We start from the raw sequence: 144,179 nt of genomic DNA, 5'->3' as shown, positions 1-144,179 counted from the left end.
AGTAATGTACTTATGTAATGTTTGACACAATGATTGTAACAAGCCCACTAAAATATGTACTTTGGCAAAAAATAACGAAATTCAAAGCCTCGAATGGGCCACAAGCATAGGATCACAACTGATGAACCAACCAACATTTTTTAACCATTGATTTATGTGGCTAACTTGGACTGCTCGTATCATTCTATTAATGTAATTTTAGTGATGCAACTGATAATATGATTTTTTTTAGGATATCATAAATGGGCCATGTGTGCAATGGATGATTAGACTAACGATAATTATGTTATACACATGTGACTCTCCTACCTTTAAAAATGAGTAAATTAGAGGAATGACAATTTCAACAAAAATAAGAGATTTCAAAACTCAGCAAATTGAGTATTTAAAATCCACATAGATTCCAATTGCTTCCTAATCCACACCACCAAATGATCCCTGGATTCTGAATCCATTCAATACCCCCAGAATCCATTCAACACCCCCATCCACGACCCCTTAATAGGTTTATAATTTAAAATTATATGAATACTTTAAATGGTATGAATTGAGGAATAACGATATTTCACTTGTCATCAATCTTGTGGAGACACTAGCCATAGATTCAAAAAACCAAAATCCAAACAACCAATCCACTCACCCAAACAAAAAATACGATTGTCCATTTCTAAAATTTAAGCCGTGGACATGCGCCCGGTATTAGTTCGCGCTGGCAAAGGATCTCCTCCAGCGTCGGCTTTGCTCCGGCAAAGGCATAAAAGGGTCTAGAAAAATGGTTGGACAATTTGAATCGTGCACATACAACAGGGTGGGTCCCACGAGTATACCACCTATTGTTTGGAATGTTACTAGTTCAGGCCTGTATCACCTTATGAAAAGTCAAGTGCAATGAATGCAATGGTACTGGGTGGTGTTCAATGGTGGACGTTTTTGTCTCCAACCATTTCCTATAGTGTGGCCCACTGAGAATCTGGGTCAGGCAGATTATTAGGACCAATGTCTAAAATGGAATAACCAATCAGATGGATGGTGTGGATTCTCACAAAACGGTGGATCCACGACAATATGTATCAACTAGATATTCATGTTTTCACTTTACATAGGCATACGTGACAATACAAATAGATTAGATGGCAGTATATGCCATGCTATGGCTATAGGAATATTTCAATGGTGCACAATGGTGACCACTGTATTTCATTTTCCGCTTTTTCCTGCATAACATGAAATGGGCATAAATGCTTGGATGAAGACCATCCATCCACCAAACTTGAAAACCCATGTCCCAAAAACAGAAACCAATGCTTCTCTACTTGTTACAAAGTCTACATGATCTTTCGGAAAGTGCAAAAATTCAATACGTTATATGAATCAAAACAAATCCTAACTTACAATGCTAAGATGAGTGGGTTATACCTGAAAATGATAACCAACAAGAAGGTCATTGATGGAAATAAGTTGGACATGACGTATACAAATGTCGACGAAGTTTGTTCTAGTCGTCCAGTATAATACAATGTCCTAGCAAGCACAGCCCTGAAACACACCATAACAAAAAAATTTTAAAAAAAACCTTAGAAAATCATGGGTATTAAAGACTGCATTTACTTACAAATTTTAGCTGAGTTGGGAACATCGATTTTGTTTTCCGGTAACTTTTGTGAATGCATGGTCCATTAAGCAAAAGAGCTTGTATAAGAAACTTCAGTGATTTTATTTCCAGATAGCTATCTATAGCACCTGTCGTGTGCAATGGGTACAAAACCAGCCTATCATGTTGTGTGTGACATCTACTCGATCTGCATCTCATGTGAATGGATGGTCCTAATCATAAGTGAAGATGCATTCATCATGAGGCCAGTGTGACAAAGGGCTTGGACCATCAGCATGTGTTTCAAATTTCTGTTAGACACCTATGCTGCATACATGACCTCATAATTACCATGAGTAGATAATCACAGCCATCTGATTAAGAGCCTTTGAAATGGACGATAAGACCATTTTGCACTACCATCCCTTTTGCTACAAATGAATGGTCATGGTGTTAGACAGGCTCACATACCTTGTATAGCTAGTATACCTTGTATGGTTCGTTTCCATAGGTAGAGGATTCTGATTTTATTATTTTCCTTGTATAGATGACTGTAATCTCTATATATTCAACCCCTTTGGGTTGTCTCAAATACAGAAAAGCTTTCAGCTCCTCTCGGTTTTCATGGTATCAGAGCTTCACTGATCCAAAACCGGCACCACCTGTCAGATCCGACTGCCCCTGTGTCGTCCAGCCCCTCTGCCCCTCCGCGTCGTCCGTTCAAGATATCTTCCGTTTGCTCTTGGCCACTTACTCAGATGGATGTGAAAAATGCTTTTCTTCATGGAGACCTCCAAGAAACAGTATATTTGAAACATCCTCCTGGCTCTTTAATCCCTGACAATAGGATATGTCGCCTAAAGAAAGCCCTGTATGGCCTCAAACAGGCACCTCGGGTATGGTTCCAACGATTTCATGATGTTGTTACAGGTGCTGGCTTTACTCAAAGTAGTCATGACCCATCCTTATTTTTGTGCACCACTGCTCGCGGAATTGTCATTGTTCTCGTCTATATTGATGACCTACTTTTGACTAGTAGTGATGCTACTAGCATCTCGGCTTTAAAGGAAGTTTTGTAATCCTCCTTCAAGATGAAAGACCTCGGCCATCTCACATACTTTCTTGGGCTTGAAATCTCACGTTCTAAACGTGAGATCCTAGTCAGCCAGCGTAAATATACCAAGGATCTTCTCGCCTTGGCATCATTGACGGATCAGACGACAGTTCAGACTCCCTTAGAACTTAACGTTCAATATGGCCATGATGATCATAATCTACTTGCATAGCCCGACTTATACCGTCGTTTGGTTGGGAGTCTAGTTTACTTAACTATGACTCGCCCTGATATTGCCTACGCTGTTCAAGTCGTCAGTTAGTTTGTTTCTACTCCTCGGACTCTTCATATGACTGCGGTGTTGCGCATCCTACGGTATCTATGTGGAACTCTAGATCGATCACTGTTCTTCTCCTCCAGGCGACTCTGGACCTTCTTGCTTATTCGGATTTTGATTGGGCCAGTTGCGCTCTCACACGAAGATCTACCACTGGCTACTGTATTTTTCTCGGCATTTCTCTCATCTCTTGGAAGTATAAGAAGCAGGCAACTATTTCCAAATCAAGCACAGAAGCCGAGTATCGGGTGATGTTCGCTGCGTGTAGTGAGCTTGTCTGGTTACATGGACTTCTTTCCGACTTGGGCATTCCTCTGCAAAATCCTACCCCACTCCATGTTGATAAGCTAAGTGTCATTCAAATTGCCTCTAACCCGGTTTTTCATGAATGGACGAAGCATATTGAAGTTGACTGTCACTTTATTCGCGAGAAATTTCTGTCTGGGCTCATTTCTCTTCCACATGTTGCATCCCATGATTAGATTGACGACATTCTCACCAAGTCCCTCACTTCTGCACGTCACTCATTTCTAGTTGACAAACTATTACTTGTCAATGACCAGCATTAGTTTGAGGGGGGATGTTAAACAGGCTCACATACCTTGTACAGTTCGTTTCCATAGGTAGAGGATTCTGATTTTATTATTTTCCTTGTATAGATGACTGTAATCTCTATATATTCAACCCCTTCGGGTTGTCTCAAATACAGAAAAGCTTTCAGCTCCTCTCGGTTTTCACATGGAGTGTCATACCACATCCAAACTGAGAGTTGGATCTACTTCATTTTTGGGATCATGCACTAAAATGATCTAGAAAAATGGATGGACAGAGTGAATAGATCTCTTACACAATAGTGTGTAGTGTGTTCCACAAAGCTTTTCCAGAACCACCAAATAACTATGTTGGTGTGTGCTACAACAGCCAACCATGTGTATGTGAAATCCTATTCTATTAGTAGATGTGCCTAGAATTGAATATTCTTATGGTTATAGCTATATTGTCGAGCGCACAAGATACTGTTATAGTCCATTTCTATTATCTTGCTTCACCATGGAATGCCACATGATGATTTTATTGTAGGACATTTTCTGTAAGTGCCGGCTCTTCATTCTTTTCCCCCCATTTTCAAAATGGCTCCTACCTTTATCTTTAGAAAAAGCAAAGCTAAAAGAAAAAGAAAAAGAGAAGAAAAAAACGAGGGGCTTCTTTATCTTCTTTATCTGTTCATGACCCCACGTTTTTAGACCTTGTTTTCAGTTCAAGCAAAAGATTTTTCTGAAAAAAAAAGAGAGAGAAAAGAATCATCCCAAAAGCAGAAAGAACTGCATCATCATAATCGTAAAGATACAACTATCTGCATAATATGATCAAAATATACTTCATGTTAGACCTTGGGAAGGTTCCGACAGTGGGCAAACTGTCCCTCTCATGGGACAAAATGGCAACTGATGGTTGAAAAAAATCAAACTGATAGGACAATCCTAGCTGCCTAACATTTTCCCACTGAATGTGATCCAATGCCATTTTATTTAACTGCCCGTTTTAAGGCCATTAATCTGACGAATAGGAATAACCAACCTGTATTTATACAACTGCCCACTGCATGCAACTAGAACCCACATATACAAATCACTTCTGTATTTTGTGTCTCATGTAAACGTTTTGAAATGAACAGACCAATACCTTTCTTAAGCATTGAATGTGGGGTCCATCTATCTCAGACAAAGTATCAAGATCTGAGCGTTCCACTTTCTTTCTTTTTCTTTTTCTTTTTTTGGGAAAAAAGGGCTTTCCCCTGTATCTTTGTTAATTAGCAAAAAGAGATATACAAAGACTGGACATTCAGGAGGGCTCCACAATTACATCGGGCCTCACCTATCGTATAGCCAAGATGGGCAGCAGGAAAAGGAAGAAAGGAAAAAAAAAAAGAAGAAGAGAAAATTGAATAGACAAAATGGGCGCTTCTCGAGGATGAGAAGAGGGAGACAAGGAATCATGTATGATGAGAGGTTGAACCTAGCTGTGAAGCACCCCAAGCTCCCAACCCACTCCCTGCCTTGCGCTGGAGCTCATGATAAAGCCCATACCGGCGCAATCTAGCACAAGGGAGCCTCTAATGTGTCTCAGGAGATCGGCTCTGGAGCGATAAAGGGAGTCAGCCTGTTTATCGCTACCTAACTTTGCTAGAGCATCCATGACAGAGTTACCTTCACGGAGGGTGTGGGAAAAAAGCAGGTTAAAAGGCCGAATCATGCATCTGAGCATTCCACTTGAACCTGTATGCAACATGAAAATTAAAGCATTTGAGCAAGTATTCAAAAAAAGCTAAGGTAAGCTAACAACATTTGAGCAATGCAAAGAACTCCAGCTGCAGCACCATTCCACATCTAAAATCCTTTAAAATCCATGCATCAGAAAATTGATTTCTTCTCGTATAAGTGAAGATCTGATGTAGTGAGAAAAATTGAAAAATCATATAATAGACTAAGGAAATAAAATTTCAAACAAAATTCACAATGAATCATTAAATACAAAGAAGCAGAAAATTCAGAATTTCAATCAAACTAGCAGGTCAGGACAGATGCAACCTATTACTATGAAATCTAGAATTTTTGAGTAATAAATGATAACAGAACAGAACCTTTCTGTAAATCTTCACAATGAGCATATGTTTTTATAATTTTTAGTTGGAACTTGGAATTATAATCTAATGGTACATATCATGTGCTGTGTACTCATTTTGCATTGTGCACACTCTTTCTCTATTTTCAAGCAACTGCTATTTTTCTTCTTGAAAGTGCTTTAAATTTGTCTGAATTGGAAATCTTTCCATCTCTTCTGTTCTGTTTGTTTTATTCTCTTAGCTTCCATTTCTAATGAGTTTTCTCACTTCCTTTACTGAAAGATATGATTGTGGGACGATTCTCATATATTATATGATTATTTTTATTTTTATTTTGTGTGCTCTTGACTCTCTTCTCAATATCTTCCAAAGAATCTTATTATTATTCAGTAAAATCCAGAAAATCTGGCTGCATGTGTGCAATATAATGACTGACTTTTTTTAATCAGCCAAATTCTAGAGATGTGAAGGAATTCAGAATGAAGCTTGAGGAGCGGAGACACATGTTCAAGCAAGACAATGTAAGAGCACATGATGGAAACATAGCCCACATACAGCTAAAAGTAACTGGGTGATTGGAGTGACAGATACATTGATTTTAAAAGTTTAAATTAACCTATGAGAGGCAAGCATAATCTATCATGTGGCTGAAAATGAAGAGAACGCAGATCAGAAAGACATTACGCTTGAGAGTGAGTTTCAGGTGTAAGTTGCATACAAGTGAAATCACTTCTTTTGCTCAGGATTTCAAATGCACTAAAAAAGTTGTAACTCGCTTACAGGTGAAATTTCTGTCCAAACACCACCTTTAAGTGGGGTTGCCTGTAAACCCTTGACAACGAATAAAACTTCCAGGCATCCAAATGACCCCTAAATGCAGCGGAAAATTGAGAAATCATATGATCATTGGTCTAAGCATGTAGTGTCCTCAGATAGATGGCTAAGAAAGAACTAGAGTGGCAATCTAAATTCAACAGAAAATGCCAGATTTGGGTTGGCGGGTCTTCCCAATCTTGCTATTTGGGGCATGGTCCATCCATTGTGCGTCCCATCATAGCAACAGTCTCAAAGACTGAACCACAGGCCCCACTTGTACAAATTCAAGGCTTATACAGTAAGTATCCCTGGGCCAAGGATCAAATTCAAGGAGAAAATAAGATAGAGGAAATAATTACCACAGTCAATGCAGTCCAACCATGAAAAAACCCATGCTGTCTGATGGCTTCTCTATCTGGAGACTTAGACATGCTTGCCAATAAGCACAGGCTTCCAACTATAGACATTTCCACATTCATGAAGCATGAGTTGTGTTTCTTCACCTGCACCAAAAGGAAACAATATAGAAAATGGAGAAAATGGAGAAAATGGAGGAATGTAAAGGAGTCTAACTTGAGAAGTCCACTGACAGAGTTGGACATTTCCACAGTCATTAAGCATAAGCTGTGTTTCTTTACCTGCACCAAAAGGAAACAATATAGAAAGGATAGAAGAAAATGGAGAAAAGGGAGGAATGTAAAGGAGTCTAACATGAGAAGCCCACTGACAGAGAGAAGAAGCCAGACCAGAGAGCACAAAAGCAACTAAAACAGGAATGATTCCATGAAAGAGAACTTGATCTGGGTTAGTGCCACTAGAATCCCTGCCAGAACCTTCTCCAAAGCTTAGAAGTATGGCAACAATTATTAGTAAGAATAGGGCCCCCATTTGTTTAACTGATTGCTTCTGCCTACAGATTGCACCCAGAAAAAATATAGTAAAGTGACTGTCAGAGAATCTGGTAATTCTCTGAAATTACCTGCAAGCGCATAGCCATTAAAATGGACTAGCATCAACCTAGCCAGCAGAAATGCTCAGCTCAGAAAATATAAGAAAAGCTTTCTCCTGCCTTTGGAACCAATAGGAAATTATTGAAAAGTTAGACATGACAGTGATTTACTATCTGGAATAGGCCTAGGAAAATAACCAGTGATTAATAACCACTACATTCAAAGAGTAAGTGGAGAGAAAAAAACAATCTACAATACATCTGGTAGTATAAACTATAAAGTGAGTTAGGAATCAACAAAAACATTGAAACTTCTAAAATACTCTTACATGTATCAAGACCAACGGACCAAGTCTATGGTTCTTATACTGTTTCCCCTTAGTTAGAAGCAAGGTTCTCAAAACTCAGTTTCAGTGTGCAATTCAACAACGACTTAAACCAACCAGGCAGACAGTGACTCATCAAAGCAAGGTTCTCAAAACTCGGTTTCAGTGTGCAATTCAACAACAAATTAAACCAACCGGGTAGACAGTGACTCATCAAAGCATACATGTTTATGGTCAAAAGTCCAAAAAGAAAGAAAGAAAGAAAGAAAGAAAAAACTGATGGCTAGGATTATCCGGTGGGGCTTGTGGGACTCCCCCTCCATCGCTTCTCTGCAACACAAGATCCACATACAAATAGGCACATGTACTAAAGAATTAAAGAAATAATAATAATAATAAATCCATGAACAAAGACCCAAATGCATATAAAAGAAACACAATTCTTTATCATGTTTCCATTTCCATCTTTAATGAAAGTGAGATCTCATGCATTGCCTTGTAGAAATCGACAGCAATGAAGTTGGGCCATCATTTTCCTGCTGCTTCATGACATGTACCAGTCATGCTAGTAAGTGGAGCTAAGTTGTCCTTACAAGCTGTCGCGAAATTAGGATTGTCAGGGAAATAGTTCTCTAAAACAAGGGATCTTGTTGTTGTGTTCATGGGAGATGATTCCGCATGATTAGAATAAGAACTCGCCTTCATCCCACTGTCACCATCTACAGTTTCAGTCCAATCACCAAAACCAATAAAAAGAGAATCAACGATAGCTTCACATGTTTATACTCCTATGCATCAGAAATTCAAATTGGACAATGCTTCCTATTTTGATGTATTTTATATCAATTTCATTTTATCTCCAAAAGCAAATTGATTCAAGGAGAAAACACAGAAATTTTATATTTTTACTGAATTTCATTAACAGTGCAGACCTCCTCATGGGGCCACATTCGCCAACCTGCCGAAAGCATTAGAGCATGCATCAAGCAGTCCACGCTAATAAATAGCCAGGCCCGAAAATCACGCCAATTCACTCGTCGGGTGGAACACGCATTTAAAAAAGAACAATGAACATTTTAAAAGAATTACCAGGAGTCCACATTCAACTAAAGCACGTGGCCTGCCCAATGAATGTACAACAAGCCTGATTCTCATGCCACATCATCTACTCGGCAGGGCCCATGTTATGCACGGCTCTAACATCAGGGATGGATGCATGTGGGCTTAGCAAAGCATGTACTAAATTTCTACAGAAAAAAAAATCATCCGTCTATCTATAATAGTTCCACTGCAAGATCTGCATGGGATATACATTTATGAAAGGAGAGAAAACAGGGCTTACATTGGTTTTCTACAACATATCTCCACTCATAGGCAATGCCTTCAGAAGCCTCCTTGGCTGATTTTGAGGTGAATACCAACAAACTCTGGTTCTTACTAATCATATCATCAATGATGGGCCAATCCTGCCCATTTTTAGGCATCCTTGATACTAGAAACCAAAATTTCCTAAGGCCAGCAGCATTGAATACCTTAGTTAGGCCTCGAGGTGATGTGACATAATCTTCTATGAAGATTGTAATGATCTCCAAAGGGTTGGCATCAAGGAACACTTGAATTTCTTTCAGCACATTAATAGCAGGTTGTTGTTAATCAGATAGGTTAATCAGAATTCAATCATTTCATTAGATTTATATAAAAAGGAATCAGCTGCGACTTACGAACGCTATCAAATTGTAGCATTGGCCTCCAAAGGAGTGGCACAACCAAATGTCATTGTTGAAGTCGTACATGTTAGGCATCACCCCTCTAACATCCTTCTGCAATGATTTAGAGTATAAATAGCAGCAATTAAAAAAATAACCATATCTTTTTTTCGTTCACTTTTTTCTTTTTGCAAAAATAATTATATATTTGTTAAGATGGACATCTTGTTCATGAACATTATACAGTAGCGAGCATGTAAATCATATCTTCTATCTAAGAAGACCCACCTACACATACATACAGATCCCATCTTCAAGATACAAGTATTTCTATGTTGCGTGTATGTGATTTTCTGTTAGTAGAGTTTGCTTACGGGTTTATTATGGATTCCTAGCTAAGCCCAGGTGATGACTTCCAAGAGCTCTTCTAAGGTTCCATACCCACCTAAAATAGGAAAGGAAATAAGAAAACCTGAAGGCTTTAGGAATCTGATTAAATGGATTATTGAGAGAAGAAGAATAGAACCTAGTAATGCGATGAAAGCATCGGAATGGCGGGACATCTCTGCCCTCCTTTTGAAAACAGAGCAAGGGCGCAGCAGGGATGGCCGGACGACGCAGCAGGGGCGGCCGGACGATGCAGGGGTGGTCGGACGAGCAGGGACAGTGGCCAGACGCAGCAGGGATGGGGGCCGGACGCAGCAGCGGTGGTGACTGGACAACACAGGGGCGGTTTTGGATCAGTGAAGCTCTGATACCATGAAAACCAAGAGGAGCTGAAGCTTTTCTGTATTTGAGACAACCCAAAGGAGTTGAATATATAGAGATTACAAGCATCTATACAAGGAAAATAATAAAATCAGAATCTTCTACCTATGGAAACGAACTATACAAGGTATACTAGCTATACAAGGTATGTGAGCCTGTCTAACACCTTTGATGCATGCTGGCCACTGGTTTCACCCTCTCCTTCTGTTTCTCTTGTAATTTGCCATTAAATAACGTCTTTCAGCAGCATAAGAAAATGAGAATAGATGAAAGAAGCCAGAGAAGAAAGGCATATCTACTTACTTCTTTGCACATGAGAGTCTTCAGTATGATCCTACAAAGAAAAGCCATCAAAGAAAAGGTCGAAAAACGTTCATTAATCTAATGAAAAACAAAACCCATATAAAAAATCATTCCTTTCTTTTATGATTGTGTTGGTTTTTCTCACCCTAAAACATGTCCTCCTCCTTTATGAAACGAGTGAGAAAAACTCTGTTTCAACATTAAGAAAAGAGTGAGAAAACTTAGCTCCTTTCTTTCAACCAACATTTATGAAAAATTTTGTTTTCTTCATCACAGAAGCAATGATAAAGGTGATGAAAAGAGTGACAAACTCAGTTCCTTTCTTTCAACCAACATTTATGAAAAATTTTGTTTTCTTCATCAAGGAAACAATGGTAAAGGTTGATGAAAAGAGTAGCAAAACAACATTGCACCCTAGGAGTGTCCATTTAACAACCAAACTAGTTGTTAGTACTAGAATTTCTATTAAATTGCGTTAGTAGATTCTTCCGCGACATGTTACTCCTGAAAACAAAAGCAAGTATAAAAACTGTCGCGCGTCAAACATGTAAACCGAGCTCACAATGTAGACATTAAACCATCATTGCCCATCAATGTGGACATCTATCCAACATTGCTCCCTAGGAGTGGCCATTTAACAACCAAACTAAATGATAGTATTATAATTTCTATTAAATAGCGTTAGTAGATACTTCCTCGCCATGTTACTCCTGAAAACAAAAGCAAGTATAAAAACTGTCACACTCCAAACTCGGAAACCAGGCGCACAATGTGGACATTTAACCACCATTGCCTATCAATGTGGACATCTAACCAACTTTGCTCCCTAGCAGTTACCATTTAACAACCAAACTAGATGTTAGTATTCGAATTTCTATTAAATAGCATTATTAGATTCTTCCGCGACATGTTACTCCTAAAAACAAAAGCAAGTATAAAAACTGTCACGCCCAAACTCGAAAACCGGGCTCACAATGTGGACATTTAACCATCATTACCCATTAATATTAACATCTAACCAACATTGCAGCCCTAGAAGTGGCCATTTAACAACTAAATTAGATAGTAGTATTTGAATTTTTATTAAATAGTGTTAATAGATTCTTCCCCAACATGATACTCCTAAAAACAAAAGCAAGTATAAAAACTGTCACGCCCCTAACTCTGAAATCGGGCTCAAAATGTAGACATTTAACCATCATTGCCCATCAATGTGGACATCTAACTAACATTGCTCCCTCGTAGTGGCAATTTAACAACCAAACTAAATGTTAGTATTGGAATTTCTATTAAATAGCGTTAATAGATTCTTCCGTGACATGTTACTCCTGAAAACAAAAACAAGTATAAAAACTGTGACACCCCAAACTCGGAAACTGGGCTCACAATGGGGTCAATTAACCATCATTGCCCATTAATGTGGACATCTAACCAACATTGCTTCCTAGGTGTGGCCATTTAACAACAAAAATAGATGTTACCATTACAATTTCTATTAAATATATTTACTAGATTATTCCGCAAAATGTTACTCCTAAAAACAGAAGCAAGTATAAAAAGTTTCATGCCCCAAACTCAGAAACCGGGGTCACAATGTGGACATTTAACCATCATTGCCCATAAATGTGGACATCTAGGCAACATTGCTCCCTAGGAGTGGCCCAGATAGAGCCAAACATATAGTGAGCCCACGTCCTCGCAGAAACTAAGCTAATTAGATATTAGTAGTAGAATTTAGATAGTTCATGTCTCTCAATCCCCACAAAACACACAAACAAGCTGTGGTCGAATTAAAAAGTGCACGTGTTAAACACAACACAATTAGATGTTAGCATTAGAATTTCCATTAAACATAGTTAGTAGATTCTTCCACGCCATGTTACTCCTGAAAACAAAAGCAAGTATAAAAACTAAGCTAATTAGATATTACCAGTAGAATTTAAATGTCTAGTGTCTCTCATTCCCTACAAAATACACAAACAAGTTGTGGTCGAATTAAAAACTACATGTGTCAATAACAACCAAATTAGATGTTAATATTAGAATTTTTATTAAATAATGTTAGTAGATTCTTTCACGACATGTTATTCCTGAAAACAAAAGTAAGTATAAAAACTGTTAAGTCCCAAACTCAGAAACCGGGCTCACAATGTAGACATTTAACTATTATTTCCCATCAATGTGGACATCTAACTAACATTGCTCCCTAGGAGAGGCCATTTAACAACCAAACTAGATGTTACTATTACAATTTTTATTAAATATATTTAGTAGATTATACCGCGAAATGTTGCTCCTGAAAACAAAAGCAAGCATAAAAACTGTCATGCCCCAAACTCGGAAACCGAGCTCGCAATTTAGTCATTTAACTATCATTGCTCATAAATGTGGATATCTAACCAACATTGCTCCCTAGGAGTGGCCATTTAACAACCAAACTAAATGTTAATAATAGAATTTCCATTAAATATTCTTAGTAAATTCTCTCGCGACATGTTACTCATGAAAACAAAAACAAGTATAAAAACTGTCACGCCCCAAACTCTGAAACCGGGCTCACAATGTGGACATTTAACCATCACTGCCCATCAATGTGGACATCTAATCAACTTTGCTCCCTAGGAGTGGCCATTTAACAACCAAATTAGATGTTAGTATTAGAATTTCTATTAAATAGCGTTAGTAGATTCTTCTGCCATATGTTACACTTGAAAAACAAAACAAGTACAAAAACTGTCACGCCCCAAACACGGAAACCGAGCTCACAATGTGGACATTTAACCGTCATTACCCATCAATGTGGACATCTAACCAACATTGCTCCCTATGAGTGGTCATTTAACAACTAAATTAGATGTTACTATTAGAATTTCTATTAAATAGCGTTAGTAGATTCTTCAGCGACATGTTACTCATGAAAACAAAAGCAAGTATAAAAACTGTCACGCCACAAACTCGGAAACCAGGCTCACAATGTGGACATTCAACCATCATTGCCCATTAATGTGGACATCTAACCAACCTTCCTCCCTGGGAGTGGCCATTTAACAACCAAATTAGATGTCAGTAATAGAATTTCAATTGAATAGCGTTAGTAAATTCTTCCGCGACATGTTACTCTTGAAAACAAAAACAAGTATAAAAATTGTCACGCCCCAAACTCAGAAATCGGGCTCACAATGGGGACATTTATCCATCATTGCCCATTAATGTGGGCTAACCAACATTGCTCCTTAGGAGTGGCCATTTTACAACAAAACTATATGTTAGTATTAGAATTTCTATTAAATAGTGTCAATAAATTCTTGTGAGACATGTTACTTCTGAAAACAAAAACAAGTATAAAAGCCGTCACGACCCAAACTCGAAAGTCGGGCTCACAATGTGGACATTTAACCATCATTGCCTAACAATGTGGACATCCAACCAACATTGCTCCAAGGAGTGACCATTTAACAACCAAATTAGATGTTAATATTAGAATTTCTATTAAATAGCGTTAGTAGATTCTTCCACGACATGTTACTGCTGGAAAAAAGAAACAAGTATAAAAACTGTAATGCCCCAAACTCGGAAACCGGGCTGACAATGTGGAAATTTAACCATCATTGCCCATCAATGTGGACATCTAACAACCATTACTCCCTAGGAGTGGCCATTTAACAACCAAAGTAGATGTTAGTATTAAAATTTCTATTAAATAGCGTTAGTAGATTCTTCCACGACATGTTACTCCTGAAAACAAAAGTAAGTATAAAAACTGTCACACCCCAAACTCTGAAATCGGGCTCACAATGTGGACATTTAACCATCATTGCCCATCAATGTGGACATCTAACCAATATTGCTCTATTGGAGTGGCCATTTAACAACAAAACTATATGTTATTATTAGAATTTCTATTAAATAGAGTCAGTAAATTCTTGCGTGACATGTTACTCCTGAAAACAAAAGCAAGTATAAAAACCATCACGACCCAAACTCGGAAACCAAGCTCAGAATCTGGACATTTAACCATCATTGCCCAACAATGTGGACATCTAACCAACATTGCTCCCTAAGAGTGGCCATTTAACAACCAAATTAATGTTATTATTAGAATTTCTATTAAATAGCGTTAGTAGATTCTTTCATGACATGTTACTCCTGAAAACAAAAACAAGTATAAAATCTGTCACGCCCTAAACTCAGAAATCGGGCTCACAATGTGGACATTTTATTATCATTGTCCATCAATGTGGACATCTAACCAACATTGTTCCCTAGAAGTGGCCATTTAACAACCAAATTAGATGTTAGTATTACAATTTCTTTTAAATATACTTTGTAGATTTTTCTGCGACATGTTACTCCTAAAAACAAAAACATGTATAAAAACAGTCACGCCCCAAACTCGAAAACCGGGTTAATAATATAGACATTTAACCATCATTACCCATCAATGTGGACATCTAACCAACATTGCTCCATAAGAGTGGCTCACATAGAGCCAAACATATAGTGAGCCTATGGCCTCACAAAAACTAAGCTAATTAGATATTAATAGTAGAATTTAGATGACTCATATCTCTAAATCCTTATAAAACACACAAACAAGCTATGGTTCGATTTAAAAAGTGCATGTGCAAAGAACAACCCAATTAGATGTTAGTATTAGAATTTTTTATTAAATAGCATTAGTAGATTCTTCCGCGCCATCTTACTCCTGAAAATAAAACCATATATAAAAACTAAATCAATTAGATATTAGTAGTAGAATTTATATGACTCGTGTCTCTCAATCCCCACAAAACAATCTAATAATCTGTTGTCGGATTAAAAACTTCATGGGTCAATAATAACTAAATTAGATGTTAGTATTGGAATTTGTATTAAATAGTGTTAGTAGATTCTTCCGCCACATGTTACTCCTGAAAACAAAAGTAAGTATAAAAATTGTCACGTCCCAAACTCGGAAACCGGGCTCACAATGTAGACATTTAACCATCATTACCCATCAATGTGGACATCTACCCAACAAAATACGCAATCCCTACAAAATACGCAAACAAGCAGTGGTCGGATTAAAAACTACATGTGTCAATACAACCAAATTAGATGTTAGTATTAGAATTTCTATTAAATAGTGTTAGTACATTCTTCTGCGACATGTTATTCCTGAAAACAAAAGCAAGTATAAAAACTATCACGCCCCAAACTCGAAAACTGGGCTCACAATGTGGACATTTAAGGATCATTGCCCATCAATGTGGACATCTAACCAACATTGCTCCCTAGGAGTGGCCATTTAACAACCAAACTAGATGTTAGTATTACAATTTCTATTAAATATATTTAGTATATTCTTCCGCGACATGTTACTCCTGAAAACAAAAGCAAGTATAAAAACTATCACGCCCCAAACTCAGAAACCAGGCTCATAATGTAGACATTTAACCATCATTGCCCATCAATATGGATATCTAACTAACATTGCTCCCTAAGAGTGACCCACATAGAGCCAAACAAATAGTGAGCCCATGGCCTCACAAAAACTAAGATAATTAGATATTAGTATTAGAATTTAGATGGCTCATGTCTTTCAATCCCCACAAAACACACAAACAAGCTGTGGTCGAATAAAAAACTGCATGTGTTAAAAACAACACAATTAGAAGTTAGCATTAGAATTTCCATTAAATTTAGTTAGTAGATTCTTCCACGACATATTACTACTGAAAATAAAAACAAGTATAAAAACTAAGCTAATTAGATATTAGTAGTAGAATTTAGATGGCTCGTGTCTCTCAATCCCCACAAAACACGCAAACAAGCTGTGGTCGGATTAAAAACTGTATGTGTCAACAACAACCCTATTAGATGTTAGTATTAGAATTTCCATTAAATAGTGTTAATAGATTCTTCCGCGCCATGTTCCTCCTGAAAACAAAAGCATGTGTAGAAAGTAAGGTAGTAGTAGAATTTAGATGACTCGTGTCTCTCATTCCCCACATAATAAACTAACAATCTGTAGTCGGATTAAAAACTGCATGTGTCAATGACAACCAAATTAGATGTTAGTCTTAGAATTTCTATTAAATAGCGTTAGTAGATTCTTCCACGCCATGTTACTCCTTAAAAAAAAAAAACAAGTATAAAAACTAAGCTAATTAGATATTACTAATAGAATTTACATGGCTCATGTCTCTCAATCCCCACGAAACACACAAACAAGTTGTCGTGTCTTTTAAAAACTGCACGTGTCAAAAACAAAACAATTAAAAGTTAGCATTATAATTTTCATTAAATAACGTTAGTAGATTCTTCGACGCCATATTACTCCTGAAATCAAAAGCATGTATAAAAACTAAACTAATTAGATATTGGTAGTAGAATTTATATGGCTCGTGTCTCTCAATCTCCACAAAATACACAAACAAGCTGCGATCAGATAAAAAACTGCATGTGTCAACAACAACCCAATTAGATGTTAGTATTAGAATTTCTATTAAATAATGTTATTATATTCCTCTGCGCCAAGTTACTCCTAAAAACAGAACCATGTATAAAAACCAATGTTTTGAATATCGCCCGTAGTGTAGTGGTAGCGTACACTACATTGCGTAGCGTGATTGTAGCGCTATATAGCGTCCTTAAATATACAATAAAAGGGTCGTAGCATACGCTACAGATATGTAGCGCGTAGCGTCTGTAGCGTAAGATATAACATAGTTTTTTACTATTTTATTTTCTTCACGTTTTGTTTGTATCTAATGTTGAGGAATGTGACACTTGTATTGTACTTGATAATTTTAACCAATGAGAATTTTATTTCTTTTCATAATTATGTCTTGTTGTTTCGTCAGACATTATTAATTAAAGTGGCTTGATTAGAAAGTTTTTAATGTGCTAAATATTTGATTTGACTTATATATGTAGATAGGCTTTTGAAAAATGACAGCTAATAACTTGTTTGAAGATGCTTATAAATAATAAAATAAATCATAATTTAGGAATATTTATATTTGTTTTTCCTTTTTTTTCATATTTATATATTTTTTTCTTTTTTTTTTCAACATTTATTATATTTATCCTATTTTTAAATTAATCATCTTTTAAGCTACGTAATAACGTTACAAGCTATAGAGGGTTCAGCGCTACACATCACGCTATCGCTATTTAAAACACTGATAAAAACTAAGGTAATTAGATATTAGTAATAGCATATAGATGACTCGTGTCACTCAATCCCCACAAAACACACAAACAAGCTGTGGTTCCATTAAATAGCGTTAGTAGATTCTTCCGTGCCATTTTACTCTTGAAAATAAAACCACGTATAAAAACTAAGCTAATTAGATATTAGTAGTAGAATTTAGATGACCCGTGTCTCTCAATCCCCACAAAACAAACTAACAATCTGTGGTCAGATTAAAAACTGCATGTGACAACAACAACCTAATTAGATGTTAGTATTAGAATTTCTATTAAATAGCAATAGTAGATTCTTTCACGCCATATTAGTCCTAAAAACAAAAGCAAGTATAAAAACTAAGCTAATTAGATATTAGTAGTAGAATTTAAATGGCCCATGTCTCTCAATCCCCACAAAACACACAAACAAGTTATGGTCGAATTAAACTCTACAAGTGTCAAAAACAATACAATTAGAAGTTAGCATTAGAATTTCCATTAAAATAACATTAGTATATTCTTCGGCGCCATGTTACTCCTGAAAACAAAAGCGTGTATAAAAACTAAACTAATTAGATATTAGTAGTATAATTTAGATGGCCCGTGTCTCTCAACAACCACAAAACACACAAACAAGTTGTGGTTAGATTAAAAACTATATGAGCCAAGAACAACCCAATTAGATGTTAGTCTTAGAATTTTCCATTCAATAGAGTTAGTAGATTCTTCCACGCCATGTTACTCCTGAAAACAAAAGCATGTATAAAAACTAAGCTAATTAGATATTAGTAGTAGAATTTAGATGACTCGTGTCTCTCAATCCCCACAAAACAAACTAACAATCTGTGGTCGGACTAAAAACTACATGTGTCAATGACAACCAAATTAGATGTTAGTATTAGAATTTCTATTAAATAGCGTTAGTAAATTCTTCAGCGACATGTTATTCCTGAAAACAAAAGCAAGTATAAAAACTTTCTCGCCCCAAATTCGGAAACCGGACCAACAATCATTGCTCATCAATGTAAACATCTAACCAACATTGCTCCCTAAGAGTGACCATTTAACAACCAAACTAGATGTTAGTAATAGAATTTCAATTAAATAACGTTAGTAGATTCTTCCACGACATGTTACCCCTGAAAACAAAAGCAAGTATAAAACTTGTCATGCCCCAAACTCGGAAACCAGGCTCACAATGTGGACATTTAACCATCATTGCTCATCAATGTGAACATCTAACCAACATCGCTCCCTAGGAGTGGCCCACATAGAGTCAAACATATAGTGAGCCCATGGCCTCACAAAAACTAAGCTAATTAGATATTAGTGGTAGAATTTAGATGGCTCATGTCTCTCAATCCCCACAAAACACACAAACAAACTGTGGTCGAATTAAAAACTGCACGAGTTAATAAAAATACAATTAGAAGTTAGCATTAGAATTTCCATTAAATATAGTTAGTAGATTCCTCCACGCCATGTTACTCCTGAAAACAAAACCATGTATAAAAACTAAGCTAAATAGATATTAGTAGATTCCTCCACGCCATGTTACTCCTGAAAACAAAAGCAAGTATAAAAACTAAGCTAAATAGATATTAGTAGATTCTTCCGCACCATGTTACTCCTGAAAACAAAAAGCAAGTATAAAAACCAAGCTAATTAGATATTAGTAGCAGAATTTAGATGGCCCATGTCTCTCAATCCCCACAAAACACACCAACAAGCTGCGGTCGAATTAAACTCTGAACGTGTCAAAACAATACAATTAGAAGTTAGCACTAGAATTTCCATTAAAATAATGTTAGTATATTCTTCGGCGCCATGTTACTCCTGAAAACAAAAGCATGTATAAAAACTAAAGTAATTAGATATTGGTAGTAGAATTTAGATGGCTCGTGTCTCTCAAGCCCAATAAAACACACAAACAAGTTGTGGTCCGATTAAAAATTGCATATAGATTTGTACAAACGCACAATAAGATGTTAGTATTAGAATTTCCATTAAATAGCGTTAGTAGATTCTTCCGCGCCATGTTACTCCTGAAAATAAAAGCATGTATAAAAACTAAGCTAATTAGATATTAGTAGTAGAATTTAGATGACTCGTGTCTCTCATTCCCCACAAAACAAACTAACAATCTGTGGTTGGATTAAAACCTGCATGTGTCAACAACAACCCAATTAGATGTTAGTATTAGAATTTCTATTAAATAGCGTTAGTAGATTCTTACACACCATGTTACTCCTGATAACAAAAGCAAGTATAAAAAGTAAGCTAATTAGATATTAGTAGTAAAATTTAGATGGCTCATGTCTCTCAATCCCCATAAAACACACAAACAAGCTGTGATCGAATTAAACTCTGCACGTGTCAAAAACAATACAATTAGAAGTTAGCACTAGAATTTCCATTAAAATAATGTTAATATATTCTTCGGCGCCATGTTACTCCTGAAAACAAAAGCATGTATAAAAACTAAACTAATTAGATATTGGTAGTAGAATTTAGATGGCTCGTGTCTCTCAAGCCCAACAAAACACACAAACAAGCTGTGGTCGGATTAAAAACTTCATGTGTCAACAACAACCCAATAAGATGATAGTATTAGAATTTCCATTAAATAGCGTTAATAGATTCTTTCACGCAATGTTACTCCTGAAAACAAAAGCATGTATAAAAACTACGCTAATTAGATATTAGTAGTAGAATTTAGATGGCTCGTGTCTCTCAATCCGCATAAAACACAAACAATCTGTGGTCGGATTAAAAACTGCATGTGTCAACAATAACACAATTAGATGTTAGTATTAGAATTTTCTTTAAATAACGTTAGTAGATTCTTCCGTGCCACGTTACTCCTAAAAACAAAAGCATGTATAAAAACTAAGACAATTAGATATTAGTAATAAAATTTAGATGGGTCATTGTTGGATTAATAATTGCATGTGTCAACAACAACCCAATTAGATGTTAGTATTAGAATTTTCCATTAAATAGCGTTAGTAGATTCTTCCGCGTGATGTTACTCCTGAAAACAAAACCATCTATAAAAACTAAGCTAATTAGATATTAGTTGTAGAATTTAGATGACTCGTGTCTCTCGATCCCTATAAAACAAACTAACAATCTGTGGTCGGATTAAAAATTGCATGTGCAAAGAACAACCAAATTAGATGTTAGTATTCGAATTTCTATTAAATTGCGTGAATAGATTCTTCCGCGCCTTGTTACTCCTGAAAACAAAAGCAAGTATAAAAATTGTCACGCCCCAAACTCGAAAACCGGGCTCACAATGTGGACATTTAACCATCATTGCCGATCAATGTGGACATCTAACCAACATTGCTCCCTAGGAGTGGCCCACATAGAGCCAAACATATAGTGAGCCTATGGCCTCACAAAAACTAAGCTAATTAGATATTAGTAGTAGAATTTAGATGCCTCATATCTCTCAATCCCCACAAAACACACAAACAAGCTATGGTCGAATTAAAAACTGCACGTGTTAATAGCAACACAATTAGAAGTTAGCATTAAATATATTTAGTAGATTCTTACACGGCATGTTACTCCTGAAAACAAAAGCAAGTATAAAAACTAAGCTAATTAGATATTAGTAGTAGAATTTAGATGACTCATATCTCTCAATCCCCACAAAACAAACTAACAATTTGTAGTCGAATTAAAAACTACATGTGTCAATAACAACCAAATTAGATGTTAGTATTATAATTTCTATTAAATAGCGTTAGTAGATTCTTCCACGACATGTTACTCCTGAAAACAAAAACAAGTACGCCCTAAACTCAGAAATCGGGCTTACAATGTGGACATTTAACCATCATTGCCCATCAATGTGGACATCTAACCAACATTGCTCCCTAAGAGTGGCCCACATAGGGCCAAACATATAGTGAGCCCATAGCCTCACAAAAACTAAGCTAATTAGATATTACTAGGAGAATTTAAATGGCTCATATCTCTCAATCCCCACAAAACAAACAAACAAGTTGGGGTCGAATTAAAAACTGCACGTGTCAAAAATAACACAATTAGAAGTTAGCATTAGAATTTCCATTAAAATAACGTTAGTATATTCTTCGGCGCCATGTTACCCATGAAAACAAAAGCATGTATAAAAATAAAACTAATTAGATATTGGTAGTAGAATTTAGATGGCTCTTATCTCTCAACCCCCACAAAACGCACAAACAAGCTATGGTCGGATTAAAAACTTCATGTGTCAACAACAACCCAATTAGATGTTAGTATTAGAATTTTCATTAAATAGCGCTAGTAGATTCTTCCGCGCCATGTTACTCAAGAAAACAAAAGCATGTATAAAAAGTAAGCTAATTAGATATTAGTAGTAGAATTTAGATGACTCGTGTCTCTCATTCCCCACAAAACAAACAAACAGTCTATCGTCGGATTAAAAATTGCATGTGTCAATAACAACCAAATTAGATGTTAGTATTAGAATTTCTATTAAATAGCGTTAGTAGATTCTTCCACGCCATGTCAATCCCCACAAAACACACAAACAAGTTGTCGTCGAATTAAAAACTGCACGTGTAAAAAATAACACAATTAGAAGTTAGCATTAGAATTTTCATTAAATAACATTATTAGATTCTTCGGCGCCATGTTATTCCTGAAAACAAAGCATGTATAAAAACTAAACTAATTAGATATTTGTAGTAGAATTTAGATGACTCGTGTCTCAATCTCTACAAAACACACAAACAAGCTACGATCAGATTAAATACTGCATCTGTCAACAATAACCTAATTAGATGTTAGTATTAGAATTTCTATTAAATAGCGTTAGTAGATTCTTCTGCGCCAAGTTACTCTTGAAAACAAAACCATATATAAAAATCAGTGTTTCAAATAGCGCCCGTAGTGTAGCAGTAGTGTACACTACGTTGCGTAGTGTGATTATAGCGCTACATAGCATCCTTAATCGCATAAATGTACACTATAGGGGTCGTAGCGTATCCTATAGATATGTAGCGCATAGCGTAAGCTATAATGTATTTTTTTACTATTTTATTTTCTTCACGTTTTGTTTGTATCTAATGTTGAGGAATGTGACACTTGTATTGTACTTGATAATTTTAACCTATGAGATTTTTATTTCTTTTCATAATTATGACTTGTGGTTTCATCAGACATTATTAGTTAAAGTGGCTTGATTAGAAAGTTGTTGATGTGCTAATTATTTGATTTGGCCTATATATGTGGATAGGCTTTTGAAAAATGATAACTAATAACTTGTTTGAAGATGCTTATAAATAATAAAATTAATCATCTTTTAGGAATATTTATATTTGTCCTTCCTTTTTTTTCGTATTTATATTTTTTTTCCTTTTTTTCAGCATTTATTATATTTGTCCTATTTTTAAATTAATAATCTTTTAGGCTACGTAATAACGCTACACGCTATGGATGGCTCGTGTCTCTCAACCCCCACAAAACACACAAACAAGTTGTGGTCAGATTAAAAACTGCATGTGTCAACAACAACCCAATTAGATGTTAGTATTAGAATTTCCATTAAATAGTGTTAGTAGATTCTTCCATGCCATGTTACTCCTGAAAACAAAAGCATGTATCGGAAAATTGATTTCTTCTCGTATAAGTGAAGATCTGATGTTGTGAGGAAAATTGAAAATTCATATAGTGGACAAAGGAGATAAAATTTCAAACAAAATTCACAATGAATCATTAAATACAAAGAAGCAGAAAGTTCAGAATTTCAATCAAACTAGTAAGTCAGGACAGATGCAACCTATTACTATGAAATCTAAAATTTTTGAGTAAGAAATGATAACAAAACAGAACCTTTCTGTAAATCTTCACAATGAGCATATGTTTTTATAATTTTTAGTTGGAATTATAATCTAATGGTACATATCATGTGTTGTGTACTCATGTTGCATTATGCATACTCTTTTTCTATTTTCAAGCAACCACTAATTTTCTTCTTGAAAGTGCTTTAAATTTGTCTGAATTGGAAATCTTTCCATCTCTTCTATTCTGTTTGTTTTATTCTCTCAGCTTCCATTTCTAAGGAGTTTTCTCACTGCCTTTACTGAAAGATATGATTGTGGGATGATTCTCATATATTATATGATTATTTTTATTTTTTTCCTGTGCTTTTGACTCTCTTCTCAATATCTTCCAAAGAATCTTATTATTATTCAGCAAAATCCAGAAAATCTGGCTGTAATGCTGTGTGCATTATAATGACTGACTTTTTTTAATCAGCCAAATTCTAGCGATGTGAAGGAATTCAGAATGAAGCTTGAGGAGTGGAGACACATGTTCAAGCAAGACAATGTAAGAGCACATGATGAAAACATAGCCCACGTACAGCTAAAAGTAACTGGGCGATTGAAGTGACAGATAGATTGATTTTAAAAGTTTTAAATTAACATATGAGAGGCAAGCATAATCTATCATGCGGTTGAAAATGAAGAAAACGCAAACCAGAAAGACATTACGCTTGAGAGTGAGTTTCAGGTGTAAGTTGCATACAAGTGAAATCACTTCTTTTGCTTAGGATTTCAAATGCACTAAAAAAGTTGTGAGTGACTTACAGCTTGTAACTCGCTTACAGGTGAAATTTTCTGTCCAAACACCACCTTTAAGTGGGGTTGCCTGTAAACCCTTGACAACTAATAAAACTTCCAGGCATCCAAATGACCCCTAAATGCACCGGAAAATTAAGAAATCATATGATCCTTGGTCTAAGCATGTAGTGTCCTCAGATAGATGGCTAAGAAAGAACTAGAGTGGCAATCTAAATTCAACAGAAAATGCCAAATTTGGGTTGGTGGGTCTTCCCAATCTTGCTATATTTGGGGCATGGTCCATCCACTGTGCGTCCCATCATAGCAATGGTCTCAAAGACTGAACCACAGGCCCCACTTGTACAAATTCAAGGCTTATACAGTAAGTATCCCTGGGCCAAGGATCAAATAGTATTTCAAGGAGAAAATCAGATAGAGGAGACAATTACCACAGTCAATGCGGTCCAACCATGAAAAAACCCATGCTATCTGATGGCTTCTCCATCTGAAGACTTAGACATACTTGCCAATAAGCACAGGTTCCAACTATAGACATTTCCACAGTCATGAAGCATGAGCTGTGTTTCTTCACCTGCACCAAAAGGAAACAATATAGAAAGGATAGAAGAAAATGGAGAAAATGGAGAAAATGGAGGAATGTAAAGGAGTCTAACCTGAGAAGCCCACTGACAGAGAGAAGAAGCCCACTGACAGGCTTCCAACTATAGACATTTCCACAGTCATTAAGCATGAGTTGTGTTTCTTCACCTGCACCAAAAGGAAACAATATAGAAAGGATAGAAGAAAATGGAGAAAATGGAGGAATGTAAAGGAGTCTAACCTGAGAAGCCCACTGATGGAGAGAAGAAGCCAGACCAGAGAGCACAGAAGCAACTAAAATAGGAATGATTCCATGAAAGAGAACTTGATCTGGGTTAGTGCCACTAGAATCCCTGCCAGAACCTTCTCCAAAGCTTAGAAGTATGGCAGCAATTATTAGTAAGAATAGGGCCCCATTTGTTTAACTGAGTGCTTCTGCCTGCAGATTGCACCCGGAAAAAATATAGTGTGATTGTCAGAGAATTTGGTAATTCTCTGAAATTACTTGCAAGCGCATAGCCAATAAAAAGGCCTAGCATCGACCTAGCCAGCAGAAATGCTTAACTCAAAAAATATGAACCAATAGGAAATGATTGAAAAGTTAGGCATAAGACAGTGATTTACTATCTGGAATGGGCCTAGGAAAATAACCAGTGATTAATAACCACTGCATTCGAAGAGTAAAATGGAGAGAAAAAAACAATCTACAATACATCTGGTAGTATAAACTATCAAGTGAGTCAGGAGTCAACAAAAAACATTGAAACTTCTAAAATACTCTTACATGTATCAAGACAGACCTAGTCTATGGTTCTTATACTGTTTCACCTCAGCTAGAAGCAAGATTCTTAAAACTCGGTTTCAGTGTGCAATTCAACAACAATTGAAACCAACTAGGCAAACAGTGACTCATCCCAAAGCATACAAGTTTTTATAGTCAAAAGTCCAAAAAGAAAGAAAGAAAGAAAGAAAAAACGGATGGCTAGGATTATCCGATGGGGCTTGTGGGGCTCCCCCTCCATCACTTCTCTGCAACACAAGATCCACATACAAATAGGCACATGTACTAAAGAATTTAAAAATAATAAAATTAAAATATATATATATATATATAAAAAACCATGAACAAAGACCCAAATGCATATAAAAGAAACACAATTCTTTATCATGTTTCCATTTCCATCTTTAATGAAAGTGAGATCTCATGCATTACCTTGTAGAAATCGACAGCAATGAAGTTGGGCCATCATTTTCCTGCTGCTTCATGACATGTACCAGTCATGCTAGTAAGTGGAGCTGAGTTGTCCTTATTTGCTGTCGCTAAATTAGGATTGTCAGGGAAATAGTTCTCTAAAACAAGGGATCTTGTTGTTGTGTTCTTGGGAGATGATTCCGCACGATTAGGATAAGAACTCGCCTTCATCCAACTGTCACCATCTGCAGTTTCAGCCCAATCACCCAAACCAATAAAAAGAGAATCAGCGATAGCTTCACATGTTTATACTCCTATGCATCAGAAATTTAAATTGGACAATGCTTCCTATTTTGATGTATTTTATATCAATTTCATTTTATCTCCAAAAGCAAATTGATTCAAGGAGAAAACACAGAAATTTTATATTTTTACTAAATTTCATTAACAGTGCAGACCTCCTCATGAGGCCACATTCGCCAACCTGCAGAAAGCATTAGAGCATGCGTCAAGCGGTCCACGCTAATAAATAGCCAGGCCCGAAAATCACGCCAGTTCACTCGTCAAGTGGAACACACATTTAAAAAAAGAACAATGAACATTTTAAAAGAATTACCAGGAGTCCACATCCAACTAAAGCACGTGGCCTGCCCAATGAGTGTACAAGCCTGATTCTCAGGCCACATCATCTACCCGGCAGGGCCCATGTTATGCACGGCTATAACATCAGTGATGGATGCATGTGGGCTTAGCAAAGCATGTACTAAATTTCTACATTAAAAAAAAAAAAAAATTTAAAAATCATCCATCTATCTATGATAGTTCCACTGCAAGATCTGCATGGGATATACATTTATGAAAGCAGAGAAAACAGGGCTTACATTGGTTTTCTACAACGTATCTCCACTCATAGGCAATGCCTTCAAAAGCCTCCTTGGCTGATTTTGAGGTGAATACCAACAAACGCTAGTTCTTACTAATCATATCATCGATGATGGGCCAATCTTGCCCATTTTTAGGCATCCCTGATACCAGAAACCAAAATTTCCTAAGGCCGGCGGCATTGAATACTTAGTTAGGCCTTGAGGTGATGTGACATAATCTTCTATGAAGATTGTAATGATCTCCAAAGGGTTGGCATCAAGGAACACTTGAATTTCTTTCAGCACATTAATAGCAGGTTGTTGTTAATCAGATAGGTTAATCAGAATTCAATCATTTCATTAGATTTATATAAAAAGGAATCAGCTGCAATTTACAAATGCTATCAAATTGTAGCATTGGCCTCCAAAGGAGTGGCACAACCAAATGTCATTGTTGAAGTCGTACATGTCAGGCATCACCCCTCTAACATCCTTCTGCAATGATTCAGAGTATAAATAGCAGCAATAAAAATTTTAAAAAAAAAACCATATCCTTTTTTTAGTTCACTTTTTTCTTTTTGCAAAAATAATTATATATTTGTTAAGATGGAAATCTTGTTCATGAACATTATACAGTAGCGAGCATGTAAATCATATCTTCTATCTAAGAAGACCCACCTACACATACATACAGATATCCCATCTTCAAGATACAAGTATTTCTATGTTACGTGTATGTGATTTTCTGTTAGTAGAGATTGCTTACGGGTTTATTATGGATTCCTAGCTGAGCCCAGGTGATCATATCTTCTATCTAAGAAGACCCACCTACACATACATACAGATATCCCATCTTCAAGATACAAGTATTTCTATGTTGCGTGTATGTGATTTTCTGTTAGTAGAGATTGCTTATGGGTTTATTATGGATTCCTAGCTGAGCCCAGGTGATGACTTCCAAGAGCTCTTCTAAGGTTCCATACCCACCGGAAATAGGAAAGGAAATAAGATAGGAATCTAATTAAATGGGTTATTAAGAGAAGAAGAATAGAACCTAGTAATGCGATGAGAGCATCAGAATGGCGGGACATCTTTGCCTTCCTTTGATGCATGCTGGCCACTGGTTTCACCTCTCCTTCTGTTTCTCCTGTAATCTGCCATTAAAGAACATCTTTCAGCAGCATAAGAAAATGAGAATAGTTGAAAGAAGCAAGAGAAGAAAGGCATATCTACTTACTTCTTTGCACATGAGAGTCTTCGGTATGATCCTACAAAGAAAAGCCATCAAAGAAAAGGTTGAAAAACGTTCATTAATCCAATGAAAAACAAAACCCATATCAAAAATCATTCCTTTCTTTTATGATTGTGTTGGCTTTTCTCACCCTAGAACATGTCCTCCTCCTTTATGAAACGAGTGAGAAAAGAGTGACAAACTCAGCTCCTTTCTTTCAACCAACATTTATGAAAAATTTTATTTTCTTCATCAAGGAAACAATGATAAAGGTTGATACAAAAGTAACAAAACCTTGAGGAGAAAATAAAGTGACGATGAAATGATCAATGCCCCAGTCGCGATTACAAGATTCAAATGTCTAAAAAGCAAGACATGCACACATGCCAATATGATTAATGCCCCAGTCGCGATTACAGGATTCAAATGTCTAAAAAGCAAGACATGCACACATGCCAATATGTTAGCATTAATATTATAAAAACCTATGTATCAAAAAAAATTATTATAAAAACCTACCAAAAAAAAAACCCAACAAGCTTTTATTCTCTTCACAATTTGTTGAGAGAAACCAAGAAGACAAATAGTTTGATCCGGATCCAAAAGAAATAGTACCATGCCTGATCAAATGACACCTGATCATCACATCAAGGATTAAAATAGTTTGTGTGATTACTTCCAATGTGTCCACACATGCAAACATGGGTAGAAGCCCAATTGTCAAACTTAATTCTAGAGCATTTAAGCAACCATGAAAGGTAAAGATAAATTAGTACAGTGTGCACAGGATGAGATTTAGCTTACAAGAATGATTAGCTTTTGCCCCCCACAATGGAATTCAATTCTCCAAAAGGTTCCCTACAAGGACAGTTTGAGTCTAAATACATTATTGAGCATGACGAAAGGAAAAACAAATCTCAGCAGGATAAATGGTGCTAATTCAAGGCAATTACAAACCATCAACTAAAAGATGCTTTTTTAGAAATTGAAACAGGAACTGAAGAAACGACAAATGACAAAATGACAACGAAAACAAGAAACGAATTCACATTTAGATACAAATGGCAAAACAAAATACCTTTGACAAAAACAGTATTGTAATGAAATCCCAATTTCCTAGTATTCATGATGAGAAAGTAGCCCTCAAATTACAGATAGATTCTTTTCAAATCCAACTTGAAAGTAATGCAATTGCAATTTGGAGCATGGTTCCTCAATATGAATGCTGAGGAAGGTTAATTACAATTAGGTTGTTTCTGCTTCATTAGTCTGAATGGACTACCGAATATTTTTCCTGCTCTATTTTTAGTGATTTTCAGCTCCATTGCTGAGCATTGGAAGAAATTCGATGTGGGTGTCGTCGTTTGCAGCCCGCCAAGACTTCAATCAAGTGTTGCAGCAAAGTGCAGATCACGAACCATATGGGGCACATCCAATGGACCAATATTCCACTTCAACAACCACAACTTTGAGTTATAGAAACTTTCCACTAATGTATAAAAGATGAGAAACAGTAACAGATCAAACCTTGAGAACGAAACATGGCGATCACATCTAAGGTCTTGTAGCAATCATTTGAAGCTTCAAATTCGAACCTACAGTAGGCCAATGCCGTTTGGCCGGCTTGGTTATTGCAAGATCCAAATGCAATTGAATTAGATATATATGGGTAGTAATTGTTAGTTGATAGTCAGCAGCAATTAGATCATTTGGAACATTACTCATGTGAAAACTCAGTTGTAATTTCTATATTCAACCAAGACCTGACTCAAGACCGACCCAAACCCAAACCATGTGATAAATGGGTCGGGTTTGAGTCCTCTGCTCTTACTGATCACACCAGCAAGAGTACTGCAATGAAATCCCAACAACAGTCTAGCAGGAGTATTGTAATGAAATCCATAACAAATATACATCAGCAGTTAAACATACAATGCAATGGCAATATACAAGTGAGCTTATCCTTTAAGAATCCATCTTCATCTTTCAAAAAGAAAAGGAAAAGAAATAGTTCAACAGTCCATACTCAAATGTAGATGTGTGGCTCACGGGTGAGGGTGCTGCCCTGATTTTGTTTTTTTGTTTTTATGCATTTGCCCAGATTTGCTTCAGATTTATCAGAACTGATATGAGTGTCCATCTGGACAGGGGATAGCCCAAAAACTGGGATATTGGCTCCATGACTTCCATGTCGGATTTGCTTAATTACAACTACATAATTGTGACTAAGTAGGGAACTCCGTCACCTTTGGAAGCAGTTAACCATCTCTTGCCAAGGGGGCATGGAGGATGAATGGCTGTACATGCACAAAGGTCCCCTATGGAAAAGAAAAACAGATATCGTAAAATAAATTAAGCTATAATTACAAAGCTCATCCATGACCAAGCAAGATGGGGCCTATTCACAATTGAATGGTGAGGATTGACAGCCCTACCAACCAATCAGGTGCGTCCGTGTGTGTGAGTGTGATTTATACAAGCTTCAGTTTCTCCTCACTTGATCTATGAAAACACTTATGTCCATTTGCAAAACTCTAATATGTTAAGTAGGATTTGTCTGGCGTTTGTGATTTCCACACTGTAACTTGGCCATATTGGGTTATGCAAATGATCGAATATGATCATCAAGTACAACATCATTCTAACCGTTGATTCACGCATCCAAGCATTCAGACAGTAAGGATTTCCACCGGTGAAATGGCCCATCTGAAGTGGGACACAATTAGTGAAATTCCAATCACCGAGAGATAGGTTTACTTGAACGGTGAATCATTCAGAAAGAAGGTTAGAAAAGCTTCTTAGGGTTTTCTAATCATTGATTTTTCATCAAATCTAGCCGTTAGGTTCCTGTCCAAAACCAATCCGATCGTACAGCCAGGAGTTGGGTCTGGGTTTTAGAACTGGTTCTAAGATCACCAAAAGAAGGTAAATGAAACAGGATCAAACCAAAAGAACTGGTTCTAAAATTTTCTCAAATATATTGGACTACTTGTTAATTTCAGGGATGTAATGTGAAAATATAACAAAATCCAGAGGAAAAAATAAAACATACTTCTGATAGAATCTCCAAGTCTTTCTTCAGAGAACACGCTTCAAGAACATGCTCATACTTCTCCCTATCCATTTCCTTACGAAACAATACATCTTTGATTTTCCCTCTCTGTATCCAAGGAGAGATCTAGGATTTTTTTGGGGGGTTTGTGAGATAGGGAAGGGAATCGGGGCAGAGTGCAGAGAGAGAAAGAGAGAGAGAGAGAGAGAGGGTCGAGAGAGGGAGAGAGGGAGAGAGAACGATGGGGGCCGAGAGAAGTATCCGGTGAAATTCGAACTGTATGCTGGCGCCTTCCAGCTGGCGCCTGGATGTTACCGTTACGTTGTTATGGGTTTGAAACTGGACGCGGTTTTCTTGCGGAAGCCTTTCGCAGGAAGTTCCTGCGCTTGGGAATCCAGGTGGGGCCCACTGCGATGTTTATGAGAAATCCACCCCGTTCATCCGTTTTTTGTGTTATTTTTAGGTTATTATAGAATAAATGAACCGGATCCATTGCTTAAGTGGGCCAATGACGTGAGAATTGAACGTCCACAGTTGAAATATTCGTGGGGCCACAGAAGTTTTGAATCATTTTAATATCCATGTTTTCAGCTAATCCCGGTAGGAATGAGGTTATGAACGGTATAGATGGCATGTGAACATCACTGTCGACCCAGGAAGCTTTCAACGGTTTGAAATTTCCTAACCACCTTCTCTTTTAGTACGGCACACTTGAGTCTTGAATCCTGCTAAATTTTGGTTTGATAGTCGAAAATGAGCTAAGAAAACGGATGGACGGAGTGGATTCCTTACAAACACCACGGTGGGCTCCACCTCGGTTTCCAACGCAGCTGCGAAAGCTTTAGCAGGAAATCCGCGTAATTCAAACTTGCGCGTGGATTAGGTATTACCGCCACCTGGGGACAGGGGAGGCTCCTACAGGGGATACTGTATTGTATGAACTTTATCCACACTATCCATCCATTTTTCCATATTATTTTGGAATATTATCCCAAAAATACAGAAGATAAAATTCCTAAATGGGCCACATAGTGGATATTAAATTTCTACCGTTGAAAAATTCTTAGTGACTACAGAAGTTTCGTATCAACATGATTTTATTTTTTTTAACTTCATCCTGATGTATATGAACATATCAAGGGATTGGATGAAAAATAAAATACAAAGAGGGCCCTAAGAAGATTTCAACGGTGGTGAGCGCTTTTAGCACCGCTGCTTCCTATGGTGTGGTCCTCTTGAGAATCGGATATGCGTTATTTTGGGTCCTATGCCATAGAATGATATGAAAAGAGGGATGTACGGTGCGGATAAGAGTCATACATCACGGTGGCCCCTCGGTGGCCTCGGAGCCTCCGCTGCCCCGAGCTCCGGACATGCGGGGTAGTACCGCGCAGGTTTCAAAGGACGCGGATTTCCCGCCAAGGTATAGTACCTGCGTGAGGATCCTGGGTGGGCCTACTGCGATGTTTGTGAGAAATCAAACCCATCCATCCGTTTTTCTACCTCATTTTAAGACATGCTACCAAAAATGAGGAGGATCCAAAACTAAAGTGGGCCATAGGAGATGAAACAATGGGGAAACGAATGCCTACCATTGAAACCTTCCTAGGCTCCACCTTCCTGTTTATATGTCATCTAAACCGTTTATAAGGTCATTTTCACTCAGATAAAGTGAAAGCACCAAAAAATTATACCGTTAAAAAACTTTTATGGCCATATAAATGTTTCAGCGGTGGTCACTAAATCTCCACTGTTTCTTGTGGTGTGGCCCAATCGAGTTTTGGATCCTCCTCGGTTTTGGTTGAACCTCATAAATTGAGCTTAAAAAATGGATAGAGGGTTTAGATTTCTCACAAACATCTAAGTGGGCCCCACACAGAATCTTTGCGCAGGAACTTCCTGCCAAAGGCTTTCGCCGAAAATCGGCGTACAGTTTCAAACGGGCGCGGATCAGGTACTTACCCCGCCTGTTCACCTTGATCCAAAACTTCTGCGGTCCCTAAGAATTTTTCAACGGTAGGAATTTAATCCCCACCTTGTAGTTCATTTAAGCCTTTAACATTCTCCATTTTTGTCTTAATAATTTAAAATGATATGGAAAAATGGATGGACGGTGAAAATTTCAAACGTCACGGTGGACCCTCAGTTGCCCTCGGATCGTCCGCCTGTCCCGAGCTCGGAACTGGCGGGGGGGAGTACCTAATCCGCGCCCGTTTCAAACCCATATCAACACAACGGTCACAGCCAGCTGGAAGGCGCCAACGGATACTTCTCCGTTTCCAACGGTCACAGCCAGCTGGAAGGCGCCAACGGATACTTCTCCGTTTCCAACGGATTACCTAATCCGCGCCCGTTTCAAACCCATATCAACACAACGGTCACAGCCAGCTGGAAGGCGCCAACGGATACTTCTCCGTTTCCAACGGATACTTTTCTCTACCCTCATCGGTCTCTCTCCCTCTCTCCCTCTTCCGAACAGGCGGGAATATCAATGTTTTTCCCTTCCAAATTTGAACGCGGAACGACGGTCTCTGTATCATGTATGTTTGCCACCGTTTACCGTCTACCATACATGTGTATGGTTATCCCGACCATCCAAGTTGTGGGTCCATGGTGGATTGGGAATAGCCCGACAAGACGGTTCCTAGCCACCTCTGCCAATAAAATGGGTTGCTAGAAAGAAAACGGTCAGTAGCCGAATTCCACAGGCTAAATGAGAGTGTCAGGATCTTAGATCGTGGACGGTTTGGATGGAGAGAGATGGGAAACTTTGTGGCCCAGATATCAAGACGCAAATTTCTATTCTTAGAGAAATTTCCAACTGTACGGCATATATGGCCCACCAACCTTTTTAAGCCCACTTACTTTTTAGTAGAGTTGGGCATCGGACCGAGTTGGATCGGATTGGGTCCAACTCAACTCGGTTCGAAATTTGTAAGGCCTGACCCGAATCTGATCCGATCCGAGACCGAGTCCGGGCCATCTAACCTGAACCGATTCAAACTCCTACTAGCCTGAATTGATCCGAGTCCGACTTGGTCAAGAAAACCGAGTCGGATCGGATTTGGTAAAATTCGGTTCGTTCATTTCTTTCAACGGTGTGGAAATCATTATTATCAGTCTTCTTTGGTGCGATTTACTTGATTATTGAATATACCTAAAATTTAGCATCAACCCCTAAAATGATCTGAAAAAACTGATGGACGGTGTGGATCAACGAAAAAGTTCAAGATGGGCCCCACATGGTTTACTCGAAGAGAAAAAAATATATATAACTTCTTAAAGAACCTTTACACCCGTACATAACTTCTCAAAGAATCTTTATAAAAGTAAAGTTGTCTGTATGCTGTATCTAGCCCGTAACTACCACCAGCTGTCTAGCTGCTCTAGGCACGTGTCGTGCGAAGACAGCACGGACGCTCCTCAAGCTCTAAGTTGTTAGAATGGTTCAAAGGAGATCAAAGTTACATGGGCCCCACAGTGATGTATTTATTATATCTACACCGTTCATCTATTTTTAGAGATCATTTTAGAGCATTATCCAAAAAATGAATCATATCCAAAGATCATCTGGACCACACCATAAATAGTGGCAGAGATAATGATTTTCACCGTTAAAAAATTTGTAGGCCCACCATAATGTTTATTTTACATCCAATCTGTTTATAAGGTCACAAGTACCCAATTGAAAAGGAAAAATAAATTTCATTAAGGTCACACGTACCTGAATGAAGAGGAAAAACCAATTTCGTATTATCCAAAACTTCTGTGACCCTGAAAAGGGTTTCAATAGTAGATGTTCAATCTCCCACTAGTTTTTGCAGTGTAGTCCAGTTTATGGTTAGATCTATCTTTTTTTTTTTGTCTCAAGCCTTGAAATGATATCGCCAAATGAATGAACGGTTTGGATATAAAATATACCTCATGATTTGTCTCATCTCCCACTAGTTTCTGCCGTTTATTTTTTGTCTCCATGTCTGTCCAGATATTCGCGCATTCTCCATGTCTGTCCGCAATCCACTTTCTCTTTCCTTCTTTTTCTCTTCCAACAGAGAAATCTAAGCTCCAAAACCCAACGGCCTCCATGTCTGTCCGCAGTCCGCTTTCTCTTTCCCTCTTTCTCTCTTCCAACAGAGAAATCCAAGCTCCAAAACCCAACGGCAAAAAGAAAATGATTTGATCTACAGGATATCTAGCTAGCCTTCTTCTTCAATAAAAATAGAGAGACAAATATAGAGAGAATCATAGATATAGAGAGAGACAGAGAGATAAAGTTGACGGGCTCAGGTGTGCATTGGGTGGGATTTTTTGGCGCCGAACATAAAGCCTAGGCAATAAAAGTACACACACACACACACTAAAATATACGGTCCAGATCGGGTCGGTCCGAATCGGATCCAATCGGATCGGGTCGGTTCGGAACAGGGCTTATCCGGATTCGACCCGAAAATAATTCGGATCTGGATTACGCTACCCGATCCTAACTGATCCTGACCATCGGTTCTGTTCGAATCGGGTCGGATCGGGTCTGATCGGGCCGGATCCACTGGTTCGGGTATGAAATGCCCAGCTCTACTTTTTACCTCCCAAGAATAAGCCCCAACGTACGACCCCATTTCTCATGTCGAAAATGCCCCTGCTTTCCTTCCGGAGGTGGATCGCCTGGTGCTCGAAGACGAGCGCTGATGCTCCTCGAACTCTGAGTTGTATGAATGGTTCAAAAGCGATCAAAGTTACGTGGGCCCCACAGTTATGTATTTATTATATCCACAACGTTCATCCATATTTCGGGATCATTTCGGAGCATTGTCAAAAAAAAAAAAATCATATCCAAAGGTCAACTGGACCACACCACAGAGCAGCGGAAAATTGATTTTCGCCATTAAAACTTTTACAGGGCCCACCATAACATTTATTTTCCATCCAATCTATTCATAAGGTCACAAAGACATGGATGAAGAGGAAAAACAAATTTCATAATGATCTAAAACTTCTATGACCCCTAAAAGGGTTTCAATGGTAGACGTTCAATCCTCCACTGCCTTTTACAGTGTGGTCCACTTGATAGCTAGATCTATCTTATTTTTCGTCTCAACCTTAATAAGAGTTCGCCAAATAGATGGACGGTTTGGATATAACACATACGTTATAATAGGACCCACAAAAAGCAGTGGGATTACAACAGGGAAAAAAAAGAAGAAGAAGAGCAGGACCCTATATCTATGGATTATAACTGTAGCCATAACCGCAGTGCCATATAAAAGAAATTCAGGTCAACCCGGTCAACCCCGAGTCACTGTCCCACTGACCCTGTTGACCGGGTTAACCAGGTCAACCCCAACATCCTATCTACCTATTGAGTTAGGCCTAGTTGGGGTCGACCGAGTTAGAGCTGTGTTAAATATGGCTACGGATTATAACTGTAGCCATAACCATCGTGCTATGCACTTTTTTCCTTTTTTTAATGCAAAAATTTATTCTACCTACATTTTTCTCTGATACATATTTATATAAATATGTATATATAAGCATATAAAAGTTTTATTCTACCTACATTTTTCTCTAACAAGAATATCTTCTAAACCAAAATTAGTTACTTGACGTACCACAGATGATTTTGGGGTAGGAAAAGCTACTTTAGCCAACCAACCTAGTTATTTTCCAAGATTTCATCAAGTCGATGGTCAAAAATCCATTTCATTCACTTCATGGTCAATTTCAATCAATTCGCAGTCAATTTCATTCATTTCATTCACTTCACGGTCAATTTCATTCACTTCATGGTCAACTCAATTCATTTCACGGTCAATTCTCTTCACTTCATGGCCAATTCCATGCATTTTGCGGTCAATTCCCTTCACTTCACGGTCAATTCCATGCATATCATGGTCAATTACAACGATTCCCCTTCACGATCAAGTCAATTCAATTCATTTCACGGTCATTTCCATACATTTCTTGGTCAATTGACCAAGAAATGTATGGAAATGACCGTGAAGTGAAGCGAATTGACCGTGAAATGCATTGAATTGACCGTAAAGTAAAGGGAATTGACTGCGAAATGCATGAAATTGACCGTGAAGTAAAGGGGAATCGCCGAAAATGAAATTGAAATGCATGGAATTGACTGTGAAGTAAAGGGAATTGACCGTGAAATGCATGAAATTAACCGTGAAGTGAAGGGAATTGACCATGAAATGCATGGAATTGACCCTGAAGTGAAGGGAATTGACTGTGAAATGCATGGAATTGACCATGAAGTGAAGGGGAATCGCCGAAAATGACCATTAAATGCATGGAATTAACCGTGAAGGGGAATCGCTGAAAATGACCATGAAATGATGGAATTGACTGTGAAGTGAAGGGGAATCGCCAAAAATGACCGTGAAATGAATGGAATTGACCATGAAGTGAAGGGAATTGACCGTGAAGTGCATGAAATTGACCGTGAAGTGAAGGGTAATCGTCGAAAATGACCGTGAAATGCATGGAATGGACCATGAAGTGAAGGGAATTGACCGTGAAATGCATGGAATTGACCATGAAGTGAAGGGAATTGGCCGTAAAATGCATGGAATTGACTGTGAAGTGAAGGAGAGTCACCGAAAATGACCATGAAATGCATGGAATTGACCGTGAAGTGAAGGGGAATCGCTAAAAATGACCGTGAAATGCATGGAATGGACCGTGAAGTGAAGGGAATTGACCGTGAAATGCATTGAATTGACTATGAAATGAAGGAAATTGACCGTTAAATGCATGAAATTGACCGTGAAATGAAATGGGATTGACCGTGAAGTGAAGGGAATTTACCGTGAAATGCATGGAAATGATCGTGAAGTGAAGGGGAATCGCTGGGATTGACAGTGAAATGCATGGAATTGACCATAAAGTGAAGGGAATTGACAGTGAAATGCATTGAATTGACCGTGAAGTAAAGACAATTGACTGTGAAATGCATGGAATTGACTTGAAGTGAAGGGGAATCGCCGGAATTGATCATGAAATGCATGGAATTGACCGTGAAATGCATGGAATTGATCGTGAAGTGAAGGGAATTGACCGTGAAATGCATGGAAATGACCGTGAAGTGAAGGGAATTGATCGTGAAATGTATGGAAATGACCGTGAAGTGAAGTGGAATCTCCACTGTTTTCTATTACGTGGCCCACTTGAGCTTTGGATCTACTTCATGTTTGGGTCCATGATCTTAAATCATAAAAACAAATGAATGAACAACATGGATATATAACTCATACACCAAGGTGGGCCCACAAGGTTTTGGCTTGGACTAGTTTGAATTTTGGTTTTCGAGGTGAAATTCCACCACCATTCTAACCTCCATTCCAAACACGCATGAAGAAAAATTATTACCCATTTACCTCTAATTTATAATAGTTATAGTAAATCAAACGGGCCATAAACCCTTGATTGGTTTGCTTTGACTGTCTAGTTCTTAGATGATCTTTCCAATAAGCCACAGCCAAAAGATTACACCACCGGTTGAGAACAATCCAACTCATCACAGTTTTTGTACGGTCTAGGCGAATCTGCTTCACTTCACGGTTAATTCCATGCATTTCACGGTCAATTCCCTTCACGGTCATTTTCATGCATTTCACAGTCAATTTCGACGAATCCGCTTCACTTCACGGTTAATTCCATGCATTTCACGATCATTTCCCTTCACTTCATGGTCAATTCGATGCATTCCACGGTCAATTCCCCTTTACTTCATGGTCAATTCCATGCATTTCACGGTCAATTTAGGCGAATCCGCATCACTTCACGGTCAATTCCATGCATTTCACGGTCATTTCCCTTCACTTCACGGTCAATTCCATGCATTTCACGGTCAATTCCCTCCACTTCACGGTCAATTCCATGCATTTCACGGTCATTTTCCTTCACTTCACGGTCAATTCGATGCATTTCACGTTCAATTCCCTTCACTTCACGGTCAATTCGATGCACTTCACAGTCATTTTGATGCATTTCAGGTAGCCTTGAGTAGAATGGAAATGGAAGATGTAATGTGATAGTAAGATAGAGATTTAATGAAGAAAATGGGTGAAAAGAAGGAATAGGGATGGAAGAGATGAGTTCGGACGTGTATTTGAGGGAATAGGGATGGCAGGGATGAGTTCGGACGTGTATTTAAGTGTAAGGGAGTGAATAGAGTGCAATGCATGAAATTGACCTTGAAGTCAATGGAATTGACCGTGAAATGCACGGAATTGACCGTGAAGTGAAGGGAATTGACCATGAAGTGAATTGAATTGACCGTGAAGTGAAGCGGAATCGCCGGAATTGACTATGAAATGAAGGGAATTGACCGTGAAGTGAAGGAAATTGATCGTAAAATGAATTGAATTGACCATGAGGTGAAGGGAATTGACTGTGAAATGCATGAAATGAATTGGATATAATACATATATTCGATTAATAAATTCCACTTAATTTTTCATGTTGTAAAACTTACTAAATTCCAGTATTTAAATTCTACTACGTACGTCAAATGAGTCCTTGTGTTATTTTCAAGTTGGATTTGCAAAATCGCAATTTGAAGGCCACTTCCTGTCATTCCTTCTTAGTTAAAATGATTGTTCTCAATTGAATTCACCTGTAAATCCAAACACAATTCAATCATTTGCTGGAGAACTTGTTACTAAACCCATGGCCATGATCATCATAACAAGATGAATTATTGATAGCTAATCAAAACACTTATCTGCTCTTAAATTCTAAATGTTTTTTTATTTGGTAAAAAATAGAATCAGTGGACACTTCTGTTTGAGCAGTGTGGTGGGATCCATGACATTAAGGTAGGTGGGACCTAACTGTGCGGCCCATTGTGATGTATGTGACTATATTCACGCCTTCCATCCATAAAACAGCCTAACCCGACCCCGACTTGCTATCCCACTGGGAACTTATTTTTGGCACTGGCTGCTAGCTACGGTATAATCCGTAGCTATAGCGAACCACCCACTACCATATGTCGCTTTTTTGAAAAGCAGGGCTATCCGTACGCCTGGAGAGTAATCTGGGCAGCTAAAAAGAAATGGGCTTAAAAAGGTTTTGGGCCATATACTGGTTGTACAGTAGGAAATTTCTCAAATATCAAAGCTTTTCTATTTTTAATACTCGGGATGGATGATATGCAGGCACTTTGTTGGTGACTATTCAACCGTACACATGGTATAGTTGTAGAGAAATCTAAACCGTCAAAATCTCTGACCAAAAAATTAACTGAGAAATAAATATTAACCATCGAGTTTGGAGCACTCACAATTGAAATTTCAACCATCCATTTCATGGACATTAATTAGATGTTTAGGATTGCCTTACAGTGTGAATTTAGATATATGTTTCATACAACATGGGACTCACAGATCGGATGGTCTGGATAGCCTTGCTTCGGTGCCATGTATGAAGACGACGAGTCACCACCATTTTCTGAAATTGTGGTGAACTAACATGGGAGTCCAGAACAAGTTGGGATGGAACGTGGATTGGGTACTACCCCGCGTGTACGTAGGAAGCGACGGACAGGGCCTCTGAGCGGCTACCGTGATATATGGATTTTATCATACCGTCCATCCATTTTTCCATATTAATTTGGGATACAGGGACAAAAATGAGGTATATCAAAGGCTCAAGTGGACCACACTAAAGGAAGCAGTAGTGAAAATAGCATCCACCGTTGAAACCTTCCCAGGACCCACCTTGATGATTAATTTCCATCCAACCTTTTAATAAGATCAAATAGCCATCGATGAAGGTTAAAAAAAAACCTATTAGCTTGATCCAAAACTTCTGTGGACCTCGAAATGTTTCAACGGTAGATGTTTAATCCTCATTTTGTGGTACATTTGAGTTTATAACTCTCTAATTATTGGTACTTCACATTAAAATGATGTGGGAAAATGTATGGACAGTGTGGATGAAATACATACGTTACGTTGGACCATCGGAGGCTCTGTCCGTTCATAGTTAAGAACGGGCGGGTTTACTACCCAACTCGCGCTCGTTGGGAACTGGGAAGGGCTGGACGTGGATTGCCTGTAGACCCCGGTCACCACGGGTACAGCCAGTGACCCGATTCTGTGGGGCCGTTCATCCGTTTACCAGATCATTTTGTCGCATTAGCTAAACAATGACGAAGATCTAGAGCTCTAGTGGGCCACACAACAGGAAACGGTGGGGGATAATGACACCCACCGTTGAAACCTTTAAATGGCCCACCATGATGTGAATTTTTCGATCCAACATGTTCGTAATAGGGGTGCACATGGGTCAGTTAGGTTCAGTTCTGAGGTGAAATCAGGACCGAACCGTTTCTAACCGTTCTAGGATATCCGGAACCGGACCGTTAACACCCTAAAACTAAATCGGAACCGGACCATTAAAACTGAAACGGTTTCATGGCTCTAAGGCGAGGACTAGCCAAAGAGAGAGAAGACCGACAAGAGAGGGAACCAGAGAGAGGACCAGTGAGAGAAAGGAGAGTGAGAGAGAGGGCAGCCGCAATTGGGTCGGACGGTCAGTGTAACTAGGGGTTAGGATGTTAGTTTTTTTTTTTAAATATAAGTTCAGTTCTTGATACAGTTTCAGGTTCAATTTCGCAGTTTAGATCTACAGTACGGTTCGATTCTACATATCCTCGAATTGAGAATCGAACCGGTGTATTCGATTCTTTGATTTTTGGGACGGAACTGAACCGTTGCACCTTAGAACCGGCCCATTTGGTCAGCTCCGGTCCAATTTCACGGTTCTACTAGTTCAATGTGCATCCCTAGTTCGTAAGGTCATGCAGACATGGACAGAGGGCAAACACAAATATCAGCTCGATCCGAAACTTTTGTGGCATCCAAATAGTTTTCAGCAGTATTTAATCCCCACCGTTTCCTATGGTGTGGTCCGTTGAGCTTTAGATATGCGTCAATTTTGGTCTCATGCCTTGAAATGATCTTCTAAAATGGATGAACGGTGTGGATAAAACGCATGCATTGCGGTGGGCACCACAGAATGATCGGGTCTCCGGGCAATCCGCCTACTGCCCGGACACGCCAGCTACAATACGCTCCAAAAGAGGATAACCAACCGTCCATGTTAAGTGACGATGTGTGGGGCCACCTGATGATGAGTCTAGTCCTCTGCAAGATTTGGGCCGTAGATGTCAACAAAGGCGCCTACCATGGAACAAAAAATATCTACAGGTTATTTAATGCTCTCAATGAGAAAGGTGCTTGATACGCATGCACTTGGAAAATTAGCATCGTCTCATATATTAACTCAAATCGAACCGTCCAAACCGTGTGACCCACTGTTGATACGTAGCAGTAACAAAATGAGATTGGTTGAAAATTTCTCAACTCGGATTCGTAGAGACTACTTTTCTAAGTTAGGCCGTTCTCTATTTTTCATCTCAACCGTCCATTAGACATCTGGAAACCTGCTATTTAGTTCATTTCATTAATTATTATTCATCGAATCCGGGCCTCATAGCCTGGACGGTTAATGTACCACATACAAATTATTAGCTCCCGCATATCAGCCACCACACTCCACCAGAGTAAAAGAGTTTTTCTCAAATATCTAATCCCTCTTTAGAAAATAAAATACGTCACACGGCAGATTCCAGTTTACCACCATTTAAAAGATGGTAACGTCTCTTCCACAGTATACTTTCCATAATTGTGAGGTGATCCACAACGTCCAAACCACTTCCAATATTCGATAAAGTATAACATTGCATTGAAAAGATGGTAATAACCATCCGATTTGTCCTTGAAATTTGGACAGCTCACTTTTTTATTTTTAACCATTCATTTGATGGCTATAAAATAAAATTTTAGTATAGCACGATCAATTTATTTTCAAGATATGCTCCATCCATAACGTGACCCACAATTTAGATGGTCTGGATAGCCGTAAATAAGCATCAGATTATGATTCACCACCATTTTTAAAATGGTGATGAACTATCACAGTAGTTGCGGTCCAACTGAAAGCTAGTACTACAAATATCTTTACAATGCTCCTCTCTGCAGCATGACTCGAAAAAATGGCAAATTGCACCCCTTCAATGCATCCATTGTCACTACCCAAAGCTTCCCAAATTCAGCACAGATTCAATCCAAACAGACCCATTTCAAGGTATAAATCATCTATTTCTTGAATTTATGTTAATGGATTCTAAAGAAATTCAAAATTTTCTCATAATTAGAGTTCTAATTCAGGGTGTGTTTGGTTGCACCAAATATCATGATATTTCATGATAAATCAGCCTAATTCGGTGCATGATATCATGAAATTTCATCATATTTAGTATACTCATCTTCACCACAAAACCCAAAAAATTGGCAAATTGCACCACCTCAATGCATTCTTTTTTTGCCACCAAAAGCTTCCCAAAGTCACTACAGATTCAACTCAAACAGACCCATTTCAAGGTATAAATTATCTATTTCTTGAATTTATGTTAATGGATTATAAAGAAATTCTAAAATTTCTTATAATTAGACTTCTAATTTATGGTGTGTTAGGTTACACCAAATATCATGATATTTCATGATTAATCAGCCTAATTTGGTGCAAGATATCATTAAATTTCATCATCTTTATGATACTCATCTCCAACGCAAAACCGAAGAAAAATCGGCAAATTGCACCACCTCAATGCATCCATTTTCGCCACCAAAAGTTTCAAAATTCACTACAGATACAAGCCAAGCAGACCCATTTCAAGGTATAAATCATCTATTCCTTGAAATTATGTTAATGGATTATAAAGAAATTCATTTTTTTTTTTAGAATTAGAGTTTTAATTTAGGGTGTGTTTGGTTGCACCAAATATCATGATATTTCATGATTAATCAGCCTAATCTGGTTCAAGATATCATGAAATTTCATCATCTTTACAAAACTCATCTCTACCTCTAAACACAAAAGATTGGCAAATTACACCACCTCAATGCACCCATTTTTGCCACCAAAAGCCTCCAAATTCACCACAGATTCAATCCAAACAGATCAACTTCAAGGTGTAAATCATCTCTTTCTTGAATTTATGTCAGTGAGTGCTAAAGAAATTCAAGAATTTATTGGAATTGGAGTTTTAATTTAGCATGCGTTCGGTTGCAACAAATATCATGATGTTTTGTGATTAATCAGTCTAAATTGGTGCAAGATATCATGAAATTTCATGATATTTGGTGCAACCAAACGTACTGTTATGTAAAATATGTTACTAAGAGCCGGTCTTATGTTTGCTTGCATGTATTTTAGTTTGAGGCAGAGACGTTTTGGAATAAGATGTTGCATTGGAAACACGAGGAAAGAAGAAAGAAGAAGGGATTACTATCAGTTGCTTGGAGTTTCTGTTGATTCAACTTCTCAAGAAATCAAGGAAGCCTATAGAAAACTGCAAAAGAAATATCACCCAGATATTGCAGGCCAAATGGTCAGAATTTTATTTTATTGTTTTTTTTTTCCTTTTACAAATACTTCCATGTTCTTAGAAAGACCAACATCCTCTCTGTTTAGTGAAATGATCCATTCCTTTTAAGGAGCTGGAATTTTTAATGCCAGTAGCTTCATCGGAGCACTTGGATGGTCCAATTGGCCAATATGGACTGTTGGTTAGGTCCATCATACATTCCTTGGACTGCCACACAAAAATCACACCGTCGGACAATTCTAACCATCTGATCATTAACCTTTAGAAATGGACGGTCAAGAGTATTTATGGTAAAAAGAAATGTCCATTTGAGCATTCTGACCATCTGTTTGTTGAAGCCTGTCATGCATCTCCCTGTGTTCTAAAGAATCACTTCTCCCGAACAGTCCTAACAGTTCCATCTATGGCTTGGAGAATGGATGCCTATGTAAGAAAGGACAGCTTATGGATGGATCAGATCATCTGATTGGTGTGATTTTTTTTATTTTTTATTTTTGTTGTAGCCCGTTAAAATGGCTGTCCAGGTCAATCGACTGGACTATTGAAGTCTCCAAATAAAACTAGGTTCCTCATCTAGTTATTGCACTTCTCTTTACTTCTTCTTCTGTTTTTTTTTTTTTACTTATTTATTAGCTTAGCTCTCAGTTCTCACCGTTGATTTCTTTGAGATTTGTGATTATTTACATGTTTTTTCTGAGATCTCTTTTCATTGTGTTAGTTTCATACTTTGTCAGTTTAGTGATTTTGGCAGGTGGGGTCCATTATGGATGGACTGAATTTTCAACTTTTTTTTTTTAATGGTGGTGATGATCCACAATCGGCCCACTGATTGAATAGTTCTTATAGATTATGATGTACATTTCATCTTTTGAACAGTTTCAATGACCCAAATATCATCTACATGTGAAATGACTATAATCATGGATTAACGACTCGGATTGAATTGACCCGATCCAGTTCAAACCCCCAACGCGGGTGACTCACGACTCGACTCAAAACAGGACGAGTTTTGACCCGATCCAGTTCAAACCCCCAACTTTGTTTTGTTAGCCAACACCATTTCACCCGGCAGTTGACCATACTTCCATTTTTTCAGGGCCATGAACACACTCTAAAGCTGAATGAGGCCTATCATGTCTTGATGAGAGATGAGTTGAGAAGAAAATATGATGTTTCCACAGGCAAAAGGAAAGAAGGGATTGGAAGTAATTTTTCCGGCACGCCTTACAGTTCATGGAATGGGCCCCTAAGATCCCAAGCTCTGTTTGTTGATGAAAATGCATGCATAGGTGATCCACATGTCCCAACATGCTACCTAAAAAATGGATATATATATATATATATATATATAAAACCTTTTTTTTTCTTTAACATTTCTCATACATGGTCACCAATTGGACAGTCATGATTGTCCAATCAGTGTGATTTTCAGGCTATGCTCTGATGGGGGCCCACAATGTGTTCGGCTTAAACTGGCTTCCACGTACGCCATTGTAGTTGTAGCACCCTGCTGAAATATCACTTGAAATGTGCCTTTGAGTCTGTAAATGGGCCTTGATCAGATAACAAAAATGGTCCCATTTAACGCTTCTTTTTTTTTTTTCTTTTCTTTTCTTTTTAATCAATACCATCTTTATGGATTGGTTGCAGGCTGCAGAGAGTGTGTGCATCACGCCGGCAATACATTCATGATGGATGAAGCTCTTGGATGCGCGCGTGTCGAAGTTCAGTTCGGAGACGACGAAAAGAAAATCGAGGTACTTGTTATCCTTCAAGCATGCATGCATCATCCATACATATGTACACATTCTCATGTATCCATATGTATGCAAGCATATGCATATCAGTGGAGAGGCTGGATCTAATACACATGTTTGTACATTACGCTTAACATACAAATCAACCTGTGGGGCCCACCATGATGTTTTAATGTCATCTGATCTAACCACCATTTCTGCCTCCTATTCTCCTTGGCACCCAAAAATCAGATTGGTCCAAAAGGTCAAGTGGGCCACAGCATGGAACAGTTGGGATGGGAACGCTCGCCTTAAAAACCTTTCAGATTGTACATGGCCCACTGTGCTTTGCATATGACTTCTAATCTGTTCATGAGATGAATCCAACAAGGATGAATGAACACCCAGAAAATCAAGCCATTCCACACTCCTGTAAACCTAGCCATGTAAAATCATGCGTAAAACCTCTAAAACCCACCTGTGTTTTGGATCAACCTGAGTTTTAGGTTCCAAGGATAGACGGGACTCACCTGATGGATAGATGGATATCATTAAAACATCATGGTGGGCCCCACACATTGCTTTTGTGTGTTAGGCTTGTTCTAAAAGCGTTTGTATGAGATCTAGCATACCTAAGTCCATGTGTGTATTATGCATGATTGGCTAATTTTATGAAATGGGCTTTTCGAATTACATGTAATAAGCTCTAGATATGGTATAAACTTCTTGGATTTTCAGATTTCATGTCACTGAATGCAGATTTTAATTTGAATGTATTGAACTTTACTTTGACTTATCAGGACTGATCTAGTATTCTCCTACATAATCTTTATGTCTAAGAAAGCTTAGAAATGATTCAACCTTAATCAGAAGGCTGTCATGTAGGGGCCCACCAGCAGCTGAGCTGATGGGCCCCACAACTGATTGGTTCGATGAGGTGGTCCCCGTATGTGTAAACTGTCTGATCTGCACCAGACTTTTTCTCAATAGCACTTACACTAAAGCTTTGGTGTAAGCGATTAAACTAGACTCTGCAGAATGTAGCCTGTGTGTGATTGTCAATGCCTGATTGCTGCACAGATGCATGTTGCTTGGTGTATAATCCTCCTGCTAGATGGATGATGAGGAAACCCGACAATGTATGTATGGATGACAGGTGTCGGTCGATTCATGTCCGGTGAATTGCATCCATTGGGTGGACAGGGAAGAGCTGCCATTGCTTGAATTCCTCATCCAACCCCAACGCAAGCAGGGACATGGTGTTTTTGGAGGAGGGTGGGAAAGACCCTCTGATGTCTTCATGGCAGCAAAATCCTTCAACAAGCAATCAAAACAACAGCAGCAACAACATCATCACCATCAAGGTAATGCTATGGTCATTATACTATGCTCTGGCTGAGAGCCTGGGCCCATCATTCAATTATCCAACTGTGGATATGATGGTCCTTTAAATGGATGGCCCTTGCAGTGAAAGCTCCCCAAATTCAATGATCATAGATGTAGAATATTTTGGCCTTGTTGAATGTGAACCATTTGCTGTATTTTCTTTATCAACTGCCTATTTTCTAGGGAGAAATTCACCTCATGTAAAAATCGGCCCCATCCACTCTTCTGGTGGACCACACTTGTATTTTGTTATCTAATAAGTGGCTATTCATTATTTACTATGGTGTGGCCTACCTAATGAGTGGATGCTGCTGAATTTTGCACAAGGTGATCCTCATGGTGGGACCAACCTCTCAGCTGGATATCGACAGTACATGTGATAGGTTGGAAGTTAATCACTGGGTGGACAGCAACTTATCATCCAAAAGGTTGGATGTGAGCATGTCTCTTTCCTGGCCACCTATTGAAGAATTAAGTTTTTTTTTTCCCGTCTGGAGATTTTGATGCATGGGTCATCCATGCATCAATGGTTTGGATGACAGAACCATGGGCCCCACTCATACAATCTGAAAGCACGAATGTTATATCCAAATTTTCGGCTCGAGATTTGTATGTTACCTTATGTTACTGAATTATAATTTGTTGTTTGGGTCACTGCAATTTTTGAAGAAAGGGCATCTCTGTTCTTACTACCAATATATAGAAACGAGGATGCTCAGGTGTGGATGCTATACACCATGTTCAGTGTGTATAGTCTTTTTGTAACTGTTAATCCCACTGGATAATCTACACCTTTTTTCAGTGTATACAGCCTTCCAGTGGTTGTTGATTCCACCTCAACATCTGAAATATTACACCACCACTGTCAATGGTGTATTTGGTTGCACGATTATTATGAAATTTCATGATTAGTCAGTCTAATTTGGTCCAAATTTCATGATATTTCTTAATTTGATGCAACCAAAGATGCCTCAAGGCAAGAATAGTGGCTTATTGATGATACACCAGCTATTCCAGTGTAGTAAATGAATAACTTCAAATATATATATATATATATATATATATATATATATATATATATATATATATATATATATATATATATAGAACCCAGGGGTGTGTCTGGATGCACTATCAAATTGAATCGTAATTGTAGTAAACTAAAGTGGAAATGATGAAATTGTACTTAGCATTTATGCAATTCATGGCTACTTGTTATGAATGCCAGGAAGCATCACCATTGCCTTTTAATTAAACTGAAGTTCTCGAGTCAAATTCACTCGTGCGTCCAAACATAACCCAAATGGAAAATAATAGTAAAAGAAAAAAAAATTGTGCATTAACATTGAAGTGTGATTACAGGGCAAGCAACCGATGTGGATGAAACACCGGCCCAGGCCAAGGCTCGAACTAACGCGAGCATGAAATTACAGATGGAGAGATTTTCAAGGATCTGGACATGGTTGAAAGAACGGATTGAATGAAAAATCCAAAAAAAGATGACCTCCGGTATACAACAGTCATGCACACAATGGGAATGGAAAACAAAGAAGCAACCGGAACGAAAGAGCAAAGAGCAGACATGGCTTGGAGACTTCAAATTTGGTAATGTGCTATGTACTGGGATATGTAAATAGAAGTGAAAGATAAATAAATCACGAAGTTATTTTATTGTGAAGGGTGTGTTTGAATGCACCATTCAATTGGATTGTGGTTATTACTTCACACTCAACCTGTTTGGATTGATGGAATCTAAGATGTAGATTTTGCAAGGAAAATGTTGCATCAGAAAATTTTATATGGACATAAGAACAGATCAATATTTAAAAAAAGTGAGAGCTCTCTCTCAAAAGAAGTGGAAATACTTGTCGTTACACTATGGACGTGCCCCAACCCCTCTCCATTGCATGCAACACGCATGCTAGCATGATTTCTGTGAGACATCTGATGGTGTGATCCTCACACAGAGGAACACAGCATTAAAAATGAAGCTGGTCCATTTGTCGGGTGGGCCATTCATGTATAATTTCTTGTGGACAGCTGAGAAGTGCTTTTGAAACCAACCATTCATTTTCACATACACCTGAGGCGTGGAACAGCCAAGCGGTTCAAATGGGGGGGCGGGCTCGAAACCGACCCATTTAAGAATCAGCTCGAAACCGACCCATTTAAGAATCAGTCCTAAATTTTGGGACGTAGACCTATTAAAATTTATGTTGGATCTACTAGGGCTGAAGTAAAAAAATAGTTGACACATAAACCCGACTTGCTTATCATGTGGGTTAGGTCAACGCGATAAAAATTACAAAATTTTTCACATGAAGAATGTTTCATTTCATCTAGCTAGCGGTGGCTATTATTTTGATGGTAAAAAGTAAAATAACTATATGTCCATTTTTTATTTTTATTTTTCACGTGAATAATGTTTCATTTTTTCTATAAGTCCATTGAAATTTATTTATTTTTTTCACATGAATAATGTTTCATTTCATCTGGTTAGCAATGGCTATCAATTTTGATGGTAAAAATTCAAACAATTATAGGTTTAAATTCAATGGTTGAAACAAAATGGTGAGGCTAGTTCAATTAGTGTGAGTTTTGATGTATCATTCTCTATCTTGCATGGCACATAATTATCTTGAGTAATGTATGGATAATATTCGTTTTGGAAGAAAAAAAAAAAAGAAAAGAAAAAGAAAGGTAGTCAACAACTTATTACTTCATATCTAAAAATAAAACAAACAACCCATGTATATAATTAACTACATTTGCTTGAGTATAGGTCAGTTCAAGTACGTCTTGTATGAATAATAGATTTTTATTTATTTATTTATTTATTTTTTAAAGTCTGTTAGTCAAAGTTAGATTCATTTTAGTATAATTCAAATCAAACCCATTTAAAACTCGGGTCTAATCAAATTAAGTTAGATTGGTTATGAGAGAACACAAACATAAGTTAATTGGTAATTTGAATCAAACTTTTAAGCCTAGACCTCTCCCATGGGTCAAAAATATCGAGGCTATAAGAGGATGACTTCTCCCATATGGACCCCCACCCCAAATATTGATGGGGCCCACCGTGATGTATGTCACTTATCCATGCTGTCTATCCATTATGCCAGCTGAATTAATGGCATGAGCCAAAAAAAAATAAAATGAGTCGGATCTAAAGCTCAAGTGTACTACACTAAAGGAAAAAGGGAATGAAACACTTACCACTTAAAATCTTTCGTGCCCAGTGTTTCCTTTGGTGTGGGCCACTTAAGTGTTGGATATGTCTCGTTTTTTTTTGGCTCATGCCTCAAAATGTTCTTATAAGATATAGGTGAACGGAATAGACATGTCATATACACCATGGTGGACCTCACAAATTTAAATCAGTCATTTTGAATCCATTTTCCAAGCAAAAATTTTAAGGGGTTTTCAAATAATGTAAAAGAGTAATTATTACTTATTTAGAAGATATTTATAAAGAATTTAAAATTATCAAACAAGCTATTAGAATTTTAGCACGTGATGAGGAGCACTAGTAGAAAGATGTATTTCATTCATCTTATGAAAGTTTTATACACGCAGATCAATGGCGTTGAATGTGGGCCGTTGCTGTACTTTTTCTTCTTAACCGTCTATGGGCCCGACATAGGAAGGTTAGGATTGGCCTACCGTGGAGAGTTTTGTGGGACACAGCAGATCAACGGTGTTGAATAAATAACCATGGGCCTACTTACCAGAAACCCTCCTTTGGCAAAATGCTTTACACGTGCATGCCACGTGATACACGAAGTAGAACGTCGTGCACACGAGCTGCACGCGTGGCTTCGCGGGCTAGCAAACCTGGGAGAGGATTAGGTGTTACCCGTGTAATGCGTTACCCGGTGTTTCCCTCGACGTGGGTCCCATCTTGATGTATGTAATGTATATCCATGCCGTCTATAATATTTTTCATATCATTTTATGATGTGGTACAAAAAATGAAGAAGATACAAATATGAAGTGTACCACGCCACAGGAAACAGTGTTCATTAAACATCCACTATTAAAAACTTCCCAGAGCCTACGGTAATGTTTATTTTCCATCATCCAACCTGTTGATAATGTCAAAAAGAGCTGGATGAAGGGAATCCACAAATATCAGCTTGATGCAAAACTTCTGTGGACCCAATAAATTTTTAATGGTGAGCATTCAATCCCTACCGTGTGTTTTCCATTTGAGATTTTGATCAACTTCATTTTTAGGACAATGTACTAGTTGATCTAGAAAGCTGATGGACGGCGTGGATATAAAACATATACATCAACGTGGGCCCCACGGTCACTGACGTGTTACTCAGGCCACGCCTAATCCGCTCCCACCAAACGTCGTAGAGATTTTCTACAATCCATCCCAATGTATTGTCGTAGATACATCGGGACAAGCAATAGCCGTTGGATCCAAGCTCATGTTACAATCCAAAATCGATTATATGATGGCCTAATCGTGGATGGGGGATATCCAATGAGAGAACTCTCATATTGGATTATTTAAACCCTTTGATCATCTCACTCTTTCCTTATAATAAAAAGTGACTCATTAACCGTTGTTTTGTGGGCCATTTTTTAAAAGCTGAATATGCTCCAATCACAAATACTTTACAGATATCCAAATTCATATACACATCTCTTCAGATTAACGGTTTAGATCATGAAAGATGGCCCTAGATCCAATGGTTCTAGTCCCGAGGCATTGTAGCTAAACCAATCAAAAGCGGACACGAATTTCCTACCACACTGTGCGTATAGACCACGAGCAAAAAATAAAAAGCCTTATGGGGCCCACTTTGATGTATGTTTGAAATCCACTCCGTCCATCAGTTTATACATCGCATAGTAGGACATGAGCTCAAAAAACATAATATAAAAGACTCAAAATGTCCACACGACAGGAAAAAGTATGGACGATGATGCCTACCATTGAAACCTTCGTGGGGCCTACCATGATGTTTATACGCAATCCAAACCGTTCAGAAGGAAATTACACTAGGTGAAGTGATTATAAAAATTTCAATCCGATCCAAAACTTCGGTAGGACCTGAGAAGGCTTCAGTGGAGGGAGACCCATCCTTATGGTGTGGCCCATTTGATTTTTTAATATACATGATTTCTATGTTGATGTTCTATAGTGATCCATCTCAACTGATGGACGGAGGGGATGTCATACAGACATCAAGGTATAACCCCCCAGAGCTTTTTGTTGCACCGGCTCTCTACAACAGGTGCTGTAGGAAACCAGCGTCCAACAAGAGCATCTTTCCGTCACTCTCCTTCTTCAAACGCCAAAGACGCATATCTCAAAACCTCTGAATTCCCCCAAAACCCCTAAATTTTCTTTAATTTCCGACCATATTCCCACATGGGCACCCCTTCATCTCCTCAAACTCAAGTGGGTTCTTGCTAAAATCCCAAAACATGCAGTCCTTGAGCTTCTGATTAGTGTTTTTTTTTTCTCTTTCTTTCTTTATTATTATTAATTTTCAAGTTCCTGGGCCTGAAAATGCTAATCTCTGTTGGGTTTTCTTCATATTCCCAATACATTCAGCTCTTGAGCCTTTGATTGGTGTGTTTTTTCATATATCTGGGCCTGAAAATGTCAATCTCTGTTGGGTCTTCTTCATCTTCCCAAAACATGCAGTCCTCGAGCTTCTGATTGGTGTTTTTTTCCTTCAAATTTCTGGGCCTGAAAATGTCAATATCTGTTGGGTCTTCTTCATCTTCTTCTTTCTGTCTGTCTTCTATCTCTCTTCCATCTCATTTTCATCAGAAGAAGAGTTCCAAGGTATGTGTTTGTTTGTTTGCTTGTTTCCTTCTTCTATTCATGTTGATTCGTTTCTTGCAAGGATTTAGCTGAAATGATTGGTTTTACTTTGTTTTGCAAAGACCCATGTCACCTTTTTCTTAGGATTTTGCTAACATGCGCCAGGGAGGGATGATGTTTTCATTTATTTGGTCCATCTCATGCAAGTTCTGAGCTGAATGTTTAGTTCTAGTTCATTTTACAAAGACCCATCTCACTATTTTTAGGAATTTTTAATTTTCTTCTATGAGGTCTGCTGAAATGCGCCGGGGGTGAAGTACTGTTGATGAATTAATTCATTTTCTTACAAGCAATCAGCCCCAAATGTTTAGTTTTGCTTTGGTTTAGCAAGCAGATGCCACTATTTTAGGATTTACTTTTTTGGGGCTTTTTCTAACCTGCACCAAGAATAGGTTTGCTGCAAGTAACCATTCTTGAATGATATATCTCACAGTTTCATTTAGATGTATCGTATCGCCTTATGTATTGCTAGACATTCCCAATGTGGCATGATGCATTTGTTATTATTGATCTTTATATAATACTGAATTTTGTTAAACTTATTTTCGAATCTGCGTTACTTTACGATACCCCCATGCATTTATATCAGAAAGTATCGACAATACAGACTAATACAATTAGTACTTTATGGTACATTTTGCATTTTGCGATGCGAAGCAAATGTTCATTGAGGACTCAAAACTTATCAAGGGATTTCACTTACGAGTCACGGCATGAAGGGCTGGGAGAGGATGATGGAACAAAGATTAGGACAAGATACAAGGATGTCAGATAATTAGTTTGGGTTAATGCTAGGGAAATCAACAGTTGAGGCTATTTTCTATGTAGACAATTGATGGAAAAGCATAGAGATGAGAAGAAGAATCGGCATATGTGTTTTATAGATCTAGACATGTATATGGTAGAGTATCTAGGGAGGTTATGTGGTGGTTGATGAGAAGGAAAGGGTCTGAGGAAGACGTATTGAGTATTGACATCATTATAGATATGTATCAGGTTTTTGTTACAACAGTGCGAACGAACTGTGATGAAGCTAATAACTCCCATCGGTAGTTGGCCTTCATTAGGGTTTAGTATTAAACCTTTACCTTTTTGCACTTGTTATAGATGAACAAACTGCTAGTGTTCAAGATGAGGTCCCTTGATCTATAGTTCTATACTGTTTGCGGATGATGTAGTTGGTCGACAAGGCCATTAGAGATTTCGTTCGGAGGAAGAGCCCCGAGTTTAGAGGCTTAAAAAATTAGTAAGACCAAGACGTTATACTTGGAACGCTACTTTAGTTAATAGAGGTGATCACTGATCACTGTATGCCCATGAAATTTAAGGAATTTCTTATAAGATGGCTATTTGACTGGCTATGATATGTGGGCCAAAGTGATGGACAGTTAGAAAGCAACATGCACATGGATTGAGTGTTGCAGAGACAAGTATGTGGAGATGGACATGTGAGAAGACTTGGAAGGATAGAATCAAGAATGGGATCACCTGAAGTATCATAATATTCCCAACAAGAGAAATTGATGGAGAGTAGATTGTGATGGTTCATTCATGTGCAACAACAACCAAAGATGGCTCTGGTAAGGAAGGCAACATTGATTACAATTGAGGGGCCAAAAAATAGGATGAGAGGGAGGCCTAAAAGGACATTGATTGAGGTGGTGAGGATGGTCATGAAGACTTAATGGATTTATTGGCATTACTGGGTTTCAAATCCGACTCCAAATAGCAGGGAAAGACTTTGATAATTTTGAGGTTGATGACGATGATACATGCATTTTTGTCATATCAGATATGAGTATGTCAGATACTCTCTTGATAGGATTCATGCCAATATCTTGAACCTTGAATGAAATGCACAGCTTGGCTTGTGTTGAATTTCTCTACCTTTTCCAGTTATAATTCTCAAGCATTTTTCTTTTGCTGGAAATCATTTTTAAGTGTTTCACATTTTTGAGCGCTGGATGAAAGTACTGCAATTTTTTTAATTGGATTTGATGGTAATTGGTAAGTTTGGATGCATTGAGAATGTTCGGTAACTTTTTCCACATACATTACTTGCATGTGATCGGCTAACTATGTAATTTCCAATATTTAATTCAGATGTTTAGCTGAGAATTTAGCTGACCCCAATTAATTGGGAGAAGGTGTAGATGATGATGATGATGTTTAGCTGAGAGTTTCTGTGTTTAAGATAAATGAATGCAATGAATGCACAGAGGTGAAGATTTAATATTTTACTACGGGAATAAAAGATTGTGTGCTCACAGTGAGTGTCAATGTGCACAGATCTTCCACCATCCAATAATGGTGGGCATGAATTCCAACATGTATTTCAAAATGAATATTTGAAAGTCCTAGTTTTGAAATGCTTGTTGGATTCCTCTCATCAGTCTTCTAATGGCTGGAGATAATCTGCTCACTAACTCTCTGTGCTCACTACGCCATTGAAGTCACACTCTTTTACTAAATATTTAATTTCCTCGCATGTTCATAATCTTTATGCTTTTTTGTGGTGCCCAGCCAAACTTACCATTGGGATTTTTTGAAGGCAGGAGATGCGGCCTACGGCGTCTAAGAAATGGTAGGGGTAAATCTTTCTCTATCTGTTGTGAGTTATGAGGGTGCTCTAGCTGTACCATCAAGTTGCAGTTGGCAGAGAATCCAAGCCAACAAGGCAGGCCACTTTCTATTTGGGTGTGGGAAACAAAAACGCCCATTGAGTGGGATTTCATTTTTCCACATTTTCAGCAGCAAATCACAGGCGACATAGTACAGAAGGTTGTAAACATATGTCAGTTACAATCTGGTGGTAGCCTATCATATTGGTCTTGGGGACTCAGAACTTCCAAACATGGCCTTAAGCAAGGATTTGATTAGTGGAGTTTTGATAAAACCATATGTGCCAACCTGGCTTATGCGTCTCGGCTGAGCTTTGATCAGGTTGGCCCCCTGTGTAGATTACCTGCCCAAAAATCAAGCCAGTCCACTCATCAGGCTGGCTACACATGGATGTTGAATGTGGACCAATGTCTTATTGTTCTAAACCATCCCATGCTTTTGTATGTGTGGCCCATATGATGAGTTGACTGCATGATTTTTGGGCTACATCATCTACTTGGTGGGTCCACCTACGGCACCACTCCACTGTCCCATTAGGGCTGTCAATGGGGTACCTGGACCTGCTGGTACCTTAGGGACCCAGCCCGTTTTTAACAGGTCTGGGCCCCATTTTTTAGACTTGTCAACAAATTGGGTAGGGTTTGGGTCTCACCTTTGACCCGGTTAAAAATCTGGTCTAGCCATGTTTGGGTTGAGTCGATGTGATGGACCCAGTTAAAGTCAGATTGGGCCTGGGACAAGTCTAATTAGTTTTGATAGTAAACTTATATATATATATATATATATATATATATATATATATATATATATATATATATATATATATAATTCTAGCCCATTTACACATAAGAAAGCCCGTTTACACACCGTGCACATGTTAAGGTGGCATGTGTGTTTGCAATCTAATCCAATCACTGGGTGGGCCCAAACCATGCAAATGCTTTTATCTGTCCCAAACTCAACTGAAAACTTAGATCCAAAGACCCGATGGGTACCCAAACCCGAACAGACCAGGGTCTTCAAGTGCTAGACTTGGACCAGGTGAGACCCGAACCCAGTTAACCCAAAGTACAGGTCCTGAAGGACTCAATCTGAAACCAACCTCTTGACAGCCCCATGTCTCATGCAGGTGCCATGTTGCATGCTTGCAAGTGGTCTTACCACAGCTCTTTAGTACTTCCATAATTCCTATATCTGTACTATAGTTCTCTAATTTATGGTGCTTGTGTTATGTTCAAAGGTAGGCAAATCAGGGCAGTTCGGATATGGGGCATTCAAGACGAACAGGAAATGCCCGAAGAGGCAATTGATTCTCTTTGCTTCTTCTGAAACCAAACCCAGTTAACCCAAAGTATTTGAGGACTCGCTTTTAATGCCCCATGTCCAGAAAATCAGGGCAGTTCGGAAATACTCGAACCCAGTTAACCCAAAGTACAGGTCCTGAAGGACTCAATCTGAAACCAACCTCTTGACAGCCCCATGTCTCATGCAGGTGCCATGTTGCATGCTTGCAAGTGGGCTTACCACAGCTCTTTAGTACTTCCATAATTCCTATATCTGTACTATAGTTCTCTAATATATGGTGCTTGTGTTATGTTCAAAAGTAGGCAAATCAGGGCAGTCCGGATATGGGGCATTCAAGACGAACAGGAAATGCCCGAAGAGGCAATTGATTCTCTTTGCTTCTTCTGAAGATCAGCCGCCAAATGATGAGCTCGATTCAGTTTCTTCAGAGCAAGAAGAGCTACTTCCCATTCCAGAGGAAGGTTCCCAAGAAAGCAGTTCGTATCTCCAAATAGAGAGAACAGAAGGAAAACCGGGTCTTATATCGTTCTATGGTCTTCCACATAGAAGAAGGAATGAAATCCTTGTATCTGGCCTTAGCAAGGGAAGATCAGACCTTTTATTGTTTATTGGTCCGGCAGTCTTGGTAACGTCTTTGGTTTTCCCATCACTATACTTACGGAGAATACTTTCCACTGTATTTGAGGACTCGCTTTTAACAGGTAGAGTACTGTCATGTATGATGTATCTGCATTTTTTTTGTCTGTGATTTTTGTGTCAACTGATTGCATTGTTTAGTTGTATATAGATAAAAATTTGCATATGTAATTTGAAGTTCATCATGGGTGTTATTACCTTCTTCTGCTTAGATTGGAAACTACAAAATCAGACTTTCTTATGGAAAGGACCAAAACAATAGCAATTGAATTGGACTTCGATTCATGTTTTTTTTTTTTTTTTTTGTTTTGTTTTGTTTTGTTTTTTTGTACTCGCCGCTTGTTTGGACTCGTTCGGGTTCGAGTTGAGTCGTGGCTTGCCAGAATCTAGTGTAATTTGTCCTGACATGCCCAAGTCAATACTGCTCCCAAACAAGTCCAAGTTGAGTCAGATTAGTCAGATATGACTAGGATGAGTCATCATTCCATGCTTCTGGTGGAACTCACACCTCCACAATGGAGCGCGTGTCACTAGCATCGCTACTTCCATCTGTATTCTACAACCTATACACTAGAAAATATGTCAGCACTGTTTTAAATAGCAAATAGCTTGTAGCTTAGTATTCTCCCCTCTAAAGCATAAGGCATAATACTCCGTGACTTAAGACACTTGAATGGTTTGTAGCATAGTAGTCTGTGACTTAGACACTAGAAAATGTGTTGCCAGTGTTTTAAAGAGCAAATAGTTTCTAGCATATTATTCTCCCCTCTAAAGCATGAGGCATAAGCTACACGCTACTTCTAGATTTCTAATTAAAATAATGGAAAAAAATAGGGCAAGTAAATACAAAGATAAAAACTAGCAAAGTAACTGATTTAAAACTATTGCTCATATTATTTCACTAGCATCATTGAAAACATTGTCTCCCGCTTGTTAGAGCTGGTGGAGACAGTGTAGTATGTGTGAGTGATCCAGGGTTCAAGCCCTGGTAGCGTTAACTTTCAAAAAAAGAAATCATTGAAAAGATTATCTAATTTTAGTGAAAAATATCAAAATGTAACAAATCATTCAAAAATGAATTGATTTTACTGTTTTGGTGAAAAATTGCACATAGCGTAAGCTACATAGTGTGTAGTCTGCGCTATGTAGCCTGTAGCGTATGCTACTTAGCACGTAGCATACACTGAATAGCGTACACTACATGTGACTTTCACTATTTGATGCGCTACATAGTGTGAAGGCTAAGCTATGTGATGAAGACATCCAAGCACCAGTTAGAGTATATTGGAGGAGGAGAGCTTCCGTTTCTTTATGGTTAGGTGATGCAAACATGTGGCCCCGTGGGCCCAATTCGAGTGCCTAGCTCGTTGAAGACCCCACATGCATGTTTATGCATCTTTGAAGGCCCCACACTGGGAAGATGCATGTGGGCTGCATATAAGAGCTTATTGGACACATCTGGACTGTTGGATTCATTGGATACAGTTATCGGACTGTTGGATCTTGCATGTGGACCGTTAGATTACTTTAGACCACTGGATGATGGATGCATCGTGGACACGTGGACTGTTTTGGATGTTGGACTTTAGTGGATAGCTTTTCTTTCTACTTTATAGCTTTTCATTCTAGTTTATTTCGTTCTTTTGGCCTATTTTATGTTTTAATTGAATAAGGTGTATTTTGGACCGGTTTTTTTCTTTTTTCTTTTTGTTTTTTTTCTGTTTTCTTTCTTTTCTTTGCTGTTTTTCTCTTTCTCCACTCTCCCCAAGCTTGTTTTCTCTTTCCCCTTTTTAATGAATTTTCAGTTATCTTTCAAAAAAAAAAAAGGGTGTATTTTGGACATCTTTTAGCAATAAGGGTATTTTTGTTAAAAAACAACCCAAAAGACTATTAAAGGGTGGGCATGTGAAGCCCTAGGGATCATTATGCATTGAAATAAAACTTCTCTTTTTTACTTTGAGCGAAGAAAATCTCCTGTGATTGGAGTTGGTGTGAAGCCATAGAGTGATTCCAATTTATCTCTCTCTCTTATTCTCTTCCTTCAAAGGTATTCTTTTCACCCTACCCAAACCGTACGATCGTATGGACCAAACCCTTGACCGTACAGCTGTCCGTACGGCCCATCCCACTTCTCTCCCTCCTTCCCTTGTTGGTCCTTGATCCTTCCTCTTTAAAACCTAAAACCCTAACCCAAAATCTCCCAAGTCTCAAAACCTTAATTCCCCAAATCTTAGTTTCCCCAATCCTAAAACCCTAAGGGCCTGTTTGGCCAGGCAGCTTGGATGGAATTGGATGGTATTAGAGTGGATTGCACGGATTTCAAGGTAATGATAGTTGTGTTAGTGGATTGGTACAAGATCTATGGGATTGTTGTATCCTGGGATTGCCATATCCGGTCTGTTTGGCACGCCTGGCCAATCTCGGGATTAAACCTTCCAATCCCTTTCAATCCCTCTAACCAAACACATCCCAAGCAATTTTGAAGGGATTAGGATGGATTGGATGGGATTTAAAGGTAATGATGGTGATGTCAGTGGATTGTCTTAACATCCACGGGATTGCTAGGATCCCGTGTCTGTTTGGCACGCCTGGCCAATCCCAGGATCTATCTTCCAATCTGCCCGGCCAAACAGGCCCTAAGGGCAACTCCCTAATCCTTAGACCCCAAATTTAACCCTAACTAGGATAAGTGATTCCCTTTGAATCAAGATTAATCCCTATGCTAGATGGAAGTTCTACCTTCCATGGGTCCTAATTGATTCATATCTCCTAATATCTTAGTGTGGAATTGTTGTTTGGTTCGAACTCGAGCATATTTAATACTTGAATTCCTAAATTTGTGATAGATTAGTTTTATTTTGTGCTTTGATTTCTCTAATTAATCCGTTATTTGATTTTATTGCTTCATCTTAGGTTAGACCATCCGTCCTACATCACTTATGCTACCTAGCTCAAGCTATTTAAAACACTTGTGTGTCGGTGTTACACGGACCATAGTTCAAAATGTTGTCAATGTGAGTATTTTCAATAACAAATGCAAGTGGAATTCTTTCATGGGCAGTATGGTACTAATTTGTAAAAAATTACACCATTGTGTGGTGTATATCAGCCAATATGTACGGATACACAGGCTTTGGATCCATACATGATCCAATACATAGATTCCAAACCTTGGCATGGGCATAAGGTTTCTATGATGCAAATGTACCAAGCTCAGCCAGTAGACACGTCCCTACAGAAGTATGCTAATACTATCATATAAATCTTAGATCATAAAGGTATAAAACAAATCTATCCATTTATATTAAGTTCTTCTCCAAAAGCCATGTTATTAGGCATCAAAGAGGTCAAGTTTTGGAGGGAAAATTCCAAAGAAAGAAAAAGAAGAAGAAGAAGAAGAAGAAGAAGCAAGACTACCTAACTTCATGTACTAGGGAGGGGAAAAAACTGTGAACCCTAAAGCCTAAAAAAGAAATAAAAGGATTTTTTTATGAGGCTAGACTACCTAACTTTATGAGCTAGGGAGAACATGCATTTGCCAGGAGGTGGTGTCAGTTACAACTAACAATGCAGGTGTTCGAAACCGTTTATCCCATAGGTCCCATCCTAGAGGTATAAGCAAATCAATCTGATCGACCAATGTTGTCACAATTGTTATCGTATTGCATATTATGATAGGAGTCGAATCATATCAAATCGCAAATTGTATTGTCAATTGTAAGGTTTTTATTTTCCTTAAAAAATTGAAAACATTTGAAAAAAATACAAATAAATCAGAAAAATACGAACTCATCAATAATCCATTTCCATCATTCAAAAAAATAAATAAATCAATAATCCATTTCCATCATTCAAAAAAAAAAATAAATCAATAATCCATTTCCCATGAATATACACCATGAAAAGAAATAGCATATCATGATATTGTCGATTTAGAACATGCATACAGTATACATATCATGTGTAAAAAGGTAAAAGGGGCAATATAAAAAAGAAGAAAAATTGGTAAAAAGAAAGAATAAAAAATGAATAAGCATAGGGAGGGCCTTTTTATGCTTTATATGCAAAAGGATAAAAGAAAGAAGAAACAATGAAAAAAAAAAATTGGTTTTTTATGCACTTTTGGGCCCATTTACTGAATTCTATGATTACCATATGATCCAATACGATTCATACGATAATTGTTTGATCATTTAAGATTTGTGATTGGGTGTACGATTTGAATCTTACATCCATATGATATGTACGATTCATATCATGAATTATGAAATGTACTATTTGGACAACTCTGCGATCGACTCATTAGATGGTTCATGTTTACTGTGACAAACAAAAGAACTGGAATGCCGTGCTTACAGTCTAGTGCTTGTCATGTGTGGATTCCCACTTTCCGTGCATCCATAAAGTGGGACCTGTGCAATGGATGGCTTAGATCACATCTACAGAGTCCCTCAAGGCATGCTTTGCGCAGACCATCCATAATCTTACATGAGTGTACAAATAACTGCAACTGAGGTTACGCAAGGCCATACACGGGTACAGGACAAACATTTACACGTGGAACTAGTGGCATGGTAGAAGATGCCAGATCCAAATGGTCCACTATGTAGGTCTCACTGTCCAAGAAGTCTCTCCAAATAAATCAACCCCATACACTCATCAGAGCGAACTTTGTGTCATCAGCAGATGGATAGGAACAATTTGCTCAATTTCTTGCACCCATCATATGTGGGTTCCCCCAATTTCTTTGCCAAGACATCCTTCTAGTGCATAAAATCCAGTGTGTGGCTCAGGTGACTCACACATTAGTCTCTCATCATGTGCATACAAAAGTCCAGATAATGGCCAAGGCAAGAGTCTACACACAGGACACCGAGGGAATTTCACCAAAAGGAAAAATCAACACCTAAGTTTCTAAGGATTATGAAACCACGAAGTATTAAAAGGCGTGACGTTGGAGTTATTACTGTACTGAACCATCCTATACTGATATGTTCTTCATGGGCAGATTTCCTCATATTGTTCTTCACAGAAGCTCTCTTCTACAGTGGAGTTGCGGTCTTTATCCTATTAATAGATCATGTGCAGAGACCTCTTCAGCCACTAACTTCTAAGAGTGACGGTCAGTTGGGAACTGGGATTGGGCTCCGCATTTCTTCCGTGGCTACTTTGGTACTCAGCCTGATAATACCTATGGTTACCATGGGCTTTGTTTGGCCATGGACTGGGCCGGCAGCTTCAGCTACTCTTGCTCCCTATTTGGTTGGGATTGTAGTGCAGTTTGCTTTTGAGAAATATGCAAGATATAAACAGTCGCCAGCTTGGCCTGTCATTCCTGTTATCTTTCAGGTAAGAAGTCACCCATGCTAAGTTCAATCCTATGAAATAGCAAGATTTTTTTTCTTTTTCTTTTTTGAATCGCCGTATCCATCCAAAAGAAAATCTTTAAAGAAATACGATTCTCTATTTTGTGTTTTAATGCTACGTACACATGCGATGTAGTGCAAATATTTTACTATAACAATAGCACAAACGAGTTGCGTGGGGCCCACCGTGAAGTGTTAGTGACATCCACTCTCATTTGGCCATGGGCCCAAAAATCGGGCCAATCCATTGACCAGGTGGGTCACACAAGGAGGAACTGTTGAGAGGAGGACGTCCACCATTGATTTGCCAATTTTCAGAATGAACTAATTTTTGAGGTCTGCCATCATCTAGGGTAGATGTTTCATATCAATGTATTGGATGGCATGTACACAACACGGTAATCCCTCTACAAGAATCAAGGGTGGACATCCTCTCTTGACTATTTCTTCTCATGTGGCCCATTTGAGTCATTGATTGGCTTGCTTTTTTAGCCCATGGCCAAGGGAGGGATGACATGCAAGATGATCAGAGTGGATGCCATCAACTCATCATGATGAGCCCCACACAACTCATTTGCACTATAATTTAGTGAAAATGTTTGAGCATCATCATTTTCACACGCACATTCATACATACACGTAGGTTGATTTATTGTGCATATTATGCCTTGAGATATTTGATTTATAATGATATTTATACATCATCATCTAAGCCTATCCCAACTAATTGGGTTGGCTACACAAATCCTATTCCACTATCAATAATTTCTAATATTTATAGGCAATTTCTAAATTTTAATTTTAATATTGGGCTAGACTCCTCTGTGGCCTTTCCACCATTTCTTAAATATGGTGACTCATCCACCATCAGAGGTAATGTATGTCAATCTAGACTGCCAAAACCATGTGTCTATTGTGGATGGAGCAGGAAATCCAAATGATGGATGATCTTGACAGTCAAAATAGACTGAAAGAAAATATTCAGTGGGCAAAGTTAGATTTCCGACATCAGATGGTTGAAATTATCTGATCAATGTGATTTTTGGTCTATGCTCCAGCCAATGTATGAATACATGTATGCTAGGCATGCAGAATAGATGAGACACCATTTAAGGGACGTGAACTCAAACCTTACTGGTGAACTCTTAAATGGTGGCGGCACATCACTTTATACAAACCGCAGATATGCACTCGGTTTTTCAGTTTTCGAGTAGGGCCTATGTTTCAGTGATCCAGATCACTGGTCTGTTGGTCCCCACCATGGATGGGCCACACTCCAAAAATCTCCCTTAGGACACTGGCAACCTTTCAATTTGTGGCCTGAGTAGAGGGTTAAAAAGAGAAATACAGTAGATAGGTAGGATTGCTCCATTGAATACGAGCAAGGCCCGACCCATCCATGGTGGGGCTGACAGACAAATGATCTGGATCCTCAAAGCATGGGCCCCACTTGAAACTGAAAACTAGAGTGTCTATTCATATCTTCGGGTTGGGAATTAGCGAAAGCATTCTTATCAGAAGATGGTTGTGAATCTATTGTTTGTGGTACACATACTTCTTATGTAAATTCAAGGGCTTCTGTTGAATTTTACAGGTTTATAGATTGCATCAGCTGAATAGAGCGGCACAGTTGGTGACAGCGCTATCCTTCTCAGTGAGGGGAGCTGAGACGACAGCACAGACATTGGCCATTAACAGCTCTTTGGGGACTCTACTCAATGTGCTTCAATTCCTCGGCGTCGTCTGCATCTGGTCTCTTTCAAGCTTCCTCATGAGGTTCTTTCCTTCTCCAGCTGTTGTACCTGACCCGTGATCTCTTTCGAAGGTTTGTGGAACAAAACTATCCTATGCATCTGAATCAAAATCATATTTTCTTGTTGAAACTTCTATACAAGAGGAACTACAGGATCCTGGATCGGAGGCTTTTGACAGTATTGATCAGACTTTCATTGCTGAGAAGTGAGGCACATGGTTCATTTATCCAGGCTGTTGGTATGTCTTTGGTGGGACCTTCCCGTACTTTCTATGTCTCTACGAATAGATGGATAATAAGAAAAGTACAGCAATGTTCCACATTCAACTGAAAATTTTCCCATGATTGATGGCTAGGATCTTCCGATACGTGACATTTTTTTAGATCATGGTCCATCCACGGTGGGAATGAACATGCCAATGGTCTGGATTAACAAACCATGGGCTTCACTTGTCGGGATTGAAAACCTGGCTGTAATTAGTCCTTATGACAAGCACCGTCTTAATGATATTTCAAATGGCACTGATCAGGCAAATCTACTCGTATGGATATGGTTCGTTTTGGCCTTTACTAGACTGGAAGCAAATTGGGTCTGTAGCATTTCGACGTGCAGGTGTTTGTATGGAATGAGATACAGCTGATGAAGACGTCTGAGATGCTTATTGGAATTCGAGTTGAATGCATGTGCTGATGGAAAAGATACGAATAGCAACTGATTGACCGGTTTTGATCATGTTGTTTATAGGAATTTTGTTGAATTTGTGATGTATGCAGCAACACAGGATCAAATCTTACTGGGGGAAACAAAAATAGAGAAAGAATGAAATAAAAGAAGAGGAAATGCTTCCGGTTTATCCATTTTCAGCTACCATCTCCTTCTTTTGGTTGCTATCACTCCCCTCATGTCTTATAACAATATAGATTCGCTTAGGGCCTGTTTGGATGCATGAGATTAGTCAATTCATGAATTTGAAAGATAATTAATTGGTGTCGTCACGAAGTTCGTAGTTCATTAATATGAAAACTCATTAAGCATGATTTTCTAGATTTGTTGTTTGGTTGGGTTCAAATTTACATTTTAGGCATGGTGTGCTGTAATGGCCGCACATAAATGTAACAAGTGCAATTGTTACACATTATGGGGTTGTAATGGCCAATAATGCCACTATAGAAAAAATGACCTGTAACAGCCTGTTACATCCCCCCCAACATAAAGATTGTAACGGCCCATTACAGGGCTAATACAGGTTTTTCGGGTTTTTTTTTTCCTAATAACAGCACATTATGAGGCTATTACAGGTTTTTCGGGTTTTTTTTTTACCCTAATAAAAAGAGAGACTAATAGTCCCATGTCGTAAAGGTGACGGTGGTGACCATTATGGGATACTTCAATTTTAGGAGAGGTTGTAAATACTTTGAAACAGGATTGGACCATTCAAACCATCCAATTAGTGGTTGCCGAAATTAGTGGTCAAAATAAAATGTAATATAAAATGGGTCCAATAATGGATGGGCCATCCATCAAACGACAATGAATAGAGGAATGGTGGCCCATATTGATTATAAAAGAGGAATGTTTGATCATTAATTACAAAATTCATGAATTTGGCAAGTAGAAATTTGCCAAATTCATCAATTCTACTTGCCAAATTCATCAATTTGGTGTGCATACCAAGAGGCCTTAGTTTATTGCTCCCCCCCTCAGGGGGCGGGCGGTGAGAGACGGGCACTAAATAGCTTTTATCCTTCAAGCGTTTTACCCTGCTTTGTATATATACTGCCAACGAATTCTAATGTAACATAATGTTTAGGAGATGTAGTTGGACTGTTGTTAAGAGTACATTCGTTTTGTAAACTGTGGCCCACCTGATGAGTGCACTGGACTACCTTTTGGGCAAAGATCATTCTCAATGTGGGACCCATCATCTGATGAATTGACACCTGTTATCCCAGATTAGCCAACCTCAACTGTTCCCTCACCCAACAAGAGAGATTTCTCAAACAATCACATGCCATGCTTCTAAACAGGACCACACATCTATGTGTGACATAAAATCCAAAACCAGTCCGATGCTGTCCATAAACGATATGGCCATCGGTGATACTGCTAGGTTTCAGTGGTGGGTGGAAACAACAGTACACCGGAACTGATTTCCAATCCTTATTAGAGATGGAACTAGAGAAATACCGTAAATTGGTATATTGTATTTGTATATACTGATTGCTGTGATGTCTTTATGTTTTCTACCTATGTTTACTTCCAATTCCTACAAATTAAGCTAAATTGGGTAGCATGGGACCCATTTCTAAATGGCCACATGACCTTATCTCAAACGGTGGCCTCACTATGATACAGTAGCTATGAATGAACAATCAAAAACCAAATTTAAAAAGAAAAAAATGGGTGGAAGATGGACAAAAAGGAGAAACAAAAGAGAACAGAATACATATTTACAGTTGCTCTCCCATCAAATGCATTCATCTACTTCATTGCTGTCAACAGCCTCTCATACTTGAGGTTCACCTCTTGCAGCTCATTTTTAAGCCATTGGACCTGACCAAAAAAATGCGACTGGTCTTAGCAACAACGATAGAAAATGAAATGCCATTTTACAAGTAGGCTTTAATCCAAGGGCCATTTCGATTCAAGCAAAGTTGTGGAGGGACAAGGGCCTGTTTGGATTGCAAATTACATCAGTAATATAATGTGAAAGTGCCATCATAACGATTTTACATTGATTGTTTAAAGTTGCCAAATGCAAATTTAATAGGAGGCAAAGATTATAATTAGTAATCATTACAATTTTACACTGCATTGCAGTGGTAATTTTCCAACCAAACACGCACATCATTGTATATTTCTCTATGATTTGATATTGAAGTAATATAAAAATATCATCATTATGATTTTCAAAGGGACAAGTATTGTAATTTATAATCATTGCGCTTTTAAAGTAATGTGCTGATGTTAAAGTGACTGTTAAGCAAGGATATGATGTCTTTGCTAAAGAGGTGGGTTAGTGCAGACGAGGACACTTTGTTTCATCATTCATGCATATGGGTCATGTCTTGCATGTTTTAAATGTACCACATGCGCGACCATCCAAGTTCAAGCACCCCACATGTGTATAGGTGCCGCTATCAATTTTCGAGTGCCCAACACGTGGCAATGTGCTACCATCCATGTCAAGCTCCTCACATGTGCCCCACCCATCCTTGGTCCCTGTTCCAGGGTGTTTGACAACAAGGAATGGAGCTAGACTTGACAGATGCTGGTGGAACAAAAGATTTGCTCGAATACATATGGCCCCCAAGTTAGTTCAGACTATTCGTCCATATGGATGGACCATACACCAAAAACTGCATCATTTTGATAATCCAAGCCATCGATTGGAGGATTTTTTCCCTTCAAATACCAACAGTAGGTTGTTGGACTTTTCCTGAATGCCCATTCCTCAAGAATCCTCCAAAGAATGGTTGGGATCACCTGATCGGTACGATTTTGAGGCCCAGTACGATGTTGTTGCCTGCATATCCATGGTAGAGTGGGCCATATCGTCAAATAGATAGCTGTAACTATCCAAAATCACAGCCCGGATCTTCTACAAGCATTTCTAGAAATAGCTTCTAGAGTGCTCATTCACCTCTGGGTAAGGTTATTACCGTGTGCAAATTAACATTTGTGTTTTGTTGTGCGTATGACATCTAACCCGTGCTTCAAATGAGAGTCCCACGGTGATGATGGGATGCCCCAAAAGTCAGGTCTATACAATCATTGGGTGGGCCACACCATAGAAAACAATGAGCACCCAACCAATAACTTCTGAATTCACATGGTGGCACACACAGTGGCAGTTGGATCAGCCTTTTTTGGGGTATCCCATTTCTTGAGGGTGCGATCTGTCTGGACAGGTTGGAATTCATACCGAAACAATGGTGGGCCCCACAAGCAGAGTAATAGAATGAGCTTGTTCTACAAACTTGTTGGGGATCCAGCCTCCTGGAATAAAATTCATATATCCAGACGATTAATATGAATGCTTTTGCTATGTGAGGATACCTTGAGCTGTAGCTCTTCCTCAGTCTTCTCGTACTCTATGCACCTGAGAAAACACAGCAACAAAGATTTCTCAATAATCAAAGCAAGCTAAGCCACATTTTTAGGAGGTAAGCCAGCCTCACATTCACCTCAAGACATGGCTACTCTGTGTATAGGGCTCTCAATGGGTCTGGCTGGCATGTCGGGCTTTCAGGCTTGGCCTACTTTGGGGCAGGCCAGGTCAGGCCTAATATTTAAGCCCATTTATTGATCAGGCCAGACTTGGGCTGTGTCTAAGAGCTGTCTGCCCAGCCCTTCTAAGCTTTCAAGGGATTTTTGTCAATAACATGCATTTAAGCTTTCAAGGGCACACCTAACAAACAGCCTAGATCTTACACAGAGGGTGGCCAGGCTCGGGCTCGACTCAGACCTGGGCCATGCATATTCATAATGGGCCAGGCTTAGGCCTGGTTTTACTTTGCGAACCAGGCTTGTACAGACCTTGGCACAGCTCGAACCTGGCTCATTGACAGCCCCAAGTACACATGTATGTACATAGAAAGTACTTAATAGTCGACTCAATACAACTGGAAATTGGTTAAGTTGGGCTTTCAATATACGATTGTAAATTGCAAGAGAAATGTTGTTTTACTGACAGTGCACGAAGCTTCTCATTTTGTTGCATTATAAGGAGAGCCTCATCACTACTCCCAACCTGCAGACAAAGCAAAGATAATCAAAATGACAAAGGTAAGAATGACTGCAGAAAACATATGATTGTATTTCTGGAATGAAATTGCTATAGCCAAACTTGAGTTCTTTCACACAAGTGAATGCACCCGCATGCATCAATTGCAACAATGTAGAGGGTATATAGATGAAAAGGGAAACGATTACAATACAAACACCCATACAATCTGTCTCACCACAGGTGTGGTAGAGGCAAAGTTGGATTAGTACGATCTATCTTGTGGACACTACCATGTAGGAACCACAAATTAAAATAAACAAAAACCATGCAAAACACATAGCCCTTTGATCAATAGCCTTCAACTGGATGATCAAAAACAGTTTACAGTCAACATCAGCAAAGGAAAAGAGATACCCATGACCATCTCATCTGTGAGGTTTTTGAGTGGTGGACCATCCACAATAAGTGCCCTCTAGAAGGGCAGTTTGGATGCACCTTCCCCACCACCTAATGGGAAATCGTGTTACATGTCATTTCCCTAGAAGAAAATGACATTTTCCAATTACCTAATTCTAGCGCTACGCATATCAGCAGCTTCTGATGCAGGACAATTAACCACTTGCTCTAAAAGCTCGAACTGTTAGAGTATGGTGAATTAATCCCTTTATCTCATAGCCCAGGCCCCACATCGCATGGGTTAAGACCTCGGCTGAACCCCTTTCGTGGGCCCCAAATCACATGAGCCGCCCACCCCGAGTGTGTCGCCGCATCCCATGGGCTACCCCACTCAAGCCCGATGTGAAATGTGCATTAATCACCCCCAGTAAGGAGTCTTGAACATGAGATCTCCCTCATGGGCCCCAAATCACATGGGTCACCCATCCCGAGTGTGTCCCGGCATCTCACGAGCTACCCCACTCGAGCCCGGTGTAAAAATGCCCCTGCATTAATGATCCCCGGTGAGGAGTCTCGAACACGAGACCTCCCGCTCTAATACCAATTTGATGCAGGACAATTGACCACTTGCTCTAAAAGCTCAAACTGTTAGAGTATGGCGAATTAATCCCTTTATCTCATAGCCTAGGCCCCCACATCGCATGGGTTAGGACCTCGGCCGAACCCCTTTCGTGGGCCCCAAATCACATGGGCCGCCCACCCCGAGTGTGTCCCCGCATCCCACGGGATACCCCACTCGAGTCCGGTGTGAAATGTGCATTAATCACCCCCGGTGAGGAGTCTCGAACACGAGATCTCTTATGTAGGCCCCAAATCACATGGGTCACCCACCCCGAGTGTGTCCTCACATCCCACGGGCTACCCCACTTGAGCCCGATGTGAAAATGCCCCTGCATTAGCTTCCATTACCAAAGATGGCCTTGGCAAGTGGCAATGGGTGGGCGGCCTAGCGTTGGTTTTTGGGTCCAATTTTGAACTGGTTGGGCCAGGCCTATTGGGTTGGCCATGTTCAAAGTTTTGATTTTGCCTAGCCCAGGCTGAGCTCAAGTCCATGTAAAGCCAGAGTTGTCAAACTAAGCTACTATTAATTTCAATACACTTTCTTAGGATGGTAGCCCTCTTTTTTTTAGAACTTCAGTCGCAAACATGCATGGGCATGGTGCTCGGAATGGCCGGGCCTGGGTTAGGCTTTGGCCTGAATTTTATACTGGTCGGTCTAGACTTTACATGCTGGAGCCTATTCAAAATATTGATTTTTCTACGCTGGTGGCTTAGCCTAATAAACCACTCTCTTAAATGGTTGGCCAGATTGAAATTTTAGCCTGGCACTCGTATCATACTCACCGTTTCCTCATGATCATGATTGCTGAGACAAGCAGTTGCCCGCCTTTTCATCGATCCAGATGCTTCCACATGACTGGGTTGTTTCCTCCTTGAATAGGATTCTGTTTTGGCACACCACAACGAGGTGATAGGATTAGTAAGATTGGCAAAATGCTTTGAGCTGCATCTTATGAGATTTAAACACTCACCCCACTGAGAGCCAGTCTGACTGCTACCGGAGGAATGGCCTGGTGTACATGGAGCTGTTGGGGACATGGTGGCAGCATTCCAGACATTTGGGATGTGCAATGCAGTCACCACCGGTCTTTGCACTGGTATATCAGATCAGTGATTCTTTGACATCTTATGATTTAAGCCAAACTTGCCAAATTGAGATTTCTTTTTTTCTTTTCTGAACATTAAAATTGAGAAAATGGAGAAATGGATGTGTGAAACAATTGAGAGAAACATATGCACAAAACATCTCATTTTACAACATTTGTTACGTTAGTTAGACAAATGCATGAAACAAATACGGAGAACTTAAAATATAAGCGCTTCTTGGGTAGATGCCCAAATGACAACTAAAATTTTACTCACCCCAGCAAAAGACTCTTCCTCTGAATGAATGATAACTAAAATTTTACTCACCCAGCAAAGATTACAAAAATCAGGGGGTGACCCTCTCGTCGCCTCCCAGTGAAGCCAGGAAAAACAAGAACCGACAAGCACAAAAAAGAAAAATACACAAGTGAGACACAACACAAGAACCGGAGAGGGAAAGTCTATCCCGATTCCTGAAAGGTACCCAAAAAACTAGAAAGACCTGCTGAAATCTCCACACCAGTCCCCCAAAAGACCTTCAAAGGACCAACCCTTGAACTGCCAAGACAAGGACCCAATTAATGATCATAGACGACATGTTCCTAGTAATGACCACAATGGAGGATTCTTTATCTTAAAATTTTCTAGGGTTCCACTCCTTCCAGATTGCCCATAAAATGAGTTCATCTCATTTTAGTTGATAATAATTATGTATGAGAAATCATGATCTCCAATACATACATACATACATACATATATTAGTATTAGCTCAGAGAAATGCTCTAATGCTCTCAGAGCACTATACGTCGCTATATGTACACTGCCCTCAGTTGCAATTAGGTATCTGGGACTGTCCAAGAGATGGATCTATACTGTCTAGAACATATTTCAAGGACTACCAAGTAAAAGAGGACTGATTGGATTATCGAATCCATCATAGATTTAGCCTTTCTTTTATTGCCATTCTCTTTTCAACCTATGGATTGCATAACAGAAGTGATTCTTTGGAACCACAAGCAATCCATGATGGGAGCTATAAAATAGACAGTTGAGTTGTTGGTTACACCTATTTTTGTAGAAATTATATTGACCGCCCATCTTAGAGACCATTGATTAGATGGTTAAGACCATCGGATTTGTGTTATATTTGATGGTATGGTAGCCCATGAAATGTGTGTTGGACGACCTAATGGACAGTTTAGATGATTGACTGACTGTGTAAGTGTCTTAAGCTACTAGGAGTCTAGGACACTAACTTATAGTGCTCTCAGAGCACTGCAGCATCTCTCAAACTAAAATGAGATTCAAGTGTCTACTGGAGTGATCCTAAGTTTCTGAGCAAGAGGAATGCTTCTATACTGGTGTGCTTCATGGATCCCAACTATGTACCAAACAGAACATCTTTACCGTACACATGACAACTGTGTACATTGTGATCAGGACTGCCTATATGGTGTTGCCACTACATGGACTGGTCTTATCCTAAAAAACCAATATGATCACACTGAGGTAGCCATCTAATCTGTGGCCAGAATAGGGGATGGTTACCTGAAAAAATGAGCATGGCTCTACATCCAATGGGCAAAACTCACAACAATCAGATGGTCAGAGTTACCTAATCACTATGATCTTTGTACCAGTTCAAAGTATCAATATCTGACTGTATCACACACTTGGATATGGAAATATCATGGGAAACATCAGGATTTCTATAGCACATACCATCTAATCTATCAGATTGAGAGAAACACTGGGAAAACTTCGGGAAAATGGTGGAAGTTTTAATAAAAAAAATTCAGGAGATGTTAAAAGACACATGATCACATACTTAGAACTCAAAACATTAAAATATTTTTTTTTTTAAAAAAAAAAAAAACACACACACACTATGCATACCTTCTTCTTTTTCTTTTTTTTTTGAAAGATATAATAGTTTTCCATTGTTTAGGAGAAAATAAAGTAATTTCGGACTAAATTATGATCTGAAATCCCAATTTATCTGCCAAATTCATGTTATGATGCAAAACAACTCAATTTGAGTTGTTAAACAACTACTACAAGAATCTACCCAAAAGAGGGGGGAAATAGCTTTTATTGATTTTTATTGTTTCTGATTTTCGTTGGGGTTTCAGTTGAAATTCGCCCACTTCTCGACAATATATCAGCACAATATAAATATTGCAATGCATCAACATGTACCGATAATATTATCATCAATAGCTGGAATTTTTAATACTCAGATGGTTTCAAGTTGACCTAAAATACCAAAACTATAAGCCAATACATTCGATACATTGAACACTGATCACATGTGCAGTGGGGTGAAGGGCAATTCATAGAAATTGGGTGCAGAGTAAAATAGCCTCACGATGATTCAAAGGCTGACCTGATTGAGAGCCAGTATGATCATGGCCAAAGGATAGCCCCTGTGGTGAGTGCATCTCAACCTCAGGCATGAAGAGGGAGTTGGGAAAATTTGTGGCATGTAAAGTATTCACCACTACTGAAGAAGAGGGCATGGGTGCTCCTTGAATATAGTTAGTAGGGGAATTGTGGTTCACCACAACTGGCCGTAAGGTGCCAGGAGAAGGAACCGAACGCCGACTTTTATGCCGATAACCAATCAATCCACAATGAAGATCCCTGGCAAAATCCACAAAAATAACAGCATCAGATACATGCATGTTTGGATGCACTATTAGATTGAATTGCAATTACTATATAATTTCCTTAGCCTTCATATTTATCACTTGGAATCTTCAAAATTTAAAATAAAATAATAAAAAAAGACTTGGGGCTCCAAATTGCAACTACATTACTTTTGGTCTTGAAAGAAACATAAGTATGATACCCAGCCTACTTCCTCATTATGAATACTAGGAATTACTCTTGATTGAACAGCATATTTGCAACTGCGATTAATTAGTGCATTCAAAATGCAACCACGTATTGGAATGGCATAGTAGAACAAGACCGTATAAACCAGGTTATCGAAATTGTCTTTTGTAAGTAATGAGTGTATTACCCATAGAGTACTGAAGCTTACCAATATTCCACTGTCATTTCCCTCAAACGGATTTTAAGTTTTTGAAAAAGAGAAGTCCACTCAAAATCTTGCTTATCGTGTGTAGGCTCAACAAAATTCGCCTCCAACACGCCTAATAAACAATTAGATTGGTGAGAAACAATTAAAGCAAACCAAAGTTACAAAAATCATCTTTTATCAAATACAAGTCACTGCAGCAGAGAAGGTAATCTGTTAACAATACACATTGTAAAGGAAACCAAGGAACTATATAATCCTCGACCTCAGCATATGTACTCTGGTTTTCATTTTGTACAAGCGAGGTACATTCTTCAGCAATAGAAGCCATTGTTTAGTGGGGCCTCGCAGCGGATGAACCATTACCTTAAAACAATCAACCAGATCGGAACATCAGAGCCACCAATCTTGTGGCCTTTTTTGGTTGAATATGTACCACTGCAGTCTATTAAGTTGCTATTTGTAACCAGATATTGCAAGGATGGGTTGTCCTACAGGAGATTTTAGGAACATGGGCAATCCATGGTGGGTTCTAGAAGACCAATGATATGAAGCAACAAACCATGGACCACCTTCCAAAAAGAAGAAACCTGAGCATGCTTTGCATTTCCTTGGATCGAGGATTCGATAATTCCTCAAGAGAAAATAAGTGTTTCAAAAGGCTTCTTACCAACAACTCCCCTGCCAATGCCATTGTTCGATTGAACAACTCGCCAAAAGGGCTGCAAGGAAAAGACATAAGAAAAAATGTGGGAAGGGGCCTGCAAAAAACTTGGAATTTTGACAAAAGAAAGTTCTAATTGATTTAGTAGTTCATCATCATCATCATAGCCTTTCCCCATCTGTTTGGGGTTGGCTTTTCATGATTGCTTTGCAGAAGTTCAATGACTGGCTCCATGCCTGACATCAATCTTCCTTTCCTGGGCTCGGGATCCACTGGATCATCACTACCGGGCAGAGCCTCTACTTCACAGGATATAGTAATTAATTATGCACTATGTTTACCAATATAAGGCGGTTCTTGTGGTAGATGCTGAAACCATGGATGTCAACCTTTGGAGCCTCCTTTAGAAATCCTATTGTGGTGACAACAAACACCTGAAAACAGTTGTAACCAGCAAATGATTTGGTGAATGGTAGATAACATGAGATTTGGGGGGGGGGGGGGGGGCGGCGTGGTTTGGAGCGCAAGCTAAAGGAACGTATCACCCTCAACATTTTTTTAGAGAGACAAATAATAAGGTATCTATGTTTTTGACAATAGAACTCTTTTTATTATAAGCAGCCATCTAAATCCCACCACATATGCCAAAGTGGCACACGGGTGTGAGATCCAAGTTATCACCAAACCAAGTGGATGCCCTTTCCAAAAATCAAGATTGTTCACTGCTCAAGTCTCTGAAGTTTACGAAGCCAGCTACAAGAAATCTTGCCAGGCTTTTCTAAGCCATCCATTTGTTTCCAACAATATGGTCATCTGATAAGTGAACCAGCATGACTTTTGTGCCAGGGCAAGTACAGTGTGGCTCACTTGATCAATGGCTTAGATCTCATACATGTGTGCTATGTTGGCAGATGTGGTGGCAAGTACATGGTCGTCTTATATAAATATGAGTGAGATTAGCAAACTTCCTACCACTGGTATATCACAACCGACTGGCAACTACAGTTCTCAACCATTACTAGTCCTCCAATTGAAGTGCAAAGATAATAGAAGCATAATATGCAGAACATCCCATAACTATTAAATGACACTGGAGTAGATTCACCATAATGCAAAAATAAAGAAGAAAGGTCACAGGCCATATGAAGAACAAAGGAAAATAGTTAAGCTCCTAGCTAAATGGTGGTGGAAGTTTGGACATTGGAGATGAGACAGAAGCATTGTGGCGAGGAACTGATGAGCCAGTAGTCAAATTCTGGAAAAGGTGGTAATGTTAATTGATGATGCTTTCCCATCATTGGTCTCTCCTGTGAATGACAAAGAGATGAAAGTGGGAGATTGCTATGAGTTCTTTGGAGGGCTCCATGGTGTGGATAGTCTCCTTCCAAAGTAACTTAAATGAGTAGGAAACTAGGGAGATCACCAACCTCATGAGCATTCTTCATGAGGTTGGTCTTGATACCTCAAGAATCAAGAGAGGATACCAAAGTTTTGAAAGTAGATGGCAAATGGGTGTTTTTCCTCCAAATCTGTCTTTGCTAAACTTTGTGACTCAGGGCACCCTTATTACCCGTGCGCCAAAATTGGTAGAGCCTCATTCCTCCACGGGCTCAAGATTTTGCATGGACACAGCCATCGCCAATAAAATTCTCATTGTGGATGATCTAAAACAGAGAAATATGGCACTGGTTAAAAAGTGTGTTATGTGTAGGTAAAGTGAGGAATCAGTGGACCATCTCTTTTGCACTTCCAAGAAGCAAGTAATATCTAGGACCACTTTTTAAAGATGTTTAAAGTCAAATGAGTTTTTGAAAGATCCCTTTTTGAGATCATTGCTGGCTGGACTCCTGGTCCGTTTTCAAATTGTAGTAGGCGAATATAGGCATTGTTTCCCTTTGCTATTATATGGAGCATTTGGAAAGAGAGGAATGCTAGGATTTTTTAGAAGAAATCTATCTCAATGGGGGCTCTCTCCTTCCATCATCTCTATGGTGTTGGGGTGGGTCATCGATCACCCTGATTTCTCAGTTTCTACTGTGGGATCCATAAGAAGCGATTAAGAGTCGTGGTCTTTGGATGATTTGCCTGGTGGATGGGCCTGGGCATCTTGTGGAGACAATAGGGTCACCTTTCCTGTATTATTTCTGCCTTTTTTTGCTTTAATGAAATTGCCATCTTCTCAAAAATATTTACCTAATGCAAGTCTATCTTTTAAGACTTAAGAGAGAGGTTCCAAAATAACATACTTGAATTTTATCAAACATAGGCATTTCAAAATAGGTATTTTTGCACCTAATGTAAGCCTATCTTTTAACAGCGAGGTTCCAAAATAACATGAATTTTATCAAACGTGGGCATTTCAAAATAGGTATTTTTATCAATGAAATATACTTTTTATTTTGGTCAAGTTGCCAGCATACATGCATAGACATGCATGCATCAAGACATAACATCAATGCACCTTCCCCTCTGGTTTCCCACCCAACACACCACATCTGCGCATGTAATTGGCAAAATGCCTACAGGGTTTCAACTTTAAAATTTTATTTTATTTTAAGGAGAATAGTTTTCTTATACTTTAACAAGGTAATGAGATGATATGAGATCACATGTTTAATCATTGACCCACTCAAGGAAATATGCTTCAATTTAGTATCCAAAGGGCTAGATTACAATGTGCATTTTCTATCATATTTTAAATCGCGGTGACTTAGACTTATCCAGCACAAACCTGACATACATGCCAGTCAAATCTGAATCCTAATTGCAGGTCCCACGTGAAAGCAGTATCTAATAGTAACATTCATAAATGATGATGATAACGATGACAGCAAGAAAGAACAGCAGCAGTAATACAGACCTCCATGTTTCCTCCAGCTTGAGGTTTATACAAGATGTATTCTATATATTTGAGATCATCAGCAATATTATGATGCTCCACAACTTGTCCACGCAAAATTATTCTGAAATTTTTCGCCGTCCGCAGATATAAGATGGATAAGTACGCCTGCAGATTGTCAATTAGATTTCACTATAATAGGGATGGACTAAGCAAATTAAAGTTAAAAACAAAATAAAACTCACTCTAAGAGAATGACGAAATCGATTTGCAATATGGTCTTGGGTTAGTGCACTCTTATGAAAATGCAGAGCTCCAGTGATTTCAATATCCTGCAACAGCATTTCACATGCACAACACTGAAAACACCTCCCACGAGAGAGAGAGAGAGAGAGAGAGAGAGAGAGAGAGAGAGTGTCAAATAAGTTATAGCTTTGTGGAATCAGGATAAAAGGTATGCCCCCCCTATTTCACATATTCAATTCGTAAACGATACTTTGATTTTCAGTGAAGCTAACCAAGAGAAAGTCAATAATCTTCGCACAACCATAAGATGCTTTGAGGCAGTATCAGGGCTGACCGTTAATATGTCAAAGTCAAAGCTTTTTGGGGTGAATTTGGATGACGAGGAGATCAACACATGGGCGAAACATCTTGACTGTTCAGCAGCTTCTCTCCCTTCTTCCTTCGTTGGCCTCCCCTTGTGTATCGGCATCCCTTCTAAGTCTTCTTGGGACAAGGTTATCATCAGATTCGACAGATATCTGGCCAAATGGAAATGTCGATATCTCTCTCTTGGTGGTCGCATCACCCTCATCAAGGCAGCCCTATCCAATCTCCCTATCTACCTCATGTCCCTGTATAAATGCCCTTCTTCAGTTTTGGCCCACATCGATAAAAAGAGACGGGATTTTCTATGGCACAACAAGGAGGAGATTAAGAAATTTCATCTTGTCAATTGGAAAATAGTGTGCAAACAAATTCATCAAGGCGGTGCAGGGATTAAAAATCTCAAGCTTATGAACTGGGCCCTCCTTGGCAAGTGGACTTGGAGATTAGGCACAGAAGACAAGAGTCTATGGAACAAGATCATTAAAAGTAAATATGGAAGATCTGATGATGGCTGGTGGACCAAAGAGACATCTTGATACAGGGCTTCGGCCCTATGGAAAGGCATTCTTTCAATGAAAAATGAAGTCCTTAAAGGCATCGACTTCAATCTAGGCAAGGGTATCAGCATTCAGTTCTGGAATGACAGATGGGTGGGCGACATTCCACTGAAAGATAAATTTCCGATCATTTTCTCTGTTGCTCCAAATCAATCCGTCGCTGTAGCTGATTGTTATACCGTCTCCGATGGTAAAACAGAATGGAACGTGGAGTGCAGGAGGAATCTCAAAGATTGGGAGATTCAGGAATATGCGGAGCTGCTCAACTGCATATACAAAGCTTCGCCAAATCCCCTAATCGAAGATAATCTGATCTGGAGGATGGCCAAATCCAGTACCTTCTCGGTTAAATCTTTTTACAATCAGCTGGACACCTCAGTCTTCAACGATGAATCTCTATGTAAGCAAATCTGGAAGTATTCGGCCCCACCCAAGATAATCGCTTTTGGCTGGCTGGTTTGTAAGAAGAGGATCTTGACAGTGGATAATCTCAGGAAAAAAGGAATGTGCCTACTTAACATTTGTCTGTGCTGCATGAAGATGGAAGAATCGGTAGACCACCTGTTGGTGCATTGCCCCTTCACCTCTTTAATCTGGGCTGATTTTTGCAATCGGTTCAACATCAGTTGGTGCACTCCAGATTCAGTGGTATCCCTCTTAAAGGCTTGGCATGGGGTCAGTTTAGGCAAGCATAGGTCTCGCTTATGGAGAATGTCTATTCTTGCAGTCTGGTGGTCAGTTTGGGAGGAAAGAAATGGAAGATGCTTCAGGGATATCGCTAATTATGCTTATGTTGTCTCATCCAAAGCTAAGCGTTTAGTTTTAGAATGGGCTGTTTATGTAGATTTTCTGAAGGATTATGACCTTTTTCTAGGAGATTAGTCTTGTTTGCTCTCTCAGCAGACCAGCTAACCTCTTCCCTGTTTTTGCTTCCTTTTTAATATATTTTGCGTGAATTTTCAAAAAAAAAAAAAAAAAGTTATAGTTTTAACATGGCATGTAAAATCACTAACCTCCTTGTCCGATTCGAAATCAAGCTCCATATCCCCATCATCATTTGACCATAGATTGAAAACAATAACCTTCGTGCCATGATGACCTATGTCATCAAACTGCTCATTAAATCCAGAGAATGTGAGATGAAGTTTAGAAAATTTCACAATCCAAGAGAGGATACAAGAAGAAGAAAACTAATACACAATACACTGCAAACTCAAAAGGAATAAGTTGTTTCACTTTCATATTTATCTTCTGATAGGTAGTTGTGAAAAACAAAGGGTTTATGGCCAAGTCCATAGTACCAAATCTCCTTACAAACATACGGGCCTGTTTGGCAGACACCTGAAAACGAGTTTATGTCATGTATTAAAAATAATGATCTCTAATACATAATTCCATTTTAGTTCATCATTTTTTTATGACAACAGGGTGTCCCCGCTTCTTTAAGGCGAGACTATTCCCTGCGGATGCATGCAATCACCCGCCAACCACGTGCATTGGGTAATCCGACTCAAACTCGTGTATGTGAGGAGCAAGCCCATGACCGAAGCCGTTCACCCAAACCGTGATGGGTCTATCCTGATCTCTAATACAGAATCATGATTAACTAAAATGAGACCCATTTTCAAGCATCTGCAAAACAGGGCCAAAAACTTAAGACATTGAAGATTCATAATTTTTTAGATAATTTCGCTTTTTGTTGTGTATGCATATGCACCAAAAAAAGAAAGAAAAAAATGCAAACATGCATACAAGATATCGAACAGGAAATATCTATAATATAAAGGAAAAGTTAAAACTTTTTAATTATGTAAGCTTCAGTGTGTTTATAGCATGTGTGATCCAGTGGTACTGGAAGTACCATAAGCTTACAGTGGTACTGAGTCGACGTGGGGCCCACGTGGTGTGTGTATCACATACAAACCATCCATCAGATTCATTCCCTCAAGATTACCCCAGGTCTGGAAAATCATCTTGAACCTAAACTTTGGTTGGCCATATCACAGGGATCAAGGTGGGAGGGAACTCCCACCAGTGATTCTCACTGACGCCCACCTGAGTTGTCGAACAGCCTATTTTTTGTACTGACCCTTCATCAATGGCAGATGAAGGATCTGGACAGCATGTATTCCATATACACAATCACATGAGCTCCACGCAAATCGAGGGTGGGCACCCCCTCTCAACTTGTCCCTTGTTCTGTAGCCCACCTAAGTTTCCCTTTGGACCGATGTTTGGGCCATTGGGGTAATGTGAGGTGATGCATCCGATGGACGGATCGGATGTCTTGAATACATCATGTGGGCCCCACTTCCGCCCGGCACCACCATAGCTTAAGGTGGTATTGGTACCACCTGGAGTACACCCCTTCTAGAATCCGTGGGGTACCATATGTGTATCAGTCACATCTGAGAATTCAGTGACTTGTTTATGCAAGTATCTCCAAATGAGTATAGTAGATCCTATGAAGTGAGCATTATGTAAAAGTGCCGAAACAACAAGTCACAAGGAGTGAAGTTTCAATAGTTCATGCAAACACCATTGCTTCAGATTTTCAAGCATGCATGGTGGACCCCTAGTTGCACAAAAACAGGAGCAGAAGCGGCACCTTGGCTATAAGGTTCTAGCAACTAAGGTTTCACACTACAAGCTTGTGCTTTCAATTAGGTGGAAGAAACACACTCGAGACAACATCAAATGCCACATGCATCTCAAACTCCTAGCCAAGTGCCTTGAAACGAGAAGTAACATAGACCAAAGGCATGTCAGCATTAGGACGTACAATTAACCATTGCAATCCAGATCCATTATTATAGAAAATCTAATGCATTTTTGTCAATTAATCTGTACTAAACTGATTGAGTTGCACGCCAAAATCGCTATAACCCACCTGCTCATGGAAACATTACTGATGAAGTTAAAGAAATATACAGTTAGATTCACAGATGTAATAAGCCATCAATCACCACTGTGAAGAAATTTTGAGAGCTTACTTGCTTCAACAATTCGGCTTCTGTTGCGTAAGGAGACCACTGCAAGAGTGTAGACAAATTCATATAGAAGTGTTCTTCATCAGGGAATAGTATGGTTTTGAGTACACCGGTTGATGGATCAAACTCGTAGTCAACCTACGACCAAAACATTACCAACATATAAACAATGAGATTATTCACCCAATTTTAACAAAGAGAAGGTCTCAATAATTGGTTGGACCACAAGTACCATCCACACACCAGAGAACATCCAAACTATCATGTGCGTGCAACATCCAACTTTCCAATGGGTTGGTCACACCATGAGGATTGCCTTGTGCAAAAATCAGCCCCTCCACTCATCAGTTAGCTCACACCACAGACGACAATGTCTAGCCACTGATAAATAACAAAATACATGTGTGGTCCACCATCCACCTGATTAGCAGATATGGCTATTTTTGCACAGACCGATCCTCATGATGGAGTAACCTATTAGATGGTCAGATATCACATGCACATGATAGGTTGAAAGTCATCCACTGGGTGGACGGTAACTTTTTGTCCAACTGGTTGGATTTGAGACCTCTTTATCAAATGACTAAATAAGAGCCAATTCTGGCATATCTGTGTGGAATCTGGGACATTCATCAGACGGTCCCCTCAGTGCACATATCCTCTCTAACAAATCAGGCCTGCTCACTCATCAGGTTAGTGACGCATGCACTTTGAATGTACCATTGGATGGTTATTTTTTTTCTAACTGTCCATTGTTCATGCATGTGTGATCCACCTGATAAATGGACTGGCTAGAGTGTAGAGAAAGGAAGATTCACTGCAGGATGTCCCCAGATCTTGGCACATATGGGGTATCTGTGTTTATCTTTTGAAGATTGGACGTCTAGCATTAGCATCCCCCGACTTGACGTATCACACAGGTTTAAGCAGACACATTTTGTAAAAGCAAAGAAATACTAATAAGAAAAAATCTTTCAAAAAAATACTAAAAAGAAAAGAAAAGAAAAGAAAGCATCATGTTCCCAAGCTCACCATGGGAATGACTATATCGGCATGGCCTGTTAACATCAGAAAGGTATAAGAAAGTAGACCAACACTTTGAGTCAACATCCTGGTGTCAAAGAAAGCTATGAATGAGAAGGAGGCTCAAAAGAAAAGGAAGTGTCGTTGGTTTGAAGGACAAACACAACCATTGTGGAAATAAGAACCTCATAAGGAAATAATTGATTAGATGTAAACATCTCATGCTAAATACTAGAAGATCAGAGAACAATAAATTTAGACCAGCATCCAGAAGTAAAAAAAATAAAAATAAGGGTGCCGATGGGTAGGGGATCCCACATAATTGAGATTGGGTGTAATTCCAACTTTAGCGGGCCCCATGCCCTTTACGTATGATTCGCTGCACTACATTGGCGCTTTCCTCCACATAAACACAATTAAGGAAAGAAATATGGTGAGCAAGTTGAGTGTCATACAGCGCAAGTATGGAGAAATGGTGCTTCTTCCAAGGTGGCGGCATTTGCATGGTTGGTGGGTAGGAAAAGGTACTTAACAGTTGACAACCTGCAAAAGCATGGTATGGTAATCTTTAACGTAAGTCTCCTATATTCGTTGAGGAGTCAGTTGACCACCTCTTCACTCATTGCCTTTTTGCATCAAAGAAGTGGTCCGGCTTCTTTAAAGTATTTGGAGTCTCATGGGTTATTCCAAGATTGATTGACCAATTCCTCTTGGCTTGGCATGGAGGGGGCAAGAGTAAGACCAGGAATTGAATATGGCGCTTACGTTTATTAGCAGGTCCATGGTGCATTTGGTTGGAAAGAAATAATTGTTGTTTTAGAAATCGAAGGGTTTTTTCTTCTTTTTTTTTTTGAAGTCTTCAATAGGGTGAAAATGAACGTAATAAAGTGGGCGTATGCAGCTAATGTGTTCCCTACAGCTCAATTTCCAGAGAGCTGGTCAGATTTGTAGGTAGTATCTTTTGTTTGTTTTTTCGTCTTTTTTCCTTTCCTTTCTTTTGCATTCTTTGGCTTTTAGCCTTTCTTTTTATTATCAGCTCAAAGAAAGACACAATTAAGGAAGTTTTAGGGAAAAGAAAAAAATGAAAACTATGCTAATTGCATCTATGTGGAGGAAAGTGCTGCTTTACTGTGGCAAATCTAAACCTAGAGGGCCTGGAACCTGCAAAAATCAGAATTAGAGTTGAATCCTGATTATGTGGGACCCCTTACCCAAATGGACCAAAGTAATTGCAATAGTAGGAATTATAAGGTCTTTAGTTCCAAGAGAAGGATAGCTTGCTAATGCTTTCAATTCCACACATGGTACCTATGGATCAGTGATCAAGACCATTGATTTGATTGGCCCCACCAAAGATGGAGGAGACTAAAAAACTTCCCACATAGTTTGTTGTTCCCACATTGTGGGGGGGGGTGTGTGTGTTGGTTTGGTTTGGTGATATAGACCATCGTTCTGATGCGCCCCACTAGGGATGGAGATGCCTTAAAAAACTTCTTAGATAAGGATATCCTAACCTTTTCATAACTAGCATACATTTTTTTAATGACTTCGTAACAGGCATATATTTAAACAGTATATATGGCCCACAATGAAAAATGTGGGAGATTCAAGGATTGGGATCTTACAATCTAAAAGACTTTCAGGTCATCCCCCATATGTGACAAGGCACATATGATCAACCGTCCAAATAGTCAAACCATGGATCCTGAAAAGCTCCCAGAGTTGAATACTCTAGTTTGGGTCATCACGCATATGCAACAGGGCACGTCAGATCAACAGTCCAGAGAGTTAAAACCATGGATCCTAAAAAGTGCCCAGAGTTGAATACTCTAGTTTGAGTCATCCCCCACACGCAAAAGGGCACATCAGATCAACAATTTGAATATTCAAACCATGGGTCCTGGAAACCTCCAGGAGTTGAATACTCTAGCAATCAAATCCTCTTTTTTTTTTCCCAGTTGAATGTGGACAACATATATTTTACAGGCCATCTGTTTGCAGACACCAAAAGTGTTAGGATTCTCTCATCAAACAGATTTCTATGCCGTGTCCCATTTACCACAGAACCCATCAGATCAGAAATCCTGATCACCAAACCATGGATCCACTTGTAAAGAATTCTTGATGGGGAAAGGGCAATTGAGTACTCCAAGTTCTCCTTGAATTTTATGGAACTGAATTAGACATCCAGCTTTAGCCAACTCTCAACCATCTCGAGTCCACCAACCAAGATTTTCAAGCACTGAGTAAAGTTTCCAGATTTTGATGAGAAAGGGATTTTCATCTTAATATCACAATATAGAAATTGCAAATTAACCGATACTGCTATCTACTCAATAAGTATCACAAGTAACACAAGAAAGAAAGCTTCACTAAGCCATTTGAACCTCTCCACATGTAAGTGGGGGATATCCGACCATGTATAGGTGGGCCCCACTATGAAAATGATCTGCCCAAAAATCTGGCTGGTCTGCTTCAGGCAGGCCAAACAAATACAAAAACAAGGTACAGCCCAAAACACTTGATATTGGTCCAAAATCAAGGTACTGCCTGATGATTTGGCAAGTCTGGCTTTTTGTCCAGATCATCTACAAGATGAGGCCCCCTTGAGGCACATCTCAGAGGTCCCACACAGACTGGCACATGTGGCTGTGTGTAGACATACTCAGATTGGCACAACTGGCAACGTGTAATTGAAACTTCATTACTCAAATAACAACCTTCCTCTCATGCAGCAACAAAAAACAATTGCATCCGCCCCGAGTCGCATGGTGCTCGTCTTGAAACCATTTCCATCTGAAAGGCTACAAATCAACCAATCAACACAAACTGGGAGAGAGAAGCAACCCCCCCCCCCCCCACGAAAAAAAAAAAACAAACAAACAAACAAGAAGAAAGAAATAAAGAAGAGAATGCAGAATGGTAGAACATTATTCATACATTTTCCGATCATGGATTTTGATTTCTCAGAAAACCCAAAGCTCATGCAACGCCGCAAGCATGCTGGGTCCATTCCACCACCATTGTCTAATTGACAAGCCCCCAAATTTCAAATTCACAGAATTCAGTTCCAATCTGTTTCAAGTTATGATAACAGAAAGTAATCCATGTAAACAAGTTTTCTTGCCAATACCAATATGGAATTTTAAGTACCTTGAATCAGCAAAGCGGGACTTCCATTCCGTGGATTTGAGATTTTATCTACAATCACAAAGGTAGCCCCATTTTGTATCTATTCCACATACCCAAATAAATGGGAGAAAACATGAATTCATTGTTATAAAGTTGTTGTAAACCAAAACACCATTGTCTAACAATTTGTGCGCATTAAGAACCATGAATCTTAAATGGGATGGATACTAAAAATTAATGCAATCCTGCAAAATGCTATGTCAGTCACATGAGTGAATTTTCAAAAATCCTGCTCTTGCAGTCCCTGCATGTGCTATGTGCCTGAGACCAAGGTCGTTCACCAGGTGAGCACCATGATGTATGTGCCATAGCCGAAAGATTAGGCTGATTTCATCCTCTGTTAGCAAAACTCCGTTTTAAACTCTGTACTTTTTGAAGGAAAAAAAAAACATGCGCATAATAGATCAAGTGTTTAGAACTCCATATATTTCGAAACATAGGGAAAAACAACTCATTTTTTTGGCAAATAAAATAAAACACCTTTTTTTTTCAATAGAACACATTTTTTTTCAAAAAAAAAGGGGGGGGGGGGAAATTTTTTCATAAAGATGTACTGATTCATATATGGATTACTAGAAAAGGAAGAATTTGAGAGAGGCAAAGAACACCATTCAACTCTCTATTGTTCAGACATAAAGAAATTCTAATTATTTTAAATAAGTTTTTCTATATATGGGGAAATGGTACTGTTGAGGTCAACCTCATGGGAGCTTCCCATGAGCACCGTGATCTATGTCAGACATCCGCCCCATCAATCAGATGCACCTTTCCAAGGTGGGCCACCGGCTTAAAAATCATGCCAATCCATGACTTACACCACAGACAACAGTTGAGAAAGGATATCCACATATCGAAACCTTCATGATTGTTTATAGGGCTCACTGAGATGTGGTTCAGACATCCAGCCCATCCATTGTGTGTCCCACTTGGATGAGGGGTCACTCCAAGTTTCAGCCACATCCAAAACTCAGGTGGGCCCCAACAAGTGCTTTTAGATGTTTTAGGCATGATTTCATATGGTTTCAGATAGTGTGGCCCACTTAAGTTCCAAATGCGGCTGATTTTTTGGATATCCCATAACCTTGAGGGGACCCACCAAATGCACGGTGTGGATGTCTGATACACATCACAATGTGGCCCACACAGCTTGTCCTCATGCGAAGCTCCCATGAAATCGACCTCATAGTACCATTTCCCATAGATAAAATATAATATATAATATATGGACACATGCATATGCACAGCCATTTTTTTTCACTCCTTTTTCTTGGTCCAAACCATATTAAACCTGAACCTTTTCATCCTCCAAATTATTTGCATTTCCACTTTTTGACTGAATGTTTGAATGTATTTTTTACAATTAATACCGAATTAAACACGAATATTTCGCACACCATGTTTTGCTGTATAGCCTGTATGCCATTTTGCTAACTATAGTCTCAATCATAAGATCAGTAAACAGGGCATCAGAAAACCACATTCGCCTTACACGTGTTGGCCCACCAAGATGACCGGGCATGCCTAGTTTTTGGGCCGCAGCACATGCACAGTGGCCTCCACCCGATGAACAGATGATTGAAAATCCTACTCTCCTATGGCCATAGAAGGGATCTTCTAGTGTGTTAAGGCTTCATCATGTGTCAGCTGTTACTTAGGCAAAGAAGATAATAGACTCCATCCAGAACAGAAGATATGACAAACAACCTCATCAACTGCATTGTCTAGCAACTCCGCGATGGCTGCAAATAATGCAAAGAAATAATAGTAAAAAACCATTAGTGAAATGAACCAGGATAAAAAAGGTAAAACGCTAAAAGGAGAGACATGTTTAAACCCTCTGGGCATACCACCAAAAGCCCACTTATGTGAAGTAGCATTCGAATGGAGGAATTTGGGATGAACACGCAAATGATTTTTACCATCTGCAAAATCAGCAGAACAAAACACATAAAAAACAATAAGCACTCAATAAGAGACTGAAGATACGACACTCGCATGATTCAGAAAACAATTACTACTCTGCCCATGTATGGGCTGTGTGGCACATGTGCAACTGATCCAGCCATTCATCAGAGTGCCTCACTGTGCATGTGCTAGAGCCCGGAATCCAGGCTGGTCAAAATAAAGAGAGCATCATAACGAAAATGGCCAGTCACCAAGGGCCATTATGGGCAACAGCTACTACCATCCCCAATGGTTTAAGGCCCTCGCTTAACATGTTCCATTAGTCGTGGGGCTTTTGGCATATTAGTTAGGTGCTTACCGTTTGGTATCATACACGCCTTGTGTTTTGAGCCACAGAGGGGGTGACCTGTGAAAAGGGCAACCTAGACTAGAGTGAAAGCCGTGACAAGGTGGAAATGACAACTCGAAAGGCCAATGTGAGAGCTGCCACAAGGTGGAAAGAACTACCAGGCATAGGCCAGAGTGAATGCTGCCAGATAGTGAGCCGTCGTGGGCATTGGCTGTGAAGCTTGGTGGTATGTTATGATACTGAATGGCTTAAGGGGGCCTAGCTTGAAGAGTTCCAACAATCCTAGGGCTATTAACAAATTGGTTGGGTGTCTAACATATGGTATCAAAGCCAACATCATGTCCCATGTTCAAGTCCCATATGGGGCGACCTGTGAGAAATGCAACTTGGACTAGAGTTAGAGCCACCACAAAGTGGAAAGGGCTACCTAAACATAGACCAAAGTGAGTGTTGGACATAGTGGGCAGCTATGGTCATGGACCACAGGGTATAGTGGAGCCCATTGGTTTAACAGACTAGCTTAGCACATTCCATCAATCATAAAGCTTTTTGGCATATTGGTCCACCTGATGAATGGCTGGCCCTCATGCACCTATCCCCATTGGAATGTATGGCACGTATCTTGTCAGCAGAAACATTGGAGGCGGCAATTAGATCAACAAAGGAAGCCATAATTGAGACTATTACTGATAATAAAATTCATGAAAATTACTCGGAAGTGATATTTTAGAGGCATGCCCGACTTCATAGTCCCCGGCCTTCCAAAATTGTCGGCAAATTGGAGCAGAGCATTCGACCGGAATAGAAGTTGCTCCCAACACATCACCTACCGGATTATCTTGATCCAGTGTCCTACGGCTGCATCCAGCATTTACACTTCCATTGACATTCTCTTTAAATTTTTGTGATTGGCTATTTGCAGCCATAGGGTGCCCTCTATGTTGCAACATATCCGAAATGGGATCATTTTTCTGTTTAACAAAATTCACTTGAGCTTCTCCATCTTCTTCATCGCTGCATACATCGACAATGTCCAGAAAGCTCATCTCTCGAACTGTAAACAAAATAAAACTTAATAAAAAATTTGCAATTTGTACAAAATATAATCAGCATTGTTACAAACTGCATTGACCTCCTGAAACTAGTTGCAAATAGTCCACAAGTACTCACATTCCCCAAACTAGTTGCAAATAATACACGAACTATTCGCTAATCATTGAGGAATTATGCAATAGTTTAAAAACCCCAAACACCAAGGGCTTGTGTGGCTCCATGGAAACGACATCTTGCATAAGTACAATTGTTTCTTACGTTTGGATGCATGGAAATCCTGAAAACAGTTTCCCTAGAATGACTTCCATCCAAAAAAGGCTTCATATGTTTCTTCTATAAAAGTCGGTTTGTTGTTGCACAATGAGTGTTTCCACATGGCAGCTAGTTCTTGTTATTATTGTTTTTGAAAGCCCTAACCACCAATTGTCTTTACTCCTCTTCAATCCAAACATTAACACATGACTCAATAGAATCATGATCCATCACCCAAACATAATAAAGAATCTCTTTGCAGAGATTTTAATTCCAAAAGGCTTTCTTTCCATGCATCCAAATATCCTATATGAGGGATTAATATCGATACTTCGAGATTTTTCCTGATAAAAGTTGAAGAAATTTCCCTCCATTTGATTTGAGGGTGAGTCAGTTCAAGTTGAAGGCTCTAGAAAGACAAGTCCCAAAGGGATGTGGGTGGAACTAGTAAGAAAAGATTTGATGACCTACAATTGAACTGAGGTTATGGCCCATGATAAAGTGGAATTGCAAAAATGGATGGGCGTAGCCAATCCCAATTAGTTGGGCTAAGGCTTAGTTGATGATGGTGACTCAATTTTGCAAGACTAATACAAAAAACGAGCAAAGAAGAAAAGAAGGCTCAAGCCTACGGAAATCTACCTGGGAGGGCAAACTTGCTGGGTACTCGGACCCAGAGGCGTCCGAGCTCGGATGCTAAAGCCTCCCATTCTCCCAAAACCCAGAACCATTTCCCCTTCCAATCCTTGTTGGAAGAAGGAAGCTTGGCGACGAGGCCTGGGATATACTGGGCCTTTGCCGAGAAATAGTACCAGTATGGCTCGGCCCTGTCGTGCTTGGCCAGGTACATCGCCTAGAACTCGTCCGGTGATAACTCCTGGTTCTTCAGCTGTCGCTAGATGATGTATGATGACACCAGGATGCGCCATGCGTTCGGGACGAGCTGACCCGAAGCCAGCCTCAGCTACGCCAACAACGCGCACACGAAAGGATGAAGCAGAAATTGAAGTTTGCATTGGAGGGTGCAGACGAAGATTGCTACTTCCCCGTCAGAGGGGGCTCCAGGTCCATCAAGGGCAGAAGGGGCCCTGATGTGCACCGAGTTCGGGATCTGGTACTCGACGCAGAGTTGGGCCATTTGGGACTCAACCAGAACTGAGCCCCCCGGAGCTCCAGCTTCAGACCGGCCTCCAGAGGGCCCGACCAACGATCTCCCAACAGGGTCTCGGGGTTCCCTCTGTGTCCCCTTAGCTTGGCCCTTAGACTTTGCTCCGATGCTCTTCTTGGGCGGAGGATATAGTGGGACAGCCTCGAGAGTACCCTCCGAGTCCCTTCGCTCGGAATCTATGCTCTCGGGCTCCGACCCGTTTAGAACTTCGCAGACCTTGTCCAAATTGCTCAACATTGTGGAAAAAAAAAAAAAGGAAAATGGTGGAGGACTCACAGCGTTGTAGGCGATTTACTCCGGCGAAAATTCTCCTTTCCGACAAGCTTCTCCAAGCGGAATCCCCTTTTTTGACTGGTAAAATCTCTTTTCCGATCAGTAAAATCCCTTTCCCAGCGAGAAAAACCTTTTTCAGCAGCAAGAGGTCTCGAGCAGAAGATTGCAAGAATCAGGAAGGCATGAGAGTTCGAATGTAGGAGAGCGGAAATGAAAAGAGCCTCGGGATTTTTATAGCTCGAGCCCGCCACTTGCAATCATGATAGGCAACTGTCTCCGAAGCCGAAGCGGCTCGGATCCGAGCCTAGTTATGGACGTGGCAAGCCGCGATACATGCAACTAAACGTCACTCTGACCTGTACGCTGCTAGCATTCAATGCATCGGCGCCCCATCGCATCTCTCCGACCCGTGCGCTGTCAGTATTCAATGCGCCGATGTCTCTTCGTGTTTCAAGCTCCACATGGCATCCCCTGATTCATCTAGACGAAACATCTCGACATCCTTGGCCACGTGTGTGACGCCCAATGGTCAGAGTAGGAGAAACGACTATCTCTGTACAGAGCACAGGTCTCGAAGCTTATCATGGCAACGCTTCGCCTGAGCCCATCATTACAAGGAGAACGACAACTCGCCTCCCCAAGCCTCGGTTCGTTTCCCCAAGTGTATTACTCTCTGAGTCTGAGCTCGGACTTAGAGATTAGGGGGCTTCCGTTATGGGTAAATCCGAACCGAGCTGCATTAAGGACAACTTTGGCACCAATGAGCGAGGCCTCGGATTGATGAGTGTCCAATCCGAGGTGAGTGTCCAACCCAAGGGCTCCAACAGAGCTACGACACCAACGCGAGACTCGGAAGGAGTCATCGCACATCCTACAAGCAGGATCTCGGAGCAATAACATTGCCTCTGACCTGATTATGTTGACTCGGAATGCAAAAGAGTGTTATCCACCTGTCCACTGTTTCCCCCGAGCCGAGGCCCTCTACTTGTTCATTTGTGGGCTCGGATCGTCGAGCAAGGTCCGAGCCATGAGGTCGGCTCGGATGGGAACTTAGTCAGCAACATCATTAATGCACAACCCCAGTAACGCATGACTGGAGTAATGTCGAGTGCACGATCTTCGGGTAACTGCCGACGACCGCACACGCGAAGCTCTCGCGTAATGGCGATGACCGTGCCGAGATTATCGGGCACGTTCAGTACGACCCTCAGGTATAAATACGGATCATTTCTACAGAAACAGGTACACAAGATCTCGCACCCTCACTCTACTTTACTCAACTTAGACCCAGTTTCCCTAGCCTGACTTTGGCATCGGAGGGTCCCCTGCTTGAGACAGGGTCTCCTTTGTTTACTGTTCTGTGCAGGACTAGGGTTCGCTCCAAGCACTCAAGGCTCGGCGGAAGGTGACCCAGATTTTGACATCAACACCAAATATTTAGAAAAGGACAAACAAGAGTTCTCTTTTAATGTTTGGTTAGCGAAGAAAAGGGTTAATTCCACTAAGCAGTCATTACCTTCTTCCATGATTTAGATTCCTGGCAGAAGAATGGAGAGGGATATGAGATCTCCACTTGCCATCCAAACAAGAACTACTTTTTATAGTTCCATGGAAATCATCATTAGATAATTATCTTTTTCTTTTCTTTTCTTTTGCATTGGATTCCACATCTTAGGGCATGTCAGATTGTAGGAAAAGAAAAGCAAATGGATGACTTTTTTGGTGGAGCGTTTCACCATGTTTCGATGGTGAAGTAATATTGGATTAAAAAAGCAACCATTACCCCAACACCATAGTCAAACAATCACGCACATATATGAGGCAACCTTTGTGAGAGCTTTATAAGAGTTTCACTTGCTATTCAAACAAGACCCAAAAGATTAAATCCATAAAATTCCATTTTTGATATTGCTCATGGAAATTTTGCCTAAACCACCATAAAAAGAGGTTACCGACTTTTTGTTTAATGGTTGTTTGGATGCCTATAAAATTTTAAGTGGGAACTTTACGCCAGAAACTCCTTTTAGGAGTAAACCGTTTACGACATGTCTTGTTAATGTTCAAAATATCAGTATCGTGCTACGTGTCACACCCTTGGGATACGGATACCCATTGGTTATCGCATGGATATATCGATTGCATCGCGTAATGCATCGTTGTTCTTAGAAACATGGGGAAGCATTGAGAAATTGGTCAAATTTTTCGATGAAACTTCAGTGATTATTAAAAAATACATCAACACACACTTATAAATCAAAACATTACAAAAAACAAGAGCACATAATAAGTTTTCTTTGTACGGGGTCCTAATCTATGCATTGTCTAACTGAATTGATCCAAGTATATTCAAAGTCTATTCATATAATTTATAAATGTAGGATGTGTGGAAACATAAGCAATACATTCAAAAGAACAAGAAGAATCACCAAATTAGGTTACATGTTTGATTTTATGTTTGGATACAAAGATTGCAACCGATTGGTGAGAAAATGGGAAATTTTGATTTTTTTCAATTTTCCGCAAGTCGGCTGGTCTCCTCCAAATCTCTAAATCAAAGCTCCCAATCCATGATTTTTCATGTTTTTGCATAAAAAATCATGTATTTGTAATAATTTGACACTGATTTAACAAGATTTACAGTGAAAAAAGGATAAAAAATGTTCACTGAATCGAACATGTGAGATATATCCCACTACTTGTGCATTTCGTATCGCAAAGGTGGGATACAATACATATCGTGGGATATATCGGCAGGTAGTTGCTAGCTACAGGCAGAGAGAGAGAGAGAGAGAGAGAGAGAGAGAGAGAGAGAGAGAGAGAGAGAGAGAGAGAAGATACCATTAGTTGTAAGCCTCGAAGATTATTTTTTTTTTTTTTTAAGCATAAAAAAGACAAGCCTGTAATATGATTATACGTAATCCAAAGCACGATAAAATGCATGGATTCTAAAGGGTCTTTTGGATGCCTATAAAATCTTATTCTTTTTTGAGAATTTTGTAAAATCCTTGGTTCTAAAGGATTTATAAGGGAAAAAAAACATTATGGGGGTTGTTTGGATGCTTGTAATTGTCTGTATACCCTTAACAAGCTGTAAACATTGTACATGTTATAGGAGCTTTTAGAATCTTGGCATTTTGTTGTGTTTCACATTGCAGGTGATCCAATTACAGGGCCAACCATCATTTTTCAAGAGAGGCTTGCAAATACCATACACGATTTCAATGAAAATGCCCATGGATTAGCTTTTTTTAGATACTAATTCACTCATTTTCAAAGAAGAAGCGCAACTCATTTTTTTGAGGAAAAGCTCTATAACGATAATTGATTTTGACAACTGCCTTTTTATAAGACAAAGGACAAAAAACACCATATCCATCAAAATAAATTTCATTTCCAACCATTTCTAGCTTCCCAAACAGCCCCTATATTAAAATGGTTGATTTCAATGAAAATAACTTCACCCAACCTCAGATTGAGTAGACACATAAGGACTACTATTCCTATGAGGGAATCAGACACCAAGGCACAAAAGTTATAACCATTCAAATCCAAGAAACATGTCATGTGGGGCAAGGAACAAAACAAAATGGGCAACTCAATTCAACTATCATACCATCAAATACCCATCAACAACTACTTACCACTCTTCAACCCAATCTTTAGAGAAAGTAGAAATGGAAAAAGATAACACATTCAATCTAACCTTTTTCTCTATGGAAACAAGGTTTAAAAAAAATTTAAAAAAAAAAACAAACAAACAAACATGAATGGGCACTGATGAAAACTCAAAAATACATCTCAGAACAAAAACAACTGACCCATTCCTGAAAAAAGGAAAAAACAAAGAAAAGAAACAAGATCAACCTCCCCTAGAAATAATAAAAATGAAAAATAATAATAATCTGTGAGCTTTTGGCATACATTCAAAGATTTTAAAAGATTTGATTCTAAATATTTGAAATCTCTTCCATAATTGTGAGCTAAATTAGAGAAAGAAGAAAGGCAATCCTTTTTATGATTTTAAGCTAAATTAGAAAAAAATTGAAAAATATATGTATATAATGGAAGGAAAGAAGGTGAAACCAGCCTAAACAAACCTTATCTTTTCTTTTTCTTTTCTTTTTTTCAAAACAACTTCACATGGAAATGGCTTTTTGCTTCCATATTTCACAGCTTTTATAGCTGCATGCCATGGAAGTCACGTGACTGCCTAGCCCCACACTGTTTTTGTCACGTGACATGTAGTATCTGCGTGACAGCTGTACGCTAAGTACTTGACAGCTGTACGTTTCTCGATTTCCGAACCTGATGTGTAGGCTCGGGCGCGCGCTTATCGGTCCGACCTGCTTTCACTCAGCATAGAAAGGAGACCCGCGATATCTTATCCCACAAAATCCGTGAATAAACGGGAACAGTTGTTATCCTTTTGATTAGATTGGTTTTAAGCGCGTTTTTATATGTGATGTATAGTAGAGAAATTAAATTTCCTTTTAGAACAGGATTTAAGACGTTGGTGATGTCCACTTACCTTTTCAATATCATATATGGTAATTTATTTTCAAAGATAAGCTAAAAATCAAATCAATAAAGTGTTCCTAAATTTTCAATCAGTATTATAAAAAAATGAATAGTTAAAAATTGAAACGAAATAGGTCTATAGTTGTGTTGAAATATTTATTGAACACATCTCATTTTGTATTTTTTATAATTTTAAATTAATACTTTGATTTTATAATTCTAACCATTTATGACTTGTAAATAACTATAGACACCAAAATTAATACTACTCTTTGGCTTTCGCTATATTCTAATAAAAGCATTTTCACGATGTTTGATACTCATCAAGCTACAATATAAGTTAGGTAGTATGCATTTCATAAGGTAGTCTACGTTTTACTTGGTAGTATGCGTGACCTCTCATAATCTCAAAATATACATCATTTTAATAAAGTTGCCTACGACTGGCCCAAAAAGCCTTCAAAATCCAGATGAACCGGTTAGAAAGAGTCCTCGACCTGACCTAAAAATTATCAACAAGTCGGATTGGCAGACCCATAATCCGTTAATCTATATAAATCAAATATTGATTGATTGTTTGAAATACCCAAGAGTCTTAGATTTGCAAAGCTTTAGTTAAATCATATTTGCGAGATTTTAAAGGTATCAAAAGTTCACGAAAATTCACAATGGGACCCATCATGTGGCCACTTTGCATCCATAGACCCCACCCCATGGGCCGGCTCACTCAATGTGGAGACGCACATGCATCATCCACCCGCACCAGTAAGGTTCGAACACTAAGTCTCTCGCTCTTCTACCACTTGATACAGTGAGTACCGGTCAACACACCAAAAGCTCCAAAGTTGTTGGGGAAGCACCGGAACATCCCCTTATCCAGGCCCTCCTAGGTAAATTGATGGAGGCATCCCCGTGGACCACCCCGCATTTCATAGGTCCCACAATGGGACCCACCTCATGGGCATTATGTATTACAGGGACCCTGCCTTATGGGCCACCCCACCCCAATGTAGTGCAGGCATTATCCGAACATGACTACATCATCACCCCGCCCAACTAAAGACCGCACATTGTGTGGGTGGAAAAATGGTGTCTAATTCTTTTCTTTTCCGCAACTGAGACCCTTACCCAAAATATACAATGTAGATCAACAATATGAGTCATATGAGTGGGAGAACCTTGTGATTCTCTGACCCACAAGTGATTATGCCGTTTTTAGTTGGCTGAAAATGTTTAAAGCTTTCTTTTGGCTAGTTGCGACTCTAATCTAAGAATAATATAATACCAGAGTTGGTGTCACACCTCCTACAACACCGAAAAGAAAAATAACGCATCAAAGTCAGAAAAGTAAATCAAAAAAAAGTGAGGGCATTCCGCAAGCGGGGCATTCACAGCAATATATGGTTATAACAAACTGGCTTCATTAAACGAGGTTAGGATCATCTAATCATTGTGATTCGTGCGGCATGGTTTACTTGTAGTTGAATGAATGGTTGCATTAAAGATAAGTTACCTTGTATACCATTTTAAAAGGTTTGAGGATATTAGCCAAAAAGAAAATTAAGAGATAAGAGGCACAAATACTTAACATGGTTTGATAATATTTATGTCCACAATATGGGTGGGGGTGGAGGTTCGTTCAAGCAAAATAAAAAGGAGTAAAAGACTTGTCTCTCTCTCTTCCATTATTCCATTATATGAAAAATTTATTAAGGCTTGTCTCTCTCTTCCACTATTCCATTAAAAAAAATTATTACTAACGAACACCGTATCAATTATCATTTCAACAATCAACTTCTCCCACAATGATATCTATACTGTCTAGTATCGTCATGATATCAGCCAATTTCATTCTTTTAACTAGCTGAGGAAGATTTTGCAAATTAATAAAATCAGGTGGACGAATTTTCCATCTCTAGGGAAAAACACTATTATCATTGAGAATAATACCACCCTCCACCCATGTTCCTCTTTTATATAAAACACACACCAAGAGAAAACTCTAACTTAAAGCCTAATAAATTAGGCTCAATAAGCACCTACTTACTAAAAAAAATGAGAGAGGGAATTTATTTCCTAACAAAAAAAAAAAAAAAACACTCATACTCACATACATATGAAATAGATAGATGTGCACTACCTTAACAGAGAGATCTCTCTCTCTCTCTAGACACGACCATATATTGTGATTTAGAGAAGACTTTCTAGCATTGCCATATATGGAGGTAGATCAAGGACGTTGAATTTACATTATTTAAAGCATATAACCGCAGACTCGCAAGTATATCTCTATATGTCAATTTTAGATTTGAAAAGTTTAATTTCGTCTATATGAGAATAATATTTTAAAAAAAAATAAAAAACATAAAAATTTACATAATTATGCTTTTATCTTTCACAAAATCGTAACATAAGTCAAGCCTCTCTTTTAATTATTCAAACCATTTAGGCATTGTTTGACCTTGTAAAGCTTAATTTTAATAACGATTGTTGCTTCATGATCAATTTTAATTTATCGTGCTTATCTCATGCACACACGCATGTAATAATGTTAAAAAAGCACTCAAAATGATTAAGATATGATGCACAACTTCATTAGTTAATCAATTCCATGGGAACCTTTTAGGTGAACTGTTAAAACCATTAGAAGCTGAAATCAATTTTAGGCAAGCAAAGATGTATGAACATATCTCTCCATGCACTATATAAGAACAAACGTACATTGGCCAACTACAATGTAATATCAATGATGAATGCACTAACGGGTATCTAACTTGTGTAAAACGTGCAACCCATTGTTGTTGTTTAATATGGGCACATGGCCACACGTGTTACAAACGACCCAAATACAATTAAACGTGTGTAATTATAAATAGTAACAAGTGTATCAAAGTCGTACTCAACTTGAATCGATTGAATGCTTGTAATCCTAGGCATCTAACTAGTCAGATTAGGATCAGACCTGTGAAGGTTAATCTAACTGTTCAGCCAACAATTGTTATAGTAATCAGGAGATTTATAAAGGGGGAGGTTAGTCCTTCATAATGAGATATTTTCGCCTTGAGCTAAGGAATTGTCTTTTAATAGTGATAACATATTGCATTTTATCAATGAATTAATAATAAATTATATATATATATATATAAAGATTGATTGTCAATCTTGTTGATTTGCACGGAAGACCAACACAATCAATGGAAAAGAACAGTAAATTAAATATATAAGAAGTAAATAACTATGACTACTTATGCTTGCAAAACAGTTGTGAACAAATACCAGACGGTCGTGATGTGAAGTCAGTAGAATGTGATTGATGATCTGACAAGTAAGAACTTGGTGATTGGGAATCCAATGACGATGGTCGTGAATATTTAACTTACTCCAAGGGCATACTATAGCGATGACATTGGACAATAGTGAATCTAAACTAAGGATTCAAGATTTATTGTAGTGTATTTAGATATAAGTGGAATATATAAGTTAATAAGTTAAACTAAAGATAAGCAATGTTGTATTATAAAGAGATTGATTGTGTATAACTAGTGCTCAAAGCTCTTCGCCGAGTGCTACTTTTTATAGGCTTATAAGAAGCAACGATTGTGCGCAAGTTTCTACGATACGAGAGATTTTGATGGTTGTACAAATCTAATTAATTCTCTACCTAAGTATAGCCCATCATACCAGGAAACATGTGCAAAATATCACAAATGTCCCTTACTATTCCGATTGGGTGCATAAATGTTTACTGAAGCCTCATGTTAGGACTCCTGCATAAGAAACATTGTTGAAAATTTGAAATCCTCATATCACTTGACTCTTGCATCTACAGAGATTTGCTTTTGGTTAGATTCTAGTATTTAATGATTAAAAATAGATATGCTTTAATGAGATTTGTTATGCAGAGGGTTACTTTTGATGAAACTTCAACATTTAATGTTTCGAAATGTGCACATTCCCACTCTTTTTAAAGTTCATCTGCATCACACGTGGCATAGCTACCATGTAGCATCTTCTGCACCATTTGATCTAACCATGATCGGCCACAATGCCCCACCTCTCCTGGCATTTGGAGAATGTGAAGAAATGTTAAATGGTTGTTGACAATTCCTTATTAAATTAACCATTTTGGTCAAATTGGTCTTAAAATCAGACATTATGGTTGTTAATTTGATAATTTTGGTAGAATCGACTGTTATAATGGTCATTTTGACCGTTAATTGACAATTTTGGTTGAATCGATCATGAGTTGGCCATTAATTTGACAAATTGAATCAAATCAACCGTCGTAATTTTCTTCTCAACTAAAGTGACCATGATGATTTTGTATTTGGTCGTAGTGGTCATGATGATTCGCTCCATGTAACTGTTGTGGTTTGCTTGGAGCGATACATATACCTGTTACATAGATCTTGTGATGCATTCACATGACACGTGCTTATGTGGCATGTCTTTTGGTGGGTTTTGTGAAGAGCTGACTTTTAGGGTGGATGATGCAATTGTGGTGGTTATTTATATGGCTTGTCCGGAGCACTACGTCAGTCAATTGTATAGGTCTTTTGACTGTTTCGTCGACACAGCACGTCTTGTATAGGTCTTTTATTAATGGATCATTTCTTATGAGGGATTGCTTTTCATCCTTGCCCCCTCTCCTATAAGTTATTTTTTGGATGTCGATCGACTATTTGCTGTCTTCGGCCATTTTGATTTCATTTTTGATATGCTGGCCATGACAACATTCATGTCCGCCTGATATTCAGTAACCATTGGTCATGAGATTGACGAGTTTCCTTTTACATCGAATTTATTAGATCTTTACGACCTAATTTTCATTGTTGCACTGCGAGTAGTCGGCATTGAACCACGAGAGTAATGATTGGTGGGGCACAAGGCATCGGAAGTTGCCCCCTCGGTGGATTAAACCTTATAAAATTTTATGGTATTATCAGTAACACATGAGGTTGCCCCTTTTTTAGAGTCAAATATTGCATATTTTTTTCTATTTATATCTTGGTTTTATGAACATGATAAGACTTAATGATATATTTTATACATGTTTGTGTTGCAAGGTGAATCTGAGAGCTTGGATTGAAAAGAATAATAAAAACATGGATTTAATGCTCAAGAATCACCAAGGCAAAAGATGGATCTTAGGAGACCAAGAATGAAGAATTCACATGCCAAAGATACAAGGAAACCAAGTACAAAGGATGAAGAAAGGACTTGAAAGAATGCAGAATCCACAGCAGAAAATAGGACATTTCGGTCTGACCTGAGCCAACTTCAGTCCGACCAAAATCGCAGAAAACTATCCAGTAAGAAATCAGGATAATTCGGTCCGACCTGAGCCAACTTCGGCCCAACCGAAGTACTTTAGTTGGAGTCGGTCCGACCTAAATTTGACAGATTTTTTATACAAGAATTTTCAGCATCAACTTCGAAATCGTACATAATTGTCCAGTGAAAAAGTGCGATTTTCAATCTTAAATCGGTCCGACCGAACCTAACTTCGGTAATGCGGGACTTATGTAGAGTGTGTAACTTTAGGCGTTTTTCGAAAATTTCAAGGAGTTGTGTAAGATGGGGCTTCACAATTATAAATAGGAGTCCCTAAGAAGTTTCTAGGTATATTTTAGGGTTTAAGGAATAAAACAAAAGGGTGAAGAGCTGCTGTCAAGAGTCTTTCTTCTTCTTTCTTAGTTGTTTTTATGTTTTTTTTAAAGAGGTCTTAGTTCAATCATATTTGTGGTTGGTTAAATCTCTTAATTATGACTAAGAGGTGAAGTTCGTAGCATGATTGAGATGTTTACTTTACTTTGATTTATGTTTATGTTGAACTTCATTGATCTATAGTTGATTTTAAGAAATACTTTTAATTTTAATGGTTTATCGTGACTCAAATTACAGTAGAGCCTGCGATAGCTTTGAGTATCTTCTTTTTTTATTTGAGATTGTAGGATTGGTAAATCTTGTTGTTTGTCATAGTTTCCTGGGCATGGATGGGTGATGGAATCCCTTCCAAATCTCCACAATTCTCCTCCATTGAAGCTAGATAAATGAGAAGTTCAGAGATTTAACCATCTCCCTTATCCAACAGGATAAGATAGGACTCTGATTCCAGTTGGATCTCTTGAATCAAGTAAGATAACATCCTAACTGCTACAAGTGGATCCTTGACACCCTAGTTCCTACCTTTAAATTTATAAGTTTCAATTACACTATTCACAATTACCCTTTCAAAATTATTCAGATTTAGTTTTAGATCTTCTTCTAGTTCTGCTTCTAGTTACTTTCGAAAATGTACGAGTTTAGTCCTTGTGGATTTGACCTTGGTCTCACTAAGATTATTACTATATCGCGACCCTACAATTGGGGTTGTGAACACCCTTCAAGGTACTTGATTCCAGCATAATAAATTTACGGCATTATTGGCACGAACGACGCCATATAAATATATTAACACCTGCATAGAATTGCCCCTATGCAAATGAGTGTTTTGGGGGTCTTGATATTTCTGTTGGTCATTTCGACTATTTCTCCTAGCCACCACCAGAGGTAATAGAGGGCAACCTTGAGGTTCAGCTTGGCTAATCCTCACGACTAAATATTTAGATGACTGTTATGTCTTTAATCCCTATGGAGAATTATTGGCAGGTCATCGCTATTGAAAACTCCTCGAATAAGCCTTTAATCATATCCTGATAAGGCTCTCTGCATGAGCCTTATTGTCTTACACGATATGTCATAAGTCTCCTTACATGTTGAGGATGTGGTGTGTGATGTCATCTAACATGTTATATTCAAATTCAACATACTATTCCTTGTCTTGTTGCTCTTTTACAGCATCAAGGGGATTACTTGACCTTTTTTGTCGCTCTACAGCTATATTGATTTATTGAGAAATACCAATACAATACACTGTATCCCATTATTATTATTGTTCAATCAAGACGCACAGCCACACATGTTATGAATTGCATGAATTCAGTCAAACATGTGCAATTATGAATAATGTTGGGCGTGCCAGAGTCACACTCGACTTAAATCAATTGAACGCTTATGACCCCATGTGCCAAACTAGCCGGATTAAGATCAAACGTGTAAATGTTTATCTGAATATTCAGTCAACGATTGTGACAACGACTGCAGATTAAAGAAGGGAAGGTCAGTCTTTTGAAACGTAATTTTTTTCCTTGAGTTAAAGACTTTTCTTTCAATAGTGATAACGTATCAGGTTTCTTAGTAAATTAATAATGAATTAATAATATATAAAAAAAATAATGTAATCACTTATTTTATTGATTTGCATTGAAGAACAATACAATCAATGGAAAAGAAAGGTAAACTAAGTACAATTAGCGGAAGGAAAAAGTAAACTAAGCAGAAAATAAGATAAATATCCACAACTGCTTGTGCTTACAAAACGGTCATGACAAATACCAGATGGTCGTGAGACGGTTGTGGTGTAAAGTTGATAGGATGTGACTGACGACATACCGGGTAAGGACTATATAATTAAGAATCTGACGACTGTGATTGTGGATATTTAACTTACTCTTACGACGTACTATGGCGATGGCGTTGGATAGTATGAATCTAAATTAAGAATCTTGAACTTGCGTTTAGGGTGATTGGACATAAGTAAAATATCTAACACAAGAAGCTAAACTAAGGATAAATAATGTTACATTTTAGAAAGTTGATCGCGTGTAGTGAGAGCCCAGAGCTCTTCATTGAGTGCTACTTTTACGGGCTTTCTGAGAAGTGGTTGATATGTATAAGTTTATACAATGTGAGATATTTGAATAGTTGGCCATACAAACCTTGATTCTCCACACAAGCGTAGCCTGTTATATCGGGCAACATGTATAAAAGATTGCATACGCCTCTTGTTATTTCAGTCGTGCACGAAAAGGTTTATTGAAATCTTATGTTATGACTCCTACATAGGAAACATTGTTGAAATCCTCATATCACTAAGTTCTTGCATTTAAAAGAGTTACTTTATGTAAGACTTTAACATTTAATGGTTGAAATAAATTTACTTTACAGATAGTTACTTTTAATGGAACTCTGTCATTTAATGTTCCGACATGTTCACATATTCAACTCCTTTTAAAGTTATCTATGATGTATGTGGCATGACTATCCCGTGGCATCTTCTAGACTATTGACCATTCCGTGATCAGCCGAATGTAAACACCCATAATGCATACATTGTAAATAAAATCATTTTATATTCATTTTAATAGGCAAATAATATATTTATATGCATATATTTCATTTTGATTCCATGGGTAATGTAATGAATATTTAATTATAATCTTTACAATCATCGTGGAAAGTATTGATTCTAAGTGAAATCATATTAATTCATCCAAATATACTATTTGTAGTCCATGAAATGCAAATGATATATCAGATATCTATAGTGAATATCAGTGATCCACAGCGAACATCCACGCTCCACAGTGACCATCTATGATCCACAGTGAACATCCACGCTCCACAGCGACTATCCATGATCCACAGTGAACATCCACGATCAAAGTATGGTTCTAATGTACATTGATGATTTACAGTGTATATCAGCGATCTATGTGATCCCAGCGTATATCAACGGGTCCATAGTGAATATCTGCAATTCACAATACTTGGCCTTTAAAAAAAGAAGAAAAGGATCACCTTAAAAATAGGTCTACCACACTCTTCTCCATTTCATAAACTCCCACCACCAATGCAAAATAAAATAAAATAGATATAAAGGTAACCATCACACTCTATTCCATTTCATATATTCCCACCATTTGAACAAAAAAATAAAATTATAAAGGGAACCATCACACTCTCCCTTTTACAAACTTCCACCATTCTTGTAAAAACCAACTATAAATGAAACCACCATATCCTCCTTCATTTCACAGACTTCCACTATTAATACCTATCAACAAAAATAACAACAACACATAAAAAACACTATTAAACCTATCTTTGGGTTTCATAGTTTCTACATTGGAGAGTTTGCTCTGAAATCTAAAAAAAAAAAAAAAAAACTCTCATTTTCTGGGTAGACAGTGTACTAAGCTTCGCCGGAGCTTGTCGTGGTCCTCTAGAGAGTATGGTGGTTATTTCGTGTAACCGCCAACCAGCGTTGACCTAAGTCTCTCATATGGTCCCCTTACATAATAATAATAATAATAATAAATAAAGGGAAGAAAAATGTCAAATGACCTTTTTATGGAAAGGCCTCACCATAAGAACCCATATGACATCTTATGTGGGGCCCACTGGCTTGTCATCAGGCAAATCCAACAATTCCAAATGAAATGGGTTTTAATTTTATGTCATTGGCCCAAGTTTGAGAAAAAAAGCATAATGGATGAACCACACTGGAGGAAATAAATTAGAATTAATAAACAATGCTAATGCAATTGTGAGCCACGTAGAGCTTCATAAGAAAATAAAAAATATCCTTCTATGGCTCACAATAGTTCAATTAAATTAAACGGATTAGATCGGCTAAAGACTAGGCATAATCCTTGTTTTAGTGGGGGCCCACAATCTTATTTTGAAAAAGCCCTTCCAACCCTCGAGACATGTAGAAGCTGTACTACAGAAGGACATTCTTATGTGGGAAAAAAACAAAAAATGTCATCCGGACAAAAAAATTGATTTAGAGAGGTGAGGCCTAAACTTTGATTATGTTATACCATAAGGCCATTGTCATATAAATCTTAAAAGAAAAAACTAATAAGGAAAGAGAAGGAAGCCTATTATTTAGTGACCCTACTACAGGCCCTATAAGGCCATTGTGATGTTTGTGTTATATCCATGCCATCTATCCATTTTTAACAACTCATTCTAAAATATGAGCTAAAAAATGAAGCTAATTCAAAGTGTAAGTGGACTACATCAAACGGTGGTTATTAAATATCTATCATTAAAATCTTTTTGGGAGCCATCAAAGTTTTGGATAAAGTAGATATTTGTGTCTTCACTTTATTTAGGTCTGGGCAACCTCAATGAACATGTTAAATGGCAAATAAACATCATAGGAGCACCGCATAAGTTTTAACAGTGGGCATCATTGTCGGAAGTGGATTAACTGTTACCTGAGTAACACCTTAGTGGGTGTTACCCTTACCATGGGGCCCACCTTGATTAATGTATTGTATATCAATGTCATCCATCTATTTTTCCAACCCAATCTAGGACCCATCATAAGAAAATCTATAATATTTATTTTCCATCCAACCCGTTGATAAGGTCAAATAGACCTGGATGAAGGGAAAATACAAATGCCAGCTTGATCTAAAATTTTTAGAGCCTAAAAGAAGCTTTTAATGTTTATTCATCACTTTTTATTATAGTGTGATCCAGTGGAGATTTGGATATACTTAATTTTTAGAATAAGGTCATGAAATGTGCCAAGAAAATGGATGGGCAATGTAGATATACAATAAATTCATCAAGGTGGGCCCACATGATAAGGGTAACACCTTGGTAACAACGAATCCACTCCATTTTTCTCACTGTTTTTTATGGTGTGTTCCACTTGTATCTTTTATGTTCATGTCTTTACCTGAGCGGGAAAACAAATGAACTGCATGGATATAAAACACATACATCAATGTGACCTTATAGCGCAGAGAGAACATTCCATTTCCAAAAAGTATGGCCCTACCAAAGCAGGTACACCATGGTCAAATACTTCTTGTTTTCAACTTCTGACTCGCCTCAATCTCTTGCCAACTAAGGGCCTGTTTGGGAGCATGGATTTGGAACCCCTTGGATTCGGAACCCTCGGGATTAGAAACCCCCTGGATTTGCAATCCTCCCAGCGTGTTTGGAACCCTGTGAATCAACTTTAATCCAAAAGTAATTATCCATGGTATATTTATAGGGATTTGGATTTAATTACTAAATCAACTTTAATATTTCTAATTAGTGAGATATGTAATTTTTGACATAATGGTTGTGATAAGCCCGTTGAAATATATGCTTTGCTCGAAAATGATGAAATTCCAAGTCTTGAATGGCCCACAAGCATAAGATCAAGTCCGAGTGACTAACCAACGATTTTTAATCGTTGATTTACATGGACAATGTTTGGTCGGTACTGATTTACATGGACAATGTTTGGACGGTGCTGATCATCATTAGTGGGCCATGTGCCCAATCGAATGATAGTGTATAGTGACATATATGTTTCACCTGCAACTATTGAAACGATTTTAGGTGTAATCCAAGCTCTCACCGTGGATTACAAACCCCCCTCAAAGGGGATTGGAAACCCCCTAGATTTGGAACCCCCAGTTACTTTATGCTGCCCAACAACCAAGGGAATTGAAACCCCTCAAATCCCCTCCAATCCACAGTGCCAAATGACCTCTAACATTCATTCCACTTACAAAACTACCAAAATGCTCTTCTTTGAATTCTCCACTTTCTATCGTTCTATCAACGATAGAAAGTGGATTAGGTGAGACCCCCAACTCACCCAAGACAGTGCGGCCCATACCATGGGTCCCACCTTGATGTGTGTATTTTGTATCCCCGTTGTCCATCCATTTTATGAAGTAGATCCAATTATCAGGTGGACCATACCTTAAGAAATAATGGTGACTAACCATTAATAGGTTACAAAAGTTTAAGATCAAGCAAATGTTTCTTACGTGAGCTTATCAACATATTGGATGGCAAATATATACCACAGAAATATTAAGGCGTGCCTTAATAAGTTTTTAATGGTAAGGCCTTCAATCATAGCTGTTTCTTAGGATATGGTCAACCCAAGATTTGAATCTTCTTCATTTTTTAATCACACTGAACAATGATATGAAAAAATTAACGGACAGTATGGATACAAAATACATGCATCAAAGGTGTGCGTCAAAGAATATCCTTGCAAATGGAATTTATGAAAATCTGTTTATCATTTGTGGTCTTAAGACCCGGCCGTAAGCTATATGCATTCAATACTCTTCTTATGCCTTTTACAAATAAATAGCCATACAAACCAGCAATAAAATGGACGGTTAATTAAGATTGTTTATATTCAAAAGAAAGCTGAGTCATCCGTTTATAGGACCATCATGGATTGCTCGTGTTTTTAAAAGCGGGGCATTTACCATGCAATCCCAACCATCCTCATCCACGGCTTCAAGAACTATCGGCTATGGAAAAAAAAAAGTAAAATCACGGATAGATGGACCGGATGACCGTGCATTTTGTGGGGTCATCTGGGAATGGTGGATTGGGTTTGATCAACTGTCTGGATCGACTCATTGGACCATCCAAGTATTCCAATGCAAATAGGAACACTAGTAATGCTCTCAAAGTACTGGATCAGCTATCTAAGGGAAAAGAACAGAGTCATCCATTAGTTTTAATGGCTCATTTTAAAATAATAGCCTAAAAATGAAGCAGATCCAAAGCACAAGTTGATTGTATTAATGGCTGTGATTGAACACCTACTATTAAAAACTTTTTATAAACGGCAAAAGTTATAGATCAAGTTGATATTTGTTTTTTCTCTTCATTTGAGTGTGTAAGACTTTATGAACAGGATTGAATGACAAATGAACATCGTGGTAGGTCCCACAAAAATTTCAACCCTTGGTGTCATTGTCCCATCATTTTCCATGGGGCGGTCCACTTGAGTTTTGTATTTGTTTCATTTTCTGACTTATGCCTCAAAATGAATACGATAGGGCTGGACTGTGTGGATATAAAACACATACATCAAGGTGGGCCCCATGGTGCTTGCCATTAGGGAATCTCTTCTGGAAGGGAGGGGCTGGACTTGGTGGATCTAGGAAATCCACCAAGGTGGGTGGATCCCTGATTGTGGGGCCCACCGTGATGTATATTGCTTATATCCGCATTATCTATATATCCATTTCGATAGTTTATTTTAGTACATGATCTAAAAAATAAAGTAGGTGTAAATCTCATGTGAACCACAACACAAGAAACAGTTGTGATTGAATGGTGATGTGGTGTGGTCCACCTATTATCTGGATTTGCTTTATTTTTTGAATCATGCCTTAAATTCATCTATCAAAATAGATGGACAGCACGAATGTAAGTCACATACATGATGGGGGCCCCACAATTAGGGAACCATTGCTGATTGCTTACTAAAGTTAACCGTGCTTTGTGGGCCCACCTAATCATTTTATTAAATGTGCCTTAAAATAAGACATCTAAATCTTAAGTGGATCACACCACAAGAAAACAATGGTGAATAAATACATACCATTAAAAACTACATAGAGCCAATTATAATGTTTATTTGCCATCTAACCTATTCATCATGTCACACCGACCTTAGCAAAACGAAATCACATATATTAGCTTTATCCAAAAATTTTGTGGCTGTTGAGAAGTTTTTAATGGTGCATTCAATCATCATTGCTTCTAATGTTATGGTCAACGTGTAATTAGGAATTACCTTCTTCTTGAGTTCATGCCTTTAAAATAATTTGAAAAATGAGACGAAGAACATAGATAAAACACGTACATCTTGGTGGGCCCATAAAGCACTGTCTGGTAGCTACTAACTACTTAAGGCGTAGGCAATCCACTGTGATTCCAATGGCCCCCAAAAAGTTTTTAAGGGTGGTCATTCAATCACCACTGTTTTTGGTGGTGTGGTCCACTTAGGGCCCGTTTGGCCAGGTGGATTGGAAGGGATTGGAAGTTAAATCCAAGGATTGGCCAGGCATGCCAAATAGACTGGGTGATATGATCCTGGGATATAGCAATCCCATGGATCTTAAGACAATCCACTAACAACACCATCATTACCTTTAAATCCTATCCAATCCACCCTAATCCGTTCAAATGTACCCGGGACGTGTTTGGTTCGAGGGATTGGAAGGTTTAATCCCGAGATTGGCCGGGTGTGCCAAACAGACTCGATATAGCAATCCCGTGATATAACAATCCCATGGATCTTAAGACAATCCAAACACAACACCATCATTGCCTTGAAACCCATGCCATCCACCATAATACCATTCAATCCCTTCCAATCCACCCATCAAAACCGGCCCTTAAAAGATTTGAATTTGATTTATTGTTTTTTTCAAAAAAAATCATGCTCTAAAATCAGCTCTAGAACAAAAGGACACTCAAATGTAAGTCATAAACATGACAGTGGGCACTAAAATCTTGATCCACCGAAAGCCGCACTAGAATGATGCTGATTGCCCCCAATCCCTTTGCCACGAATGGGCAATTCTGTGGGTGGGCCCACCCTAATGTATCTGTTTTTCAGGTTGCTCATCTCTTTTCTCATGTCATTTTAAGGTATGTGTATGAAAATGACGTGAAAGTGGAGCCGATGAAATACTCAAGTGGCCCACATCAAAAGAAACAGTCGCCCCACAAAGTTTTTAACATATTCAATTCCCACTTGAGTTTTGGATATGCCTCATTTTTTTACCAACGGCGTGGTTGAAAGTGTGGATAAGCGAAATGCATCACAGTGGGTCCTACATGTATTCTGTAATACTCGTGGTTTTGATTATGGTGTCAAAAACAGTAGGCAGTTAAATCGGGTACGGGCGAAAATGTTGTAAAGGAGATATAATTATTACCTTTTTACACGGTATTTACCCTTGAAAATCAAACAACCCCTAAAGTGGAACATCACGGTGGGCCCGCCACGGAACTGCCCTACAGTCAAGGGTAGAACACAATCAATCCGTGTCCCGCCGGAGAGGAGGACAATCCATTTCCAAAACTATGGGGCCCACCAAAGTTGCTGCGCCACCGTCAGTCTCTTCAGGGCTTCAACGCCTGTCCCTCTCTTTACCTTTGACTCCATCGGTTGCTGACCAAAATCCATTCCACTTACAGAATGACCAAAATGCCCTTTCTTGTACGAAGACTGGAACTTTCTCGTCACATGAAAACAATGATGAAATCATGCGTCTCTGGGGAAGCGGATTAGGTGAGGCCCGGGTAATAGTCAGTGGGTGAGGCTCTCACCGTGGGGCCCACCTTGATGTATGTGCTGTATATCCACACCGTCCATCATCTATTCCATCTCATTTTATAGCACGGTCTAAAAAATGAAGCAGATCCAAATCTCTAAATGGACCACAACACCAAGGTCATTAAATGTCCACCATTAAAATTCCTATGGCCCACCATAATGTATAATTGCCAGTCAACCTGGATGAAAGGAAAACGAAATACCATCTTGATACAAAACTGATGTGAAACGCAAGAAGTTTTTAATGGTGGGAAATCAATACCTACGGTGTGGTCTACTTGAGATTTGGATATGCTTCATTTTTTGAATAATGACCTAGAATGAGATGGAAAAACTGATGGACGGTGTGGATATATAAAAAATAAATCAAGGTGGGCCATACGGTCAGGCATCACTCACAAAACTGGTACCCGGGCTTCCGATTCTCTGGCGGTGGGTGATGGATGATACTCAGTCACATTGAATTTGCTTTAAAATGGCATAAGCCGCATACAAATAATTCATATTATAGGTCTTAGTCTAGATGTTTCATTAACCCGAAATCTTCTTACTTGGATTGATTGGCTGTCCATCAATCAGTGAGTATTTATTGGATGGTTAAAAATTTTTAAAAATCCAGCAGTCCAATTTCATCAAACGAGTGCCTGCATATTAAGTCATACACTGCCAGAGTATCAAATAACTTCTAAAACAATCAGTTGTGGGTCCCACATCATGGATGGTAGAGGAGACTTCGACTGAATTCAAAATTAATTTTCTCTTATGCGTATCACAAATGAATTGAGATACCTGGTTTGACTAGCAGCGGTAAAGACCCACTGTGGTGGAGAAGATACCGTGGGTTTTGATGAAGATTTATGAACTGCATGTGTTTATGTCATCACATTTTGTGGAATCCAAAATGATGTATGTATCATATCCACAATGTCTATCTATTTTATGGGATCATTTTAAGGCATGGGCCAAAAAATGAAGCATATTCGAATCTTAAGTGGACCACACCACAAAAAAAATAGTGATGATTTAATATTTACCATTGAAAACTTCTAAGGGCCATAAAAATTTTGAATCAAACTGACATTTGTTTGTTTACCTTCCCTCATGTCTATGTGACCTTACTAACAACTTAGATGACAAATAAACATTGTGATAAGCCTTGAAAGTGTTTCAATGATAAGAGTCATCATTCTCACTACTATATATGGTGTCTTCCACTTGAGTTTTGGATCTATTTCATTTTAGGGTTCGTGGCTTAATATTATTTTCTAAAAATGAATGGACAACATGAATATAATACATATAACATAGTGGGCTCTCTAAATTTGGTGACATTCATAAACTACCACACAATTAGCTTATGATTTTTCTCTCTTAAATCCATGAGGGATTCACTCCCACAGTCGTAAATCAAGTAGTAGGGGTGCACATGGAATTAGTAGAACTGGTAAATCGGATTGGAATCGACCAAACCGCATGATTTGGTCCAATTCTGAAGCGCATTGGTTTTGGTTCTAGAAATAAAAATAAAAAATGATTAGTTCAGTTCAGTTCTTGATTTAGGGTCTTATAAAACCAAACCGAACCATAGAACTGAACTTAGAATCAGATCGTAGAACCAAACTCGGAATTGAACCTAGAATCGAACCGAGTTCACAATATATTTTAGTTATCTATTTTATTAGTTTACGATATATTTTAATTGTCTACTTGACTCATGATTTATCATTTTATTGGTTTACAATGCATTCTTTAATTGTTTCCGTAAGCACACTTTACATTATATCTAAATCATTTATTAAATAGATCACGATATGAATAGACATGGGCTAAATTATATAAAAAAAACATATAATTGGACTGGATTATAAAAAACCTAGAACTATGGAATTGAACCGGAACTGAATTGATTTTTACGGTCCGGTTCTAATTCATTTCTAAGGTACAAAGGGTCTGAATCCGGTTTCAATTTTCCCAGAACCATCAGGAAGAGTTTGATTCTAATTTCATCCCAAAACCGGGCTGAACCAACCCATGTGCACCCTCTCAAGCGGGATAGAGTTTTAAACCCACCTCACCAAAGGTAATGACTAAACAACTTGCTTGAAAAATTGATTTTTCTAATTCAATTCCATCTAAAACCATCAGTGCACAAAACTGGCAGCCGTCCATCGGGTTGGTCCTGTGTGTAGGGCCAGAAACAAATGGGGCCCACGCCAAGCAAAAGCAAAACATTGAATAGGTCCGGCCTGACAGGCTTGCCTGGTATGCCCCCACACCTGCAGTTTAAAAACCTTGCCTGGGATATCTCCCAAGCTAGACAATGGCCCAAAATTCTGGGCCACACATGCACAATGGATGTTGTCCATACCTCCACTTTCAACCATCTGGTTTTTCTTCCGTACAATGTGGTGCACGGATGGATGGGCGCGCCTCATCACATACACGATGGGCACACCTGATGAATGATTGGATGCATGTGTAGTCAGGTGTACGTGAGCCATGATCTACTTAAAAAATTTTAAATTCAGGTGGTGTGGCCCACCTGAATTATGGAATGGCATGTTTCTTTTGGGATTTTCATTGATCCTGACGTTAGGCGCCTGATGAATGGATTGGATGTCACGAACACAGCACTTTAGTCCCTTCATGCAATCCGGAAGTTTACATTGTCGTGCTCCACCTTCCCACTCCTCCCTTTTTTCATGTAGTGTGGCCCACTTGAGTTTTAGATTGCACTGATTCTTGATAAACGGACATAAAATGGGATGGGCGGATATGATGGACCGTTTGGATGGAGACGTATCAAGGTGGGCCCCCACAGACACATGCGTCCAGAAGGCATGTGATCATTCACCAATCCACCGCATCTTCTCTAGTGAAAAGGGTACGATGGTCTTTTGACTCCAGTCCCACATCCATCCCTTTAAATGACCAAAATACCCTCGCTTACCAAAACGTTTTCTTTCCCCTTCCACACGTTTGTTACAGCCACACGCACTTTCACACGCACCATAAGTGCCAATCAGTAAACAATTTGAAAAATCTGATTCCTTTAAAAGGTGGACCTTAACATGAAGATCATCATATCAAAATTCAATATTCTTCCATCATCTACTAAATAAAATATTTCTAACGGTCCAAATTCAATTTTCATGCGTGACTTTTATTATAAGTGAATCTGCCATATTTTTATTTGTAATCATACATGAAGCGATTTAAACATTATTTACGGCTAAGATCTTCCAAAAGTTTCCAAAACGCACGTGTACTCCGTGCTAATGCGCGTGGGCCTAAGACATCCAGTACATCCCAAAGGTCTTGGTATAGTGCACATGAGTGTAGAATAGCTAGATACGCGCGAGGATCACTTACGTACACGTTGCATTTATCTGAAATACGTACTGTTCATATAGTAGGCCCCACTTTATATACTTATGAGAACATCATGATCCTTGATTGGTGGAGATCTTTTTTTTAATGTGAACCGTTGAACATTTTATTTTTTAACGGTCGATAAAGTGTCCATCAAAAGACCAGATATGGTCATGACTTAAGTCTATGTTTATTATTTATAATCTATCTAAGGTGGGTGCTGACATTTGGGTGGTTGGGATTTTGAGATAGATGCCACGTGTATGATGTTGAATATCATATATATGCTACCAACTCGGGTGCGTTACCATGGAAGCCACCGTTTCGTATACTACTGGATTTCCCGGGAATCAACGGCAGAGTGCCATTATTTTCAAACTAATTTAAAATAATATCGGGAGGAGAGGTCCAGTTCGAACTTCAAAGCTTCTGGAGAAGCAATCCCCGGCAGCCAAGCCATTGACTTTACAGTGATATCTCTCTCTCTATCTCTCTCATTCGTCTTTTATTTTTCTCATATTCTGTCGAACTCTTCCAATCCCTTTCAGAAGCAATAATCAAAATTCGGGTATTTGTCTCTCAATCTTCTTTTTCCGTACAATTCATTCAGAGAAAATCTGTTACACTCTCCTTCTTTTCCTTCGTCTCTCTCTCTCTCTCTCTCTCTCTCTCTCTCTCTCTCTTTTTCTTCTTCTTCTTCGTCCTATCTCTCTCCTTCTTTTCCTTCGTCCTCTTCATATCTATTTCAGACCCAATATGCAAAATCCCATTTAAAAGCTCTCTTTCTCTCTCTCTCTCCCCCCTTTTCCTTCGTCCCCTTCAAATCTATTCCAGACCCAATATGCAAAATTCCATTTAAAAGCTCTCTCTCTCTCTCTCTCTCTCTCTCTCTCTCTCTCTCTCTTCTTCTTCTTCTTCTTCTTCAAATCTATTCCAGACCCAATATGCAAAATTCCATTTAAAAGCTCTCTCTCTCTCTCTCTCTCTCTCTCTCTCTCTCTCTCTCTTCTTCTTCTTCTTCTTCTTCAAATCTATTTCAAACCCAAAACGCAAAAATACCAATTAAAATCTCTTCTACTCTCTCCTTTCATATTCTTCCCCTCCTCCCCCTACTCCATCTTCTTCTTACAATATCTTTGATTGAAATACCTGAAACTCTTTGAATTTCAGGCTTCAATCCATTTCACTCTATCTACTTTTTGCAGTCTATTTTAGACCCAAATCCCCCAGAACAAAAATAAAACCATAAAAAAAAAAAAATCTCCTGTCCAATGGCTTTCCCCTTCTCTTTTCATTTCCTTTTCTTCCTCTTCTCCTTTATTAGACCTTGTTTTTCAGACCCAAGAGCCACATCTGCAGCTCTCATCTGCAGCAACAGAACAGCTGCACCATCCGACCGTCAGATCTTCATCTCCAACTTCCTATCAGCCATGGATGCAATCACCCCACAAATAGCTTCCCGCCGATTCGCACAAGTCATTGAAGGGACGGAAAATTCCTCATCTGTCTTCGCGTTCGGGCAATGCATGGATGATCTCTCGCAGTCCGACTGCGAGCTCTGCTTTGCCCAGTGCAAGACACAGATCCCCAGATGCCTCCCATTCCAAAAACTGACACGAGGCGGGAGGAATTTCCTCGACGGGTGCTATCTTAGGTATGATGATTTTGAATTCTTTGGACAGGATTTGAGCCCGGAAGACAAGACTGTTTGTGGGGAAAGAGATTTCGATGGGAACAGTACGGCTTTTAAATCCAATGCTGTTCAAGTTGTAAGGAATTTGAGTGTTGAGGCGCCAAAGAACAATGGATTCTTTATGGGTTTTGTTGATGGAGGGAATTCAACAGTGTATGGGTTGGCACAGTGTTGGAAGTTAGTGAATTCAAGCTCTTGCAGGCAGTGTTTGGAGAATGCGTCTTCAGCAATCAGTTCGTGCATTCCGAAGGAGGAAGGGAGGGTGTTGAATGCTGGGTGTTATTTGAGGTATTCAACGCAGAAGTTCTATAACAATTCAGGGAGTGGCACAACTGGTAAAGGTAAAGATGAATTGGGTTTTTTAGATTTCATGCTGGAGAATTGCCCTGCTAATGATTCATGGGACACATGCCTTTAAGATCTGGGTCAGTCATCAGGTGGGTCCCACCATGAATATGCTGTGGCCTGACAATTCAGGCCACTCGTCTCATCAGGTGGACCATACGTGAATGAAGAAAAAGGCTGGTTAAAAAAAAAGTTGACCAACGTTCTTCATTCAACATACGCGTGTCACCCGGATCTTTCATGTATGTGCCATGTGGGAACATGTACTGTAAATTGCCTCTTAGCTTCTTCTTTGACGAACCACCTAAGCTAATCAGATTGTCATTTTTTCCATGGTTTTTTGGGTGGAGTTTTGGTGATTTCTTGGATTTGCTTGGTGGATATACACATTATGGAATTTTGTAATAGCTCGTTTTTTTCATCTTGTTCTATGGAAATGTTAGATCTAGCTTGTGTTTGGATGCTCAATGGAGATGAATTGCGATAATTCAATTTGGTAACAAGTAAATGATCAGCGTGGAGCTATGCCAACTCCATTGCAGGAATTATAAATTCCAATATTGAAACACATGGAGTTGCAGTTAGGATTGGTTGCTATTACGAATTAAATGGGTGCTCCACCATTTAATGAAATGGATGAATCAAAATTCAATTCAGATGAGCAAAATGAGCAGTCCACCATTTAAAGAAAAGGATTAATTGAAATTCAGTTCAAACGAGCAGCCAAACGCAAACCTATGGAAGGACTCAAAGGATTTTAGATCTTGAATAACGCGGACACTACAAAGCACAATCAAAATATCATGAAGTAGTAGTTAACAATGTTGAATCTTCTTAACTAATTTAAATTTACTACACCCACCCACTTGTGAATTTACGCTAAGCCTTTTTTTTTTTTAACACACGCGCACGCGCACGCTGACATTGACTCACACCACATTGAACACTCGAACCCTTGACCTCAGTGTTGAAACTCATAGAGTCGTCCACTGATCCAACCCTAAGTATTAGCAATTCGGATCTATCACCATTGTCAATCTCGTGCTTTGCGGAAGCATGCTCAACGAAGATAGAGCAATCAAAATAACCAGAATAACCAAACAAGCAAATACAGAACACAAGATATTTACATGGAAAAACCTTGTGGGAAAAAAAACTACGGCACAAAGCGACAAAGATCTCTACTATAATCAAAAGCCTTAGAGTTTACACTACTTACCTTCTCCGTTGATAGAATCACCCGATCTCCCCTTGCGACGCGCACTTATGAGAACCTTAGCCCCTTGAGAAAATCCCTTCCCAAGCCCTTACAAGTGTAGAGAACCCTCTCACCTCTCACTTAGCAAAACCTTTACCCTTAGAGAGAAAACACTCGTATTGCTTAGCTGTAATCGCAATTAGGCTTAAATATCCCGATTTGCGCAAAACCGCGCAAGTAGTTTGTGTCCTTCGGTCAGACTGACAGAGCCCGACTCTTCGTCCAAACTAAGAAATCTTGTACTCAGTTGGTCCGACCGACAGGGCCTTGCTTTGTTTCCTAGATTATACAGAATCCAAGGCATCTGCAAAATAATCTCCACATTGACTTGTATTCTGCCAATTCACCATGAAGATCTTCCGTACTCCTCTCCACACAGAACGCAGCTCCATCCGCACCCCTGTGCAAGGGTGCCCAATCTCATCAATGCCTAGTGAGATTGATCAAGCCTAAGTAGTGCTTGAACTTGTATGTGGTCACCGACTTTGTCAACATGTCTGCATCATTCTCTTTTGTATCAATCTTTTGAAACTGAATCTTTCCTGAAGTAATGAGTTCCCATATCTTGTGGAATCTCATGTCGATTTACTTGTTTTTCGCATGATACACCTTATTCAATGTTAGATGGTTAGCACTTTGGCTATCACAATGCAACTGAATTGCCTCCTGCTTCAACTCGAGTTCTCCTATCATACCCTTCAACCATATTGCCTCCATTGACGTCCTTGCGCAACCATTTATTCTACCTCGGTTGTAGACAACGCTATAGTAGACTGTAGCGTAGATCTTCAACATATCGGTTCGCTTTTTAATGTAAAAACGTATCCCGTAGTGGACCTCCTATTGCCCATATCTCCTGCATAATCCAAATCCACGTAGCTTACAACTCTACCTGAAGCTCCATGTCCCCCGAACATGATCCCAATGTTGACTGTGCCCCTGAGAATCCATTTAACAACATTCCAATGCTCATTTCCTGGATTCACCATATATCTGCTGTCTGCTGACCACACCAACTGCCTGTGAGATATCTGGCCTCGTGCAAACCATCTCATACATGAGCCTCCCCATTACACTTGCGTACAGCACCCGTGACATGTCTGAAATCTCCTCTTTTGTGCTTGGACATGACCAAACTAACAACTTAAAGTGACTTGCTAGAGTTGTGCTAACTGAGATAACACTTTCCATGTGGAACCTCTCTAATACCTTCTGCACATAACACTTTTGAGACAACCACAACTTCCCAGACTCCCTGTCTTTGTGAATCTCCATGCCTAGGATCTTCTTTGCAGTGTCCATATCCTTTATATCAAACTCCTTGTTTAACAGAGACTTAAGTAAAAGTACCTCTTTCTTGTCTTTCGCAACAATCGGCAATTCGGCATATCATCAACATATAACATCGATAGAATGTAGGACTCGTCCTCAAGCACCTGTAGTATATGCAACAATCTACTCATATCTGATATAGCCAATCTCCACCATGTAGGAATCAAACTGCTTGTACCACTGTCTCGAAGACTACTTAAGCCCATACAATGACTTCTTTAGCCTACACACCTGATCTTCCTTACCAAGCTCTTCAAATCCTTCTAGCTGCTTCATGTAAATAATTTCCTCCAAGTTCCCATGAAGGAATGCCGTATTCACATCAAGCTGCTCCAATTCCAAATTGGATTTCGCTACCATATCTAGTAGCACCCTGATTGACGTATGTTTCACAAGCAGAGAAAAAAATTCATTGTAGTCTACTCTTTACCTTTGTGAGTACCCCTTTGCTACAAGCCATGCCTTGAGTTTTTTGTCATCTTTCTCTTTTAATGCTTCATTCTTTTTGAACACCCATTTACACTTTATAGCTCTGACCTTTTGGAAGTTCCACAAACTTCCATGTTTGATTCCTGTGTAAAGATTCTATCTCCTCCACCATGGCCGGCATTCACTTGTCGCCATCCTTTCCAGACTTAGCCTCTTAAAAGGTAGAGGGATCTCCATTCCCTGTAAACAATGCGAAAGAAACCATGTCCTTAAACCGGACTTTAATGGTTTTTCTCTCCATGTTCCTAGCAATACTTTCCTGGTTATCCTGCTGATTTCGGTTAGTTTCTTGCTCATGCTGAATTTCACCTTCAGTAATCGACTCAATTGACTCCACATGCACCGACAATCTTTTTGCATCACTATGTGTTTCTGACTTCTCCGCAATGTCCTTGTTGGCCTTCAACATTGATACCTCATCGAAGATGACATCTTTGCTAATAACCACCTTCTGAGAAACTGTATCCTAAAGCTTGTAACCGTTGACACATTTCTCATACCTGATAAAGATGCAATTCCTAGATTTGGGATTCAACTTTGTCCTTTGTCTACTCTACACGTGGACAGGCACCTCAAGATCCTCAATTTTGAGTAATCGACGTCCTTGCTTGTCCAGACTTCCTTTCAACCTTAGAGCCTGGCGTTGTAGATGGTGACTGATTTAGTATAAAAGCATGTTATATTAACCGCTTCTACCCAAAAGCTTTTAGGCATCACTTCATGTAACCGCTTACTTCTCGCCCTCTCCAATAGAGTTTTGTTTATCCTCTCTACTACCCTGTTTTGTTGTGGGGTCCTTGGAGTTGAGAAGTGCTTTGTGATGGCCTGTTCCTTGCAAAATTCCATGAATTCTGCCTATCTGTACTCCGTACTGTCATTTGACCCGAGACACTTAACATATCTCCCGGTTTGCTTCTCTGCTTCTGCCTTCCGTTCCTTCAATTTAGTGAACACCTCAGACTTGTTCTTTAAGAAGTGGATCCAAACTTTCCTCAAGTAATTGTCTATGAAGCTCACGAAGTATCATGTTACTCCCTTAGACGGTACTGTCATTGGCCCCCAAACATTGGAATGTATGTGTAGCAGTCTTGAACCTTACCTTGCATTGCTTCTCATAGATGCAATGCTTGCAGAAATCCACCTTGCAAACCTTAACTCCCTTCAATAGTTTCCGTTTATAGAGTTCCATCATGCCTCTCTCGCTCATATGCTCTAGCCGCATATGTCACATATTAGTGTCATCTGTGCTAGATTTCGTGTGTGAAGTGGTAATAGCTTCACCTATAACTGTGCTCCCAACCAACTTGTACATATTTCCTGTCTTATGTTCATTCATTAACACCATTGCACCTCTGGTGACCTTGATTACACCGCCAAATATGGTGATTGTGCACTCGTTCGTATATAGAATGCCCAAGGATATCAAGTCCTTCAGATTTGGGACATGTCTTACATCTTCGAATGACTCCATTAAACATCCTTACCTTGATAGTCTCTATTCTGATGGCCTTGTATGCTGCGTCATTCCCCATCAGAACACTCCCACTATCATAAGACTTGTAGGAATCAAACTAAGTCATATCCGTGCACATATGATACGAATATCCTGAATTGAATATTCAAGTATCTGAAAGATGGTTCGTACTTGAGGACACCGAGATGAGATCTCCTTCTAAGCTCTCTTCCGCTATGCTATCCTATTTGCTCGTGTTCCTTTTACCTTTGCTTTCCATGTTATCCTTTTTTTTTTGGGTTAGTTTCTCTTAAAGTACCCCTTTATGCCACAATAGAAGCATATGTCCTTAGCCTTTAATTTTGATCTAGACTTTTTCTTTTTGTTAGACCGTGATCGCTCCACAGATCTCCCATGTCCCTGACCCCTTTTGCAACTAACCCTTCTACCCGAGAGTCCTCATCGCTTGACTTTTTCCTTATTAGAAATGAGTGTCGCAGTGATTTCTTCCAGCTTTACTGTATTCTTGCATTACAACAAAGTAGTGATGAGATAGTCGTATGATATGGGGAGCGATGCTAAAAGTAACACCGCTTTATCTTCATTATCGATTGTCGCTTTGAGCCTTAACAACTCGTTACATACCTTTGTAAATGAGTTCATGTGCTTTAGGAGATCGGATCCTTCTTTCATCCATAGCCCAAAAAGTTATTTCTTCACAAACAACTTGTTAGTGAGGGACTTCGCTATGTATAGATTTTCTAGTTTCTTCCATATCTCCAGGAGTGATTCCTCATATAGAACGTTGTACATGACCTCATACAATAGACATAGACGGATGGTGCTCATAACTTTCTCCCAGAGTTTGCTCTAGTCATTGTCTGACATCTTCTCTGTTTTAGTCTCCAACAACGTCTTGTTCAAACCTTGTGATACTAGAATATCCTTAACTTTCTGCTGCCATAAACCGAAATTGTTATTCCCGTTGAATTTCTGGATGTTGAATTTAGACCCTGACATCTCCGTTGAATTCCCAAATGTCTTTAAACCTGACGCTTTGGTACCACTTTGTTGGAGTTAACCGACTCTTATCTCACACCACTATGATGTAATTCTGAGAAACCTTTAAACAAACCTGACTCCCGTCCCCTGGACAACATACTGCTAAGAGCTTCTATGAGTCTGTGACTAGCACAAAGAGAAAAGGAGAAAGGGGGTCTCCCTGCCAAACACCATGGGAAGCCCTAAAATAGCCATAGGGGGAACCGTTGATTAAGATTGAGAATTTAACTGAGGATAAACATAATTTTATCCAAGATCTCCACCTAAATCCAAACCCCATTCAGGTTAGAATATAGTCCAGAAATTCCCGGTCTACATGATCATAAGCCTTTTCAGGATCAAGCTTACACAAAACTCTTTCTTTTTGGCTCTAGCAATAGAATCCAAACACTTGTTAGTGATTAAAACTGAATCAAGAATTTGTCCACCCTCTATGAAAGCAAATTGAAATGGAGAAACAAGCTTCGGTATTGCCTGCCTTAACCTTTGAGTCAAAATCTTGGCCAGGATCTTATAGCGACTACCCAAAAAACTGATGCGCCGAAAATCTTTAATGTTCAACACCCATTCTTTCTTGGGAATCAGGGTGATGAAGGTGCTCTCCATCTCTGTTGGAAGTCTATTGTTCATGAAAAAGTCTTCAATGAAACTGCACAAATCCACTTTGATCAGATCCCAAAAAATCTGAAAGAAAGCTATTGGGAATCCACCTGGCCCTAGGGCTTTGTCCCTTTCCAGGTCTCAAACAACTTCCTTAATCTCATCAATATCCACTGGTTTCTTGAGGTTTGAAGCATCATTGAAAGAGATGGACCTAAAAGGAAGGTTATCAAGGCGACGGCAAGAAACACCATCCGAGGACAAAAGATCTGAGAAAAAATCAACTATGTGATTCGTAATGGATCTGTTATCTGAAACATCTGAACCGTTGACATTAAGGGAAGTGATGGAATTAACCCTCGCCCTAGCCGAAGCCATGGAGTGGGAGAATTTGGTGTTGCAATCTCCCTCTTTCAACCAAAGTGCTAGAGACCTCTACCTCCATTTTATTTCCTCCTCCTTAAGCCTCACACAATAATCATCAGAGTGTCTAGCTCTCTTCACTAGTTCGTCGTATGATAAAAGTCCCGACTCCTCTTTGACATCCAGATCCTAAATGGCCACAAGAATGGAGGAAACCTCCGCTTCTCTGTGACGGAAGATCTCCTGGTGCCAATCCTTAATCTTGACTTTCAGCATTTGACATTTTTTGAATAGCCTTAAGCCTGGATGGCCTTCGACAGAGGAGTTCCACCAGTCTAAAACCAGATCCGAAAAGCCTTTAACCACTGTCCAAGCAAGCTCAAACCTGAACGGCTTAGGCCCCCAATTGATCTCATCTGTCTCCAGGAGGACAGGACAGTGGTCAGAAGCAGGTTTGGGAAGACCACTTTGACACACCGACTGAAAGCGAAAGATCTAGTCTGGAGAAATGAGAAAGCGATCCAGAAGAGATATGGTGGGGGTGGATCTGCCATCGGACTAGGTGTAGACAATAACTCCTACATACTAAAAAACTGAGCTGTGAAGGTTCCTCAAGTTTAACAATGGCCAACTTGACCAAACATCCATTACAAGTCACAGTTCATTCAAGCTGATTGTGCACAAGTTTAGGACTTGTTGGATTGATATCGAATTCTCATTCATTGGTTACACACAAAACCTTCCCCTTAGCTTTTAAGGCTATGGAGAACAAAGTGGACTATGACATCTGCAGCACTATCACTAATTCAAATGAGAATTTGCATTGGCTGCCTTTGGTTATAGGAACCCAAAATGTTACTTTTCCACTTTCTACCCAAAAAATAATACTTCGTTTGTTTCAAATTCTACTTGATATGTACAGGGCATTATTGTGGCAGAAGAGCATTCTGCCTGCCCCTGACTCCCTGGGTACATCCAAATGTATCCTATGCTACTGGGTGTTTGTGATTTCTGATTCTTATTCAATGTTTTCATAGTAATTCATTGGTTGAAAAATCACTTCTTGTTATTGGTCATTAGGCCACCGTCGCCGCCTAGCTATCGTTCTGGCCGTATGTTCTTCCGTTCTGGTGTCTTTGATGATTATTGCATCGTGTGTTTTCTTCGGGAAGAGGGAGCTTGCAAGGAGGGAGAATGGTAACATCTCGTCCAGCTTGAATATTCGAAATGGAATTGATTTTGACATCCACCCTAATTGATTTGCATACACTCATTTTCCATCTTGGGATTTTTGCATGGTATGGAACTGGGCTATTTCAATACACAAAATGGAAAGTGGATGACTGAAAACCAACTTGTGTGGGTGTATATAATGGCTCCATTTTGAAATCCCTTGTCATAGCTTGAAGAATTCTTCATACCGTATTCCGGTGCATATTCCTCCACGAGGATCAGTGGTGCCCACCTAAAACCATGGTGGACCATCAGATAAGAGGGCCCACTTTGGGTTGCAGATGGCTCCAAAATTGCCCTGACTGGATGATCACAATCATCGCATTACAGGCTTGGAAAATGAATGATAGAAACCTTTTTAGCTGTACTTCCATCTTTTAGCCTCTTGAAGGGGGTGGTTGTCTGATTAGGGTGATTTAGGGGCCATATGCAATCTCTAGCACAATCGTCATATCCGATGGTTTTGAATGATTTCAGCTGGCCCACCTGGGCGGCCACACAAAGGAATTTGCACTATAACACAATAAGAGGAATTCTTCCTGGACCATTTCTTATTGCTTTGAATTCAATCACTGAAAATGATACCTATTTCAGAAAGGAAGCAACTTGGCGCTCTAGCATCCACTGTGAATAAATCCGAACTGAACTTCAAATACGAAACTCTTGAACGGGCAACAAATTACTTTCACAGTTCAAATAAACTAGGTCAAGGTGGATCTGGTTCAGTGTACAAGGTAATTTCTCAGCCATTCTTTTAGCATTCACTATCCTTCTGAATGGCTAGTTTTTATTTTATTTTATTTTTTACAGCCTTGTCTTTGGTTTTATTAAAATTAGTGCCATCTCCAAATAATTGTTATTGACAAATCATGAACATGAGCCCTGTCTGAATGAAACTTTTTCATTAACTAAACTGCCCCATAGTGTATGTGGACCCAAAAATAGGCGATGTTCATCAGGCAGGATGTGTGTATGTGCAGATTGTCTATCAATTATATTTAACTGTCCATTTTCTGCGCTCATGTAGGCCACCCGATAACCGGGCTATTCTAATCTCAGGCCAATAACACATGGTGGCCCCACTTGGCGAATGCCCAAATCTAACCCTCATGTGTATTTGCTTGTTTTGCTTAGAAATACAAGGTCAGCTGAATGATCTTCTTATATTGAGCAGGGGATTTTACCAGATGGGAAGGTTGTGGCCATAAAGAGGCTGTTTTTCAATACGCGGCAATGGGTGGATGAGTTCTTCAACGAAGTCAACCTGATCAGTGGCATTCATCACAAAAATCTTGTCAAACTGTTGGGCTGCAGCATAACGGGTCCCGAAAGCCTTCTTGTTTATGAATATGTGCCAAATAAAAGCCTCCATCACCATATTTTCAGTTAGTTTTCCATTCTGTAAACCCCATTTCGGCTGTTTGGATTGTTGGAAATTTTTTTAAAAAAAAAGTGTTAAGGAAATGAAATTGATTTCCTCGGATGTGATGGTTTTCCTCTTTTGTGAAAGGCAGGAGGATTGAGGAAATCGATTTCCTTCACAGATTTCCTTTATAAGGGCTATTTCCTTTTCCACTATCAGACCAAAAGAAAAGTCTTCCTTTTCCTTTTCCACAGTTCTCCTCAGATGTGAAATTTTCCTTTCCTCATCTACCTTTTGGCTTCCACCAATCCAAACAGGCCTGCAGTTTGCTCAGCCCATATGCAGTTGCTTGTCCTTGGGATATCCTAGTTGTGCATGAGTGCATCAGCCCCAGTCAAACCAACTTATCAAGTGGGCCACGCTTGCATGGAAACAGTAGATTGTTTCAGAAAAAAAGCCAATGGTCCACATCCAATTACATGCGTGGCATGCCTCATACCTGGACTTGCCCTGTTTTTCATCCAGGCCATCTACATGGTGGGGCCCACTTGATGCATGGCTCGTGGATCATTCACACATTCCCCCCACCAGTCTTATCAAACATCAGTCTACATTCATTTGATGCAGATGTGGAGAATGCTAGGCTACTAAGCTGGGAGGTGAGATACAACATCATTGTCGGGACGGCAGAAGGCTTGGCCCATCTTCACGAGGAATTAGATGCGAGGATCATACACAGAGACATAAAGTTGGGGAATGTACTGCTTGATGAGAATTTCACAGCCAAAATTGCGGATTTCGGGCTCGCACGGCTCTTCCCTGAGGATAAGACACACATCAGCACCGGTATAGCCGGAACACTGTAAGATCATGCCACAATCTAGCCGACAATTGTTTGTCATATATCGCTTTCCTCCCAGGAAGCTAATATGGTAATCAACTCAAAGCCTAAGGGTGCATTTCGGTGTTCCTGCCAAATATTGATTTGAGCATCTCACCTCATTTCCTCCGAATCTCAAAATCAAAGTTCCAAATCCATGATTTTTCATGCAAAACATAAAGAATCATGGATTTATAACAATTTGACATTGATTTAATATGATTTATGGGGAAAAAAAGGATCGAAAATTGAAAATGCTTGTTAGATCGAATAAGTGGGATATGTCGGTACTACTTGTGCGTTTTGTATCGCACAGTTGGGATACAAGATATATCGTGGGATATATCGGCCTATATCGTCGATATTGAAAACATTGGATTCCACAACTTACATTTCCTGAGGATTCCACAGGGTTTTTTTCCAATCAATGTTCTGGCGTTCTCCCTAGTTATTAGCTATAACACCAATAGAGTCATGAGACCCACATATATGTAGAAATGTAGGTTTTTGTAGGATGTTTGAATGCTCAGCGCAATCACGATTTGAATTTGCATTGTAGAGGTTACATGGCTCCTGAGTACCTTGTCCGCGGGAAATTGACAGAGAAAGCTGACGTGTACAGCTTTGGGGTGCTTGTAATCGAAGTTATCTGTGGGAGGAGGAACAATGGCTACGATCAAGAGGAGTTGTCTATTCTACAGATGGTAACACTCGAAAAACTTTGGCTTTGTTTGGATGAACTATTGAATTGAATTGCAATAATTAGACTAACAGAGGAATTTCACCTGGCTGTAAGCCTGTAACTACAATTGCAATTTGGACCCGAACCGTTGATATGAATGATAAGGAATGCAACTTCCATTTGCTCATTTCCACTTCATTGAGTTTGTGTTTGTTTGCACCAAATTTCATGAAATATCATGATATTTGGTGCAACCAAACGTGCCCTGATTTCAAAGAGCTCTCTCCAATTCCACACTTGTGTTTAGGGAAGCTCCTGTACAAGCCACCACATGTGCCAGCATTGCCCATAGGTACGAAATCCAGTCCATTGAGCACAGGTGTCCCACAACGATGATGCTTTGGCCGAAGAATTAGATGCACACACTAATCAGGTGGGCCACTGTTTATAAAACAAATGTATGGCTTTAGAAACTTGGCTATAGTTTCCCAAGCCATCCTCCTGTTACTAACATCGTGGCCCACCTGATGAGTGTACCGGCCCGATTTTTGGATGAAAGCATTTTCACAGCTTGACCCACCTGATGGATGACTTTGAATTGGATAGGCGACTAATCATGTGGGCCACTGTTTATAAAACAAATGTATGGCTTGAGAAACTTGGCCATAGTTTTCTAAGCCATCTGCCTATTACTAACATCATGGCCCACCTGATCAGCGTACCAGCTTGACTTTTTGGATGAGATCATCGTCACGGTCAGACCCACCTGATGGATGGCTTAGACAATGCACCTGTATATGCCTTCTTCAGAAGCTAAACAATCTGTATTCTGTTCAGGTTTGGAACCTTTACACATTGAATAAACTACCCGAAGCGGTCGATCCAAGGTTGGGAGGGAGATTTCAGGAAGAAGATGCATCACGGGTTCTCTGTATTGGGCTTCTTTGTACACAAGCATCGGCAGAATCACGACCGTCGATGCCAACCGTAGTGAAAATGCTTACAGATAATGCTATGATTCCTTCGCCGACACAGCCACCATTTCTCAGTTCAAACACAGAACTTCCATTCATGAGACCTGAAAACCACCATTCCAGACCTGAATCCTCATCACATTCTTCTGGGAATAGCATGACAGTGACCTTGCTTGGTGGCAGATGAATCATCTTACACACTTGAAAGAAGATCATTCCTTCTATGGTCCTAGTTCTAGTGCTGAGTCACCCAACCTCACTGGCCACCCAACTCAGGCTTGGGCTTGATGATGAAGGGTCAATCTTGTTTGATCCAACGGCCATACTTCTTTTCTTTTTTCCATTAACCAGTAAGTTCTGTGTATACTAGGTGAGTTGAGCTGAACTGAGTGAGACCGTATGCTGACTCGCCGAGTTTTGCAGCGGCAAAGTTTTGCTAAGCCGACATGCATGCGTCAGACATCCGAGCCATCCATCAGGTGGGTCCCACCACCCCAAAATCATGCATGTGCATTCGTTACGTGTCACATGTTCCACATTGGGGCCCACCAGATTTGTGCCTCTGATGTTCCACATGTGTGTCAAGTTGATATTTGCAGCTGCATTTAGACGTTCCTGAGCTTAGGATATCTCGTTGTAGTATATATGAGAACAGTGATGCCATCTTATTGTAACGTGTTTGTATATTACGTGTAAATTGCTTCATGTTCTTGGAATATAGATTTGATTTTTTGCATGTATGGCAAGCGTGTAGGAGATCTAAACCATTCATTAGGCAGGCTACACCTTGAATGGACCACACCCCAAAAATCACACTTAACCGACAGTCAGAACCATTGTATTGGAAGGCTTTTAGGGGCCCATGGCAAGATCTAAAACAGATTCCATTATTTGCTGATAGCTCTCACAAAAACCATTCACAGATCTCAAACAACATATGTTTTCAGTCTAACCGAAGGTGGGCCACACCTGTATGTTGAGTTAGACAATTGGGTCTCAAATGATATTGAGTGGGCCACCGAATGAGTGGACTGGACTGACTTTTACTCGAGGAGATTTTCATGTTGTGGTCCACCCTTTCCACACAGGCATGTAAACATTTCTACGCCTGTGGTCCACCTGATGTCCGGACCAAAGTGACTATTGGGCCGAGGCATATATATACAAGGTGGGCCCACCTAATGAGCAGCAAAAAAGCTCTCACGTGCATCCCACATTCTCACGCGTGAGAAGAGAATGATCCGTTGGGCCAGATATCTCCTTTTCTTATTCAATCCTAATCACACCCACCACGTGCAGCTAGGCTGTCAATGGACCACCAATAGGCCCCAAAATCTTGAATAGATCAGGACCCGAAAGCCTGGTGGGCCCCGCACAAACCTGATAACGAAACAAACCACACATGGCCCACTGACAGCCCCAGGTTAAGGGGCCTGGATTACCAGGAGACTGAGGGACCCACCTTGATGTATGTGTTTTATCCACGCCGTCCATCCATATTTCCAGCATGATCCCACAAATGAGGCAGATCCAAAGCTCGAGTGGACCAAAAACACTGCAAATAATGACAGACACCCACCGTTGAAACCTTCCTAGGGCCCACCAAGGAGTTTATTTGCCATCCAACAGACCCAAATGAAAGGAAACACAAATATCAACTAGAGCCAAAACTTGTGGCTCCCAAGAAGTTTTCAACCGTAGGCGTTCAATCCTCACTGTTTCCTGTGGTCTGGTCCACTTAAGCTTTGGATCTGCCTCATTTTTGGGCTCATGCCCTACAATTATCTGGCAAAACAGATAGACGGCATGGATAAAACACATACATCACGGATCTCCAGGTAATCCGCGTCCCAGGCTAAGATGGTCCCACCAAAAACATCACCACCCATCAAACCAAGGTTGTTAGCAATCACCTATCCATTAATTACACCAACCTCCTATTATCATGTCAGCATCCACTGCTGCCATGTGGTGTTAGGCAATTTTAAAGAAATGGACCCCACAAATTAAGTGTCCAAATGTACGGTTGCTAAATTGCGATTATTTTCTCCTGGCCAATAATGTACACACACACACATACAAACATGCATCTGTAATCATGTTGAGTGCACGGATTAAAAGATCTCACATAGAAACTGTCATAATCACGACCGTCGAAATCCATCACCTGGGTCTGCTGTAGATCGTTGAAAGAATCACCATCCGGACCACCCACCATCTTTATCCAAATCTGCAGCACCACCACAACCACCTTGTGAGGAAATCAGATTATTAACATTAGTCAGAAAATGTTGTGAGGCTCAAACAAGGAAGCAATTTTGTCAAAGAAAAAAGGAAAAAAAAAAAAGAAGCAAAATCATGAATTCAAATTCAATGGAAGTGGGTCCAAATCACCAACTAGAATCAATGAATTTCAATATTTTTGACAAGGCTATCGCAACAGCTCACCGCATTTTTCTTTTAAAAAAAAAAGGGCTAAATGGCGTGAGTGACTGTCCACTGCAAGTTGGTAATGTGCAGTAATCTGGACCATCCGATTGGCGGGCCTGCAGAGGTGCATAGCCCAAAAACCAACTTATTGGATGATCCTATCCATCCATTTGATGGTTAAATATAATAGCCAGTAGTCCAAATCCAAAGGGCAAAAGCATCGTTAAGATGGTCCAATCAGTGTGATTTGCAGGCTTTGATCCATCCACAATTGGGCCCATATTTTAACAGTCCAGATAAGGTGTATGAAACATCTAAGATTCTAAGGTAAATGAAAAAAAAGAAGCAATGGAAGGTAAACAGATAAAAGATAAGGTTTCAAGTATTGTCGGAAACCAGTACATTCTGCCCAATAAGAACTGCCATGCCATATGGCCATGTTTTTAAATATTGACCGATGCGACTCAGTATTGTCTAAGCTATATCGGTTTCAATCCAAAAAGATACAAGCCACCACACCAATACTGAATCGAGTCGGGCCGAGATGGACGAAGTCAAGCTGAGTTGTACCTGTTTCAGTCCCTAGGAGTCGCACTTTGAAAGAGGTACTTAATTCCATGGATATGACTGTATCAGCCTGATACAGGCCTGAAATGGGGTGATACGATCCTGTTTTGGTGGTGAATGGTACAGCAAAACCGGATTGCAATCCATGGATTAAAAAATTGCAAAAAAAAAAAAAAAAACATTATGAAGTATCATATCTTGGTATATAACTACATATCACATGAGAAAAAAAGAAAACATACACCAAGATTTAGTCCTAATTGCAACTGTTGGATCACGAGACGATCGACTGAATTATATTTTTAAAATCACCAAAAATATTTTCAATAAAACCCAGTAAAAAAAAAACCCAGAGGTACGGGAGAAGCAGACCGTTGGTCAATAAGATCAGGCAGGCTCTAGTCAGAATGAATTCTTGTTGTTCAATCTGGTCACTATCTAGGTTAAATAAAAAGAAAAATAAAAAATAATTGATTGCCACCTTCACCTTATTTCAATCCTTCATTCCTCAGTACTCAAACTACTCTTGCCATTTCCGCACAGAAAGCTGTGTTTGGATACTCAATCAAATTGAATTGCCATGATTCAAGTTAATGAAGTGGAAATGGAAAAAGTTGACGTAGCCCAGATGACAATTCCGGTTGTTTCATATCCAACTTGAAATGCAAGGAATTCTGATAAAGGGGTTCGTTGTCATTATGAATTCAAATGATCCCACCTCCATCTTGGTCATTTCCATTGTAATCAATTGAATCATTGCAATTCATTTCAGTTGAGTATCCAAACACTCCCAAAATCTGTTGATCAGTCTCTGTTTCTATGCCAATTCACAACTGATAATGAACTTACAAAATTAAACGAGGATAGCTGACAATAAATGCTGCTACCATCTCCAGATTCTTCCGGACCCATCTCTTAAAACTGGGCGAATATGACCCATCAATGAACTTGAGTGCTGAGGGCATTTTCACATCAACTCACTAGCTACTGATATCTTGTGCTGTCTCTACCTTGGCTCAGATGCAGGCGTCAAAAGCACATTTGACGTAGCTTGGGACTCTGAACTGGGGAAGCTAGCAGAAATGGAGGTGGCATTTGTGTCTGCCGAGCTAGCATTCAAAAATGGAGGTTGCATTGGCAAAGGAATTGGGTAGTCTGTTTCTGTTAGCATCTTAACCACTTCAGACATGGATGGCCTCAAAGAAACCGAAGCCTGAGTGCATAGAAGCCCGATTTGGAGAACGTTTGATGCCTCTTTAGCTGGGAAGTGATCTTTCAGATATTCATCAACAGATTCCGGCAATGTGTTCGACTGGTAATGCTTCCAAACCTGAGGCAAGAACAAATAAGACACTATCAGTCAGCACAAAAACTGCAAACAGGAAGGAATACTACATTTCATGCTGCTGACACAGGCTCCAAGATTGCAGCCATGGATGAAAAAACATAGAATGTGAGATATACAATAAAACAGTTTCTTGTTGCTAACATGACATGTGGATGGTTCTCTAATACGAGAGATGATCCAGCAATTCTAGATGCATAGGGACATGCAAACAGTCCAATACATCAATCCAGACTGTCCATTTGATTCAACCCACTAGCACGGCCTACCGAGAAAAAAAAAACACTACCAGACAATTCTAACCATTCAATCTATAGCCCATAAAATGGACGATCAAGATTTTTATCGTAAACAAGTCCAGCCACAATTTGGATCATCATTTTGGCAGGGCCTGAGAAAATCACTTCAATCCAGTGATCACGAACACCCATCCCTGCAGATGGACGTAAAAAGGAGGAAAACTTTTGGTTGAACAGTTGCATGGTGTTCCTTGAAGTGCAGGCTGGACATAACGGACATTCCAGATTGATTGATCAGATTATTGGAATATCCACATTTCCTTATGAACTAAGACAACTAGATCATATCTCCTCTCGCGCATTGCTAAAAGTGGATAAAAATATAATTGATCAAATAACCATTATTGCTTCTTCTTCAGTATGTCAGATGTTTTTTTTAATCAACTCAATAAAGCAGGTAAGGTGTAGAAAAGAAGAAGAAGAAGAAGAAGAAAATTCAATAAAGCAGGTAGGAAAAGCAAAGATAAAGGTAAGGTGTAGAAGTGCCTTAGCAAGAGAAGCAGCCAAATCGTTCACCTCCCTACAAAATATAAACAAAAAGAGGCCCAAGCAATGCGATGTTGTTAATTTCTTTTACCATGAAAGAGAACCTCCATGGTTCCAAGCAACTCCTAGAGACCCAAGCAATTACACTCTCATAGGATGCAATATCGCTAATTCTTTTATAATGAAAGAGAACCTCCTCGGTTACAAACAACTCCCAGAGACCCATGCAATCACATTCTCTGACTTGCCTAAGATGTATGACCGGAGATACGAGTCCTTGAAGAATTTCAAACCCATGTAAGAGTCCTTGCAGAATTTTGAACCCATCTAAGTAGCCCAAATCTCAGCTTCATTACCAATGCCGACTTTGGGGACTAAATGATGAATGGGAAGATTTTAATGCATTGAGGTTTATAGGAGACTGAATATACAAACTATTTTGAATTAAATGGGCCTTAAATTAGTTCAGAAAGACATTTTCTTACATTGACATACATTCAACAAGAGGCAATCTTAGTGTATGAAATATTGAGATTTGCAAACCTCACACACCTCTACAACTGGTGAGGTCTGCTGACTGGCATGTGTAGGGAAGATCCAAGCCGAGAACTAGTGGTCTTACCTTGTAGAAATCGAGCTAGTCAAGTCAACAGGTGTGTTACATGCATATGAAAACAATGGACAGTTTAAAAAATACTAAGGGCCTGCTTGGATTGATGGCAATAAAAAAAATAGATGAGGAAAGGAAAACATCACACTGAGGAGAACTGTGGAAAAGGAAAAGGATTCCTTTCTTGTAGGTCTGAGATAGGAAAAGGAAATGGCCATTGTCTTGAGGAAATCTGAGGAAAAAGGAAATCAATTTCCTAAGTGCTTGTCTTTTGCAAACAAGAGAAACCATTACATCTGAGGAAATCAATTTCCTTTCTGTAGTTGCTTTTTTATTTCCACCAATCCAAACAGCCCCTAAAGGAACATTCAATGGAGTGGCCTGATTTTTGAGGATTTCAACAGGTGTGTCACACGTGTAGGGAAACAATTGATGGTTTAGAACAATCTGATGACTTGCATGGCCTGATTTTGGGGCCATAATATACACAATGGGGCCCACCTGACACAGCTCAGATGCCCCATGCACATTCCAGGTTGGCATGTTCGGAACCTTTAGAGGTGCATGTGCCGAACTCATGAAATGCAAGATAAACAACAAAGGCGTTTTGTAGTTCAGTAAAGAAATGTGCATATCTTCTGCACCTGTAAAAGAAATATCAAGCTTAAAACTGCATGTGCAAAATAAGCAGCAGTATCTTACCATTTGTAGAATGGAACTTGATTCCTCCACATAAACGCTGTTCTTCCTACCACATACTATCTCAAGAACTAAAACCCCAAAACTATAAACATCAGCTTTCTCTGTTAGTTGCCCTCGGACAAGGTACTCAGGAGCCATGTACCCCCTGCACCGACATTTACAACGACAAACCATGACGATTCATCAGACATCCGATTACAACTCCAATACCATAAATATCTGAAAAATGAGGTACTAGATGATGCTAGATAAAAAAAAAAGAGCATTCTTTTGACCCAGAAATGATAAAGTCAGGGGCTTTCCTTTTGATAAGCTAAGCCATTCATCAAGCAAGCACTTTCGTTGAATGGGCCATGCCCCGATATCTCCCCCATCAGATGACCCTAGCCATCTGATGAAAATGGTCAATTCCAACCAATGGTCCATGTATAATGGGCCCCAATTGGAGTATCAGCTGGTGCGCAAGATTTTGGGGCATCTCCCGTTACCATGAGGCCGACCATATGAATGACTTGGATCACAGAAAAGGTCAAAACTAATTAGATAGACTCAAGGGCTCGCTCCTGTTTCTTATTTTACATGTAACCCCAGAACCAGTATGGTTGTTTGGCTCCCTGGAATCTTAAGGGCCTGTTTGGATGCATCCTCAGAAGGGCATTTGGTGCCTGAATGCATTTTTTAGCCAAACTCCTTTTCATGTTCTGTGTTTGGACGCACTTTCACAAATCTCGCTTGATCCCACTCGTCAAAATAGGCACTAAAAAGTCCACTCGTTGAATTGGTTTTCAGAAAGTCGACCAACAAAGTCAACGTACATTTGCTTTTGTCAGAAAGCACCTTTTGCAGAAGCTGCATCCAAACTGGCTAAAAGAGGCCGTGAATCTATTTCTGGGAAACATATTCCCAGTGAAAGAGATTGTCTGTGGTGTTTGGGTAGTAGGAAAGCTATTCTCAGGTATCCGCTTTGTGTTGGATACTAGGAAAGAGTTGTGAGGAGAGGCCTTGCTATCATTTTCAGAAATATGTCTGTTGGATGGGACTCCAATTCCCAAAATGTTGCAAGTTATTTTAAAGCTGGGAATCATGGAAAGAGCAAAATTCAGGAATTGGATTCCCATGGGAATTCATTTCCCACCCTTTTCCAGGACCCAAACACAAATTTAGCTCCTCACCAGTGGAATCCATTTTCTGGGGGCTGGATTCCCAGGAGCGAAAAAATGCAGAAGTGAGAACATGAACACAAAACAAGATGAGTTTACATGAGAAACTGAGATTTCTTACAATGTTCCTGCGATTCCAGTGCTAAGATGAGTCTGATCAGCTGAAAAACATCGAGCAAGTCCGAAGTCAGCTATCTTTGCTCTCAGGTTCTCGTCGAGTAGAATGTTGCTGGTCTTTATGTCTCTATGAATTATTCTTGTTCCGGTCCCATCATGAAGATATGCCAGTCCCTTGGCTGTGCCGACAATAACATCAAACCGCTGCTGCCAGCTCAGAGATTGGGTCTTCTTTTTCTCTGAATCCACAGAATGATTGCACATCAAGTAAAACAACTTGTCAATACATTTCATGGGCACTCAGATTGACATTTTATAAGACATTTTAAGTCTTACATCTAATCATTAATTGAATCTTACTGCAAAATAGAATGGAAAATTACAGTAAACCAAAGCAGCGGTTCTAGATTTCTGAAGAAGATCCTAAAATTCCAATATAATAAATATCTAAATAGCTCCAGTTATGGAACTTGTGCAGATTTCCTTGCTAGTGCAGTCACCCCTTTATGGCACTCATTAGGTTGCTGTACGAAAAATGGATAAGTAGAATTGAAAATGAGAGGTGCCCACATCAAACATACAAGTGGTTTAGCTCACAAGATGAACAGAATGGTGAGGTTTTTGGACCAGGCCAAATACATGGTTGGGTCTGTCAGATGAGTGGCTTGGATCTTGGACACATGGAGCGGGGAGTGCTCATATGAGTCCCGTCCATTTTTTTCTCCTCTGATTGATGAAATTAGTATGGAACACTTCCAAAAGTCATTTGGTCCTAAAATTGGCCAATCACAAACAACTAGAGAGAAGGGACTGAGATTAAGCTGCTTTCAAGAAATCTCAACTTTGCAACATCACTGGCAATAATAAGAGGCAGACTGTAAAAAATCTTAATTGTTTGATTAAAAGATGGAAATGTTTTCATAGTTCTTCTGGAAATTTGAAGGCAATGAATTACACTAGTGAAAGATGGAAATGAAAACAAGAAAACTTTCCGAACTGATTTATGAAATTTGAAATTGGGTTTGTTAGAACAGACGACTTACTGAAGAGGAAATGATCAAGGCTCTTATTCGGCACATACTCGTAAACAAGAAGGCTTTCGGGGCCTTCTATGCTACAACCCAAAAGCTGTACCAGGTTCTCGTGGTGAACTCCACTGATCAAGTTCACTTCATTGAAGAATTCATCCACCCATTGCCTGGTATTAAAGAACAATCTCTTGACAGCTACAATCCTCCCATCAGGGAGAATCCCCTGCCCAAATCCAATATCAAATATCAATTTTTCTATATCAACTCTTTGATTCGCATGACAGAAACAGCCAACCACAGAAAGGAAGAAGAAGAACAAATATACAACTCTTGGCCCGAGTTATTGGTGTTTTCATTTGGGACAGCATAACATGCAGGTGGGTCCCATCTTTCAGCAATCCAGATCATTCATCTGGTAGGCCCAACCATAGATGGGTGATGCTACTTGGCATTCATTAATTGGCTGGCAAACAACACTTGAAAAGAAAATTTAGCCAGTGGTCTACATGCAATGGGAAGCACACGAGTGTGATGGTTGGGAATGTTCGGTGGAGGAGATTTCAGTCCATCACCCACCAGATGAACGATCTGGATCACTGAAAGAAGGGCCCCACCTTTATGGAATGTTGGCCCAAATAAAAACCGTCGAAGAAGATTACCTTGTACACAGAACCAGCTCCCCCTTGTCCCAGTTTCCTCAAGGGATCAAAAAAGTTTGTTGCTTTTTCGAGCAATTCATATTTGAAATGCAAATTAGACCGGCCAACAACAACAGAAAGCTGGCCGAGGCGCTTTCGTGCTAGAAAAAAAAATGAAGAGAAACATATTAGAAACATCCATAAACAAATGAGAAGTTTTAAAGAAAAGCTCTACCACTCTGGACTTGAAGTTTTATTCTTCTTGTTTTTTACCTTTTCTCCTCTTTGATAATCCTCCATAGCCAATAAAAACTCCCAAGATAGAGAGCAAAGCTACAATGGCAACTGAAGAAGATATTGCTGCTATGATCCCTATACGAGGCCTTCCTGAAAAAACACGAACTAAGAAAAAAGAAGAAAATTAAAATCAAACATACATGAACTAACTGATTATTCATTCCAAAAAAACAAAAACGCACACATGCACACACACACAACCACTCCAAAGAAAGAAAGAACGAAAGAAGGAAAAAAAAAAAACATTACAAAAACAGCACTTGCTGAAAAAAAAAAAAAAAAAAAGATGACAACTCTTCTCCTCTGAAGCAGAATCTAGCCTTCTCAAAAAATATAAATTAAAAAAATCCTAAAGAAACACAAATCCAATTCACGTCCATCAGAAAAAGGGAGGAAAGAAAAGCTCATCAGAGCAAAACCAAATGAGCAAGAAACACACTCAAACTCATCAAAACAAGAACTCAATGGCCCGTATCCAAAACCCCAGTACCCAATTCATCCCAAGACCTCAGAATCTGAAACCCCATCAAAAAGCAAAAATACACAATTCACCCAAAAACCCAAAAAAAAGAAAAAAAGAAAAAAAAGAAGAAAAAGAAGACCAATTCATCCAACCAAACAGCAATACCCAAAGATACAAAAAACACTTTCAATTTAATAAATCCCATTAAGAAAGTCAAAAGGAGAATCAAAATACAAGATCATAGCACCACCCAACATCCAAAACAAGAACTCGATTCATCAAAATAGAAGATAATAGCACCACCCAACATCCAAAACAAGAACTCAATTCATCAAAATAGAAGATCATAGCACCACCCAACATCCAAAACAAGAACTCAATTCATGCTACCAAAGAAGAAAAAAAAACACCTAAAAAAATTCAAAACACTCAATCAAAAAGTGCAACCAGCAAATCTTTAAAAAAAAAAAAAAAAAAAAAAAACAAAACAGAAACAAAAAAATGAGGTCACTATCCAACACCCTATCAGAATTCAAAAAAACAGTTGGTAGTTAGATCACATACCATCCTCTGTTGCTTCTCCATCCAGATTTCCAATGTCCTTCTCAACATCATCATAGAACTTCTCAGTAGAATACCTCAAATAACACCCAGCACTCAATCTCTTCCCTTCATTCTCCGGCAAACACTCCACCACTTCACGGCTCGCATTCTCCAAGCATTTCCTACACCCCACATTTTCAATTGTCTTCCAACACTGCGCCAATCCATAAACATTTCCGATCTCTCCCACTCCAAACCCACCATCCTTGACGGCGATCTCAGTCACATTCTTCACAATAGTGCGGACATTCTTCGCCAATTGCGACCTATCAGGCTCACCTTCAACAGCCTGCTGCCCACATACCGCGGTATCATGCTGGGGATCAAGCGGTTCGGTGAAGAAACTGTAATTGTCATAGCGAAGGAAGCAGCCGTCGAGGAAGATGCGGGCGGCGATGGCAGGGAGGCAATGAGGGAGCTTGGTGCGAGCCTGGGCGAAGCAGAAGAGGCAGTCGGTGTGGGAGAGGTCGGAGAGGCATTGAGCGAGGCCGTAGACGGAGCCATTGACATGGGTACCCCAGCCGGCGCGGTTGACTTGTTCGGAGAGGGACTCCATGACGGCGACGAATTCGCTGATGAAGTTCGAGCGGGCCGCGTTGACAGTCCCGCAGAAGAGGCCTGCTTCGGTGATTCGGGGGTCGGAGAGGGAAAGGGAGAAAAACATGAAAAAGGAGAAGAAGAGAAGGGGGAATTGTGTTGGAGATTGCATTGAGTTGGGTGTTTTGAATTTGGATTTTTCTCTGTAGGGTTTTTCTTGAGGCAGAGATCTGAATTGGGTTTTTTTATTTTGGGTTTTCTATGGAAGAGAGAGAGAGAGATGAAATGGGTCTTATTTAATTTCCATTTTTTGGAGATTTGGATGAAGTTGTAGGAGATCTTGTTTTTTGCTTCTATGTATGAGATTTTGGTTTCTAAAGAGGTGTGGATTGGCGGGGCGAATTGGGTTCTTTGAATTTCCGTTGTTGTTGTGGTTGGTGTTGGGAGGTGGGTGTTTTTGGATCTTTTTTGGGTTATAGTGGGTGGAATGGAAGGAGAGGAAATTGCAGAAGAAATGAAGAAATGGATGTACGCATTGGATTTTGATTTTATTTATAGTTTTGGAGGATTTTGGAAGAAGAAACAATGCTTTTCGGATTTGGGTTTTTGCATGGAATGTCTGTTTGATTTTTTTTTTTTTTGGTAGAATTCCGTGTGGAGATGATTTTTGAGGAATGAAATTACAAAAATGCCCCCGTTTATTTGTTTTTTCTTAAAAATCAGCTAAAGTCGAACTTATAAAGCCCAAGTGACATACGTGTAATATCCAAGCCACCCAATGTATGTACCCCACCATGTTGATCAAACAAACGAAACGACGGGTCAATCAAATTATCAAATGGGCCATGATTGATTTAGATGTTTTGAGTGGTGTATATTATTTTTATGAATTGGCCCATCTTATAATTGAATCTTTAAAATCTTTAGTTCACCTGATAATTATGTTGTTATTCACCTGTTGAACGGGTTGGATTTCAGAAACATATGATGTGGGCCCAATAAATTTTAATATTTCCTTTTTAAAGATTAAAAAGGGTAATAATGTAATTTGACTTTTGAAAAAATGCCCGGGAAAGTCGGGACGCGAGGCATTATTTGGTAAAATCCCGTTGGAGTAGAAAGGAAAATGGGGACGCGGATTGCGTCCTACCCCTGCCCGGACAGTAATCCGTCCGGGCAGGGATATGTGGGGCCTACAGTGATTTAATTGTTTTATCCACGCCGTTCATCATTTTTATAAGATAATTTTAATGTATTACCCAAAAATTGAAGCAGGTTCATGGCTTAATTGGAACACAAAGTGGGGATTGAACGTCCACCGTTTCAAACTTCTTGGGAGCTGGAAAAGTTTCGGATCAAGCTGATATTTTTGTTTTCACTTCATCCACGTCTACATGACTTTATGAATAGGTTGGATGGGAAAAAATATCACGGTTGCACTTAGAAGTGTTTCAACGGTGGGTGTTATTATCACTGCAGCTTCCTTTAGTGTGGTCTACTGGCTCTCTGGAAATCCTTCAATTTTAGGATAATACCTTAAAATGATCTAATAAAATCGATTAACGGATTGGATTAAACACTTAAATCACGGTGGATCCCACATATCTCTGCCCGGACGGATTACGGTCCGGGCGGGAGTTGGACGCAATCCGCGTCCGGAAAATGGGGCTTATGATACTCGAGCTGCGTATGGCGCTTGATACGAAGGCACTAAGAAATTACACACGTGGCGTGTATTAATTAAAAAAATAAAAACGACTGTGTTGTGCATCCCACTTTCTCCTTGTCACAATCCCAAGATCGGATTGGTTAAGATATTATTAGCTCGGATTCGTAAACACTTTTTTTTGGTTATCCAAGGAATGTTAGATATTTTTCATTTTTAACCGTCCAATAAATGTCTATCAACTCATGGCCAGATAATCAGACAAGCTTAAATGTATTTTCTTCTACACATATTACCAATTGAATAGTATGAATAATTTAAACCATGGCCATATAAAACAATAGTTCATAAGCATTCATGAGTCACTCGTTTGTGATCTTATACTTGCGGCCCACTCAAAGTTTCGAATATTAATTTGAGAGATTAAAGTTGATTTATTAATCAAGTTTAAATTATGTAAATATATAATAGAATTTCAATATACTTTTTTTTGGGGGGAGGGGGGGGGGGGACCATTCTTTCCAAATACAAGTACGGTTGTACATGAATAGAGTTAGATCAATTAATTTGCTCCACTCGTCTCAAAAAAGCTTGAATTGACTCGGTTTGAAATTGAGTTCAATCTAAGTTGAGCTGATTTTTTGAGGTTGAAAAAATTTTAAACCGGGTTTGAGCTTGCCTGAGATCGACTCAACTCGAATCAAACTAGGATCGAACCAGTTCGGTGACTCGGTTACTTTGATATTGATGTTGCTCACCAACTGTTTAATGAAATGACTCAATGAAGTGTTAGCTAGTGGCAAGTAAGGTATGTATATGAAACAAATACCATTTTTCTTGATTTTGATACTACATATAAGGTGTTTGATGAAATACATGTAAAACTACTGCTGCTATTTTACATATTGTGAGAATTTGAATGTGCAGTCCATGTATTTGTGAAAATGCTACACAGGCAAACTCAGCTCGATCTCAGCTCGAACTCGCTCAAGCTATTGACTGAACCAAGCCGAGTTGGCCAGTCAGGCTCGAGGACCAAGCCAAGCCGAGTTTGAGTCGAGGTAAACCAGTGGCTGAGTCGAATCCAGCTGTATCAAGCTCGACACGATTCAACTCGTGTACACCTCTAAATACAAGCTACTAAATATATTTGAGAATTCTGAATCGCTTTAATTTGTGATTTGGATTCCAATGTATTCTAAATATATGCTCCCAACAGGCAGGTTAGGAGCTTCACCAAGCCCTCTCGAAGCTTGAGTACATTATTTGTTGTAGGCCCACAATAGCCAGCTGCCCAAGAAATCAGGTGATCCACCATTAGGTGGGCATATTAAGGAAAAACATGCATAACCATCTAAAAACTCATAAATTTAGGTTCTGGGGCCCGTGGATGGTTGGATTTGCTTATTTTAGTGCATACTATCATAATGGTGGGTCAAATTGTTAAGTGCTTTGAATGCCAAGGTGGGTCCTACAGTGAATTTGGAGGCTTTTGGACAGTTCTTCTTTGTTATCGATTGTGTGGCCCAACTAATGAATGGATTGTATTGACTTTTGGGAAAACAAATAATCACGGTGGGCCTCATCTATTGGACAGGTTGGATTGAAAGTACACACCATGTGGACCTCACAAAAGCCTCCATCGCATCCCCTGCAATCCCACTTCCAAGCCTCTCCTATGCATAGAGTTGTACACGAGTCGAACCGAGTCAAGCTTGGTACAACTCCACTCAGCTTGGCCAATAGTCGACCCCAGCTCAAACTCAACTTGGCTCGGTCCTCGAGCTTGACAAGTCAACTCAGCTTAGTTCGATCAATAGATTAGGCCAATTCGAGTCGAGTTTGAACTAGTGCAACAGTTTCTCAAACACATGTAGTGCACCTTCAATTTTTCATAGTATGCAAAACAATGGCAACAATTTACATGCATTTCATCAAACACTTAGTAGGCAGCATCAAAATCAAGATTCAAATATAATTTTATTATGTAATGTTTTTCTTTTAATAGTGATTTATTTTCTATCCATACCTTCCTCACCGTTAGTCAATCCCATGGAGAATGTATGCACCCGAAACAACATCGCTTTGAGTCATTTCATCAAATACTTTATGAGCAACATCAAGATCAAAATAATCGAGTCACAAAACTGGTTCAATTCGAGTTGAGGTTCGATCCAAGTTTATTTGAGTTCGCTAGAAATTTTTCTGAACTCCAAAAATCAGCTCAACTCGGCTCAAAGACAATTTCAAACCGAGCCAAATCAATCTTTTTCAAGTCAAGTCGAACGAGTTAACCGAGCTAGCTCGATTGGTTTACAGCTCTACCTGTCTCCACCCATGTACATTTTCTTTTAATTGCTCCCTCCCAAAAATAAAATAAGATTAAAAAATAAATAAAAATTCCCACGATATCATTTTAATTGGTAAACAAGATGGACGGACTGGATTTCATCCCACACGTTCGAGCATGTGGTAATTCACATGCACTAAACAATTATACACGTGTCAATGTGTGCCACCTGTTCCTACCTCGCTCACAGGCATTGGCTGTGGTTCCTTGTATCTT

General features: G+C 39.2%; 5 protein-coding genes and 2 pseudogenes across 14 annotated transcripts; 3 read left to right on the top strand and 4 right to left on the bottom strand.

Moving 5' to 3' along the window:
- Positions 1-7,626: 7,626 nt before the first annotated feature.
- LOC131237864 (PI-PLC X domain-containing protein At5g67130-like) lies at positions 7,627-9,504 on the bottom strand (annotated as a pseudogene).
- Positions 9,505-24,715: 15,211 nt separating this feature from the next.
- On the bottom strand, positions 24,716-27,588 carry LOC131228169 (PI-PLC X domain-containing protein At5g67130-like; annotated as a pseudogene).
- Positions 27,589-43,172: 15,584 nt separating this feature from the next.
- LOC131237862 (chaperone protein dnaJ C76, chloroplastic-like) lies at positions 43,173-49,480 on the top strand. Its single transcript, XM_058235890.1, has 6 exons — positions 43,173-43,330; positions 44,462-44,636; positions 45,730-45,922; positions 46,284-46,390; positions 47,526-47,733; positions 49,118-49,480. Exons 1-6 carry the CDS (start codon positions 43,239-43,241, stop codon positions 49,237-49,239), a joined length of 897 nt encoding a protein of 298 aa, XP_058091873.1. The 5' UTR covers positions 43,173-43,238; the 3' UTR covers positions 49,240-49,480.
- A 3,554-nt stretch (positions 49,481-53,034) lies between these two features.
- Positions 53,035-66,146, top strand: LOC131237861 (uncharacterized). Of its 2 annotated transcripts, XM_058235888.1 has the most exons (7): positions 53,035-53,174; positions 53,331-53,567; positions 56,130-56,190; positions 57,833-58,234; positions 63,178-63,518; positions 65,130-65,360; positions 65,819-66,146. In XM_058235888.1, the coding sequence occupies exons 2-6, from the start codon at positions 53,475-53,477 to the stop codon at positions 65,346-65,348; spliced, it is 1,116 nt and encodes a 371-aa protein (XP_058091871.1). In that variant the 5' UTR covers positions 53,035-53,174; positions 53,331-53,474; the 3' UTR covers positions 65,349-65,360; positions 65,819-66,146. The 2 variants fall into 2 exon arrangements, with proteins under 2 accessions (XP_058091871.1, XP_058091872.1); XM_058235889.1 differs by lacking the exon at positions 53,331-53,567 and having other exon boundaries at positions 53,075-53,174.
- A 1,319-nt stretch (positions 66,147-67,465) lies between these two features.
- On the bottom strand, positions 67,466-96,230 carry LOC131237860 (protein MICRORCHIDIA 6-like). 5 transcript variants are annotated; one of them, XM_058235884.1, is made up of 21 exons: positions 96,139-96,222; positions 90,008-90,349; positions 88,889-88,963; positions 88,746-88,780; positions 87,003-87,081; positions 86,790-86,876; positions 86,570-86,645; positions 83,859-83,937; positions 82,830-82,964; positions 80,850-80,948; positions 78,913-78,999; positions 78,689-78,835; positions 76,170-76,262; positions 75,835-75,886; positions 75,168-75,279; positions 74,508-74,764; positions 72,007-72,129; positions 71,819-71,919; positions 69,984-70,042; positions 69,349-69,391; positions 67,466-67,842 (listed from the first exon to the last, which is right to left on the bottom strand). In XM_058235884.1, exons 2-21 carry the CDS (start codon positions 90,339-90,341, stop codon positions 67,771-67,773), a joined length of 2,145 nt encoding a protein of 714 aa, XP_058091867.1. In that variant the 5' UTR covers positions 90,342-90,349; positions 96,139-96,222; the 3' UTR covers positions 67,466-67,770. The 5 variants fall into 5 exon arrangements, 4 of the variants coding, with proteins under 4 accessions (XP_058091867.1, XP_058091868.1, XP_058091869.1 ...); XM_058235885.1 differs by lacking the exon at positions 96,139-96,222 and adding an exon at positions 95,655-95,775; XM_058235886.1 differs by lacking the exon at positions 76,170-76,262 and having other exon boundaries at positions 96,139-96,223.
- Positions 96,231-115,612: 19,382 nt separating this feature from the next.
- On the top strand, positions 115,613-129,398 carry LOC131237857 (cysteine-rich receptor-like protein kinase 3). 3 transcript variants are annotated; one of them, XM_058235879.1, is made up of 7 exons: positions 115,864-116,969; positions 124,611-124,727; positions 125,358-125,497; positions 125,938-126,148; positions 126,754-126,988; positions 127,566-127,710; positions 128,526-129,398. In XM_058235879.1, the coding sequence occupies exons 1-7, from the start codon at positions 116,207-116,209 to the stop codon at positions 128,847-128,849; spliced, it is 1,935 nt and encodes a 644-aa protein (XP_058091862.1). In that variant the 5' UTR covers positions 115,864-116,206; the 3' UTR covers positions 128,850-129,398. The 3 variants fall into 3 exon arrangements, 2 of the variants coding, with proteins under 2 accessions (XP_058091863.1, XP_058091862.1); XR_009167439.1 differs by lacking the exon at positions 128,526-129,398 and having other exon boundaries at positions 115,613-116,969; positions 126,754-127,058; positions 127,566-127,704; XM_058235880.1 differs by lacking the exon at positions 124,611-124,727 and having other exon boundaries at positions 115,858-116,969.
- A 1,163-nt stretch (positions 129,399-130,561) lies between these two features.
- Positions 130,562-140,241, bottom strand: LOC131237858 (cysteine-rich receptor-like protein kinase 42). Of its 3 annotated transcripts, none has more exons than XM_058235882.1 (8): positions 139,372-140,241; positions 138,321-138,449; positions 138,069-138,208; positions 137,422-137,632; positions 136,383-136,617; positions 135,102-135,246; positions 132,509-132,989; positions 130,562-130,913 (listed from the first exon to the last, which is right to left on the bottom strand). In XM_058235882.1, exons 1-7 carry the CDS (start codon positions 140,117-140,119, stop codon positions 132,666-132,668), a joined length of 1,932 nt encoding a protein of 643 aa, XP_058091865.1. In that variant the 5' UTR covers positions 140,120-140,241; the 3' UTR covers positions 130,562-130,913; positions 132,509-132,665. The 3 variants fall into 3 exon arrangements, with proteins under 3 accessions (XP_058091865.1, XP_058091864.1, XP_058091866.1); XM_058235881.1 differs by having other exon boundaries at positions 130,562-130,892; XM_058235883.1 differs by having other exon boundaries at positions 130,562-130,892; positions 138,321-138,434.
- Positions 140,242-144,179: the final 3,938 nt, after the last annotated feature.

This window comes from Magnolia sinica, chromosome 2 (genome assembly GCF_029962835.1).
Source record: "Magnolia sinica isolate HGM2019 chromosome 2, MsV1, whole genome shotgun sequence".
NCBI lineage: Eukaryota > Viridiplantae > Streptophyta > Magnoliopsida > Magnoliales > Magnoliaceae > Magnolia > Magnolia sinica.
This window is presented reverse-complemented; position numbering and strand designations above follow the sequence as displayed.

What these genes read in the sequence shown, in the direction of transcription:
- LOC131237862 (XM_058235890.1), top strand. Translation starts at nt 43,239, where the DNA reads ATGGCAAATTGCACCCCTTCAATGCATCCATTGTCACTACCCAAAGCT. An exon ending in CAGATATTGCAGGCCAAATG is followed by an intron (nt 44,637 to 45,729) that starts GTCAGAATTTTA and finishes CCATTTTTTCAG; the next exon opens with GGCCATGAACACACTCTAAA. An exon ending in TGATGAAAATGCATGCATAG is followed by an intron (nt 45,923 to 46,283) that starts GTGATCCACATG and finishes GATTGGTTGCAG; the next exon opens with GCTGCAGAGAGTGTGTGCAT.
- LOC131237861 (XM_058235888.1), top strand. Translation starts at nt 53,475, where the DNA reads ATGTCAATATCTGTTGGGTCTTCTTCATCTTCTTCTTTCTGTCTGTCT. An exon ending in CCTACGGCGTCTAAGAAATG is followed by an intron (nt 56,191 to 57,832) that starts GTAGGGGTAAAT and finishes TATGTTCAAAAG; the next exon opens with TAGGCAAATCAGGGCAGTCC. An exon ending in TCATTCCTGTTATCTTTCAG is followed by an intron (nt 63,519 to 65,129) that starts GTAAGAAGTCAC and finishes TGAATTTTACAG; the next exon opens with GTTTATAGATTGCATCAGCT.
- LOC131237860 (XM_058235884.1), bottom strand. Translation starts at nt 90,341, where the DNA reads ATGAGCTTTCTGGACATTGTCGATGTATGCAGCGATGAAGAAGATGGA. An exon ending in TAGACAATGCAGTTGATGAG is followed by an intron (nt 87,082 to 88,745) that starts GTTGTTTGTCAT and finishes TATGTGGAATAG; the next exon opens with ATACAAAATGGGGCTACCTT. An exon ending in AAGCCGAATTGTTGAAGCAA is followed by an intron (nt 80,949 to 82,829) that starts GTAAGCTCTCAA and finishes TTTAATGAGCAG; the next exon opens with TTTGATGACATAGGTCATCA.
- LOC131237857 (XM_058235879.1), top strand. Translation starts at nt 116,207, where the DNA reads ATGGCTTTCCCCTTCTCTTTTCATTTCCTTTTCTTCCTCTTCTCCTTT. An exon ending in GCTTGCAAGGAGGGAGAATG is followed by an intron (nt 124,728 to 125,357) that starts GTAACATCTCGT and finishes TACCTATTTCAG; the next exon opens with AAAGGAAGCAACTTGGCGCT. An exon ending in CCTCCATCACCATATTTTCA is followed by an intron (nt 126,149 to 126,753) that starts GTTAGTTTTCCA and finishes CATTTGATGCAG; the next exon opens with ATGTGGAGAATGCTAGGCTA.
- LOC131237858 (XM_058235882.1), bottom strand. Translation starts at nt 140,119, where the DNA reads ATGCAATCTCCAACACAATTCCCCCTTCTCTTCTTCTCCTTTTTCATG. An exon ending in TGGAGAAGCAACAGAGGATG is followed by an intron (nt 138,450 to 139,371) that starts GTATGTGATCTA and finishes CTTTTTTCTTAG; the next exon opens with TTCGTGTTTTTTCAGGAAGG. An exon ending in ATTATCAAAGAGGAGAAAAG is followed by an intron (nt 138,209 to 138,320) that starts GTAAAAAACAAG and finishes TTTTTTTTCTAG; the next exon opens with CACGAAAGCGCCTCGGCCAG.